Source organism: Coptis chinensis, chromosome 6 (assembly GCF_015680905.1).
Source record: "Coptis chinensis isolate HL-2020 chromosome 6, ASM1568090v1, whole genome shotgun sequence".
In the NCBI taxonomy this organism is placed as follows: Eukaryota; Viridiplantae; Streptophyta; class Magnoliopsida; order Ranunculales; family Ranunculaceae; genus Coptis; species Coptis chinensis.
The window spans coordinates 1,202,868-1,324,763 of record NC_141461.1 but is presented as its reverse complement, the minus strand read 5'-3'; the positions used below and the strand labels follow the sequence as shown (position 1 = coordinate 1,324,763).

The 121,896-nt window shown below is 36.9% G+C and overlaps 14 protein-coding genes, 2 long non-coding RNA genes and 2 pseudogenes across 20 annotated transcripts; 10 read left to right on the top strand and 8 right to left on the bottom strand.

Moving 5' to 3' along the window:
• Window positions 1-264: 264 nt before the first annotated feature.
• On the top strand, window positions 265-3,591 carry LOC147490549 (uncharacterized). Its single transcript, XR_015200322.1, has 3 exons — window positions 265-402; window positions 1,463-1,558; window positions 3,329-3,591. It is a non-coding gene; the product is annotated as an uncharacterized LOC147490549 (long non-coding RNA).
• A 1,579-nt stretch (window positions 3,592-5,170) lies between these two features.
• Window positions 5,171-6,844, top strand: LOC147490548 (uncharacterized). The gene has a single exon (XM_086565265.1). The coding sequence runs from the start codon at window positions 5,254-5,256 to the stop codon at window positions 6,703-6,705; it is 1,452 nt and encodes a 483-aa protein (XP_086421391.1). The 5' UTR covers window positions 5,171-5,253; the 3' UTR covers window positions 6,706-6,844.
• Window positions 6,845-7,636: 792 nt separating this feature from the next.
• LOC147490547 (exocyst complex component SEC5A-like) lies at window positions 7,637-18,316 on the bottom strand. Its single transcript, XM_086569439.1, has 21 exons — window positions 17,941-18,316; window positions 17,353-17,504; window positions 17,174-17,268; window positions 15,771-15,965; window positions 15,164-15,291; window positions 14,920-15,078; window positions 14,317-14,421; window positions 13,695-13,769; window positions 13,413-13,550; window positions 13,111-13,299; window positions 12,212-12,355; window positions 11,275-11,401; window positions 10,980-11,190; window positions 10,557-10,672; window positions 10,216-10,453; window positions 9,767-9,860; window positions 9,349-9,426; window positions 9,180-9,236; window positions 8,847-8,996; window positions 8,474-8,689; window positions 7,637-8,036 (listed from the first exon to the last, which is right to left on the bottom strand). The coding sequence occupies exons 1-21, from the start codon at window positions 18,280-18,282 to the stop codon at window positions 7,821-7,823; spliced, it is 3,225 nt and encodes a 1,074-aa protein (XP_086425565.1). The 5' UTR covers window positions 18,283-18,316; the 3' UTR covers window positions 7,637-7,820.
• Window positions 18,317-20,121: 1,805 nt separating this feature from the next.
• On the bottom strand, window positions 20,122-23,690 carry LOC147490546 (fructose-1,6-bisphosphatase, cytosolic). Its single transcript, XM_086563752.1, has 12 exons — window positions 23,311-23,690; window positions 22,942-22,989; window positions 22,796-22,870; window positions 22,630-22,691; window positions 22,476-22,542; window positions 22,269-22,382; window positions 22,039-22,125; window positions 21,843-21,913; window positions 21,695-21,760; window positions 20,885-20,971; window positions 20,677-20,752; window positions 20,122-20,356 (listed from the first exon to the last, which is right to left on the bottom strand). Exons 1-12 carry the CDS (start codon window positions 23,467-23,469, stop codon window positions 20,243-20,245), a joined length of 1,026 nt encoding a protein of 341 aa, XP_086419878.1. The 5' UTR covers window positions 23,470-23,690; the 3' UTR covers window positions 20,122-20,242.
• Window positions 23,691-27,257: 3,567 nt separating this feature from the next.
• LOC147490545 (mannan endo-1,4-beta-mannosidase 5-like) lies at window positions 27,258-29,035 on the bottom strand (annotated as a pseudogene). Its single transcript, XR_015198215.1, has 4 exons — window positions 29,012-29,035; window positions 28,784-28,906; window positions 28,474-28,676; window positions 27,258-28,373 (listed from the first exon to the last, which is right to left on the bottom strand). The product of XR_015198215.1 is annotated as a mannan endo-1,4-beta-mannosidase 5-like (transcript).
• Window positions 29,036-31,425: 2,390 nt separating this feature from the next.
• On the top strand, window positions 31,426-37,708 carry LOC147490544 (ubiquitin interaction motif-containing protein). The gene is made up of 7 exons (XM_086565201.1): window positions 31,426-32,062; window positions 33,972-34,050; window positions 34,423-34,577; window positions 35,195-35,318; window positions 35,461-35,646; window positions 36,272-36,343; window positions 36,419-37,708. The coding sequence occupies exons 1-7, from the start codon at window positions 31,626-31,628 to the stop codon at window positions 37,241-37,243; spliced, it is 1,878 nt and encodes a 625-aa protein (XP_086421327.1). The 5' UTR covers window positions 31,426-31,625; the 3' UTR covers window positions 37,244-37,708.
• Window positions 37,709-41,429: 3,721 nt separating this feature from the next.
• On the top strand, window positions 41,430-43,671 carry LOC147490543 (mannan endo-1,4-beta-mannosidase 5-like). Its single transcript, XM_086566385.1, has 5 exons — window positions 41,430-41,913; window positions 42,015-42,209; window positions 42,402-42,524; window positions 42,626-42,828; window positions 42,933-43,671. Exons 1-5 carry the CDS (start codon window positions 41,581-41,583, stop codon window positions 43,321-43,323), a joined length of 1,245 nt encoding a protein of 414 aa, XP_086422511.1. The 5' UTR covers window positions 41,430-41,580; the 3' UTR covers window positions 43,324-43,671.
• A 954-nt stretch (window positions 43,672-44,625) lies between these two features.
• On the top strand, window positions 44,626-49,387 carry LOC147490542 (cytidine/deoxycytidylate deaminase family protein). Its single transcript, XM_086563750.1, has 9 exons — window positions 44,626-45,021; window positions 45,564-45,698; window positions 45,903-46,002; window positions 46,505-46,630; window positions 46,740-47,053; window positions 47,359-47,478; window positions 48,404-48,649; window positions 48,727-48,852; window positions 49,011-49,387. Exons 1-9 carry the CDS (start codon window positions 44,689-44,691, stop codon window positions 49,242-49,244), a joined length of 1,734 nt encoding a protein of 577 aa, XP_086419876.1. The 5' UTR covers window positions 44,626-44,688; the 3' UTR covers window positions 49,245-49,387.
• A 749-nt stretch (window positions 49,388-50,136) lies between these two features.
• LOC147490541 (Ribosomal protein L18e/L15 superfamily protein) lies at window positions 50,137-53,315 on the top strand. Its single transcript, XM_086563753.1, has 4 exons — window positions 50,137-50,659; window positions 52,242-52,325; window positions 52,402-52,491; window positions 52,908-53,315. Exons 1-4 carry the CDS (start codon window positions 50,261-50,263, stop codon window positions 53,172-53,174), a joined length of 840 nt encoding a protein of 279 aa, XP_086419879.1. The 5' UTR covers window positions 50,137-50,260; the 3' UTR covers window positions 53,175-53,315.
• A 355-nt stretch (window positions 53,316-53,670) lies between these two features.
• Window positions 53,671-55,044, top strand: LOC147490540 (uncharacterized). The gene is made up of 3 exons (XR_015197316.1): window positions 53,671-53,810; window positions 54,130-54,231; window positions 54,919-55,044. It is a non-coding gene; the product is annotated as an uncharacterized LOC147490540 (long non-coding RNA).
• A 425-nt stretch (window positions 55,045-55,469) lies between these two features.
• LOC147490539 (akuammiline synthase 1-like) lies at window positions 55,470-57,046 on the bottom strand. The gene has a single exon (XM_086563751.1). The coding sequence runs from the start codon at window positions 56,945-56,947 to the stop codon at window positions 55,649-55,651; it is 1,299 nt and encodes a 432-aa protein (XP_086419877.1). The 5' UTR covers window positions 56,948-57,046; the 3' UTR covers window positions 55,470-55,648.
• Window positions 57,047-62,715: 5,669 nt separating this feature from the next.
• On the top strand, window positions 62,716-63,813 carry LOC147490538 (protein FAR1-RELATED SEQUENCE 5-like). The gene is made up of 2 exons (XM_086565381.1): window positions 62,716-63,302; window positions 63,416-63,813. Exons 1-2 carry the CDS (start codon window positions 63,248-63,250, stop codon window positions 63,811-63,813), a joined length of 453 nt encoding a protein of 150 aa, XP_086421507.1. The 5' UTR covers window positions 62,716-63,247.
• Window positions 63,814-63,875: 62 nt separating this feature from the next.
• Window positions 63,876-64,740, top strand: LOC147490537 (protein FAR-RED IMPAIRED RESPONSE 1-like). Its single transcript, XM_086565380.1, has 2 exons — window positions 63,876-64,047; window positions 64,346-64,740. The coding sequence occupies exons 1-2, from the start codon at window positions 63,876-63,878 to the stop codon at window positions 64,738-64,740; spliced, it is 567 nt and encodes a 188-aa protein (XP_086421506.1).
• Window positions 64,741-74,437: 9,697 nt separating this feature from the next.
• On the bottom strand, window positions 74,438-78,289 carry LOC147490536 (autophagy-related protein 13b-like). Its single transcript, XM_086566393.1, is given in 4 exon segments — window positions 74,438-75,110; window positions 76,347-76,528; window positions 76,609-77,540; window positions 77,543-78,289. Coding segments are annotated over 4 exon segments (1,998 nt in total). The 5' UTR covers window positions 78,000-78,289; the 3' UTR covers window positions 74,438-74,683.
• A 9,593-nt stretch (window positions 78,290-87,882) lies between these two features.
• LOC147490535 (RING-H2 finger protein ATL78 pseudogene) lies at window positions 87,883-88,803 on the top strand (annotated as a pseudogene). Its single transcript, XR_015198614.1, has one exon. The product of XR_015198614.1 is annotated as an RING-H2 finger protein ATL78 pseudogene (transcript).
• Window positions 88,804-93,663: 4,860 nt separating this feature from the next.
• Window positions 93,664-96,043, bottom strand: LOC147490534 (cytochrome b-c1 complex subunit 6-1, mitochondrial-like). Of its 2 annotated transcripts, XM_086565046.1 has the most exons (5): window positions 95,861-96,043; window positions 95,721-95,756; window positions 94,384-94,468; window positions 94,021-94,110; window positions 93,664-93,929 (listed from the first exon to the last, which is right to left on the bottom strand). In XM_086565046.1, coding segments are annotated over exons 2-5 (210 nt in total). In that variant the 5' UTR covers window positions 95,723-95,756; window positions 95,861-96,043; the 3' UTR covers window positions 93,664-93,896. The 2 variants fall into 2 exon arrangements, with proteins under 2 accessions (XP_086421172.1, XP_086421171.1); XM_086565045.1 differs by having other exon boundaries at window positions 95,721-95,861.
• A 359-nt stretch (window positions 96,044-96,402) lies between these two features.
• LOC147490533 (transcription factor GTE6-like) lies at window positions 96,403-101,897 on the bottom strand. Its single transcript, XM_086565044.1, has 9 exons — window positions 101,703-101,897; window positions 100,477-100,620; window positions 100,165-100,380; window positions 99,903-99,980; window positions 99,062-99,286; window positions 98,831-98,929; window positions 98,314-98,372; window positions 96,910-97,060; window positions 96,403-96,817 (listed from the first exon to the last, which is right to left on the bottom strand). The coding sequence occupies exons 2-9, from the start codon at window positions 100,618-100,620 to the stop codon at window positions 96,650-96,652; spliced, it is 1,140 nt and encodes a 379-aa protein (XP_086421170.1). The 5' UTR covers window positions 101,703-101,897; the 3' UTR covers window positions 96,403-96,649.
• Window positions 101,898-110,377: 8,480 nt separating this feature from the next.
• Window positions 110,378-113,238, bottom strand: LOC147490532 (uncharacterized). 2 transcript variants are annotated; one of them, XR_015198833.1, is made up of 2 exons: window positions 111,680-113,238; window positions 110,378-110,817 (listed from the first exon to the last, which is right to left on the bottom strand). XR_015198833.1 is itself a non-coding variant. In XM_086566233.1 (2 exons), exons 1-2 carry the CDS (start codon window positions 113,153-113,155, stop codon window positions 110,555-110,557), a joined length of 1,545 nt encoding a protein of 514 aa, XP_086422359.1. In that variant the 5' UTR covers window positions 113,156-113,238; the 3' UTR covers window positions 110,378-110,554. The 2 variants fall into 2 exon arrangements, 1 of the variants encoding a protein (XP_086422359.1); XM_086566233.1 differs by having other exon boundaries at window positions 111,874-113,238.
• Between the last annotated feature and the right edge of the window lie 8,658 nt (window positions 113,239-121,896).

The window sequence follows — 121,896 nt, the reverse complement described above, 5'->3', positions numbered from 1 at the left end:
CTGGGACTATCTACTATCTTTTTAAAGTGGCGAGAATACCATTTGTTCATCTCTTCCACTTTGCACACACACACTAGTATTTAGAAATACACAAGAGATTCCAACAAATAGTTGGTGTACTTGTTCAGGGTGTGTGGGTAACTAACTATGAAGCAGAATGTAGGACCTGCAGATCAGCAAGGTTGGTTGTTCACTTGTTCTAGCATTTCATGGACCGAACACACCATGACACAGTGCCAACATGTGAACTGCACGTGTGTTTCATAACGACAATCCACATTTCCGAAGAAGAAAAACTCGAAAAAAGAGAGCCACGAAATAAATTCATTTCAACTCCTCTTCTTCTGCTCTTCTCTAACGCGCGCAGATGGAGAACTATTCCTATACATGAGTTTGTGCTTGGTAAGTTATGGATTCCACCAACTTTTTGAGTATATATGATATGTCGCTGTGGTTATTTGTGTGTGCTTGTGCATTGAGATAAGGTTGAATGCATGCCTTCCTCCATATCAAGTTTGGTCCGTCTACTTTATACTTTACCCGTTTGTTTGTTTGTTTGTTTATCTCATTGATTTTTGCTCGGGAAGGAAGTTGTTTGAGTCTAGCTAGTCCTATATAAATGTTTAGTATAGGGAATGTGTTGTACCTAGTCTAGGATGTAAGCCATGGGGTTTATGCTTGGGTAGATCTGTCGTGGAGTTTATCTTTGTGTGGTTTTAGGGTAATAGACGGATCCAAGGCAAAGATTTTGTGTTTGACCATTTCCTTTAAATGGATTAAATATAATTATGGAATGGATAAAATTATCTAGTGATTGAAAGTTGCAATGAACAGCCTTACCCCTGTATGGTCTCGACTCTCGACAGCGTACTGCTATGCAGTGGGGGCGTGAACGGAGAGGGAGAGTGGAGAGGGATGAAGAGAAGAGATGAGGAATGAGGACTGACAGAAACCAACCAAATGACTTTTTGTCCACATACCCCCACTCGGCCCAGAACGTTCGCTCCGCTCACTTGACTACCTTTATATTGTTTTTGGGCATCACTAGTTCATATTGTTCTTAGAGATAAACCGGCTTTGGTTTAGCATACTATCCTCCAAAGCCCAAAATAAAGCTTTTCATATGGTGTTGGAAGTCTTGTGAAATAGAGAGGAGGGGTTATACATTTGAAAGACCTTTGTTAGATCAGCTGCTGAGTTTATAAGTATTTTTGGCCTCTTTTTTTTTTGCTGTGTATTGTTTTACTTTATAAAATTGGCGAGTTGTCTTCTCGCCAGCTCCCTCCCTTACTCCTTTTGTGCATTCATCATTGGTTCTTATAAGGAACACATGAAAGAAGCAGCGTGGGAACTTATGTCGAAGTGAAAGCTTTACCGGTGGGGGGATGAATTATTTGTGTGTTATGATTCTCTCTCCTGAGGTTTACTAACTAGCTTTCACTGGTTTGGTTTTAATTTTCAGGCCCATTACCAGCATTTGAATATGATACTCGGGGATGTTTAAGAAACTATCACGACAGTGGAGATAGATGATGAAACCTATGAGGAGATTATTCGGGTATGCCACTCTTCACATTTCTATGTTAATAAGTTTTGAATTGCCATGTTGCAAGTTTAATGTCCTAGGGAAGGTGTTACTTGAGATAATATTTGTTGCATAAATATTGTTTGATAACGAAACTGTAAAAGTGTTAGAATTATTCTAAACTTGGACAGTGTATATTTTCTTTAGTTTGTAAGTAAGGTAGGTTTTCATATCAACACATGATAATTATCTCCATAAGGGCATCTCCAATGGGAGGTGTAAAGCGTAGAGTAGGTAAATTTCACACCTCCAACTTAAAAAAGACACTCCCAATGGAGTATGTATACCGTATATGTTAGCTAACAATTTGTAAACTCGTTGGGAAATTCCCCCCCTGGGATACACACCACTTAAAAGAGACAGGCATTATTTGGTCTCACGTGTGTGTTAAAATGATTCAGACGATTTTCGAAATGGCGTTCCTGCTGTGTTAGGTCACATTAGACCACAAGACAAGAATTCCAAAAATAAGTATTATTACACAAAAGAAACAAAAAGCCACGTGTTGACTTTTTAAACTGGAGGGAAGTTGTACTGTATTTATGATGGCATGTCATTTCTGATGACGTTTAGATTAGAATTTAGAAAACACACTAGTACATTGTTTTATATAACGCCCGTGAACTTAATTTACAAACTGCTATCACTCTCCTTTGGCTCATCACCTAGGGTGTAAATCTAACACTGTATGGTAACGTGGAATTGCGGGGGTAAAAGTCTAGTGGCTCCTATGTGGAGCCTAGGTGGAAGTGTATATCTACACTCTCCATTGGAGATGCCCTAATAGGAAGGGAAATAACAGATATAGCCCTATACCTTTTCTCTTATGTTAGGTCTGTATTCTTGTATAAACATTGCTGCAAATTCTTTCATTAGCTATACTGGTGAGATAACCATAGGTAGAGATTTGAAAATTTCTGGAATTTTGAGTAGCTCAAAAACTGAGTTCTGGAAACTCTTGAGATGTTAACACTTTTGGATTACAATACCCATTGACCCTTTTTTTTTCTTTGCTAGTTAACCCATTGATCTTATTGTACCTAGAAGGTTCCACATCTTGTCTAACAGGTTTTCATGGTAGAGTTAATTTACGTAACATTTCTTACATTAGCGTACTTGCTAATGCAGAGCACATAGTTCCCTTGTTAAGACCTTTTCGTAAGCTTCTGCCTTGAATGTTTGCTCATGCTGAAGTCAAGCTTCATTGCATTTATATATTAATTATGATCACCAGCTCTTTAAAATGTCTAATCAAATAGCTTTAATTAAATTATTTTGCACACCTAAGAAAGAAAGCATATATGATCCAGGCATTATCTGAATTAATTGTACTTGACAACATTGAGCATTTAAGTGTCATATGATCTAGTACAGGCCTCAACTCGACAACTCTTGGTAGTCTTCCTCGTTACCACTCTGAGGCTCTGAGTGGGGTCGATCCCTTCATTGGCGTCATATGGGTATTTCGTTTGACAAAAGAAAGATCTACTTAGGCGATGAGAGATTCTTTACGACATGATCCTCTCTAGTATAAGAAATAAATTCACAATTAAAAAGAAAGAAAATGACTCAAAAACAGTAGGTACATAGCATGTGATGGAAAAGAGAAATCTAGGCAAACTGCATATACTTCTCTACACGTTTTTTTTTTTTTTTTATGGTTTAATCTTAGTTATGCCTTCGATGTTTTGAACAAGTTAATCATCAATATGATTTCGCTCTCTTGTTTTGTTTGTGTTTCAGACTACAAAGCGAAATGTTCAGTATCTGTTTGTTAGGGGAGATGGTGTAATATTGGTTTCACCACCATTAAGGACTGCTTGATGGAGATATACAGCTTAATCGGAAGGGAGATTATTACTGTTGGACTGGATCATGTTTCTTTTTCTTTCATGTTTTTTACATCAACGGGATTTGAAGTTTCATTGAGTCTGTAGTAGTAGAGGTTTATGTCATATATGAAATAATTTCCTCTCCTTTCTTTATTGCAGACTATAATACAGTTGCGATGTGTGTTGAAATATTAGTGATTACTGACCCACTGACCCTATCTTGAACTTGGACTTCTTCTTTCACCCCAATTGCTTTCTTGAGTTTCTTCGGTGGTTCCCACTGACATTTATTATGATTGAGAATTGTTTTCCAGTACAGATTCTAAAATTCCTTTTCCTTAGATCATCGAACGCCCAAAATATCGAATTCAGTGGATATTTTGATGTATCCAAAAACTAATATATATCAGATATATCACAAATATCTATTTTTTTGTTGACCAGTTAAAATTTTATTTTGTATATTGATATATTAGAAATATCGTTGATTATATTATAAATATCATCAATATATTGGTTAAAATCAACAATATTTGATTAAAATCAACAATATTGATAAAAGTCAACAATTTATATCAGATATATCGATCGATATATATTGTTATATCGGAAATTGTAATATATATCGGAAAAAAATATATTCAATATTCGGTTGAGATATATCGAATATATTAATGTCGGTGTCTGTACAGTTTAAGCGCTAATCGGGAGCAAATCGCTCCAAGAGCTTATAACGATTAATCGCCTTAATTAACCTATAATATACTAGCATATATCAAAATGTCTAATGATATCGGTTAAGCCAAGTTGTAAAGAAATAAAATGAAAATTGTTAAAAAAAAACTAAAGAAAACAATTTTTTTGTGAATCTCTCACTAAGAAAAGAAAACAATTTTCTAAAATGGGAAGATATACAATTTCTATACATAAATTTTAGCTTTTAAATTAAGAAGATTATCCTAAAATTATTGAAGAAGGAGGTGGTTCAATTTTAATAGAGATCAGGGAGCCAATTGTAATTAATAAATAAGAGAGATATAATTTAAATAAACGTAGGGAGGTGGTTCTAAAATCTTAAAATTGAGAGATTATAAATACACTATTCGGTTGAGAAGTGCCGACTATCATATAGTGTAGAGATGTCACATATAAGTGATATAACAACTTAAAACAAAATAAAGTAAAAAAACTACAAGCTTGACTGCCTGAGTGGTGAAGTGCTAGCTGGCCTAAGAGTTTTCTTTGGTGATTTTTCATTTTTTACGGTTTTAATTATTTTTTCTCCGTGAAGTGTAACGTTTTCAATATATAGATTCGTGGGTTTTTCTTTTTTGAACTTTTTTGTGGGTTAAAAAAAAAAAAACCTATAATCTTATTAATCGGCTTTTTTATACCGATTTTCCGATTAAACAGAAAAAATCACCAATTTTATAACACCAACTTAGATCTCTAAATTTTTTCTTGATCGGATCGGTTGAAGGGCACATAGGACTTATAATCGGCGATATTTTGGGCACTGATTATATCTCCGTCCTTAATTCTTCGTGGAGAAAGAAGAGAATTAAACTTGGTAGAAGAAAACAGCTTTACGATTGTGAATTGCACGTGTATTTCATTGAAATGGATAGTCGACAGAGTGGTGTACTAGAATAATATCTCGTAACGCGTGAAAGCATATACGTGGCGTTGATCTTAATTACACCGCGGTCCCCAAACCAATCATTGTTGCTTCCCATATATCTCTTGTGTTTCATTTCTTCCAAAGAAAATAATAAAAACGAGACCCAAGAAAATAAAAACTCTCTCTTCCTCAAATGCCAAAACCCTAAAATTACAATGGAAAACTATCCTTACACGTCATCATACCCCGATTCACACGACTCATCACCCCGATCTGAATCATGGGATGACCAACAACAACAACAACAATCTTCAAACTACAAAGTGAAATTCATGTGTAGCTACGGTGGAAAAATCCTCCCGAGACCACACGATAATCAACTGTCTTACGTTGGTGGAGATACGAAAATCTTATCAATGGATCGAAACATTAAATTCTCAAACATCATCTCAAAACTCTCAACGATTTGTAGTGATTCTGATATTTGTTTCAAATATCAATTACCAGGTGAAGATTTAGATGCTTTGATTTCAGTTACTAATGATGAAGATCTTGAACATATGATGCTAGAATATGATCGTCTTTATCGTAGTACTAGTACTGGTGGTGGTGGTGGTGGTGGTGGTGGTGCTAGACCAGCTAGATTAAGGCTGTTTTTGTTTGTTTTGAATAGTAATAATAATTCAAATCAATCGAGTTTTTCAACTGATGGTGGTGATAAACCGAATCAACAGTGGTTTGTAGACGCGTTGAATTCGGTACCTAGTATTCAATCATCGTCTCCATGTTCTACTGCTTCGAATCAAGATTTCTTGTTCGGTTTCGAAAAGCCGAAATTACCGGATCAGAAGATTGAATTATCGATTTCAGAACCGAAATTGCCTGATATTTCGGATCGGAATGATGAGATTCAAAGACAGATACAAGAGTTACAGAGGCTGCAGATTGCAAATCAGGAACAACAACAACAACAAGCTATGTTTATTAGGAAAAATGAGGAGAATCTAAATATGACTGGTAGAGGATTTCAAGGTGATTTTTTCATGCCGGAAAAACCAGCTCCGACGGTTGTTCCGGTGCCACGTCAGATGCCGGCTGGTGGTTATTGGCAAGATAGAAATATGTCGGCAGTGACCGGAGGAGGGTATTCAGATCCGGTTCCCGGAGTAGAAAGTCAGATGCAGCAAAACCAACAGCAACCGGTGTATATTGTTCCGCCACCACCGGTGGCGGGAAGGTATAATACTCCGGCGATGAATGTGCGACAGGTTACCGGACAAATGGGTGGTGGTCAGGGTTATTATGGAGTAGGAGTAGGAGTGCAACAAAGAGGTGTACCGGATGTTTACAGGGAACAACCGGTGTATAGTATGGGCCCACCACCACCACCAGTTCTTCAGCAGCAACAGATGCAGCAGCAACCACAACCACAACAAGTACAGGCACTGCCTCAAATCACGAAAATGATGATGGGAGAAACAGGTGGGTATAGTACACAAGTGGCGTTTGATAGTGCGGGAAGGCAAGTCTACTATACTGCGCCACCACCACCAAGTGGAGTAGTGATGACTTCTTCTTATCCAACGGCGGTTACCACTGTTGGTGTGGACCCGAGACAAGCTGGTGCTTTAAATCCTGATGTCAAGGTTGTGAAGCCACCTCTTTGATTTTTAATATACTAATTTTGAATAATAATAGTGTCAGTAAAACTATAAAAAAAAACATTCTATGTTTGGTATCGATCAGCTCTGAGTTATCTCACTATCCGGTGGACATTAATATTTTATATTTATATATATATATATATATATATAACAAAAGTTGGCTTGTGTCGACAAGTGTTACTTAAGTTGTTGAGTTGTACTTGAAATATTATATTCTTCGGGTACACTATAATTGTTTTATTTTCTATGTTATCTATAGGACTTTTTCATGGTTGAGAACATTTTAAACATTTCTGTCATTATGTTGAGAAATGAGAATGACTTGAGTTTTGGATGAGAATAACAAATATATCTTGGAAGAAGTCTTTCATTTAGTAATTATTGAAGCATTTTATTTACTAGGTTCTCACTTTTCTAAGCTACCGACAGCGCTTCAACTTTTTGAGATGCTTCAGGACTGCTTAGGAGATATGATTCAATATTGCTTTTGAGTATGAACAGTGGAAATTCTGAGTGGGCCCAAAACGGAACAAACGCTGCAACAATATTGGACATTTTCCCATTGAGTCGCCACTGTAACAGTAGAATCAACATCGGATTGAGTCGCCACTGTAACAGTAGAATCAACATCGGGCATTATTCAAACGCTGCAAGCAGAAGCATGGGACTGCTACAGTTATGGCTGCCTTGCATTTCACAGGACCATTGGTCATACCAAAGAAACCTTTTCGGACATGCGGCAAAATCAGTTAACCAAACCCAATGGTTCGAATCTTGACGTACAACATATCCCACAAAACTTATAGATACAGTTGACGAAAACAACATAACTTTTCCATGGATCAGCAATTGGTAATCAACGTCCTCTCCATAAACAAGAGCTTTCAAATGCATCACTACGTATGCTAATACAGGCACACTTCACAAGCACGACTAAATAGCGAACAACTCTCTTTTCTTTTCTTTTTTTGGTTCATTTGAAAAAATATTCTAAGAAATCAATGCATTCGTAGTATTTAAAACTAGAAACAACTACAATAAATGAAAAATAAGCTTATATTTTCATGAGGAGTTATTACAACACAGATACATCAACCAATAAAGAATAACAATTGCCGTCATCTGCGTCTTTGCCTTGAAAATCCTGGGGACCCAACTGGCTGTGATCCTCTGAAGCTTGGAGAATCCATTGTTCCTCTAAAATTAGAGTAAGCAGATTTAACGGGTTCGGGAACCGAGTCTAATGGAATAGACTCCACAAAACATGCAGTATTGATCCGTGTCCTCTCGAGCTCAGCTTGGAGCAGTTCTGTGCTATACTGTTGTGCAAGTGCCTGAAGCAAACATGGAGCTAATTTAACAGGGGGTAAAGAATATTGTAGTGGAGGGGAAATATATCTCCAATCCCTCTTCAATAACTTGGGCATAAAACTCAAGGAGGTTGGATCCACGAAGACTTGGATCCTAAGTATGTTGCATGGACACTCCATATTTCAAAAGTAATCGGATGCGTATCCACATGTCCATGTTGGACACACAAATGCCTATTGTATTTGATAATATACCTTAATTTTTTATATTTCCGAAAAGATGATTATTACAGGCTAAACTCATCCTATGGACACAATTTAGGTTTAACCCCATAGGAACCAACTGTTCAGTGGTTTTGAAGCCCTTTACACATGTATCTTGTTAACCTAATATGATCATATTTACTCATTCTTAAAATATCAGAGAACAAGTGAAAGAGTGATTACAGGAGAAGTCTTACTATTAAGTCATCCGGTGACACACTCATCCCTTGGTGTCTATCATCAGCAACTGCTTCCTCACTCCCACGAGTTGGACGGCGATGATGCCCAGGATTTTCTGAAATTTCAGTCACATTCTCACAGGCTTTCTCTAACAACACTGCTTGCAAAGACTTAAGAGACTCACTTGCATCAGGTGTAAAATACGGATTTAGTATAGTCTCGAAATATTCAAGCTGCAAAAGAACATGTCAACAATTCATCCGTTTAGAAATCATGCCTGACATTTGCTTGCAGTAATTTTTATTCTTTTTTAGTCGGAGCTTAACACAGAAATATTCTATAATTAATGCAAGAAACCGAGGAAAGCCTGAGTGCATAGCATAACTTCACCTCAAGCATGAGCTGACAGAAACCATTTGGGTCCAATGACTTTAGATTTTTGGCTTCGTTCTCATGGAAAAGACTAAGAAACGTATCAATCAAGCCTTCCACAAGAATGCCCAAAGTTTTATCCAACAGGGGTTTGGCACCAGAAAAGACCTGAAAAAAAAATGCAAAGCAGAGATGGCATGAAGAAGAAGAATAACTTTAATTTATCAATTTTTGCACATGAAATACATACGTTACGTATATCAGTTTACCACTGTTGGAAGAAAAAGGAACGGGGCGGGAGGGAGGGGGGGGGGGGGGAGAGAGAGAGAGAGAGAGAGAGAGAGAGAGTACCTCTGCATGCACAGCAACAAGGGTGTGCAGTAACTCCACGGCAGCATCTCGTACACCCTACCAGAAATATCAATTTTCATAAGATAAGAAGTTACAATTGTATAGATGAGTTTGATTTAGAGAGAATTCAAACTAAAATGCCAACTTATGTGACTTTATCTGCTCATACTTTGACAGAAGGTGCTCCTCCCCATTGAATCCCAGCATCCAGTAGATAGTTTACAGCGGCCACTCTGATGACGTTTGCCTGATGGAAAGCACAAGACTCTCATGTCAAACTGTTACAAACAACTTAGCAAAGCACAGCTGTAAAGTATGCAATGAATGAAAGAAATAGATTTCTCAAGCTCCACAAGATGGCTGAAGCTTGTGACTCCTTCAAGCTTTTGACACATTAAATAAGCATTTGGTGAATGGTATTGCTTAACACTTCACAGACAATTCAATTTGCTACAAGCAAATTTATCTACAGTCTTTGCATTGTTCCTACACACAGCTGACAAAGAAGAGGAAGAATACTCTCGACAACCAACATTTTTTGAATACAGTCAATAGTCAATACATCAATGACGCAAGTTATACTATACCTTAGCAAAAGTATACTGTGCAAGTACTTTTTCTTCAAGTGCCAAGAAAGACATGACTAGATCACGTATATCAGTATCATCTTCGTCCTTTACCCTGCAACAAAAACAAAAAGAAATGTGCAAAACTTCTATTACTTATTAGTTGATTTCAAAATCAAGCAACTCAGATAGTGAAATAGGCATCTAAGATGATAAATGATATGATAGAAATGCTTAAAGCTTGGTGTGAATGGCTCAGTACTCGTATCCCTTTGTATCACTAACTTATTTCTAAAGTAAACTAGCATATAATTTGGTGCTTGAAGCAAGAAATTTGAGTAAATGGATTCCACCACAGTAGCATGCAGGTTCGGTTTCAGATTAAGTTTTACAAATTGAGGAACTTGGCTTCTCACCCAAACTAAAGTAGGAATGAGGGAGCAATGAGAGAAAAAACTACTAGTATTCACCTTGACTGCATCCAAATATGTTTGTACTTGTTGTATAGCTCATAAGATAGTTCGTCTTTGCAGTAACCAATGTTACTCAAAACAATTAATAACTTTTGGTGTGGATCACTGATAACACTCCCAGGGTGAAGACCACATGTATTTCCTTCAGGCTCTTCAGAATGTCCATTTTGCAAGGATGAGATGTCCTTGTTCGATCTATTCTGACTAAGTTCACCACCAATTCGTTCTAGATAACCTGATTGATGAGCACATAACAAACACACATACTCAATACTTGAAGAAAAAAATAATTCAGGCTAAACTGCGTAATCAGGGACTGTGACTATACCATTCTATACCTGCAAAATCCAGGAAACAGTTCAAAAATGCAAGCCTGATAGATTCTTGAATTTCTTGAAGTTGTATGAACATGTCCTCCGACTTTGCAGCCTCGCTTCTTAGAGTCTGAACCATCCTGGAATAAACAATAGTTAGAGACAAATGCATTACGACATAACAAGACTCACGCAACATTGTAATTATATTTTTGTTTTTCTACTTATTATGTATTTTAATATCTCAATAGTTTATCAATCAAAAGTACAATAATTTTTTCTTTTTTAGAAAAACAGCAATATCTGAATATCATAAGAACATTGTTGAAAGGTGGAGATGCAATGCGGAACGATACATCAATGGGAACAACTGATCCAAGATGGACTCTAAAAGAGCGAGAGCGAACATACTTATGCAGTTATGCAACAGTGAGCTTGAAAACTTACAAGTTGATCTGGTCTGTTGCAGAAATCATCATAGTACGGAACTCCAGAGGCAATATGGAAATTGTGTATGGAGATCTGTTCCTTTCAAGAATGGATACCGGGATCCATGATTCATCGTTTGATATTTCTTCTGTTGTAGCCCGCATCCAAGAACATAGCCTTAATATGTACATCTTTGTGATTTCAAAGTGGAGCGTGTGTAAATTCCTAACTGGCTCAGACAAAAAAAAATGCATTCAAACTTGAGTCAATGCAAAGAGAGATCAAGTTAAAAGCTAAAAGCTAAGGTAAATACCAGCACTGGGAGGAGCGGACTCCTTCCCCTCAATGGCTTGGCATGCTCTAGATATTTCTTCTATGGCATCATTCATGTATGGACGGAGAATATTAGTCTCTTCAAGATCATGAAACGTACTATGAATCTGCAAGAGCTAACTTGAATTAATTTCTATCTGTCTAACTAAATGACTCGAACAAAAGTAACTAAGCTATGCAGGAAATTCAAGGTATACCATCAAAACCGCACCAGACTCAAGTCAAGCAATTGACTCTTGGGAAGCAATCAAATTTGTTAATAGAAGATAAACAGAACATATACAAGATAATAATGGTTATTGAACACAAAATATGTGTATAACAGTATGTTTGGACTTTGGAGTATGTTTGGACTTTGGAGTAGGATGTTGAATACATTTAGAGGCAATCAGCACATTTATTCGAGGTTCAGTCTATGTTTTGAATTAATTTAGACCAGTCAAACCTTTAGATGAAACAATAGACTGTACTGCAGATTCGGTACAGTAATAACCAGTCCTAAAACAACCGGCTAGGTGGTACCTCAGCGTCTCTCCTAGGCCTCTAATCAATTAGGAAACCGGCTGGGCTGACTGGGAGGATCAGGAGTAAAGAAGCCCAACCAAAAGTCCCAAAAGGGATAAAGAAAACCAAATTAGGGCTATAGGGAAATGTTTACTTGAAGAACTCTTAAAAAAATAGAAATGAAAATAAAAATAAGAAAATCAACCGTTTAGTGTTTTTCAGTCACTACTAAAAGTACTTTGTTTTCTTTTGCAAGTGAAGAGGAAAAGTAAAACGTCGGAACGTAGAACAAAGTACAGTGCTTGAGGGAAAGTACACTGCTAATCGGAATATCATAGGTCAAGATTATTCAAACTTGTCCCACCTACGGGCTACCCCTTCATGTCTAGTATGAATGGAGAGAGTATACTCGCCTTAGCTTCGTATGCAGATATAGTAGTCCGTATCATTCCAGCAACTTCATCCAGAGAATGATTTGAATATTTCACGTCACCAACTTTCTCATCTGTCTTATTTACAGCTGCTTTAACATTTGCTTCAGCAGCAACTTGGGATGACTGCCACAAAAGATATTAGAGATTGATAATGAAGGTCATAGGTTTTAAGTGAAAAAGAAGCAAATACTAGTATTGTAGGGCAAGAAAGAAGGCTTAGAAGAAAGAAGCGGATATAAGTTTTCCATGGATACCATAATAATGAATAATCCACTGGTCATGCTTGAAAGGATATAACTCTACACAAGTGCAAAATACGTAAACTTTTCCTCAAGGAAGTGCATAATATGTAAAGTTTTCCTCAAGGAAGTCCCAAGTTAAAAAAGAGCACCGAAGAACATGAAGTGGATAGAGAATCATAACAAGTACTAAGCTTGAATTCAAGTAACAATACCCACATGTAAAATTCCAATTAGTATCCAACTCAATGAGCACGAAATGCTAGAGCAAAAGATTCTCATATTCCTTTGTACAGTTGAGTTTCTTGTTCCTTTGTATAATTGAATACGAAGTATGTGACCAGGATAGCAAATTTGAGGCAGAAATTAACACGCATGTATAGAGAAGACTAGAAGTCTAGAAGAGTGATGGTGAGCATGTGTGGAATTGTGAGAAGGAAGCATTCTCAAGCATTTAAAGGAACCCATAATTGTTAAGCTTCTTTAAATGCTGTTGACCACCTTGGATTACATATGTTGCACATATATATAACATTCTACGATATTTTTGAAGGAATATATATAAACATCCTAAGATATTTTTGAAGGACACTTTGGCATGGCAATGTGACAATCTAGACATAGTAGAGAGAAGAATACCTTGGCAAACTTCCCACTGAACACAGAAAGGGCAACCTTCCAGAAGGCTGGTATATGATGGATAAGTACAGATGTTAACCTTCGGATATACCTTCCTCTGAGAGCATCCACTTCTTCACCATTCAAATCTACAGGCTGTCTGTCCACTGGGAAGTGACTATCCCCAGAAAAGGAATAGTCGACATCTGACTGATTATAATGTAAGAGACCAAGTATTAATAACTTTTAAATCATAATGAGATGGACAATTCACGCTTTCACACTAACTGCCAAGTTAGTTAAATTATGTTGGTTACACATACAGAACCGTTTGAATCTTGTTGGATTTGCCTCCACCTTGCATCCGAAAGCGCTTTCTCGCGGATTTTATTATGCAAAGCTTCCATCCGCGCTTCATGATCCATTGTGCATCTTTCGAGTAAACCTCGAATCCTGTGATTCTGCTCCAAAAAAAAGGTAAATTGGATGAAAGTGAAGGGATCTATAAAATTACAGAAAAGCCTTGAAAGACCAGATATTTGATAAAATAACATTTTTAAGACATGGGTTCTTAAATGCATAAGCAGCTATGAAAGATTGCTGACCTGTATACTAAGATAGTGCCAAACTGGGTCAGACCCAGGTTCCAACTCCAACAACAGCCGCACAGTGTTTTCAAGCTAAGAAAGAATACTGCATAGGTTAGCAGCATAAAAAAACACAGAATAAGTAGTACAGGCAAGAATGAATATGCCTTGGAGTTGGAAGCAACTACTACTAGAAAATGGACGCAAACGTTGATGAGTCGGACATAAGAATCACTTTACCCAAATTCACATTTTAGAAGCAACTACTACTAGAAAATGGACACAAATTTGATGAGTCGGACATAAGAATCACTTTACTCAAATTCACATTCTGAAAACTCCAAAACTCTACAAGGATAATCCTATTTGATTTTTCAGAAGGAATTAGTAAATGTTGCATAAATACAAAGTCCAGGACCCCAGGCTAATAAGACTTCCATGAGATTCAAAGTGGGAGTTGTAAACAACTATGAGGTTTCATTATTGTCTCATTACAGGTCTCTGTCATCAACAGATAGTGAACTGATGCGGAAATAGGATAAACATTAAACAGGACAGTTAAAATTCTACATGCAACAACATCAAGTCGCAAAACATGACATTAAAATTGCAAATAAGGGGAACAGAGAATGAGATTTACATCTGCTAGGTCTATTTCTGGATCTTCCATTGACTTATAAAGCATGCCTTTGAACTCATGCATCACTTTCTCCACCTCCTCAAGAACACGTTTCAGTATTCCCACCTGAAAGTATAAGATAATTCTCCATGATCCAAATAAGTTGTGTAAAAAAGCTGACAGTTAATCAAAGAGCGCCTTAAGTTTTAAGAATGCATGTGCTTCAAACATCTTGATAAATCAGTGACTGATCAATCGGTAAATATCACAGATAACTTTTTTTTTTTATATAGTTGGAACTTTACTCCCAAACCCCTTAAATTACCTATATTTCAAGAAAGTGGAAATCCAACCCAACAGTTGACCAGTATGCCACTGGACATCTCAATTATAATTTCAAAGAGGGATGCAACATGAGGACAGATAAACCAAAAGCTAGAACAGCATCCTCAAAGACACACATTTTTACTGCAGGGTTTGTATAGTACATAAGCTAGACTGAAAGATTCGTGGGGAAAAGACTCTCTTAGTGTGGTGAACATGGGCTCAAGTGTCCACTTAACAATTAATAATGAAAGCCATACTAATGCGCCAAAAGGTAAAATGGAAGGCACTGTTACATACGTGAGAAGGCAGAACTATTGACTTTGCTTTCATGTATTCCCTGACAGCTAAGTCATATTCACCCTTGCTAATGTTCCCACGAATTGCACTTGGCAAATTAAATAGTGTTCTAAACCTCTGGAGCATTCCTTGAACCGACCTGATCTTCTCAGCTTGAGCCTGCATTTATATCACCTAAAAACATCAACATAATCTAATTAAGTTTATCATAAAATTTTATATTCAAAATTGCATGTAGTCCAACCTGCCTCTCAAATAGAGGTTCAAATGCACGGTTTGCAAGTGAACTCACACTCTGTATACTATTATACAAGTGAGCAGTTCCTGCACCTTCAGGATCCTCCTCTATCCGCTTCAACTTTGACTCAATGTCTGTTTTCAACCAAATGATAAAGTAAGTTATAAACCAGAAGCAACTAATCCAATAAAATATAATTCCACCAACAACCATAGGTTCAAATACAAGTATTTAAATTTGTCCCACCACCATGACCCACATTTGCATGATCATGTACATCCCTGACCGCCTCCCCCTATCAGTAGATAAATAACTTAAAACCAATGAACTCGTTGAAATTTTTATAAAAGATTTGAGTACTCAGAGTAGAAGTGTAGTCTGACAAAGTTAAACCGGCATTGGCCAGTCCTTTGCCATCCCCCAGTGTATACGACTATAAGCATATTAATTGCTTAGTGTAATCTTGATTTAACTTGACCAAGTCAAACTTTAAAAGGCACACTCTTGTAACTTTAAACACTGATAAGCATACTAAGCTATAACAAGCACTTTACAAAAGAAAGCAGTACGAAGCTGAATGAAAGAAAATAATTATGTCAAAGTTGTACCATACCATCGATAGTAGTTTTGCAAGAAACAAAACAATCAAAATTTTCTTTAACTAATCTCTTCTTTTGTTGAGTCCTTCCTTTGAGATCAGTTTTTAAAGCAAGCGCACCAGCCTCTAAATCTGCTGCACATGTATTTTGGTGTATCCTTGACAAGAATAGCTTTGGATCGAATTTCTCAGAGACAAATACTAATTTCTCTGCAAAAAAATAAAAAATAAATAACTCAATAGCTATCCACCTACTAGATAAAAAAAAACAGCCTGTTCACAACCAACAAGTTTCAAACAATGTTCAAGGAGGAAATGAAAAGATTTAGAGATGATAAAAACTCGAAGAGTCATGAGTTACATAATCACTTGTGGGCCAAGCCTGAACACAGCCGCCCGCCTCTAAAGGATTTCTTCTCCAACATGATTTGTCAGGGAAGCATGATTCCAAATATGGAACTTATATGCCTCCTATCATCCAGAGCAGACTCTGGGCCAACTGACAAGATGATCTGCTTGTCAAAGAAAATCCACCAAATGATGTCTTACGTGATGGCATGGAGCCTGTTCAAGATGTTAAGGCTCAATTTATGAAATGAATGGATTTCACTAGTAATATATAAGAAACAGGTACGGCATAACATAAAGGCACTGTCGATAGTTAGTCCTTGACCAATTTTTTGGTACATGTTATCCAAATTTAAAAACTCAGAGTGTGGATGCGTGAAGGAGAGAGGTGTCAAACCACAAGGCTTTACAATGCAGATTGAGCTGCAACTTTTAGACTTGAGCATCCACTCTTCAAAATTTTTTAAACTTGATATTGTCGAAGATTCCAAAAGATGGAAGCTTCTAAAGAGTTAATTCTATTTCACTTCATAAAAGACATATATAAACCAACACTTCATGCTAAACGTAATCTTAGCTGAGTTCCTAAAACCCTTTCCTGTTATGTAACACATTATATCAGCATTTTGAATATTTCCAGACTATTGTACATGCGCCAACATGGTTTTTTACTTGTGTTGACTTTCAAGTAGGATCATTGTCAAAGTGTCACCAAAAGAGTACATAGATGTGGGCAGTACTTATAAAGGAAAATACTTCCCGCTCTTCTTTTTAATAACAAGTTTTAATTACATCGATCTAAAGAAAGATTAAAAAGAAAATAAGACAGAGGGAGAGTCAGAAAGTATGCCACAGAATCCAAATATCTAAATCGATAGAGACATAGAGATATTAAGCTTCTATGATTACAATGTTTACCTTGGCAAAAAAATCTTCTTTTACAGGTGAAGCAATGATAATAATAATAATAATAATAAGAGAAAGAAAAAGACTTACGCAACCGTTAGTAAACACGAAAACAGAAATCACAATATAGTAATCAATAATTCAAATGTTACAAGCTGAATTACCGCGAATGCTGTTATCTAGAGACTCCTTATCAAGCTTGGCAAGAGAACTTTCTGAAGATTCAGTTATCAACCTCAATGATTTGTTGTCTATAATCCTGTTTAACATACAACATTAAGTTAAGACTTTTGAAAGTACAACAGAGTAACAAAATACCAAGATTAAAAAAAAAAAAACTTACCCTAGTCCAAGTGGATCAACGCATTCCATGCCTCGAGGAAAGGAGATCAAATTGGTAAGTCCCTTTCGAGCAACTGGTACTCCCTTCGGCTCTAATTGTTGAATTAATGGCACTGCTCTTGTTTCTCTCATTTCACGTACTCTTCTACCAAGCTGAAAAACAGCACAGTAAAGTTTTTATTGTTTAATTTTTCATTATTACCTTTTTTAAACAACTCCCTCTCCACCCATACCATTACTTCCTCTCACTATTACCACTTCAACAAATTTGATATCCATCCAAAAACTAAATTAACTAATCTATTAAACACATTCAGATTCACAAGCTGAATTTAAGTTACATTTTATTATTTTTTTTTTTTTTAAAAAAAAAAGTTATGGATTTGGGTTCTTGGAACAACAGTCTATTGAGCTACTCAAGAGACTTCACGTTATGACAGCTGGTTCTAACGAGTTTGTTTTTAGAATAATAGGATTTGCTATTCAAAAAATTTTGCATTGTCATAAAATTGTAAAATTCATTATCATTCATTATCAAAAAATTTCCATTCATTTAAAAAAAAAAAAAAAAAAAAAAAAAAAAAATTACCTCAGCTTCATCAACATGTTTCCAACAATCAGGTTCAGAACCATCCCAACTCCGAACATCTTCTCTTTTCTTCTTCCCAGTAGGTTGACGACGATCTTTATTAGAAGAAGAATCATCATCACCAGATGATATACTAAGTAACTCAACTTCAGAATCATCGTCATCTATCTGTTGCATCTTTGTGGAAGGTTTACGAGGTTGAACGAGTGGTTTGGTTTTGGTTTTGGAGGAAGAAGAAGAAGAAGGAGGGGGTTTATGGTAATTTAGATCTCTTTGTGATTGTTCTTTTAATGCTATTTGTAATAGCTCATCTTCGTCTATGTCGTCACTATCGCTTGACATTTTCTTCTTCTTGCGTTCTTCAGATCTGTTTATAGGATAGAGAAATAAATAGTCATGGACGAGGTGTATTTTCCCGGGAAATACCGTCAAGTCTCGGACGATATTTTACAATTACGATATTTCATTGGAAATACCGGGAAAAACGAATGTTTTTTCTCGGAATTCCAACTCTAGATAGTAGTATATTCGGTCATCACTTGTCTGTTCCAAAGCCCAAAATATCGATATCGATGAATATATCAGTGTACTCAAAAACCGATATATATTAGATATATTGGAAATATCGGATATATCCATTTTTTTTTTTGACTAGTCAAAATTTTGTTTTGTATATCAATATATCGGAAATATCGTCTATTATATCGAAAATATCAACCATATATCGGTCAAAGTCAACAATATCGATCAAAGTCAACAATTTATATCGGATATATATATATCGGAAATTCCGATATATATATATCGAGAAAAAATGGTTTTATATTCGGTGGATATATATTGGAAATATCGATGTCGGTGTACCAAAATACCGATATACCGAAATATTGATCAAAGTCATATAATTTATATATATATCGGCGATATTTTGGTATATAGTCTGTTCGCAAATTTGGCAATTTAGATGCGGATGCGGAACGATATTGGTAATGTCGCCGAATTTTTTTTTTTGGACTTTGACCATCACCGCGCGCCATTACTAATGTCGCAAGTTTTTTTTTTTTTTCAATTTGGTGCGACAGTGGGAATGTCGGGTGAGTTTTTATTTCGACTTGGGGGTGACAGTGGTAATGTTGCGCGACAATAGTACTGGTACCAATAGCACGCGTGGTAGGGTCTACAATCTCATTTGTCGGTCGATATTTGCAACCAGTTAGAGTTGGTCAAAATTTGTGACCAGTTTCTCCAAATTTCTTCTTCAAATTTGAAGAGTATACTACATTACTACCACCACCTATAGACAGTATAATGGTACATACTTTTTATTGGTTTTTTTGTTAAGCCACCACTTGTTGATGGAACAATAGTGCGCACAAAATAGGGATTCTGGAACCATTATCTTTGAAACTGGTATGTATGTTTTTTTATTAGTCGATAATTTCTCTGGTCTTGGTTTTTTATCCCCTATGGACTACTCTCTTGAGTGCGATGTTTTATCATTTGGTAGTAAGAGATCCCTGGTACTAATGGCCCAACAGAATGATATACCAAGTAATAATGTATGTGCTGTCATTCATGCATAAGGTTCCATATGGTTTAGTCGGCAAAGTTCTTGGGAGTTTTGGATGTTAACTTTTGTGTTTGGGCAATTATTACTAGTGTTTGTAAAGTTCCGCAAATGCATGTCTTTGTAGTATGGTTGACGTTTAAATGTCTGCCAGTTGGTGGATTATAGGCGGCTCAACCAGTTTCAAAATGCACATCACATTCTTTAGCATTTTTGAGATATGGTAATAAATAGTACCAAAACATGGGAAAATAAAAGTTTTCGATGAAACTTGTGTTAGCTGAGTAAGTCTGCAGTAAAGGTATTGACACTCATTCTTGCTGAATTTCTGTTGGTTCCCTCTGCCAACTGCCAAGATACAAGAAGATCCAGTTTTCACTGAACTTAACCATTCAGGATCAAGTGCTGAGCATGGTTCCAAACCTGTATGACACTGATGGTTCCAGTGAATAAGCTGAAAGATGAAGGGGGTCCTTCTATGTGATTGACGGGTAATACATTGTGTTGTCAGAACTGTAACACGCTGCTGAGACCAATGACAAAAAAAAACACCTTCAAATGCATGCTTCTATGCACAAAGAAGAATTCCTAGTGAATGATACCAACCGAGAATATGAAGCTAATAACTGATTTTTCTTCTTTTCATCAATAATTGTATCCTCAAATTTCAAAGAGGCATTATAAGAAAGTATAATATAAGGGGAAAGTTAAAGACTATATTTAGGATTTGCACGTTTATGCTTTCTTTTCTTCAGCTGCGTAAAGCGCTTTGATTTCTTCAACTTCATCATAGCTGCCGAGGAATATTGGGGATCGCTCATGGATCTTCGTCGGAACCAAATCAAGTGCCTGCCAAGACCAAAAAAGTTATCCTCCATAATTAACAGCATCAATTAGAAGCAGAATCACTGACAATTTTTCTCTCTCTCTCCAGTATTCTAACTTACAGGAACCCTAACGTGAATGTTTTTCCTACAGTATAAAAGCATATCTTTAAAAGAAAATTAATATGAACCTAAATAGTAATGGACAGGTCTACAGATGATGCCAATGGAACCAAGGCCAACCATACATACGATAAAGAACATGGTAGAATAAGTCTCAACTATTGATACAAAAAGCGAAAAAACCATCCACTTTGAAAAGCAAGGATGTTCTCTAGTCCTCACCCGTTCTTTGCCTGTAAATGCTTGACCTCCTGCTTGTTCCATCAAGAAAGACATTGGGAAAACTTCATAGAGAACTCTGTTTCAAGACATACAACTTCATTAAAAAAGGATCCAAAAATATCTCATATGCCACCAAATTATTACAATGAGACGTATCAAAATTTGATGTGCATATCAAAAGGAGAATACGATGTTCCAAATACCATACCGTAGTTTTCCATTTGGACTTTTCTTATCTGCAGGGTACAAAAATATGCCTCCATAAAGTAATGTGCGGTGGACATCGGCAACCATGCTGTAGACAATCGCAGCAATGTTACATTAGAATTTAGAGGTTCAATCATATAAAACTTCATAACATTCTCCATTCGCACAACGGAAAGGGGAAGAGTAATAATCTTTTACTGTGTTATGTCAACTAAAAGTTATCATGGAACAGAATCAGTCCCGGCTTCCTCCCCGATTAAAAGGGTCAGAGAAGTAATAGTGTATATAGAAGCTTTAACATATACGAGTTGAAACAATACAAGGCTTCAAAGGCAGAAAGAAAATCGTACTGGAGGCATTGTGGTATATAATCAAGGAGTCAATTTGACTCTGATGTGAACTTTAATCGGAGAAATGTTATCTACTTAACGGACTTCTCCACCTCATTAATTGGTGAAACTAAAACCTGATGGCTTCAGGACCTCATCCTTGGGAGCATAGGATGTATATTAACTGACAGCAATGGTAGCAATGGTAGTACTGTTGGTAATACAGCAAAAATCAAAGTTGTCCTAACGAGAGCAGAAAGACAATATCCCAATAAAATACCACCATTTCAAGAATACATTGCAAACTGACTAATGTTTTATTACTTTTGTATTCTTGATAACTGCGTAGCTAAATTCCCAAACCCAGCATTTCAATTAAAGAACAAAGGTTTGAGTCATTCCAGTCCACAGGCGTGTATTAGTTGCACATATTTACAAATTACTTGTGCCCCACAAATAGAAAAGTTTAAGCATGTTGTTACCTTCCAATATATCTTAGAGATTTTGGGGATGAACCATCTGTAGGGAATTTGCACTTCTCCACGTACCTGTACGTAGAAAGGAATGTCTGAAAACAGGGACCCATCCCTAATAAATAATCACTAGTCCAATCAAGTGACAGGCACATACTTGGCTGTTGGTCCATCCCAATTCTTCGCGTTCCCTTCATTCACCGAATAGATTTTACCCTTCTTCGGAATCTGTGTACAAGAGAAAATATTCAGTATATACTCCTCTTACATATGTTGAGAAGATAGAAAGGTACTAGAAACAAAAACTATCAAGATTTTATATGAATAATTCAACAATCAACAATAATACCAACCTTGATATCTGGATGAGTCATTATGAACTCCCCTAGGGAAGGATCGAGTGTAAAACCATGGACACCACTTCCCGTGCTCAACACAAACTACAAAATTGAGCTCCATAATAGTTTAGCATCATAACTGGACAAAGAATGGGAGGAATAGATCAGAAAATCCAATAAGCTGGACCTTCAATACACTGTAAATAAAAGATTGATCTCTTGACATAAGAAGAATATTTATGTACCGTGCAAGAGCTCCCATACATGCAATAGCCAGCTGCCACCATTTTGTTCCCAGGTTGCAAAACATCCTCAAGAGTTGGTTCTCCACCATCTTTAATCAGATAGATCCCAAAGATCTATACAGAAGATACAGAAAAAGTTAGACATGTTGGAGATATGTATCCTGATAACAAAACTAACCAAATCTGTTTCAAGATGAGGAGTCGTACAGTTCCAATCGAAACACCGCAGTCAATGTTGGAGGATCCATCCAACGGATCAAAAACTACACAGTATCTGCACTATTAGAAATGCTTTTAATTTATTCTCAAAAAGAAGTCAAAACTTTCCTGGATTAGAGAATACGGGAAAACAAAGGACTACCTTCCACGCTTTGAAGGCTCAACAAAAGTAGCCTCTTCATCCTCTTCTGAAACCAAAATACACTGCAAGAAAGATTCAAACACAATGAGTATATGGTTTTCACAATCACATTCATGCATTAATTGAATTTCCATTACATACAGACTTGAAAATTTAAAAGACTTACTGTTCGTCCACTGCTTACTAAAGCATTGACAAAAACTTCATTTGATAGCACATCTAGTTTTTTTTGTTCTTCGCCCTGCAATTTATATTTATATATGACCATAATAACAACTTAACATGTGAAAAAAACACTAGAACAAAATGTACCTGGATATTCGTCTCTCCAGCAAGTCCAATGAGTTTAGCAAGTCCAGCCTGCCCAATCAAACAGTTAAACACTGATTAATTACCTTCACATTAAAATACCCAATACTAAATTTCTGTACAACAAACAAAAAATGCAATAAGAACCGCAAATGAACAATCTTTTAACCAAACTAATAACAATGTCACCAAAGGGCCAATTTGGAGCAGGTGCCGAATAGCAAAGTCGGTAAAACCTTTGGGTGATGATACTATAGGTTTGGGGCTCGAACCCCGCCAGCATCAAAGAGTTACTGATCTCATTTAAAACAGGCTTACCAATCAAACCATTATCGAATAAACAATAAAAACTAAAAAAATATGTGGGCATACTTTGTTAACAGCAGCGCAGACGAATTTGCAGCCAAGAACAATGTGACTAAGCAAGATAGAAAAATCTCCACGAGACTCAGGGTATTTGGATTGCTCATTCAATACATGTCGTGTTATTGTCATCAAATCAGTTTTGTAAACATCAGCTGCATGATCCATTTTTTGATCAAATCCTAAAAAGTTTCGTTTTTTATGTTTTCGAAGCTTTGAAACAAACAGGCCAGGTCAATTTATTTTATATTGAAAAATGGAGATAGGGCTATCTGATGTCAAAGGAGGAAGTGAACGACACGTGTTGGTTACGCCATGAATAGTGAGTCGACGTCGTCACGTAAAAGGATAACGGTTATGGAATTTGTCTTTCTTTCTTCGAAGGTGACGAACTTTGCGGACTCTTTTTTCTGTTTTATTAAACTGGGTTTTGTTACTGTAGTCCTGTACTATATGTTTCCTGTAGTAAGTATTGTTGCCAATGTCCGTGGATGCTTTGAGATGGACACTTGTAGGGTAATAGAGTAGATAGACTCTAGTTTTTGATAAGAGGTGTGGAGTACAGAATCCACATTAACTACCGACAGAAAACGGTTGGTGTGTTGCCACTTAACTGGCGATAAGGTGCTGTGAAGTGCGGTCCATCGTAGGTTGAATGCTGGATTCGCTTGTGCAGAAATACTGCAAGTCTAGCATCTAGGGATGGCAATGGGTCGGGTATCCGATCCGTTCTGAACCAATAAAAACGGGTATGGAATAGTCAGCATATTGGATCGGTTATGAGTCTTGAAAATCAAAACCTATATTGGTTCTGGATTAAGTATATATTGAACCGTTATAGAAGTGATCTGATTAAAATTTTTAGTCTTATTCTTTCTAATTTTTCTCTACCATATATTTCTATTACCGCAACATTGTAATATTTAAAGTTCCAAAATAAGATATGCAAAATACATATGTAATATTACGATATGTTTTTTACATAATAAAAATATGGTTTTTATTTAAAGAAAAATCATCCCTTACAAATTTGGATTTCAAGTCATTCATTATACATTTTGGATTTGTGCACCTTGTTTTTGTGTTTAGCAAAAATAAATTATTTAATATTTATATAACAAAAGTGAGGATCAAATTATAAAAAATTCGGTTCACCGGGTTGAAATTGAACTTATTGGTTTGGAACGGATCGGATCCGGAATAAAAAAAAAAGTTTTCAATTCGGTTATGGCCGGTTCTCTAACTCAAATATCTATTCGGGTCGAGTCCAATTCTAGGTCTGTATTGTTGAAAAGCGGATCGGTTTTGGATTTGCATATATCTAGACCGATCCAACCCATTGCCGACCCTACCTTACTCCTTTCAACTGGTCCAGGAGTATAAATATTTATTCTATCACATAACCTATTTGTTCCTGGGGCTATGAACTTTGTGATCTATTTGTAAAAGTGTTTTGTTGTACTTGTGTTTTTCCAACTTGCTTATTTTCTATAATATTTTTTATATATCTACTTTTGTTGGGTCCCTCATCTCGTGAAGTATTGGAAACTGGTTTCGTTAGTATAACACATAAATGAGATAAAACCAATTTTAAGAGCAACCAAAATTGAGATAAAACTCTTGCAAAGAGATAAAACATGTAAGAAGAGAGATCTAGTAAGTGTTGTAGAGACTTGTGAGAATTGATTGTAATTTTCCTTCCCAATCTTATAAAATATTTGCTCTTGTGGATTAAGTATCACTTGCCGAACCACGTTACATGTTGTGTTGTGGTATGTTTTATTTTATCTGCATTATTATTACTTGTTTGTGATAGTTGTTGATTGTTTAGAGAGTTGGGCTTGTTAAGTTGGTTGTAGATTTTTTTATTAAAGTAGTAGATTGTCCAAGTGTAAGCTATCTTAGTGGTCGAGATCGATTAGTATCGTTTTCCCCAACAACTTTGAGTTTCAAATATGACTATAAATTAGGTTACCCTATTATTTGTTCCAAAAACCCTATTCTATCTTATTATATGGAATTTGTCTTTCTTTCTTCCAAGGTGACAAACTTTGCAGACTTTTTTTTTTTTTTTTTAGACTGGGTTCGGCTATTGTGGTCCTGTACTATATGTTTCTTGTAGTAAGTATTGCTGCTACTGTGATATTGTCCGTGGATGTTTTTAGGCAACTTAAGCTGTTTCGAGATGGACACGTGTAGGGCAATAGAGTAGATAGACTTTAGTTCTTGATAAGAGGTGTGGAGTACAAAATCCACATTAACTACCAAGCAAAAACTATTGGTGTGTTGCCATTTAACTGGGGATAAGGTGCTATGAAGTGCGGACCATCGTAGGTTGAACCTTGGTTACACAAACCGTGTAGATGGTATGGAGCTCCCGCACTCAAACCGCAGTTTGGCGGATTTAGATCAAAAGCTTCTCAAAACCGCGCTATTAATTTTGCGAAACCGCGCTCTTGATTTTACAGACCGCGCTTTGGATTTAAGGAACTGCTATTTGCACTAAAGAATCAGTTAATTCATTTATAATCATCCATTTAGATGAGTTTTCTGCTAGAGTAAAACACAAATCTAATTATCTATACAAACCATTCACTAATCTGAAGAACTTTAATAGATTCTCAACTTTAAATCAAAATATTGAAGATGAATTAATCAAAATCCAAAAACAAATAAAAATTTGGAAGAGATGAGAATATGACGATTTTATCGAACTAGCGAGTTTTGTTTCTCATAATTGATGACTGGGTTTTTATCGAGATGTTGTTCATTGATGAAATTTTTGGGTCTTTGAAGTGTGAAAAAGGTTTAAGGAAGAAGACCTGTACCACTATACTACACTCACCATCTCAGAGTAGCACTAGTGTAGTATAACTTATTTTTCTCAGTTTTACAGCCAACTCAATAGCTAATTATGTTTTTGTCCTTTTTCCTAATTCTACTTCTTTTTCAATCCTTTGTATTTTGTATTTTGTATTTTTTTGTTAGAATCATTTGTAACTTTGTTATCAAACATTTGATTTATTAATCCTTTATTAATTACTTTGAGAACACACAAGAAAAAATCAAGTATGATAACTAGCATTTGTTACTCAGTACTTCATTAATTAGTAAAATTACTAATATATATAAGCGCTTTGTGGGCGCTCTTAAAGTGGGAGCTTCTCAAGTTAGGCGCCCTCTCGCTCTCGCTCCATCTCAACGATCTGGTGACTAAGGGTTGAACACTACAAGTCTGCAACACTTGCTCTAGGGCTAGCAATGGGTTGGGTAAGAACCGATACCCAATCCGGTCTGAACCAATAAAAACGGGTCTGGGACAGATAGTTAGCATATTGGATCGGTTTTGGGTCTTGAAAATCAGAACCAGACTCTTATTGGATTGGTTCTGGATTAAGCATGTACCGAACTATTATAGGCCTGATCTGATTAAATTTTGTAGTCTTATTCTTCATAATTTTCCTCCACCACATATTTATATTACCGCAATATTACAATATTTAAAGTTCCAAAATAAGATATGCAAAATACATATGTAATATTACGATATGTTTTTTACATAATAAAAATATGGTTTCTATCTGAAGGAAAATCCTCCCTTACAAATTTGGATTTCAAATAATTTATTATGCCTCTTGGATTTGTGTACCTTGTTTTTGTGTTTAGCAAAAAAAAATTATTTAATATTTATATAACAAAAATTATGATCTAATTATAAAAAACTCGCGGATTGAAATTTAGCTTATTGGTTTGGAATGGATCATATCCGGAATAAAAAAAAAGTTTTCAGTTCGGTTCTGGTTCTCTAACTCAAATATCCGTTCGGGTCATTGTTGAAAAATGGATCGGTTTTGGATTTACATATATCTAGACCGATCCAACCTATTACCAGCCCTACCTTCCTCCTTTCAACTGGTCCAGGACTATAAATACTTATTCTATCACAGAACCTATTTGTTCCTGGGGCTGTGAACTTTGTGATCTATCTGTCAAAGTGCTTTGCTTTACTTGTGTTTTTCCAACTTGCTTATTTTCATCTCCCAGCTATTATATTGCTTCGTCAGGAAAAGATGCGTTTAATAGCTACTGCCGCGTTAAAGGAGGTAGTGTGATGTTCCCTATGTTTGCAGCGTTGATGAGTATTAGAAGGCGACATAGTTAGAGTTGGCTGATCTTTATCCTTTATTCCTTTTGTCTGAAACAGGAAGCAAAATCGACTACGATAATTTGCCCCTAGATATGGAAGATGAACACATCTTGAACATGAAGAATTCTATGTCTTTTCCCGATGAAGATGAAGTGGGAAAAATATGCCTTGGATACTCTTTTAGTTTTCTTTGTTGTATTTTGGGGGGTGGGCTTCGATCATTTATTTAATAACATATTTTATTTCACTAAATTTCACAGCACCCAGTCTTACTCTTACCTGATAGTGCTATATAATATTTCGAAATGATTATTCTTACACCACAACGAGAAAAAAAAATACATCCAACACGGTGAAGCGTGATTTCTGTCATTAACATTCCTTTCTTCCAAAACTTGTGGAACTATTTTTCTATTTTTGTGCCATTGATCATGCATGTCCACGCTCCCCATTGTATGCATGATTTGTGTAATGATGCAGGACCACCACGTCTGTGATGCCATGAAGTATGACCGTGCTTCTCAAGATTTGGTCTGCAAATTGATGAATGACCATAGTGACTTTTAGTAACTTTGTTTGTCCGGGGATGATGTTGATGAACTTGTGGTCTTGCAGTCATCTTGTTAGATTGGGCAGTAATGATGCCAGATATTGAATGGTTTCGAGACAAAACAATTTCATAATATAACTCCCATACCATGCCACCTCCAAATATTCCCCCACTTCTAGCCTCATTGTAAATGTTGTTATAAGTTGTGGTTAAGAATAAGTTCTCGCACTTAAAAGTGTATCCTGGATATTTATTTGATTTTCCAAATTCAGCAAAAACCATTGGTTTTCTTATTGTCATCTTTGAGTCTGTCCAATGGCTTGACATCCACCTCTACAAGAACACAAGCTGCGAGTCGTCGTTTGTCCAGGCAACCTGTAGAAATAAAAGAACGCAGTAGAGTTAGTGCCCAATGCCATTATGATGAGCTTGTGACTAGCTACTACATCAAAGCAGACGGCGCAAATTAACGAACCACTGGTCTGGATAAGCATGTATTGTGGCAAAAGCTATCTCTTTGATGAGCTCGATTACTACTAATGAAATCTGTCCCAACTTGGAAACCAGGATTTGTTTCCATTATCTCAGGCACTGAATCCCCATAGAAGCCTTCCATACCTATCTCAAGCAAGTGTTTGCTGTCTATAGAATTCAAGTAGCCATTTCTTGAACCCATCCCTGTTACATGTATAATTAGTCGCTTAGTCGTAACCTTTTTTTTTTTTTTTTCCCCTGTTACCTTAGTTTGATTATCTGTATATGGATTATATTAATTTTATGCTCACATGCACAGTTCTTCCTGAGTAATTCCCTTGGCAACGAGGTTCATTTATGAGTTCCCATACCATTATCGTTGGATCATCTTTATAAGCCATTTTAGTGATGGTGTTGATTCTCATTAGGACTCTCTGCATTCGTAGCAAGTTAGCAATAGTGTTAAGTTGGCCAGATACAGTGCACATGATTGTATGTATCCATAATTGCATGATGTAATTCAATGTGAATAGATATACCTGAATATGGTTCTTGTAGCCCATTATGCATATTTAGTACTAAACTCCGTAGTCTTTATCCCTTTCACGAGGGATCAGAAAGAATCGAAAATCCATATCTTCGAGCTTCTGAAATCACAAAAGTGAGCGCCTGTCATTTCAGGCGTCAACAGTTCAGAATTTAAAGAATGCCTTTCTTTATGTGTAAACATGTATTTATGCCTGAACTAACTTAAGCATTTATTTTTTTTAACCTGAAAAACATGCTTTTTGGGATATAAACAAAAACAAAGTTTTGACAAACCTGCAATGCTCGGCCGCTTCCATCATTGAAACCCCATGTTCTGCATTGAGAAATAACCTTTGTATAGATAAAAGTCGTGAAATACTTCAGACACCTTGTGCCTCTCACTCGGCACCACTGCTACATTCATCATCCACTATGAATTAAAACCATTAAAAAGAAATGGGAAGCCATTGAGAACAAATTCGGCATTGGATGTTCTAACAAAATTCCTAAGTGTATGGACCCTAGCATCACAAACTACACTTAGAAGTATGAAAATCCCCAGAACGTAGCTAAGTCTACTAAGGCAAGACATTGTTTTTGAATAACGATCCATCATATAATGCTAGGTTGGGATTGAATAGATATTTATAATTTGTCCTTTAGGGCTATTAATAGTTGGGTTATCTGTTATAGTTGAGATATATATCGAAATAAATGGTTAGCACTTGAACATAAATCTTGTTTGGTCAGGAATGGTGATTTTGTAAAACTTTTGATCTATATGCAAGTCGAGTTGCCCCAATATCGTCATGCAAAAATATGAAATACATCAAGAACAACCAAAAGACATATATATATATATATATATATATATATATATATATATATATATATATATATATATATATATATATTTATTCATTTTGTTACCCCTGGGACGTGGATAGGTGTATAACTCGTTTGATCTATATGACTATGGTTTCGAGTTGCCCCAATATCGTTTTTTAAAAGTTGATGATTTCATGCAATACACCTTGAGAGATGGGAAATAAATATATATAAAAACCATATATATATATATATTTATTCATTTTGTTACCCCTGTAACACCTAATTACCTCTGTTTGTGTCAAAAGCCATGAAATCATCAACTATATAAAAAAAAAGGTCATACAGTTATGAGAAAGGAAAAACCATAGTCAAATTGACTGGAAAAGATGCAGTCCTCAGGAGAATACAATCATTAAACTTTGTAAGAAGAAAATAAGCCCCAACTTGGGGGATGACTGATTTTCAGTTTCGTAGTGCACTTTGCTGCTGGGAAATAAAGAAAACGAGAGCACGTCAGTTAAGGTTGTTCACACTAATTCCTCCTGATTTTCATGGCGTACATTTTTCACGTTAAATGTGATCGTATAGATAGGCCTCAATGCAATGCAAAGAAGTTTTATTGCGAACACGTATAGGCTAGGCTTTGAACGGTATCTGGACTCGGTCTAGAACCACAGCAAAACATGAAGTGCCAAATGTGGCTCAATAATAATAAATCAAACACCCCTATCGCTAGATCATTTCCAATGTAAGTTATTTTTTTTTCACCTCTACATAAGACTATTTTCTTTCTTGGCTATTTTTGTAGTGAAAAATAAAAAAAAGTTGTTCAATGCAGAGGTGATTTTAAATTTCGGACGGAATGTTTGATTTCGTCTGAATATAAAAATTGAAAAAATGGCCGGACGAAATGAAAAAAAAAAAAAAAAAAAACATGTGATACAGAAGTCCGGAAAAAAAAACCGAAAAAACACCCGAGACGGAATAAAAAATTCCGTCCAAATCTCATAACTGACCATCTTGGTAGCAATTTGCTACCCTCGTTGTGACCTAGTTACAAGTCACCGTCATTATCACTCGCATTGGGCAAATGTTTTCTAGTCCACAAAAGTGAAAATTCTCAATTTCTCCTTAAAATTGTATTGGGAATGCTTTTATTACAAGACTATTTTATCTCTTTGTTATTTTTGTAGTGAAAAATAAAAAAAAAGTTGTTCAATGCAGAAATGTTTGATTTCGTCTTAATATAAAAATTGAAAAAATAGCCGGACGAAATGAAAAAAATATATATATAAAAAAAACACGCGATACATAAGTCTGAAAACACAATCAAGACGGAATAAAAAGTTCCGTATAGAGTTCATAATTGATAAACTTGGTAGCAATTGCTATTCTTCGTTGTGACTTAGTTACAACTTACAAGTCCCGTCATTATCACTCGCATTGGACAAATGTTTTCTAGTCCACAAAAATGAAAATTCTCAATTTCTCCTTAAAGTTGTATTGGGAATGTTTTTATTACAAGACAATATAAGGTCAAAAGAGTCATTCACCACTCCCACTAGTAAACAACATTGGTTCAATTTGGTACGGAACAACACAAATTCCATTCTTCCCGAAAACAAAAAATTTCCTTCTCTCTCTCTCTCTCTCACTTTCCTTTCCTCCACCAGTTTTATTTTATTTTATTATCAGCCCTTCCTTTTTCGATCTATTTTCAATTCAATCCAAACAAACCCTCTCTTAACAATTATTATTTAATTTTATATTAAAAAAAAAAACCCTAGATTGAATATGGTTGATCAAGAAGAAGAAGATTTGAGGATGGCATTAGATATGAGTTTACACTCATCATCACCAGAAACGAAAAGAAGTAGGGAGAATATAGTAATTCCAAGTCCAACAACAACAACAACAACCACCACCCTTTCCAACGTTGAAGAATCACCAGAAGCCAAAACTAGAAAATTGCAAAGAGAATTAATGTTAGCTGCCGCTGAAAAGCGTCTGTTATTAGCGGCTTCGAGAAATAGTAGTAATAGTAAAAGTAGTAGTAGTCCAGTTGTCAAAATTGAAAAGAATGTTGTTATTGTGACACGTGGAGGAGAGGAGAGGAATAATGTTATGGGGGAAGAGATTTCTGTTAGGGAAGCAAATCAGTTGTTTTCGATGGTGTTTGGGAGTTGTGTTTCCAGAGAGATTCTTGCTCAATGGACTAATCAGGGTATAAGGTATGAATCAATTTTTAAGTATGTTTAAATTAAAAAGAATGGTTTTTTACTAATAATGTGTTGTGATTTTGTGGTTATATTTATATACTTTACATAGCTTAAGCTTTTTTTATACCAAAATTCTATAGCAACCGAATCTTTTGAACCGAATTTGTGAACACACTGACGTGGCACTCATCAGGCAGGGGGTGCGTGTGTATTGGTCAAAGAAGTACTGAAAATCAAGGTCTCTCTGTTTGCCACGTCAGTGTGTTCACAGATTCGGTTCAAAAGTGTGAGTTGCTGTAGAAACACTCTTTTTTATATTTTTTAGAGTAGAGGTGCAATGACTATTAGTGCTTTGTAGAAGATATACATACCCAGTTCGTGGCTCATGCAAATCGTTGTGTATTACAATCAAATGTGGGCAGAGCTATGATGCACGGATACTCTTAAAATGTCATTGCACCTGTATCGGTCGGGTACGATATGGATACTGGATACTTCTAGGGTATTGGAATCCCTGAAATAGACCTGATCCGATAGTTCTACTCCATTGAAATGTAAATTGTTCTTGAGGCTTCAAACTGTATTGATTTTGACATGTGTTATAATAGTTTTTCACATGTTCCTGACTAACTTTACTCAAAGAACCACTAACATAATTTTTAGAATACACATATTAATTAGTCGTACCCATAGGCATACCCATACCCGTATCCTAATATTTCAAAAAAGCCGTATCGTACTCCATACCGGTGTTGGTACTTGTACCCGTATCCGTGCATCATAGGGGCAGAGGGGTTGTTTGGTGAGAATGATCATTTGTACAGATTGATTAGAAACCTTTAAGTATCTCTGAGTTAGGTGAAGTAGGTAAATACACGATCACACTGTAATATATATTTGTTCCAAAATGAAATATGTTGACATTAGTTTGTGTTTTGGTTGATCTGGCAATGTACTACGGCGTTTAATAAATTGAGGAGGCCAAGAACGGTTGGAAAAACTCAAATTCCTAGTGTGTATGTTGTACGCATATGATGGCTGCTTTGGGCTTCTCATGAGGTTTGAGCAACATACTCGTGCCAAAGTCTTTTCAGGAAAAGAAGGTTGTCTAGTGTCTCAGATTTTTGGTTTTTGGAGGTGGTTGATAGTGTGGATGAAGTGGGATATGTAAAAGAGGACAGGATTTGGAGAGAAACACCATAGTAACACACATGCATAATTATATTGAAATTTTTGGGGACTGTTGCTCATTGAATTTTTAGGGGAAGGCTTGGTACATGTTATGATTCCTAGCTACATTGAAAGATTAGTGGCTCCACAACTTTAGATCCATATTATATTGGACTGGAGGTGATCTTAGGAGTATAATAGTTTTTGGTTACATTATTAAATCTGAAGGTTCTATGGGCATACTAATATACTATTGAGTAGTAAGGGAAAAAGGTGATTAAGAATGTCGCTAGATGCAGATGCTCTTAGGATAGTAGGATGTGCTTTGAGAAACTGGAACTGATGACAGTTTGTTCGTTTTTGTTTATTTGGAAAACAGTGAAGTTGGACGGGTTTAATTGCCTGTGAATGACACTACTTTTTTATGGTTATCCTGCCGTGAGGTGGTGGATAGTTTTGTGGATTCCTGTCAAGTCTTTGCTCTATGCAGGAATCTAAGGATGATCTTTTCCCCCTTAGTTTTAGTCTATAAAGGTCACGTATAATTCAACTTGGAATTGGTGGGAGTTTGAGTTTTTATCTTCATTTTCCAGGTCTTTTGTACTGGAATATTCTGCATTCTGCATACTACCTTTGACTTGTGTGACTAAGATCTTTGTTATATGTTAGTTCATCCTGCTTCCGGTTGTGTTTTGTCTTTCTCTTTTACTTTTAGACTTACGATCATCATTTGATGCTATTGAAATTATAGGTTCAGTTCTGATCCAGAAACATGTATGGGTCTAGTGCAACATGAAGGCGGCCCATGTGGTGTCTTAGCAACCATACAGGTAGGTCATTTTATTAAGCTCAGGTCATTCATGTTTGCCTGTAATTGTGCATCAAATTCTATTGTTTTCATGTCAGACAAAATGTTTGTCTTAGATCTCCCATTAAATCTAATTCAACAATATGCAATTCTTTACCTTTAACTCTTTTTTTTTGCTTCTTAACTATTTAGTGATGACAAGCAAACTTCTGGTAGCTATGAGTTATTTACTGTGTATGGGATTATTGTTATGTCATCGTATTCGTTATGATTACATGCCCATGCACCTGATGGAAAATTTTCGGCTAGTATGATTACTCGATTAGTACTGGAATTCTCGAGTCTACTTATTGTGAAAATATCTGTTTACGTTACTTTTTGCTTGATTTTGCAGGCATTTGTCCTCAAGTACCTAGTATTTTTTCCAGAAGAATTAGGTAAACATACAGCCAATTTGCCATCGCAAAATAGCAGTCCAAGTAGATTTTCTCAAATTGATTGTGTTACGTCGGGTAATTTTGCCTCTCTAACTGAAGATGGAAAGGCAAGGTGATTACTCTACTTGTAAGGTTTTTCTGATTGCTGTCGTTATAATTTCATATTGGACTTGGGAATATCTATTAAAAAGCTTGAGGCTTTAAGACTTTGTATTTAACTGGGACTGGATCATTAAGTGGTAGCGCAAGGGGTTGGGTGTAATGAAAGAAGTAGCAGCTTTTATTGGTGGTTTTGTTACGTCTCTTTATCTCAGTGTTTCAAATATTTATCCATTGATGCAAGAATTTGCCTGACTATAGCGTGGCCTGCCAGGGGAAAGTGCTTTTTTTTAGTTGCCAATGCATTATAGGATTCTTATTTAAAGTCTGTTGGATCACCTGTAAGAGAAGTCAGGCTTAGAGTTGCCTGAAGATCCAAACTCTAGATTCAGCTTCACCATGGATTCTGACAGCATTCCGTATTTATGTGATACTGGCCTGTAGCTATAATGATAACAACAGTCAAAATGCTTTGTTTTCTCCATGAATATTTTTTTTTATCTGTTTTTCCTGTATGTGGCTAGGTGCTTCAATTCTTAAAGTCAGAATTTACTCTTCTGTTGTTTGGGACATCGGGTAACATCGGATAAATATTATCACACACCTGACTGTCTTCTGAATATTCTGCAGAGCCTTGGTTCAGAGCATGGTAGAAATACTGTTCATGTGTGGGAGTAAGAGAAGGGCTGTCATTGCAACTCTCAATGTTCATGGCTACAATCCAGAGGGTTTTGAAGGTAGTCAGAATGATGAGGTAAGACTTCTAAGTTGTTGCTTGATGTACTGTTTTGTAACATTTGTTGGCAACTCTGTGATCCATGCTAAAGCACGTCTTTTCCCAGTTCCTTTTCTGCAAAATGACTCACTTTCTTCTGTTCTGCATGTTTTGTGTACAGCTAGTTGCAAAAGTTTTGGAAGGTCTTCCATTTGAGTCAGCTTCAGACTTGCAGACAGTTTTGAGAGTCAATACATATACTTCACAAAGGGATGCTTTTCATCACCTCAAGACAGTACTTCCCCTTCTCCGAAGTCGTTTGGGAGCAATGTTGTTCCTCATTTCTGCTTTACTTTCTCGGGGACTGGTACGTTTGTTGATGTTTTGATTAGTCCCTCCCATTTTCTAAGTTTCTGTTCTCGTTTGTTTGTGTTTGCTGCATGCACAAGGAGCTGTGTGATTGGCATTTTGAATGAAATCTTTTAATGTCTTAAAATCCACCTGAACACATGTGATTTTGGGTTTCCTCCTGCTATGTCAGATCCCAACCCTCAAGTGTTTCTGGCTAGAGCTTTTGTTATATCCTTGCAATGAACAACAAACCATCACAGTTGACTTTTTCCTTAGCTATCGGGCTTAAGAACTTTTAGAAATATACTCGTTCTTATTTTATGCTATAAATTTATACCTACAAAAAACAAGCTACCTATTTATGCATGTCTATGCTTCCTAAAGAGGCACCTTTTAGTGCAAAATGTTTCAATTGGTTGTGGGCCAAGGTGCTCCTTGAGAGAGTGAGAGACCTAGCGCCTTGTCTACCCTTGCTCCTGACAACAGAGATGCATGTATCCACTAATGATCTTGGATGTCACATACTTCTATCTTGTTTAGGTCATTGTCTTTTCAAATACATATTTCTTTAATGTGCTTTTGCTTGTGTGTGTATGTTTTGGGACTCCAGAGTGTTAACACACCCAAGGTTCATTTTGTAGGACTCTGTTCAAGCAGACAGGGATGATCCTAGTCTACCATTAGTTACTGCTCCATTTGGACATGCTTCACAGGTATGGATAGTTGAATCTCTCTCTCTGTCTCGCTGTATGTGAATTCATTATTTATGTTATAATGTTATCGAACAGGAAATTGTGAATCTATTGCTTTGTGGGCAAGCGGTTCCTAATGTTTTCGATGGGAGGATGGATCTAGGAGGGGGCATGTTTCTGAAGGGAATACCTTCAACTGTGGAAGTTGGGTTCCTGACGCTGCTGGAATCCCTTAATTTCTGCAAAGTTGGGCAGCAGCTAAAATGCCCAAAATGGCCCATCTGGGTAGTAGGAAGTGAGTCCCATTATACTGTTCTTTTCGCTTTTGATACTAGTGTTCAAAATGAGAATGAACTGGAAGAACGGGAATCACAGATTCGAAGAGCATTCGATGCCCAAGACCAGAGTGGAGGAGGAGGTTTTATCAGTGTGGAAGGGCTTCATGAAGTACTCAGAGACACGAACCTCAATCTGCCTCGTGAGAAACTAGATAACCTTTGTGGTATGGGGTTTATAGTGTGGAGTGAATTCTGGCAGGTGCTGCTGGATTTGGACAAAAGTTTAGGTGGTTTAAAGGATTCAACAGGACTAATGGGGAGAAAACTCTTTGATCTATACCATTTTAATGGGATTGCAAAGTCAGTTTTGAATGGTAGCCAAGCAACAGCTGGGGGTGACAGTCCAATACAGAGACCAAGGCTCTCAAAGTTGAGAGTTTCAGTTCCCCCAAGGTGGACGCCGGAGGAGTTCATGACAGGTGTGCCTTCGAGTTCAGGTGGTGAGGGTTCTGCTGGGAAAGACGCTGTTGTTGAAGTGATGCAACCTGAGCCTCCTCAGCATGCACCGTTAGTTGATTGCATTAGAACACGCTGGGCTCGAGCTGTTTGCAACTGGGTTGGTGATCCTCCTAGTATAGTCTAGATGATTGGTTCTCTCTATATTTGAATGGAGTGAAAAATTGATTGCCTAGACCCTTTGCAAGTTGTTGCTGTGGGAAATGAGATTGGGAAAGAAGGATATCTGTAAGCTCATATGGACGAGAAAAGGGATAAAGTAGGCCTTCAGATTTGTAGTTGCAACAAGTCTGATGATGCATGTACATTTGCACCTGCAGTTGGTCGAGATGAATATCACTTGGAGGCCGTTGCTTAATTTAATTGTTGTATCTTCTCATGATCTATTGGTTATTTTCAGATAAATTATGAAAGAAAACATTTCTGGATTTGTCGCCAATAATATGTATGTTTTTTTATGCTTCAACACTATTGGAGAGGTTTTCAGGTCGGCTTGATAAACATTAGATTTGTTGTTTGTCATGGCTTTAAGTTGTAACACTAAATAATTATTTAATTTCAAAAAGGAAGAGCAGCTATTTTCTTTTGATAATTATCTTTTACCCTTGCTTTTCGTATTTGAGTTTTGATTTGATCGCATGGTGGTCAATTTCCTTTCAGATGTGTGCCTTAGATTTGTTTAGCTGCCGCTTTGAAAGGTGACTCAAAATTCAAGTCCAATATACCGTCACACAATTACACCCACTTGCAAGCTAAATACTCCTAACAAGATGACTTGGAAGTTGGACATTACAAATTTGTAAACTGAAGTTCACTAAATTTCACAGCACCCAGTCTTACTTGATCGTGCTACGTAGTAGCTCGAAATGATTCTTCCTACAGCACAACGGTAATAAAAAAAATACATCCAACATGACCGAAGCATCATTTCTGTCATTAGAATTCCCTTCCTCAAGAACTTATGGAACTATCTTTCTATTTCGGTGCCTTTGATGCCATGCATGTCCATGCATGTCCATGCATTGTTTAATTTGATCTGCGTAATGATGCATGACCACGAGTCCACGACGTCTGTGATGCCTGTGATCCTTGTGATGCCATGAAGCATGACCCTGCTTCTCAATATTTGGTCTGCGAATTGATGAATGACCATGGTGACCAGTAGTAACTTTGCTTGTCCGGGGATGATGTTGATGAACTTGTGGTCTGCTTAACAATTGAGTTAGTGCGGTCATCTTGTTAGATTGGGCGGTAATGATGCCAGTTATTGATGGGTTTCGTGACAAAACAATTTCATAACCATCATAATATGATTCCATCCCTCTGCCACTACTTGCCATACCATGCCACTCCAAATATTCCCTCACTTCTAGCATCATTATAGATGTTGTTATAAATGGTGGTTAAGAATAAATTCCTCACACTTAAAGTGTATCCTGGATTTTTATTTGATTTTCCAAATTCAGCAAAAACCATTGGTTTTCTTATTGTCATCTTTGAGTCTGTCCAATGGCTTGACATCCACCTGCAAGAACGCAAGCTGCGAGTCATCGTTTTCTCTAGGCAACCTGTAGAAATAAAAAAACGCAGTAGAGTTAGTGCCTCATGCCCATTATGATGGGCTTGTGACTACTATATATATCAAAGCAGACGGTGCAAATCAACGTACCACTGGTCTTCCTCCGTAGTCTTCATAGTTGTTCACGAGGCTCAGAACTAATCGAATTCCATATCTTCGAGCTTCTGAAATCACAAAATCAAGTGCCTGCAGTTCATGCATCAACCGTTCAGAATTAATAGAATGCACTACTTTATGCGTACATGTATTTATGTCTGAACTATGAAAGACGCGCTCATTGTATACACCAGGTGACAACTGCAATGCTCCGCCTCCTCCATCGCTGAAAGCCCATGTTCTGCATACAGTGAGACCCAGAGCAGACGCATCTCGAAATACTTCAGACACCTTGTGCCTCTCACTCGGCTCCACTGCTACATTCATCATCCAGTATATATGAATTAAAACCATTAAAAAGAAATGGGGAGCCATTGAGAACAAATTCTGTATTGGATGTTCTAACAAAATTCCTAAGTGTAGGGAACCTAGGTTCACAATCTACACTTAGAAGTATGAAAATCCCCAAAACGTAGCTAAGTCTGCTAAGATAAGACATTGTTTTTGAATGATGATAATATAATGCTAGCTTAAGGATTAATGTGGAGAGCTAAGTAGTACTTTAGGGCTATTTATAGGTGAGTTTAGATAGAGACATAATTGCTAGAAATAAATGGTTAGCATGAATTGTGTGAGAATGAAGTTATTTTGGTCAGAAATGGTGATTTTCTAAATTTAGCATCAGTGTAGCATATGAAGTTTCATGTGGAAAATGGCCAAAGGGGTGACGATGGTTGATTGAAGATAACATGAGAGCCATAACAAATTTCAGGGTTGGTCATGGCTTCCTCAAGATATGCGAAAAGGTTATGAAAGCAAGATATGCATGTGGCCTGTGACTTTGATGAAGTGGAACCTTTATAGTTGAAGATAGCAAGTTTTGTTCACATTGAATTTAGGACTTGGTAGTGATAATGGTCACATAAAATGAACACTGAGTTGCCCCAATATCGTCATGCAAATTTGCAATGCACCTTGCAAGACGGGAAAAAAGACATATATTCATTTTGTTAACCCTGTAACATTTAATTACCTCTGTTTTCTGATAGGTGTCAAAAGCCATGAAATCATCAACTATATAAAAAAAGTCATACAGTTATGAAAAAGGAAAAACCATATTCAAATTGATTGGAAAAGATGCAGTCCTCAGGAGAACAAAATCATTAAACTTTGTAACAAGAAAAAAAATCACCAATTTGGGGAATGACGTTGAGGATACTGAATTGCACTTTGCTGCGGGGAAGGAAAAAGAGAGCACGTCAGTTAAGTTTGTTCAAACTAATTCCTCCTGATTTTGTTGCACACACTGACTGTTTTCCGCGCACCACATTAACTATCACATGTTTTCATGACGTATATTTTTCACGTTACATGTGATCATATAGATAGGCCTCAATGCAATGCGTGGAAATATTATTGCTTACATTGTGACGACTGAACGGTATCAGGACTCAGTCTAGAAACAGAGCAAAACATTAAGTGCGAAATGTGGCTCAATAATAAATCAAACACCACTATCGTCATGGACTTATGGTTCACAATAGAAGCTAAACATGAGAGATCTGAGCGGGAATCTCTCTGTCTAGAACCTTGAACCAAGTAGCTCGGGCTGGGAGAATATCAAATAATCAATTACTGCTCTAACTCAAGATAAGAGTATATATGCATCATAGAATCCAGTAATACGTGATCGTGATCCTATAATTTTTTTTTTTTTTTGATTGGCAAGCCTGTTTTAAAAGAGATCAGTAACTCTTATAGAGAGTTAAGGCAGACCCACACAGGTTACATTGAAGGACCCTAGCCCGAAGGCTTACATTGCCCGAAGGCTCATCAACCCCAAAGGGTCACGCCGATGCGCCATTTTGAGTAGACCCAACCACCTCCACCTTGTCCATGAAGACTTGCTTTTGCTCCTCGGTCCACCCCTCGGTGATCCTATAGTTGATGCTGCATACGGCATGGATCATAATTTATGTAGTCATGGACTCGGTTAATTTCTCATGCTCTGCCTCCAATGACTGTAGGAGACCTTTTATGCTTATAGCCAGTAATTGAGAGCAATTTGATTCAATAAAACTGATCACATCTCAGTGGAATACTTTTGGCAATGTGCATTACTGAGATTCAAAATTGCATTGCATCAAAATTTGGATAATGCCGATCGGTAGCAAATAGTACCTCCAAATAATAGCCACTGTTGGTCAAATATTTCTATTTCTAGACAAAAGGCCTTTAAACTTGTAATCATTCACAGCAGGAGCAATTAATCAATCTACTCTCACATTGATATGGTTCATACTGGGTTTTCTCTATAAGGTCTTACATTCATGTCAATAGATTATAGAAGTTGGTATTTGATTTGATTATAAGACTCCATATCATGAACATAGAACACACATTCGTACATGCATGTTTCTCTTTTTCTGATCACTTTGCGCCTAAATTAGAGGAGTTCATGACCAGCCCGGCCTTCAAATCTTGTTGCATAAAATTCACCAATCTGATCCTATAATTTCTTCAACCAACAGCATTTGAACCAACCATCATACTCCCTTTTTCATGTTGCTAAAAAGCAAAACCACCTTCTGACATAAAGCAGTGCTTACATAAATCATTCTAAAGTTCTAACCATTCTATCCACACTTCCTAGCAGCCCAATCTCTATTACCTATATCAACACTTCCCTATAAATTGCCCCCTACCCTAACTCAACACTTCACATCGATCAATCCTCTAGCATTAAGATATTACTCACTTAATTGATCATCCTATAAAGGGCAAATCCAATGTCTTGTCGCCGTAGTCTTAGCTGCATTTGGTGGATTTTCATCCTTCTGCATGCATTATGTGAAACTAGTACTATAGCTACTTCTACAGGTTTTGTGAGAACATCGAACACCCAGTTTGTTCTTAATGGGGCGCCATTTCTTTTTAATGGTTTCAATTCATACTGGATGATGAACGTAGCAGTAGAGCCCAGTGAGAGGCATAAGGTCTCTGAAGTATTCCACGATGCATCTGCTGCGGGTCTTACTGTTTGCAGGACTTGGGCTTTCGCTGATGGAGGTGATCGAGCATTGCAAATCTCCCCTGGTGTATATGATGAGCGCGTCTTTCAGGTTATACTAGAGTACTAAATTCTAATTAAACTTCAGAGTAGAAAAATGCCTGCAAACTGAACATTTTATTAATGCTGAATATATTGACGCATGGACTTCAGGCACTTGATTTTGTGATTTCTGAAGCTGGCAAATACGGAATTCGATTAGTTCTCAGCTTTGTCAACAATTATAATGATTATGGAGGTAGAGCACAATATGTGCGCTGGGCTAGAAGCGCAGGGATGCAAATTAATGGTGATGATGATTTTTATACAAATGCAGTGGTAAAGCAGTACTACAAGAATCATGTTCAGGTATAACTTAGTCATATCTGTGTGTACATCAGTACATGTCCAATCCACATTTATTCACCATTCTGTATTGCAGCAAGTCAGCATTCTAAGACAGACGTATATATAATTCGAATCAATGTACACTAAGACACTAAGACTACAAAATTCACGTATGCGTGGTGATCTAACAATGCCGCTACCATGCATGTGCAGAAAGTGCTAACGCGAATGAACACTATTACTAGAATGGCTTATAAAGATGATCCAACAATAATGTCGTGGGAGCTCATTAACGAACCTCGTTGTCAAGCAGATTACTCAGGGAAAACAGTACATGTGAGACTTTATACTTGATTAAACTCTGTGAACTAGAAGATTCGAACTGAAGAATGCACCTAAATGTATTAGGCCTAATTTCTATGTTCACTGTTTTACAGGGATGGGTACAAGAAATGGCAACTTACACAAAATCTATAGACAATAAACACTTGCTTGAGGTTGGCATGGAAGGCTTTTATGGGGATGCGATGCCTGAAAAGAAGCAAAATAATCCCGGTTATCAAGTTGGGACAGATTTCATCAACAGTAATCTCATCAAAGAGATTGATTTTGCCACAATACATGCTTACCCAGACCAGTGGTACGTTTACGTACACTATATCTTCGTATTAGTCTGATACGCCTACTCCAATGTATTCTTATGAGCTTTCGGCATTAACAAGCTGCAAAATTTAATTTCTACAGGTTGCCTGGACAAAACGAAGATTCTCAGCTTGCCTTCTTACAGAGATGGATGTCAAGCCATTGGACAGACTCAAAGATGATAGTAAGGAAGCCATTGGTTTTCGCCGAATTTGGAAAATCAAATAAAAATCCAGGATACAGTTTAACTGTGAGGAATACAATCTTAGCCACCATTTATAACAACATCTACAATGATGCTAGAAGTGGAGGATCATTTGGGGGTGGCATGGTATGGCAACTAGTTGCAGAGGGGATGGAATCATATTATGATGGTTATGAAATTGTTTTGTCTCAAAACCCATCAACAACTGGAATTATTACAACACAATCGCAGAAGATGACTGCACTATCTCATTTGTTAAGCATTCCACTCAACAACAGAAACCCTTGACAAGTGAAGATGCGTGCTACAATGTACCCTTGTAATGTATCATTTGGCAGGCCATACAATGAGGACCATGGAAGGCTTGCATGGAAGCAAATTAAAGTGGAAAGGGTATAGAGATTAATGTTCGTTGTCTAGGAAATGGTTTTAGAATTTGAGTGAAATAAATCAGGACATTCCCTTTTTGCAGTAGACAGTGTCAGGTATCATGGTGGATTAGCATTGGTATGTAGAACGCATTGTTCATGTTTTAGATTACTTTAGCCTTTTTTCTTTTTCCTTTTTTTTTTAAGGACAACTTAGTTCAAATAAAGTTATCTGTTTTTTATGTTATCATATCAGATCATTTCACTTTTTTGATTATCTTCACCACATTCTTTGATTGCCTCTAAAGTTTCCCAAAGTTATGGACGCGCGTCACACATATATTTCATTTGGCGAAATGAATTATTCTAGTTCAAATTAAACCTTTTGGGGATCAATAGTTGAATACCTTAAGTTCTGATTAGTACAAAGTGCTAAGTATTTATTCAAGCATTTTTTTTTTGTTCTACAAGTAATAGACAAGAAATATGCTAGAATGGCATTACCAATTATAATATTAGTTAATTACCAAAAAAAAATTATAATCGAGTGAGCGGAACGAACGATCTTGGCAGAAGGGGGGTTATCGAGTGAGCGGACAAAAACCAAGTTGGTTGGCTTATGTCTATCTGTCCTCATCTCTTCTGTTCTTTCTCTTTGTCCCTCTCCCTCTCTACGCACTCTAAATCTCCACTCTCCCTCTCCGCTCACGCCCCCACTACTTAGCAGTATACAGTTAGCGAAGCGAACGTTTTGGGCAGAGGGGTACGCGGACAAAAATGCGTTTGGTTGGTTTCTATCTGTCCTCATCTCTTCTCTTTTCTCTTCATCCCCTCTTCGTCCCTCTCCTTTTCCCTCTCCATATACTCTCAATCTCCACTCCTCCTCTCTCTCCACTCACGCCCTACTGTTTAGCAGTATACTAGTTAAGCGAGCGTTTTTGGGCGACAGGGTATGTGGCCCAAAAAGTATTTTGGTTGGTTTTTGTCTGTCCTCATTCTCGAGTAATTTCTCCTTCACTCTCCCTCTCAATAAACCCAACTCTCTCTCCCCACCACAAATCCATCTCTCCCTCTTTCTTCTCCACCTCCGCTCACGCCCCACTGCTTGCAGTTATCTAGTATTATACAGAAGTGAAAAAGACCTCATCATACAAAAAAATATCGTGGCATACCAAAATATCAACCTTGAAATATTGGACAAAAGTGGACTACACTGAAACACAAACTCTCTTGTAGTCTTGTAACAGAAAAAGATTGGTTCTTTTTTCCTGTTTCTCTTCAAATAATGGCATTTTCCATTGCTGCTGCAGCATTCAGCCCAGCAATTATTTGCAAAGCAAATAACAACCATACCTTGGAAGCAAACTACATTAAAAGAGCTGCTGAAATAGCAGATAAGTCAGCTGGTTTCACATCACCACATCCAAACTTCGGGTGTGTGATTGCAGTAGGAAATAATGTTGTTGGTGAAGGTTTTCTATATGCCCAAGGAACTAAATGTGCTGAATTACAAGCAGTTGAAGAAGGTGGAGAGTTATGTAGAGGTGCTACTGCTTTTCTTAATATGGAACCTGGAGATTGTCATGGTGATCAAACTTCTGTTTCTTCTTTGATCAAGGTTGAGGGTTTTTTTTTTTTTTTTTTTTTTTTTGCTTGTCTCTTTCTTTCAATTGTTTTTGTTGTTAATGCATTGACTATTTTTTCTCACAAACTCAAAAACAACATTTGGTTGGTTTAGGAGATCACAATTTTAATGTAATTTGAACAGTTTCTGGAGTAGCAAGTTTGGGGCAAATGTGGTTGCCAAGTGATGTTCTAAATGTTAGATTTTTATATACACGAGGAATTGTTGACGGAGTAGCAAGTTTACTAAAGTTTGGGTTGCCACTTATATGCTTATCCTATTTGAACAAGTTGGATTGTTGGAGTGCCAAGTTAACGTATATTAAAATGATAATGGCAAAGCACCGTAAGAGGTGCTGAATTTTGGCACAAAAGTAGCCTTGGGACGTCTATTCACTAGTTGGATCCCCCCGGCAAACTACATTGGTTCACTGGCTGAAAAACGGGATGCATTTAAAATTGTTGAATTGCTGGATGAATTTCTGTATTTTCACTTGTGATTTTCGTTGTTAGGGATCACTGATACTTGTGCATTAGGCAGGAATTTCACGAGTGGTAGTGGGTGTCAGACATCCTTTACAACATCTTCGCGGCAAGGGTATACGCTCATTAAGACATCAAGGGCTAAGAGTTGATGTTGCTGGAGAGGATTTGCAAAGTAAAGCGATTCAGGTTGTACAATCTATTGATTACTGACACTATTTCATATGCTTCCTGGAGTTATTTATATGTTTATCTTTTTTGTTTGATTTGTGACTTATCTGATCATTTCATAGGAATTTGAACAAGATTCGTAATATTTCTATTACACGGGTTTCACTTAATAAAGCTTTATGTTTGTAATAATTTCTAACCATCACAATTTCAACATTGCAGGAAGCTTTGAAATCATGTTTTTTGGTTAATGCTCCTTTACTCTATAGAGCCGCGTCTCGAGTTCCCTTCTCTGTCCTCAAGTATGCTATGACGCTTGATGGTATGTTTTATGTAATATTGGTTTTGATCAGAAAAACTTTCACCTTTTCAGAAGAAGCATGAATGACCCTTTTCTTTAATCTGATAAGTAAGTTGGCGTGAAAAAGGACCGCCACATTATTCTAGATAAGAAACTAAGCTGAACATCTTGTTATTATGGAACTACAATAGTTAAACATTATATCTTTTTCACATTGCATGGGATAGATTAAAAACACGTATAAAATATCCATTAGTGTCCGAAAGTCTAATACATTCCAATGATTAGACAAAGTTTATGGTTTTATGTGAAAACGAAGAGTTACGCGCAAACAAAGCTCAATAATGAAATTCAAGAATAACAGAATGTCCCCTGCCCTTTTCAGTTACATTACATTTTCCGTGTTAAATAATCCCCCTGCAATAGAGTGCAGAAGAGTTTGAAACATCAGTGAGCAGTGACAATTCTATGTGAGTACAAATCTCAGACATGTTTATTAGTAGATTCTTCCTCTGAAATGCAGGAAAAATTGCAGCTAGTAGTGGACACGCATCGTGGATAAGTAGCAAACAGTCTAGAAATCGGGTGTTTGAATTACGGGGAAGGAGTGATGCTGTTATTGTAGGAGGAAACACTGTGCGCCGTGATGGTATATACACTAATGTAATAATTGAAATTTTAATCATTTCGATTCTTAGTTTGGTAAACTCTCAGTAAACTATTTTAATACATTTTTTCTTTTTCTTTTTCATGTTTAGATCCACGGTTGACGGCAAGACATGGAGGTGGGCATTTTCCTGTACGTATTGTGATGTCACAAACTCTTAATCTTCCTGAGGTAGCAAACCTTTGGGATGTTTCTGAGGCGCGCACTATTGTTGTGACACAAAGGGGAGCTAGGAGGACTTTTCAGAAATTGCTTGCATCTAAAGGTGTTGAAGTGGTGGAGTTTGACATTTTAAACCCTAGAGATGTCATGGAATATTGCTATGATCGTGGCTATCTTTCGATTTTGTGGGAGTGTGGAGGGACATTAACGGCGCCTGCTATTTCATCAGGTCTCATACACCAGGTATTGTCACTGTTATTTCTGCAAGTAAATTTCAAAACTCTGCATATAGTGTAAAAACATCCATATGTGAATGGTCACTTTATTAGGAAAGTTGTGGTCAAAAAGTAGTTTTAGTGATGATTAACCTCATTACATATTTTTATGGGTAGTCTTAAAGTTATATGTGATGAAACGAGAACAGTACAACAGTATGCATATTCATAACTTTGCATTAGAATACCGCAGGTCTATGGAGTTAGTATCAGTTCTCAGGTCTCAAATTGTTTATGCTTCAGTTGTATACTGAACCTGCAAGGTGCATGCAGGTTTTTGCATTTGTTGCTCCTAAAATTATTGGGGGAGAAAATGCTCCATCTCCGGTTGGTGAGCTTGGAATGGTTGAGATGACACAGGCATTAAACTTAATTGACGTCTCCTATGAGCAGGTTGGTAGTAAAATGATTATTTTTTTGTTTATCTTATTCCATTATTTTTTTGCTGTATTTGTAAGCAATTCACTTAATCTGTGTTTTCATTGATAATCGTAGAAATGAAATAAGATTTTCTTTCCTCTTATTCCGGTACAGTGCCATCTCATTGCTTGTAGTTTGAGTTATATTACTAAAGACTGCTGGTTTCCAATTAACAAGACTGTAAAGATCAATGTTGGTTGAAGTGGGTTTCTATCATTTTTTAAAATGGAGAGTATGGGAAATATTTAAAATGTATTAAGTGGATAATACAAAATGATATTATGTTGATGAATATTTTGTGCATCTATCTATGCAATATAAAATTCATGTCTTTGGTTTCATCACATTTATGGAGTAAGGACCCATTTGTTTAGGGGGTTTTAAAGACGTAACTGTTTGAGTATTTTCAGGGGTACATTGAACTCTATTGTGTTTGGAACCATACTTGTAGTATATGGAAATAACTAAAAATTGAAATCGTAAACATAGACGCTTGGTGGGTTACCTGTTTTTCTATCCATAGTCTGTCCATAATCCGGATTTCAACAATAACGTCATATATTCATCTCCAACAGCAAATTAACCAGTAGTGACTTAGTGTCTCAGAAAGTCAGAAGCTTGTCTTTCTCATGTGCGATTAGCTTGCCCACTGTACTAATTGTACAGTTCATAGTGCATCACAAATGTTAAATGCAAATTTCGGTAATACAGTGAATTAGATGATGACAAAACCAAGTTGTCTTTCCCTTGATGAATACGAGACTATTCACAGATTGAGGTTGATATACTATTTTCCCATTGCTGACAATGGAACATAATGTACAGGCTTCCTTCTTCAAAATTTTCTCTCCTTTTTTATGTCTGGAATATATACTCCTGATTTTTGGTTAACTTCCAGATTGGACCAGACATCCTTGTTAGTGGGTTTCTTCAGCCAATTCCAGATTTAACACCCGTAATCCCCTCAGCAAACGAAACTTCAGCAATAGATCCAAGTGTAACTCTTTATGATGCAGACATCATATTCTTTTATAAAACATGGGATCCCTATGGGGCGTTCTCAAACTTCTCTCCTCATCTTTTACGTATGCTCGATGAAAATGGTGGTTATGTCAAGTGGCCAACCGTGGAGCATTACTATCAGGTTAACTGTGAATTTTTGGCTCTCAAGTATTTACAACCTAGGGGAAGGTTTTTTACAAGCTTTCAGCTCTTTTGCAGGCACGCAAATTTGTGGGGGTTGATGATCCTCTAGCAAGAGATAGTGTTGAGCAAATAAAACATGCGAAGAGCCCAGAAGAAGCAGCACGTTTGGGAAGGACAATGCAGAGGCAACATATTAATTTGGTATGGCTATATTCGCTGATGAGTGGTGACCAATACAAATATGTTTGTGGCTCAAGCATATGCACAAAAGCATTGTAATCTCACTAGGAATTTCAGGTCTAGCAGTTAAAACTCTGAGTTAATTTAATTATTGCAGCAACTTTATTTTGTTCTTGTAGGTAAGATCTGATTGGGAAACTGAGAAGATTGACGTAATGTACAGAGCCCTGAAATGCAAGTTTTCCATCTATCCTCATTTGAACTCTATGTTGCTGTCAACTGCGGGGTCTGTTCTCGTTGAAGCTTCGCCTCATGATCTCTTTTGGGGTGGAGGAAGAGATGGAGAGGGCCTGAATTATCTGGGCAGGCTTCTGATGCAACTGAGGTCGGAATTTTTAGGAGAGTCCTCCTGAACGTATAGTTTGTTTTAGTTAGAAAATAAGTACATTTGTTTCCCCCACTGTAACATGTTCTATGCGAATAAAAATTGTGGCCGTTTTTTGAATGGATATGTACACCAAGATCAAAATTGTTCTATAACACACATTTGTAGTTCTTCGCTGTATTCAGATTCATGTATAGGTCTTGAACTTACATACTAGTTCACACACAGTTCGGATCATAGGCGAGGACTTGCTTTTGGTAAACCCAAAATCGTCACATTTGGCACTTTTCAGTTAGCTCAAAACCGAAAGTTTCACCAAAATTTCGAGCCTTTGAAATAATCATGTGAGCGGAGCAAACGTCATTTGGTTGGTTTCTGTCTGTCTTCATTTCTTGTCTCTCCTGTTCACGCCTTCTCAATCTCTCCCTCTCCTCTCCACTCCTCCCTCTCTCTCTCCACTCTCCATTTGGCATCTTCAGCTCCGCCCCATCATTTGGTTGGTTTATTTCAAGCCTGCGAAATTCTCATTTCTGTCTCTCCTTCTTCCTCTCCCTCTCAATCTCTCCCTCTCCTCTCCACTCCTCCCTCTCTCTCTCCCACTCTCCATCTCCGCTCACGCCCCCATCATTTGGTTGGTTTCTGTCTGTCCTCATTTCTTGTCTGTCCTCTTCACGCCCTCTCAATCTATCCCTCTCCTCTCCACTCCTCCACTCTCTCCACTCTCCATCTCCGCTCACGCCCCTACTGCATACCAGTATACTAGTTTTAAATACTTAAACACTTTCACGGCCCGCAATCGTGGGCTTAGAAATTGAACTACCAGCCCAACACAAAGTTATTTGGGCTATCTGTTTTCAAGGTCCGATCCAGCCCATACAACAATCTCATTTCATCTTCTTCAACTGAAAAAAAAAAAACTCATAAACCCTACTCAAAATTAGCTCAAGCAAAACATAAATACAAAACCCTACATTTTATTTTTTATTTTTTTTTTTAATTTGAAATGAACCAAACACGCCCTTAAAATTCACCAAAAAAACAAAAATGTTGAGAAGAAGATTAACATCTATCATAACAACATCTCTTCACCAATCATCATTTTCATCCCTTTCCTCAAAACCCAATTTCCTCTCTCCAACAATATCACCAACCCCACTACCCAATTTCCCAAACTCTAGTATTAATAAGTCATTTTGTGGTCATGGCATTAGGGCTTATAGTAGTCTATTAGCATTGAATGATTTACAGCCAAGTATACCAATGAAGAAGAAGAAAAGATTGGGTCGTGGTATTGGTTCTGGGAAGGGGAAGACAGCTGGAAGAGGACATAAAGGACAGAGAGCTAGAGGGACTCATAAGTTTGGATTTGAAGGTGGGCAAACTCCGCTTCGAAGGCGGTTGCCGAAACGAGGGTTTCATAATCCTTTTAGTCTCACATTTCAGGTACATTATATTGTTTTGGAAAATGAATGTTGAAAATTTGTGATAAGTAGTATGTTTATTTGGAAATATGTATTTTTGTTGTATTAGAATGTGTTTGATTCTGTGTTGCATGGGTACGGGACGGAGTGTCTGGTTTGGACACGGGTACGACGATTTGGACACGGCAATATCTGAGAATTAGGGTCTGTTTTGCTTGTGTCCGTGTGTCCGTGTCCGTATGGGTACGCGATACAGAGGAAATTAGAGCGTACCCATGCAACAGAGGTTTGATTGTGGAAGATAGTTTTAAGTATTTCGTGGAGAATAATGTTAAATGAGATTGGAAGGATATATGTAGAGGGCAAGGTAGAAATGTGCCACCCTCGAGATGTACCATTCATGGAAGGGCATGGGAAAATTTTAATAGGATTTGGAGCAAGTGACAATGTATGTTCCACAGTGAACTAGGTACCCTGGTGCAAGTGAACACACCCTTGGTTTATAACAGTCAAATGAACAAGATTTTGTACAAGTGTAGTAAGTTTATGAGAATGGTAATGGATTTTGTAGATGGTCCAAATCATTTACACCAAGGCGAAATGTAAATTCTACTCCTTAACTGAAATTCGTGAAGACATGGTTTTCACAGTCTTAGGTTGTTGGAATGTTATGGATAAGGGTGACATTTTCATAAAATAAATTAGATATGGACTTCCTTTAGAGTGTTTCTTCGTACCAGAGGAACCGGAGTTCATTTGACACACAAAGTTAGCTGCTAGGGGATCACATGACTTGGTGTAGCTACAATATGATCAATGGGAACAACCTTCATCTCCTCAAATGTTTTTGAGTGAAAACCAAAAGGTTTTGATAAACAGGCTAGCATCATGAAGCTCCAAAGCTGTCGCACGAAAGACCTGTCTATTACTGTCAGGTCATACAGCCCAAATTCACCTGCATGCCAGTGACTCAGGACCAAAGTAACTTAGACTTCCATTTAAAGGATGACTAGACCTTCCTGGAAAATGGACAGCAGAAGAGGACGTGGCTGGTCAATTCCACTTCGGACAGACACAAAAGGCAATGGTCAGAAGTTGTACACATAGGGCAATGGTTCCTTTTTCGATTGCATCAAGAATGAAGTTGTACCTTCTACTTGTATCACTCAATCAATAGTGAGAATAGTAGACCATTAGGTCAAAGACACCGTCTTTGATTCGCGTTCTGTGATGTTGGGTCATTTTTGTTTGCCGCCCATTTATTGGTTATTTTATTTTCCTCTGGTGATCTAATCCTCTCCCTATTGTTACCTCAATTAGATTTCTCTAACTCTTGGTTTAGGTTCTATTGGGTTGCAACGGTAAATGATAAATGCACGCTAAGGGGTGCAAACCTAGTTCAATTTACACGCCTAGAGACAATGACACCCCTCTTACTCCTCTTTCAGTTTCCTTTTGTGCTTATGTGTGTGTCGGTAGGTGTGGTCCTACTTTGTGAGTCTATTTCTTTCTTTCATGTTATTATCGTTTCATGTTATGTATAATTTGGGTCCAAAATGTATGTTTGTTACTGATGCTCAACTCTTCTCGTTTTTTTTTGGCAGCCATGTGGATTGGGAAAGATAGCAAAACTCATAAATGCTGGAAAGATTGACTCTTCTGAATTGATCACGATGAAAACTCTCAAGGTAATATCATATTTTCTTTGGTTCATTCTTTGTGTTCCTCATTGTTTCTAGAGACTGATCAATGATATGACATTAGGATACTGCGGCCATTGGAAAGCAAATTAAAGATGGGGTGAGATTGATGGGCCGTGGTGCTGAACAGATTAAATGGCCTATTCATCTTGAGGTAATCATTTTTTAGTTGTTATTTGTTATTATTTTTCTGAATATTCTCTCAGGTTTAAAAAAGTTAAATGTTTTCATGATTATTATTTGGGTACCCTTATTATTTTATCTTCCTTGGTGAGTTGTTTTTTCTTTCGTGTCTAGACTATGCAATTACCTTGAGAAAGGCTTAAAATAACAATTTTATGTTAACAAACCAACTCATCTACAAGTGAAACTTGCACAAGACTAGTTTCTGCATATTTCACATTTCCAAGTCAAAAGACATTCTCACGTTTCACAGTTACTTGTGACTTGTGAGGACTAATTTTACTTTATTTGAAAATTTGCTTCTCCGTTGTCTGATTTGAAGTCATTTTCCAAGGTCTACGCCTTGATGAAAATTGCTTGACGAATTAACATGAATGGGTGGTGCAGGTGTCAAGGGTAACAGTCAGAGCAAAGCTAGCAGTTGAAGCTGCAGGTGGATCTGTCAGGAAAGTGTATTATAACAAACTGGGTTTCCGGGCATTGCTCAAACCTGAATGGTTTGACAAAAAGGGACGATTACTACCAAAAGCGGCCCGGCCTCCCCCGAAACAGAGGGACAAGGTTGACAGTGTTGGTCGCCTACCTGCCCCTACAAAACCAATACCTTTTTTGCCAGAAGAGAGAGATGTGGCTAAAATCCAAGTTGCTGCGTAAACTCTGTTACAACCCTCTTTTTGTTTTATGACGCTTTGATGTGCTTGTAGCAAATTTTTATTTTCCTTTTTTTTTTTTATTAACTTGTAGCAGAATTGTTAACAATAATTCATCTAGTGAAATTTAATGACTTCTACCCCATTTGTGGTTATTTTATTGAGAAGTGCTAACGAGCTACCCCTCTTGAGGGGCAGCGCCGTGATACCCCGTAAGAATACAACCAAAATTACCTGCTAGCCTACTGGCCTGCCTAACCATGTATCAAATGTTGCTCCAATGAATGTTGGTAGGCTATATTCGTTTTTCCTATCTTTCGCTGAAGTACTATATGAATGTTGGTAGGCTATATTCGTTTTTCCTATCTTTCGCTGAAGTACTATATAAACTTGCAATCTAATAACGAGTTACTCCTTTTGTATATTCTAAACTCCGTCTAATCTGCTCTTACTACCATACCACGTCGTCGGCTATATTGAACAAAGGACACCATTGTTGGAAAGCCATTGAGATGATGATGATTCTGATTATGATTCTGATTGCTATTGTTCTGATTTTGATTGTGATTACTAGGAGAAGAATGATTCTGATTGTTGCTCTGCTGATTATTGATGATGTTGTTGTTGTTTTGAGTTGAAGGTAATTGAATTTGATAATCAATGATGATTTTGTGTTTTGAGGATCGACCTAATTTCTCATTTGAGCATTTAGCTCTAATACCATGTTAAATAACTGAAATAATGAATGCTTGAAATTTTATTTACACCAATGAAAAACTTATCTTTGTTCTGAGTACATCATCTATTTATACTAAGCTAAAGCAATGAAACAGTTATAACAAACTTGCCTATGTGTACATAGTTAGTTACAAGTCTAACAGACTAACTAACTATTGACTAATAGTTGACTTCAAATCTTCATGCTTTGTTCTCCTCCAAAACCTTTGTTCTGTGCACAGACGAAGTTCGGATCAGTGAGTTATGCTGTGGATCTTAGAGGCAAAGCATAACAAGCATACATGAGAAAGGAGTATATCGGAGCTGCATTTTTTTATACCGAGGTGACTCTTTTCGAAAGTGAGTAAATTGTTGAGTGTAAAGAATTCAGATAGCTTAAGGCTTTGCTATGACCTGACAGCACTAATGCATTATTGCAACTATCACTGGTATTCTAGGCTTGCATTCGTAAGTATCTTTTGTAAGGTTTTCATACTTGAGTTTAATATCACTGCTACTGTTAAGTTCTATGTTTTTTTGAGTTTTGTTTTCCGTGATTCCTCAAATGACTTACAGTATACAGATTCTATATTTTAATTGGCCGTGCAATGTATAAATTGTGAAGTACATATGAAATCGGCCTAAGTATCATATTTTTCTTTGTTTGTCTATATTTACCCTTTATGTTAAATGTCTGATTTTATCTCAATCCTCACTCAAACATCCTTTGTCCCTTATCTAGACATCGGACAAGTTAGTCATTAGAACCCGTTTTTTTTAAAAAAATCCAACTTCGTCTTGTTTGGAACTTCAGAAAAAACAGGAGATGTGCCATTATTGTTAAAAATAAATAGCTATGCAGTATTAGCAATAGTTTGGTTCACATAAATTGGATAAGTTATAGGTATGCCCCCACTTTGCTAGCAGTTGTTGGGAAGTTCCAGTACAGGTTCTTGGTTAAATAAATCCTCCTTATTGGTCGCAGTTTATTTATTTAACTAACTCCCCTGCTTTTATCCTCGTTTTGACAGTACAACTACCACGTCCATTTTTACCAGAAGAGAGAGATGCGGCTAAAATCCAAGTTGCTGCGTAAACTCAGTCACTACTGTCTTTTGTTTTATGACACTTTGCTGTGGCTTGTAGCAGATTTTCTTTTCCGTTTTTTTCTAGGTTACATTGACATGCAGTATTGGACACGGATACCAATTGTCGGACACGGCAAAATATCAAAATTCGAGGTAAATTACATACAGTATGTGTCCGACACGGACACGTAGATACGTATCCGGACACGCGACACGGATTTTTTTCCAAAATATGGTGTGTCTATGTAACCTAGGTTTTTTGATAAACTTGTAGCAGAATTATTCACTATAATTCATTTAGTGAAATTTAATGACTTCTACTCCATTTGTGGATATTTTATTTCTTATTTTTATATTTTGTAAGGAATCAAACTAGGAAAATGGCCATGTTCATTAACCTCTTATGGAAAATCATATGAATTTGAATAAAACAGATTCTGAACGATTAGTAGTCACTAGCCAGTTTGATAGACTTGGATCAGGTACAACAATACTTAAGATGAAAGCTGTTGATGTTCTTATAGGAAAAAATTAGTGACAGTTCTCAGTTTTCACCATAATAATCTAGCAAGCCAAATCGGAAAATACAAACCACGAAATTCATCAGAGATAGTTATGTGGACACATTTTATTACAAGTAATTATAATCTTATAAGGCCTACATTTACCAATCTTAAGGCAGCTTAGTGGTGGAAGTGAAAGCAATGAGCTCAGGGTCACATTCGAATCTAGCCATAACTTCTTCATCCAAGGTAACTGATGCTTCTACTCCAATGCCACATTTACTATCCATTAACATGAAAATGTTCGGGGTAACCAAATTAACAGAAGTTATCCACATTGGTTTCCCCCATCCAAAATCAGCTTCGTAGAAAGAGAACCCGCACCAACTGGAAATTGTGTAAAGTTCCAGTTCACCTTTGATATGTCGTACGTTCAGATCCACGAGAGAATTCCACAACAGCGCAAGTCCGTCATCAACTTGAAGTTTTCTCACATAATCATCGTCAACTTTCATTTTTGTTTCCCGCAACTCTCCCACCAAACAATGCAACTCTGGGGCGCTTTCTGTAGTTGTTGCCATTACACCAATCATGAAATTTCCGAAAGAAAGATTAGACAACGCTGGAACCATTTTCCCACGCAGATTCATTGCAAGGGCCGCGACAGATACTGACTTTACAGACCCAGGTCTCGTTCTTGAAGCATTCAATGCACACCGCCATATGAGTGCAGAAACTGCCTCTACCCGTGTAGGGTGTTCTACATATGATTTGTGGGAAGCTTTAGCCTTGAGGGAAGCTATATTTCCTGCGTTGAAGACAAAGAATTTATTAACAACCTTTTGTATTGGGCTTGCACCGAAAGGTACATATGAGGACACATCTTTAGGAGGGAAAAGAGATGTCTGGCCAAGTTTTGGTTGAGGAATTTCACTGTCTCCCCTTGCTACGGCTGCCCAGTTATTAAGGAATAATCCGAAAGAAGAAGCATCGGCAGCTTTATGAGATATGCAAACACCAAGTGCCATTCCACCACAGTCAAAGATGTTGGCTTGAATGGATAACAATGCCCTTGGGCCCTCCCTATAGAAGTCATTTCTGTGAACTAATTGATCCAGCTCCTCTGGTATAGGATGGTTGAGAATTTGGCTCAGTTGACGACCAGTAACTCGGGCTTCGAAGAAGTTGACTCCCTCATCATTACACTCGATAAATTGATTATTATCAATGGTTCCAGCTAACGGGTAAAAATGAGTTAAGATCTCCGACAAGGATCCTTTTAAACGATGAGATCGTTCATCATTTTTTACACTGGCATTGTTGTTGGCAGGGTAAAATAGTATGAGAGACACAGCCGCTGGAGGAGCATACTGATCTACAAGGGAGAGTGTGAAGTTTCTAAGGTGATTGGGTGTTGGAGAAGATGGTTTGATAGTTTCTTGAGAGAGAACCTTAACATCAAGTGTCATATTTTCCCTTATGAGAGAAATAATGTCAGTGAACTATCGTGATCTATATAATGCTCCGTTGTTGTAACTTGTAAGTCAAATGTCTATGAATACTGAATTGTTCTAGAGAACTTAAAGTCAAGTCAAGAGACTTAGGAAAATTCTACTAAGGCGGCTGGCAGCGTGGGCCTTCTTGATGCCATGGAAGTAAAGGAACCCTTGAAACATGAAGCAAAAGAAAAGTCACGAGTAGCATCAATAGTCCAGACATAGCCACTACCAATGTTCAGATTAACACGGAACATATCTACAAGGTAAAGTGACAGTTAACTATATTCATTATTATGGTGATTTAATCGGGCACTCATCAAAAATTGGAGTGGGCAGTCTCCGGCCCAAGTCCAACAACAATAGCGCAATACACTCCCCACCTCAGCGCATACCGGCTACCATTTTTTTCAAGCCTTTTGTAGCCGGTATCATCTCTCTCGCGAGACTGAAAAAAAAAAAAAAAAAAAAAAAAAAAAAAAAAAAACTAACTTCGAGTTTTCTATCGTGTTCATACTTCGAATGTTGAGTTGTGAATTAACAATGGGAATTGAAGTTGACGATTTCATCCAATTCGAGTCGTGTCCTGTTTGAGTATATACTCAAATTTGGTTGGGTTGATTAAACTTGATTAGATTGATTAAATTTGATTGGGTGGAAGATTAAGTTGATTAAACTTGATTAGGCTGATTAAACTTGATTGAGGTGGAATATTGGGTTGATTAAACTTGATGATTTCAAACTTGATGTTTTTTTGGAGTTTGGGTGGAAAATTGGGTTGATTAAATTTGAGTTCGAGTTTACCCAAGTTTGATGAATTTGTTTTCGAGTTTGAGTTGATTAAGTGGAAGTTGATTTTTAAAATGAACATCATGACAAACAAACCGAATTTTTTAAATCCAAACGACCCAACCATGTCGCCCAAGAGAGTCCCCAAACAACCTCATCATGTCGTCCAAGAGAGTCTCCAAACGACCCCACCATGTCGACCAAAAGAGTCCCCAAACGACCCCGTCATATTGTCCTGGAGACTGCCCAAACGACCTCGACATATCGTCTAGCAAAAAACCAAGAGTTTTGTCTCAAATGACACACGCAGACCACTTGAATGTACACTCAAACTACATAGCAAAACCATTTGAGTGTACACTCAAACAACATGGCGAAACTGTTTGAGTGTACACTCAAACAACCCAAAAAGTTCGTTATGGCAAGACCGGTTGGATTGGTTGTTGGGACTAAGCTTTGATGGTAAACTTGTAATATGACAAACTTATAATATATATATACTAGCTATAACCCGTGGCTACGCCACTCTTGTCTCAAAGACACCTCTAAACATTCACAAATTCCTTAGAAACATTTGTGGGATATTTTTTCTAACTAAACTCGATTTTGACTTATTTAAATGACCAAAGCATAGACTTAACTTGCACTCACAAATACTAACTTAGCTCCTGGCTTCCCAATTATCTAAACGCATTCCTTCCATATGGTCAATTGTGGATGTATTTATTTGATATTTAAGGTATGGTTTTGTTTGTAGTTTAATTGTCTTAGAGCTTAGTTGGGTGTGCTGATGGCGGAACGCTTTTTGAAGAGATGGTTTTTTTTCTTTTAAGTAAAGAAACTGATCGAATCAAATTTCTTTGTAAGTAGTCGAATTTTTAGAAAAGGAAATAATATGTTTACTCGTAAAAGCCTTTTTTGTTGGGTTTAGCTTTTCTTTTTGGGTAGGAAGAGTTTCAATCCGGAATGACTGTTTTGGTTTAACTTGTTTTTAATAGTATATACTAAATAGGACTCTTAAAGCATTTTTAGCACAAATCTTGAGAAAATCAAGACCACCACTTAAGCCCTTATAACTTACTTAAAAACTGAGCTGTTTTGCTTTTTTTGTTGGGTTTAGCTTTTCTTTTTGGGTAGGAAGAGTTTCAATCCGGAATGACTGTTTTGGTTTAACTTGTTTTTAATAGTATATACTAAATAGGACTCTTAAAGCATTTTTAGCACAAATCTCGAGAAAATCAAGACCACCACTTAAGCCCTTATAACTTACTTAAAAACTATATATATATATAGGGTTAGGATACAGCCACAGGTACTGTAGCCACATTGTGGACACAGCCGATCCACACCTTTCATCTCCCCATCAACCCAACCCGATCCTACTACCAATTGAAATTCGAAATTTTGAAAACGAAATTCGAGAAAAACCAAAATTTCCGAATTTTGAAAACAAAAATTTTGAAACCAAAATTTTGAAATGTTTACCTTCTTCTCCAAAAAAAAATCAGTGTGACAATCTCCTCCAATTTCAAGTGACAATCATTGTGACAATCAATGTGATAAACAATCGAAATAGGATTCAAATAAAAAAATCGAATGTTTATCTTCTTCTCCAAAAAAATCGGTGTTTTCTTAATCAATCTCCAAAAAAATCAGTGGACCACAACTACACTCTCCGAAAACAATTAAGGTTTGTGTTTACATTCTCTTTTTAATCTTATCTCCAAAAATCGGTGTTTCACTTTCGAAAACAATGTGCTAATTAACCATTGTTGTGTTGAATTAAGGTGTTCATTGTGAATCAATCTTCGTTTCAAGCTTGGTTTAAGTCGGAGCAACCTTTATTTTCATAGGTTTTGTTTCTTCCATTCAAACAAGATTTTGTTGTTCATAAATTGGGATTTTGCTTCTTTTTTATGGAACTAATTGGCGTTGCTATGGGTTTGTTTGATATTTGTTTGCTTTATAAACATTTAAGTGGGATTGAATTATTAATTGAAGATATTTTGTTTGTTTACTTGATTGGATTTATAAGAGATGAATGATTCAAAATAAATAAATCATTAAATCAAGCAATGAAGTTATGAGCGGTGAACTCGTCGAGTTAGGTGAACTTCTGTCGAGTTCGGTGAACTCTATCAGAGTTTTGAACTCTTTCAGAGTTCAGAGTTTTGAACTCTGTCAGAGTTTTGAACTCTTTCAGAGTTTAGAGTTTTGAACTCTGTCAGAGTTCGGTGAACTCTTTCAGAGTTCAGAGTTTTGAACTCTTTCTGAGTTCAGAGTTTTGAACTCTGTCAGAGTTCGGTGAACTCTGTTAGAGTTTTGAACTCTTTCAGAGTTCGGAGTTTTGAACTCTGTTAGAGTTCGGTGAACTCTGTTAGAGTTCGGTGAACTCTGTCAGAGTTCAGAGTTTTGAACTCTTTCAGAGTTCACCGAACTCTGAAAGAGTTCAAAGTTTTGAACTCTGTTATAAGAGATGAATGATTCAAAATAAATAAATCATTAAATCAAGCAATGAAGTTATGAACGGTGAACTCTATCGAGTTTTGAACTCTGTTAGAGTTCGGTGAACTCTTCGAGTTCAAAGAGTTCGTGAACTCTTCGAGTTTTGAACTAACTCTGTCGAGTTTTGAACTCTGTCGAGTTCGAGTTAAAATTGGCTCATTTGAAATGAAGTGAGTTAGGAGCCACCCTCGAAATATGTATACTTTTTCCTCTTTGTCTCCAAATAATGCGCACGGAGAGCTACAACAAGCTTTTAGATGCATCGCATTGTGCGCTTAGGTTTTAAGTTGTTCTTGGATCTCTCAGTTTAGCCTGACTTTCTATATAAAATTGGAAAACTCAACTTTTTATTGGTTTGTTGGACAAGTGAAGTAGGGAAGAACTCACTTTTATGGTTGTGCATGGGCTTTCTTTTTGTATTTAGTCGGATCGAGGGGACTTACGTGGAAATGTGTTTGAAGCTTGCGATGTTTTGGTTTTGAAAGACATTTGATTCTCTTGCAGAAACCGAGGCCTCTCTTTATCTCTTTCGTTCCTGTTGCCATGAAGAGAGTGTGGAATACCCTCTTCTCTTTAGTTCACCTTAACAATCATTGTAAGAGACTGGAATTTGTACAAAGTACGACATATGACATCGATTGCATTGATTTTATCTTAAGTCTTCTAAGCCATATTTCCGCAGGCCTCCTCTAACACTAGGTTTAAAGCCCAAATGTTCACCAAACTCTGTGTCAAAATACTTTCATGAGTACTGACCCAGATTGGACTAGGGTAATAGACTTGACCCCTCGCTTGTAAAGGTTACTGCAGGGGAAGATACTTTATGTAGTTGGTTTTCCCTTCTTTTGACTATGTACTTTTACTATAGGCTAATGGAAGCCTTTTATTGTGAAGTTTTACTTAGTACCTCGTGCTTTACTTCTTTAAAGTCTATATGAAAAAGGAGAGTTTGTTGATACAAAATTGGGAAGTTGAAGTTAGAATATCTAATGTGAAGGCGTGAGGCTAATTCTTAAATACGTTTTAGAGATGAAGTTGCAAAGGAAAAGGTGATTTGGATAGTTATACAATCGAGGTGTCCAAGAAGAGATATCTTCACTTCGAGATGATGACAAAAATCAAATTTTGGATTTTGCTAAGTAACATGGACACTTTGTATATGACATATGGCCACTTCCATAGTTATTTATCTGTAAAAGAGACACTTTTAAGGTCTTGAACCCAAGAGTTAGTTGTGTAACTAAAGAATAGAAATGGTTTTATTTTTAATTAGTCGTGGTCCTTGTGTCCTAGTTCAAATAGGTCGTAGTTTTCTTTTTATTGGTTTGTTAGACAAGTGTAGCTAAATGGATGTTTGTTTGTTTGGATTTTTTATTCTGTAGATGGAAAGAACTCGTGCAATAGGTGTGGTGATAACACTCATTCATCAGAGAAATGTTGTTGGTTGTCTACGCCTTGTTGCATTCGAAAATGTCGTGGAAGTAGGATCCTGAAACAGTCGAGCCAAATCCAATCTCTTGGGAAAAAAATTTTGACCTGTCGCGCTTGCGGAGACTTCCAATGGTTGGAAGACGCGAGAGCATCGTCATTAGTACCTCTAGAGAATCTAAGATGCAGACAGTTGAATTGCGCGGGGTTCAGAAAGGTTAACACAACAATGAAGAAAACGGAAAATGAAGGCAGAAAATTCTTGAATTGCACCGAGTGTGGGAAGGATTTTGAATGGTTGGATACTTTGTTAGCTTGGTTAAGGAGCAACATTGAGTTGGCAGCGAGTTCAAGCTCTTCCACACTCACCTCTTCCTCGTCTTCAAAAAAAGATAAAAAAGTCAAAATTACACTTGAAATTGACGACGATGGTTTGTCGAAAGAATTCGAGTTTCATTGTAAAATTAGATGAGTGCGTGGTTGATTTCAAGTTATTTGTATTACTTGTTTTTTTGTGAACTTGTGGTGAATGTAATTATGCTGGTTAATTCATTTTGTGAACTTGTCTTTGGTTAATCCATTTTGCTTATCTTGGTAACAACTTGTGGTGAACTTGTGGTTATGACTCGATGTAACTATGACTCACGGTTATGAACTTGTGGTGAACTTGTGCTTATCTATCGTAACTATGACTCTGATTTATTTGCTACAGAATCTTGTGTTGATGTAACAATGAATAAATTTGATTGGTAGTTTGTTCTAATAACAATGAATAAGTTTGATTGGTAGTTTGTTCTAATAGTTTCTGTCAGAAAATAAAAACTAAATAAAAGTTGTCACAGTTCCTACAACTTAAATAGTTTTGCTGTCATAAACATAAAGATAAACAAGTTCCTACAAGCTGTCAGAGAACAAGTACAAGCTGTCAGAGTATTGGTATTTCACAGAAACATACAAAAAAAACCGCAAGTAGAATAGAAAAAAGACAATGAGAACACCGACTAAAAAAGCACAAGCTAACATAACATAACACAAGTCTGTACTAGTTTTACACTCCGACAACTTGCGCATTTTAGTTTGTCATTGCTCAAATCCCAAACGACATGGCCACACCGTTTGGGACTAAATCCAAACGGTATGATCACACCGTTCAAGAGGGAAAAAAACAGACCACCATTTTTATCAAGCTCAAATCCCAAACGGCATGGCCACACCGTTTGGGACCTAGTGAAAACGGTGTGGCCGCACCGTTCAAGAGAGAAAAAAAACAGATCCACGCTCAAATCCCAAACGAAATTTCATAAAAACAAAATTTTGCAAAGCAAAAAACACGAAATAAACAAAACATTACATCGAGAATTTCCTTATTTCTCTATTTCTCATTAATTTCTCTATTTTGAATTTCCTTATGCATTTTCTCGACTAGCCTTATTATACATTTACACTTGTGACTTGCTTAAATGGACAACAATTTGTTTGAGTTGTAGTTGCTACTATACTTTGTTCACAATGCCCTTGTTTCCACAATTTTGACATTTTTTGTTACTGTAGATGGACGACTCAATATTGATTGATGAAGTCGGAGAGAAGGAAGAATACGGTTCAGGTGAGCTAATGTTTCAATTTTATTTTCGATTTCTACCAACGAATTCAATACTGTATTATTGTACCGTGTTAGTTTATTTGTTTTATTTTTGACGTGGACACATTTATTTGCAGTACCAGAGTCTTTTGCGACACCTTCTGCGGCACCTTCTGTGGCATTTTCTTCCTCTGTTCAACCTCCAGAGTTTGAAGTGGAAGTGGAAATTGTGAAGCCACCATGTTTGGGAATGTGTTTTGAAACTCTTGAGGCAGCAAAACAATTCTATATAGCTTACGGAAAATCGTTTGGATTTAGTCCAGTAATTCGAAGCTCTGAAAAATCAGTTTCTCGTTCGGATGAAGTTAGTAGTTGTCAAATGACTTGCTCGCGATTTGGGGTTTATAGAGATCGAGGAGGCAAAAATAAGAATGTGGATGGAACTGAGAAAGAAGTGAGAAAAAGAAACACAAATACAGTTAAATGTGGGTGCCTTGCTTCAATGAGGGTGACAAAGCAAAATAGTGGAATCTGAAAGTGATGAAATTTAGTAGCGAGCACAATCACAACCTGGTTAGTCCGGCAAAAAGAATCGCGATGCCTGTTAATAGAAATATGCACGCTGCAGCTAAGGTGTTGATTGACTCATTTCGTGATGGTGGTGTACCCGTGAATAAAGTTGTTGATATACTTGACGGAGTACAAATTGGTTTTGATGATAGGGATTGTTTGGAACCATTTGGGCCCCTCAAAAGAATACAAGAAACCGGTGAGAGGTGATGCTACCGCGGTGCTTCATTTTTCAAGAAAAAAAAGTATAGAGGATCCTAATTTCTTTTATGCAATACGATGGATCATGAAGCAAGGGCCATTAATTTTTTCTCGGTAGATGGTCGGTCGCATTACCACGGTTTCAATATTTTGGTGACGTGGTTTTCTTTGATACCACATATCGGAAGAATGTATATGAAATGCCATTAAGCCCCATTTACCGAGTTAACCACCATATGCAATCAATCCAATTTGGTTGTGCACTACTTTTGGATGAAACGTAAGATTCTTTTCAGTGGGTTTTGAGACTTGGCTTGGAGCTATGGTGGGGCGTGCCCCATCTGCAATTATCACAGATCAAGATAGAGCTATGACTCTAGCTATTGGTATGCGGTATTCCCTAATACTTCGACCACATTCTTTATGGCATATTATGAAGAAGTTCCCTGAAAAACTTCCAAATTATTATTATCGGAAGTCAAAATTCAAAAAAGAATTCAAACACTGTATTCGACAAATATTTATTCCTGATGTGTTTGAAAGGAGGTGGGCAGAATTGATGTCTAGTTTTAAGTTGGAGGAGAATGAATGGCTTCAAGAGATGTACAAGATTCGACACAAATGGGCTCCAGTTTATCACTTGGATACTTTTATGCCGCAACATCGACTACCGGGCGTTCTGAAAGCATGAATTCTGTTTACAAGAACTTTTTCACATCTACGACAACTCTTAGAGAGTTTGTAGTGAAGAATGATAAGTGTTTGATGAGGATTGTTGAAAGAGAAAAAAAAGAGGATTATATTACTGAACACTCGAATCGGATTATAGGCAGTAATTCATTTCTCTTGAAGAGTGCAGCAAGTGTATACACAAGGAATGCTTATGATAGATTCAAGCAAGAATTCGAAAGTTAAAAACCGAGTATGTCCCGCATGATGATGAAAAAGGTAATGGACACGCAAATGAACCTACACTTATAAGTCGCGAAGTTACAGGTGTGGCGAAATGAATGGAAGGTGAAGTTCAACCCAAATGACAAAAGAAGGTAATTGTGAATGCAAAACTTTTTTGAATTTCTGGGATACCTTGTGGACACCTCATAAAGGTATTTCAGTCGTGATATTGAGATTCCCCGAGCTCTTTATTCTTAAGAGGTGGATGAAAGGGGCAAATAAGTATAGAGTGAGTATGACCGTGGACCGGTAAGTGGCCATGAGAACTCGAGGTAATCGAAATTACTCGACTTCAAATGGTTGCTAATCGGTTGGTTTATGAAGGCTGCGAAACCGATTCAAACTTTACCAATTAATGCTACAAAGACTGCAAGAACTGTCGGTGGAGCTCAAGAAACGAAGGAAGTTGACCACGGTGTTTTTGGTTGTTAATTCATGCACTATTGCTGATAGTTCAGCACCGCCACTTGACCTATCCCAAGTTTTACTTTTGAATCCTAACATCTCTCAAACAAAAGGAAGAAAAAAAGTCGTGAAGATTTATAAGAAAACTAAGGACAAGGTAGAATAAAGGGGTCTTGAACAAGCATGCGCAAAAGCCAAAGCAAAGACAGAGAGGAGATGTACATGTTGTAACAAAGTTGGTGTTAACCATGACAGACGAAATTGTCCTGAAAATCCAAACAAAAAGAAGGGCCCAAGTAAGTATAATATTGTTTCCTTAAGCTTAATTCGTAGTATCCTATCTTACACAATTGCCTTTAAAACTTAACGTTTTCCATTCTTTTTGATTTACAGTATTGGATGTAGAGTTAGAGGACAGAGACGACGACGATGAGGAGAACGAAGACGAGGGCACAAATGATAACATTTCCCTTTATCCAGTTTTATCCTGCTCGTATGGAACCTAGCAAGGAGCGGTGGTGGGGCTGTTTGAGGACACGAATATCTACGCCATTCATGTCACCAACTTTATTTGGTGGGGCTGTCAGAGTTCTGGAATTGTGAAGAAGTTTTAGTGATTTGAGTTTTATTTGGGTTTTAGTTATTTGGGTGAATTGTCAGAGTTTTAGTTATTTGGGTGAATTGTCAGAGTTTTAGTTATCATAGTTTTAGTAAACTATTTATTCATTTTGGAACCAATCAGAAGTTTAGTAAATTATATGAACTTGATTATATGTCAGAACTTGATTACCTTTCAGAAGTTTTACATGTCACAAGTTTGTGTAAATTATATGAACTTGAGTTTTAGTATAACAGTTGATTTAAACGTAATTATGCATGTAGTAATTATTGATGTGTACAATGATTGGACTGGACTGAGAGACAAAATTTGAGGCTAAAACGACCTGGCTAGGTAGTCTGTATTGCACACCAAACGGTGTGGCCACACCATTTGGACTAGGTCCCAAACGGTGTGGCCATGCCGTTTGGGATTTGAACTTGGATAAAATGGTGGTGTCTGTGTTTTTTGCCTCTTGAACGGTGTGACCACACCGTTTGGACTTACTCCACCGTTTGGGATTTGAAGTGGGTAAAAAATGGTGTTGTCTGGTTGTCCTTAGTCCCAAACGGTGTGGCCACACCGTTTGGCCTTAGTACAAAACGATGTGGCCACACCGTTTGTCCTTAGTACCAAACGGTGTGGCCACACCGTTTGTCCTTAGTCCCAAACGGTGTGGCCACACCGTTTGGGATTTGAACTGGGTTAAAAATGGTGTTGTCTGTTTGTCCTTAGTCCCAAACGGTGTGGCCACACCGTTTGGCCTTAGTACAAAACGATGTGGCCACACCGTTTGTCCTTAGTCCCAAACGGTGTGGCCACACCGTTTGTCCTTAGTCCCAACGCGGTGTGGCCACACCGTTTGGGATTTGAACTGGGTTAAAAAATGGTGTTGTCTGTTTGTCCTTAGTCCCAAACGGTGTGGCCACACCGTTTGGCCTTAGTACAAAACGATGTGGCCACACCGTTTGTCCTTAGTACCAAACGGTGTGGCCACACCGTTTGTCCTTAGTCCCAAACGGTGTGGCCACACCGTTTGGGATTTGAACTGGGTTAAAAAATGGTGTTGTCTGGTTGTCCTTAGTCCCAAACGGTGTGGCCGGCCTTAGTACAAAACGATGTGGCTACACCGTTTATCCTTAGTCCCAAACGGTGTGGCCACACCGTTTGTCCTTAGTCCCAAACGGTGTGGCCACACCGTTTGGCCTTAGTCCCAAACAGACTGAGTAAAAAATGGTGTTGTCTGTTTTGATGATTCGGTGTTTGAAAGAGGGAATGAAGAAATAGTTTGAAAGAGGTAAAAAACTGTTTTGATGATTCAGCTGTGTTCCTCAACGATAGTTTAAGTTAATTGATGAAAATACTTCATCACTGCTTTGTGTAGTTGATCTTTTATGCTTCACAATACCTATAGCGAAGCGTAACTACAGTTTACAATGAGACAAGTCAAAACAGAGAAAAGCATATTGCTTGTATGGACCTGCTTAATCGTGTAAAAGATCGAGAAAAGACGATTGACTTCCAAGTTTGAACAAAGATTATTCTAAACAAACAGAAAAACAAAAGGCGCAAACTCATATTCTTAATAGTTCAAAGTTCAAACCGCACACAAGTTAATTCCAAGCCTTAAAAGCACATAAACAACATTCCTAAACAAACGAATCGAACAAAGACACGTAAGATCTAAGCACATATCACTCATGAACCATAATATTCTAAGATCTAAGCAATCTTCACTTCAATAGTCTTGGGCTTCTTTGGCTGAGGTGGTGGAACCTTCTCAACAATCACATTAAGCACACCATCTCGACAAACAAAGAGAAATCTTCTCCAGATCCGCATTATCCGGCAATGCAAACTTCCTCATAAACTTCCCAATCCTCCTTTCCATCCTCGATACTTAGCCCCTTGTTTCTCTTCTTCCCTCTTTCGCCACCGGTGACCACAAGCACATTGTCTTCCTCCAACCAACCTTGATATCACCAGATTTCAGTCCCGGCATGTCGATAACAAACACGTAGTAATTCGGGTACTCTTTAATGTCTGGCCGGTGTTGTTGCTGCCATTGCCTTTTGCATCTCGAGCGTAAAGTGCGTGTTGGTGCATTGATGACTTCTCGATTCATCGACATGTCAAGAAGAGCAAACAAGCTTCTATTAACAGCCTATAAGATAAGTTCAGAATGATCAAGGCAAATTGGACAAATTTCCATCCCGATGAAGTGTGTGTCTAATATTTGTAAAGTTAAGTATCCTTTCATCAAATAAATTTAGTAGGGTTAAGTATCTTGAAATTCACCAAGAAAATTGAGTTGAATTGCCATTAGTATAACAGTTTGAAAGAGACAAACTTTTAGTTTCATGGGTCGATCAATGATTCCGGGGATACAATGACAACGTATATCAAGTTTACATGAGAAGGTGAATTATGTGGGTAATATTTGAAATTTTTAGTAGCATCCACTCTTTAATCAAAGAGTAATGGGAAAGAAGCAACTTCAATTCTCGAAGAAAATTGAGTAAACATGCCATTTGCATAACAGTTTAGAGTAGACAAACTAAGGCTTCGCCATGCGTGGCGGTGGGGCTTTTGTTGTCGCTTCGATGGGTAGAAGGTGAAATCCATCGGCTTGACCGATAGTCCGAGCAATTTACCTTTAGATAACTGGATACTTGTATTAGTGAATTGGGAATCATACTTTGTGTAAGTATCCTTAGGGACTTCCTAAACCCCATGTTAGGGACTATCCCGTGCTGGTGGATCATGAAGGTATATCTAAACTTGCCTTGTTGTCCTAATCATATACACTAGCACAATCCTTAAAGCTTTCCAGTTTCAAAGTCAACATGTGTGTGTGCTTTATTCCTGCAAAACTAACCTCTCCACTTGCTTCCTCATGTTCACCATTTCCATTTCCAACACTCATCCCAACACAAGATAAAAGGAGGTAAACTAAACCCTATGTTGAGTTTGGACTCAACATACCTAAATCCTATGCTAACCACTAAACCCTAAACTAACCAAACTCAACATACCTAGTATAAGATGCTCATTCACGATATCGTCCGCCAATGAACTTGCACCGGGTCAAATTGTATGCCTCCATGAACTCGTTCTGTGCATCGTCTGGAATCGCAGTCCCACCCAATTGCAGGCCTTGATTGAGCAAGCGAGAAATTTCATCGACGACGGGGTGCTGTCAAAATTAAAACGAAAAACTACATTTACATTTATACATTTACATTTATAAAATACCAAAACAAAACAAAACAAAAATTAACGTTGTAAGATATTAACTCACCAGATTATGATATGGAAGACTCGTAGGGAGTAGTGACTAAGATGATCAGGGTTTATCATTCTCATATGACTATTGTTTTCGTACCAACTCATGTATCTACTAACACACTCCCATGGATAAGACGGAATGGGTCCTCGTTGTTCAAGTTGAATCAAGTGATTCTGCCATTTACTCCAGTAGGAAGATGCAATATTAAATTTCACATCATACCCGCGTCCGGAAGTAGTTCGCGTCGAGGTCTTTGGTCTTGGGGGATCTGAGGGTACAAACTGCATATGACCCAACTGACGCACAACCCTCGAAACATTGTACTGCTCGACATTATCAAGAAAGCATATAAATCCCTCGAAAAATGCTATTTCATCCACCGGCCGTATAGCTCGGACTTGCACATAGGGATACCATTCAACCTGTCAAATAGCATATGATCGAGGAAATTAATCATTAACCACATACTAATAATATCAATTAATAAATAAAACTATTTACATACAAAAATGCTTACATCGGTACAAGTCATATTATCAATGGTGGCTCGGGTATGCTTCAATGCGGTATTGTTGCTAGCATAAAAGATCGAAAGTAATGGCGAAAGTACCCTCACGAGCACGCACATGCTCAACTGATAGTCCTCATTTGGGTATGGCCTGAACACCGGAAGTACTCATAAATCCATGCCTACATTAATATAGACACCGAAGTTAATATTGTAATAGATAGATAAAATTGACATTGAAAAGAAAAACAAAAACTAATACACGTAGGAGAGTGAAATAGCCTCGAAACACCCTTCACCTTGGCACTTGTGGCAGTCCCAAGACCCCCTGTACAAAGTAAGCCCGGTAAGGCCGCACCCCCCACGCCAGTAGTCTCGATCTCGGCAAAATTTCAAAGCGGTCTCGGATAACAAACGGAACTGCAGTTCGGGCGATGTCGGTGAAGGCGTACATCCAAAGAAAAATAACAGATAAGCTCTCAAAGAAACTGCACCTCTTTTTGGGTTGGCGCCTTCTTCACAACAACCCCATTTTCATCACGTAAATCTTCATCGGTTACCTTCCCAAAGAAATGCTTCATCAAGAAATCCATCCTAACTTTGGAAGTGAACTTATTGGATTTCATCTCCGCATCTATCTTATCCATGGGTATGCCAAGATCTTTGTGGAGGAGTCTTTTGTTCTGTTCCAAGGTCAAATCGGTGTCCCCGATCCACTGCTTTGCCTCGATCGAACTCCTAAGAGTTGGGAAACATCGTCCAACGTGATTGTCATCTCGCCCCCACGGCATATGAAACGTGTTGGTCTCGGATGCCACCTCTCCACAAACGCAGACCAACACGGGATCCCCGATGCCTGTATACACCTAAGACCGAGCACATAAGCCGGTTCTTTGAAGCTCCACGTGAAAAGTAGAACAGGTTTGAACACTCTCCGAGGATATCCCATTGTACCAACTTGTTTAGGTGCCCATGGCACTTCAACACCCTCGCTCCCGCCTAAAACAACAAAAACTTAGTATTAATGTATGCACAAGTTTCAGTAATACAAAATTTAAATACTAATAGACACTCAATGATAATATTATTACCCCTCCCCAAACATCGCGAGCCACGTGCCTTTGCATAGTCATACAACAGATGTGACACACAAGGGCCACCTCCATAAACACCTCTCTTGAACTCCAAGTCATTGTTAGACTTTCTCACAATATTCACTGGAGGTACAGGTACATGGACTTCCTCGTCATCCTCCTCCTCCTCCTCCTCCGTCCTCTTCCTCCTCCTCGGTCTCTTCTTACGCATCATCAACACCCTCTTCTTCACTATCAGCATGACTTAGAACTACACTCTTCCCACGATCCATATTTACGTCATCGCCATCTCCATCGTCATCGTCATCGTCATCGTCATCTACATCTACATCTACATCTAAATCTAAATCTACATCTACATCTACATCTACATCACTAAGAACTGTCCCCTTTCTTCTCTTTTGATTTCCTAACTCTACACCACTTACAACATTACTGGGATCATCCGCTTTCCGATCCCCTCTACGAACTGATGCCGAAGTGGTTGTTCTCCTTCCTCTCTTTTTCTCAGGCTCCTCATCGCGACCCGAACTACTACTCCCCCCACCTAACAACTTCTTAGCACCCGTGAAAACACTTTTTGCTGCATTCTTCACATTCAGATTCTTTGTTCGAGGCATTGCTACAAAATAAATAGGAGTTAAAAATAAGACATTCAACTAATTCAAATTGTTGCAATACCAACGTGAAAAACAAAGAAAGCGAAATAAAGCGTGCATGCCAATCTATATCTAAGTTCAAAACTCGACAGAGTTCACGAAACTCGAAAAGAGTTCAAAACTCTTACATAGTTCACCGAACTCGACAGAGTTCAAAACTCAACTCGAAAGAGTTCAAAACTCAACTCTAAAAGTTTCACCGAACTCGACAGAGTTCAAAACTCAACTTCGACAGAGTTCAAAACTCGATAGAGTTCACCGAACTCTTCTGAGTTCAAAACTCTTACATAGTTCACCAACTCGACAGAAGTTCAAAACTCGAAAAGAGTTCAAAACTCTTACATAGTTCACCGAACTCACGAAGAGTTCACCGAACTCTGACAGAGTTCAAAACTCTGAAAGAGTTCACAATTCTAACAGAGTTCAAAACTCGACAGAGTTCAAAACTCTGAACTCGAAAAAGAGTTCACGAACTCTCGACAGAGTTCAAAACTCGATAGAGTTCACCGAACTCTTACAGTTCAAAACTCGAAAGAGAGTTCACCGAACTCGACGAGTTCAACTCAACTCGAAAAGAGTTCACCGAACTCGACGAGTTCAAAACTCTCAACTCGACAGAGTTCAAAACTCTGAAAGAGTTCAAAACTCGATAGAGTTCACCGAACTCGGCAGAGTTCACCAACTCTGAAAGAGTTCAAAACTCAACACCGACGGTGAGATTGGTAGACTAAAGTTTTTCAAATGAGTTCGACAATCGCATCTTAATCAATGGGCCTTTGTATCTACCAACTTAGTTGTCCCTCGCTACTCAATTCAACAATATTAAATATGTTGCAAATTTTTCTCGTCCTAAAAAAAATAGAAATTGGATATTCGGATGATGAAAGAAAGGATGGTAGAAATAAAAAGAAATAACTAAGCTTAACGGTCAAAGTTCTAGGACAAAAGAAAAAACTGAATTAGAGTAGTGCTTCTAGGTTTATAACATTTTATCCGCTCACACTCGCCATACCAAATGTCCGATTCACGCACCTTACATCTATGAACCTCTAAAGAAAAAAAAAATTGAAGAAGAAATCGCGAAAAGAACAAACTCATTGAAAGAGTTCAAAACTCTGATAGAGTTCAAAACCAATTGGATTAATATTTAAAGTTTAATCATATCTGATGTATTACTAATGAGTAAGTAGAGGTTGTGGTTTCTAATCATATATGATGTAACTTTACCGGCTTTAAATAATATTAATCCAATTGGTGACATATTTATTGGATTGTATGAGTACAAGCTGGGTTGTCAGCTCAATTAATAGTTCCCTTTCATTCAACAATTTAGAGATCTAGATAATACTCACTAATGAGTAAGTAGAGGTTGTGGTTTCTAAATTTTTACACAACATCAGCAGACTAACTAAAGCTTGTCCTACAAAAGGAAGACTTCCATAATAATTCAGTGCAATACTTGCTCAATATACGGTCAAGTCAAAGCAGATGCATTTTTCATATCAGTATCAAAACATTTACTTGCAAGGTCAGAGCCAATGACCATCACATATAAGTTTTAACAACCAACATTTTATGTCTCTCGGTAGTAATTTCAGTGTCGGATTGACATCATAAAGTCCGATTCATCGCTGAACCAAAACCATCACATATAAGTTTTAACAACCAACATTTTATTGTCTCGGTAGTAATTTCAATTGTCGAGTTGACATCATAAAGTCCGATTCATCGAAACCAAAAACTTCATGTATCACATGAAAGATTGTGTTTAACATGAAAGTACACAAAAAAAATTATCAAAATTAGAAACAAATTATTAAAAGAAAAAATTCTTACTCGCTCGCTCCTCGTATGAAATCGGATCAAGTGCTTACTGGGGCCCTGCAATAGGTAAATTCAATTACGAAACTGTAAGAGTATAGTACTTGAGATCAACAAACTAAGTGTACAATAATAAGTTAGAACCACATGGCAACTCACGGAAGAGGAACTCTGGTCTTTGGGACCGGATCGGAGGTAGGTAGGTGGAGCAGCTGCTTGTGTAGTTGGGGTAGGCTGTTTAAAGTCATGAAGAATGCTCCATGAGATGACATAAGAAACATAAAGGTTAATCATCACTACACACTAGCTTATCTCATTGCAAGGAAAAGAATACATAATCATAATCAGTCACACATAAATTCGTGAAGAAGAAATTTGTGAACTTTGTCAGTCAAGAACCATTAATACCAAATAAGATTAATACGAATTTGTGAACTGTCAGTCAAGAACCATTAATACTTAATTTGTGGAGAATACACACAGTTTAATCATCACTACACATAAATACATAATCACCAAGAAACCATTAATACCAAATAAGATTAAGTTGAGAGAATAGTTATACCTAATTTCTTCTTCAAATGAATCTCTTTATAGATTTGTTTTAAGCTTTTCTCCTTTATAGATTTTGGAGAGAGATCGGTGAAATTGGAGGAGATTTTGTTTTTCACAACGATGAACTAATTGGAGAAGAAGGTAAACATTTCGTGTTTATGTCTGATTTCGTGTTTTTTGTTTTCAAAATTCGTGTTTTGGTATTAATGGTTCGTGTTTATGAGTGATTTCGTGTTTTTTTGGAGAAGAAGGTAAACATTTCAAAATTTTGGTTTCAAAATTTTTGTTTTCAAAATTCCGGAAATTTTGGTTTTTCTGGAATTTCGTTTTTCAAAATTTCTGGAATTTCTGTTGGCCGTAGGATCAGTTGGGTTGATGGGGAGATGAAAGGTGTGGATCGGCTGTGTCCACAATGTGGCTACAGTACCTGTGGCTGTATCCTAACCCATATATATATATATATATATATATATATATTTTTTTTTTTGAGGTTCTCCCAATCCAATTTGATGAGTGCTCAATACAGGACCATTCATTATTTATGTCAAAATAGGCATGTTCTTTATACATGAAGGAAATGATCGCCACAAACAACTCCTTCAGAATCTGGACTAGCAGAGATATACATTTGTTGGGAGATATGCATAGAATACGATTCTAGGACTATCATACACACCTAAGTTTTTATATGTGAATACTTGACAAAAACTGTTAAATGTACATATAAATCCAACGGCATCAATGGATAAAATCAGGTGCCGCCTTTGTCAACTGGTTTTTCTGCATTGGGGACGTTTGCAAACGTGTGAGACTCGCCTCCTTGCTTAAGCAACATCTCTTTCATTGCTCTGTAACCTTGAAGCTCATCTAATGCTTCAGATGTTGTCTTCAAGGTGAGGATTCCAGAAGATGTGATGCCACAATCAGAAGCAGTGCGCTGAACTACTTCAACCTCAGAATCTGACTTCTCCTTAGATTCTTGGATACTTCTGCTCATGATATCAGGGTTGGACACTTGAAGTACCTTTGGGCTAGAAAAATCTTGACCGAGTGGTGGCGCTGCCTTCAGCATGCGTACAAGGGAACCCACTGCAGCATCTTGAGATTTTTTAACAGGATATAATCGGCTAGGGTGAAGAGGCTCGCTTTGATTCCTTTTCCCCTCAAAAGATTCAGCTCTGGAATCATCAAATATAACGTTAGTCAGTTGGATATTTGCTCAGGATATCAAGGTTCGAACTAAAAGTTAAATCAATAATCACAATCAGATTCCACATATAAAAGACACACAACATATATAAGTATACAAATCTATTCAAGAATCAATATGACTCTAAACACTTTGAAAAGAGCAGTTTATGGGGATGTGGGCTTTGCAAGCTCACGTCCTACAACGAAGATAGAATTTGGCTCAAGCACAAAGATGGATCAAGTCACCTCGCTTACTGTGACTAAGTAACGAAGAAATTCTATAGTAGTATCATATATACTGATTTAATACATAGTCAGAGTAATATTCTTAGCAACCAAAGAGGGCTTTTGGGAAAATTATTCCCAGCTCAAAATCAATGGGCCGATGGTGGAAAGCCAACAGAGAAACGGCTAATTCCGAGCTCGCTTTATGAAGATTCCAAAACTATATGGTAAGCCGGTTCATTCCTTTTCAGTTTTCACAAATGGAACCCTTGGTAAGAGATAATTCAACTGAGGTTCACAAAGCCACTAACAACCTTAAAAGGGTAAGGCTCCAGAACAGAATCGTTTTGACTTCGAAGTGTTGTCAACTTGCGAGTGAAGATGGGAAACAGAGGTGGTGAAGGAATACAAAGACAATAAATTCTCAGATAAAGGATCCCTACGCAGAAAAGGGCCGTTGTCTCATTGACCGTTTCCCACCATCCTTCTTTTTGTGGTTGATTTTATGTTTCTATGTGTCTTGTGGGTACTTCAAAGGAAAAGGTTTGTCCTTAACCCTTATAATTACTTCATAATGTATTAACACAGTCTTATTAGGGTGAAAGAGTTTAGCAATATGGTGCCACATTTAATTTCTCTGCTGCAAGGTGGCAACATTCCAACCACTGTTACTTGTTAGCCCTTCCTTAGGCAGCCAATACTTGTAGTAAGTCTCAACTGGATAAAGTTTTAGGCGGTTAACAGAACAGCAAAGTCTCATACTCAGTAATGAGTCGGTCAGCAAAACCTATAACCTTTGGCACCAATGATAACTTTCAACAAGTTCATATTCTCTCATTACTCAACAAAGTACAAGAAAAGCTATCACACTAATCAAAGAACAATAATGGAAACTTTGATTTGGAGCACCTGACTCAAATTATTAGGAAGACCCGAAGACATAACAATGTGTTTAGAAAGTTATTAGAATATACTGATTAATAGTTATAAAATTGTACCTGATGCGTGGATCTATTATATCAATATCATCAACGGCAAATGGGCAGAACTCAGAATCGTCAAACTCATCCTGGAATGAATACCTACCAGAGCTCCTGGAAAATGAAATCCTGGGTGAACCGTGGGATGATAACTTTGGTCCAGAAAGATTTGCAACCTCATCTTTTGTGAAAGAGCTTATCTAAATAAGATAAAAGTATGCATCAAAAGAAGGATTAAACATCATTTCTATGAAAGAAATACAGACTAGCACTGTGGTACCTTCTGAATATCTCCAGGTTTCATTAGAGCTATAGCCTTATCAGTCTGAGAGGTAGAGTTAGGCTTTGTGCCTCTAGGAGAAGGAGATGGCGGTGGTACATATTTGCCAGGTAATGCTGAACTCTTGCCAAGATTGGCTATGGGTATGCTGACTGGAGCACTTTCAGTGCGTAAAAGAGCATTAGATAAATGATTGGCTGTGATATAAGTGGGTGGGGATGGGGAAGGAGATGGAGAGAACATAGGAGTTGGCCAGAATTCATCAAAACTTATATTCTTATTAGCCAAAGCTGCATCATAGGAGTATAAATTCTCAGGTGGATTGTGTGGCACCCTCCCAAGTTGGGGTTGATGGGAACTGAGTTTAGAAGGTATAGCATGGGAATCTGAGTACGTTGGTGATGGTGAGGGAGATATTGAAGGAACGGAGTTTCTGAAAACGTCATAACTCCAGCTATAACTCCTTGCAAACGGAAAAGAAGAAGGTGACTCCTGTGACTCCAATCCAATCCGTGGCAGAGAAGGGAACCTCTTCAAGGGATTAGTTGTCGGACTCCCAACATAATCCGGTATAAACCGTGGGGACATAGGTGTCGATGGTTCCGAGTTCACATCTGACAATGTCGGGCAATACAAGACAGACAGGAATATCCTACCACAAGAAGTTTCAACAGGTGTAAATCCAAAATGATGCATCTCCTTCTCCTCTCTATGAGTAAAAGGCTCAACAAAAGAAGACACCCTATGAGCAAGACTGAAATTATGAATCTGAGCAGACGAAATCAGGTCTCTATACAGTTTATAAGCAGGTAATATCCTAACAATCATATACAAAGACCTTAACAATATAATCGACTTCTTATACAAAGAATGAGAACTATTACCACCACTCCTCTTATTCCCATGTCCAGAATCCTTACCACTCTTCCGCTTTCATACTGCACAATCCACCTCTCTATAATCCTCTCACTCTTCGTTTCATTCATAAACCCTTCCCTCCTCGAATTCCAACTACTAGGAAACAACCTCTCTTGCCCACTAGGTTCAAAACCAACAGGATCAATATCCACTGGCCTCTTCACCAATACAACATCGACAACCATAGGTTCCAAATTACTCTGTCTCCAAAGGTCAAGATTCTCTAACGCCGCCGGGCATTCTTTAAGTGCTAAATTAAACCATTTATCTCTAGGCCTAACACTAGAAGACGACGACGACGACGAAGTCGGAGATGGAGACGACAGTAAAATCTGCTCTCCACTGTAATTACGTGACGATACACAAGGCGGTGATCTTGATTCAAGTATAATGTGTAGACTTTTAGCAAAAAACTCAGTTATTATTTGCTCAGTTTTCGGTGGTTCAGAAGAACCATGATATGATGATGCCATCTATTTATTTATATTTTTTTAATCCATTAATATCCATTAACTCAATTCAGGTAAAGATCAAAACTTGTAAAAATAGGATAACACTCAAAAACCTCAAAAACCCTTAAAAGAGATGAAGTAAAGCAATCAAACAAAAACATTAATATTTCAGTATATAGAAGTTAAAGAGAGAAATTACGAACGTGTCCTTGGAGTTTTAGCGTCTCCGAGATTCTATGCGAGGAAGTGAAAGAGAAACAAGTTTGAAAAGGAGACGAGAGAAATAATTTGACAGAGATTAAAAGTTTTTTTGAGTTTGAGTTTGAGTTTGAGAGAGATTAAACTGACCCCACCCGCCAAAAGTTGCCACCTAGGCTCCTTGTGGGCTCTGCTTAACTAATAAGTGGGCTCTCATTTCTTATCCAATTTCTTTATGGTATTTGTTTACTGACGGACTATATTGTGATGGGCAAACCCAAAAAAAAAAAAAATTATTACAAGTGTGTCATTGGTTCTAAAGAGTCTAAAAACAAAATAATTATTACAAGTGTGTTATTGGTGCCAAAAAATGAATTGAAAACCTCGAAACTTAAACGAATCCGATTTGGAGTGGATTCGTTTGAAGTAACCAAACGGCGGTTTGGTTCTGTTTTGTCTGGACTAAGTCAAAACGATGTGATAATGTGCGTTTAAGATTTGAACTTAAAAAAAACTTACTGGGTGGCCATTATATCGTTGTTTGGGTTTTAAAACGAAGCGATTATGCACACACCCAAAAAAAAATAACTTTATATTTTTTCAAAGTTCAAATTCCAAACAGTGTGCATATATTGTTGGAGACTTAGTCCAAACGGTGTGGCCATATCATTGAGGATTTTTCTAAGTCCAAATTCCAAACGACATGGCCACATCGTTTTGGACTCAGTCCAGACAGTGTGACCAGACTGTTTGGTGTGCACAACGAACGATTATATCAAAAATATTGTTAATATATCGGTCAAAGTCAACAATATTTGGTCAAAGTCAATAATTTATATCGTATATATCGGTCGATATATATCGTTATATCGAAAATTGCAATATATATATATAAAAAAAAAAAGATTCAATATTCGGTTGAGATATATTGAATATATCTATATCGGTGTACCAAAATAAACAATATGTATCAGCAATATATCGGATATATCAGTGATATTTTGAGCCTTGAGTTTTTTTACTCTGCTGATATATTGGGCTGAAAATTGGATTTCACATTTTCACATGACGACATATTTGATCTGTGGTCCTTTGTGTCGTTCAAAATATCAATTTGATTCCAGATAAGGTCCATATGTGACTATGTGTCCAAGTCCTGTTCAATGAAATGAGAGACAGGATTTCAGGTCGTCATGAACTCCTTGAATTAAGGTAGAATGAAATTAATATACAAAAGGATGAAGTTTGAACTGGTTTTGAATCCAATCTGAACTTATTCACGCTTCCTAAAATGAACCTATGTTAATAAGATGTTGTCAATACTCGATATGACACTATGCATTTGGGTCTTGGATGTAAATGGATCCAATAAGCAATAGCAGCTCCGAGATTGTTTTTGCAAACGACATTGCTAGGAGCCCTAGGACGCCTAGAAGTACAACTTTGGTACCTGGTCCCATTGGACAAAAATATGCTATAGTCTAAGAGCAAATTCGAATGGAACGGAAACAAATTCAAATTCAAGTATTCGTTTGGTAAACCAAGGAAAAGAAAGAAAAACCTAGGAATGGAATTAACTATGTTTGTTATGCAACCGAAAAACGACTAAAAAGGGTATCGAACTTTATAAGTTTTGACAATATGGGAACTAAACTTTTTTTTGGGTCAATTTGAAGACCAAACTTTTTAATTTTTACAATATGGAGACATGTGTAACATGACATTTAAATTTCTCACACGGTGTTTTACAATTTGAATTAATTTTTATGGTCATGAGGTTGTAGCATGGATATACTTTGATAAGAAAGTGTATAACAATGTATATAACTTGTGAATTATGAAACACTATTGTGAGAAATTTAGACTACATGTGTAACTAGTACCCACACTGTAAAAATTAAAATGTTTGGTCCCCAATTTGACCGGAAAAAAAATTTAGTCTCCATATTGTCAAAACTTGTAAAGTTAGATACCCTTTTTAATTGTTTTTCGTTATGCAACAACTAAATAAAATAAATGAAAATAATTTTCAAGTCTTTTCTCTTTCCTATTTCTTTTCCCATTTCATGTTTGTTATTCAAAAACTAAATAATTTCTTTTCCCATTCCTTTTCCTTTCGTCTCAAAATCCCTGGGTTGAACCTCTAAATCAAAAAAGCCTTTCTTTTCCTTAGTTTTGGTTCTATAGGGAAAGACCCTTCTCCTTTCCATGACAAATAAATACACAAACTTATTAAAAAGGTGGACCGCTCTATATTTTTCCTTTCCTTTCCATAATTTGTTGCTAAAACAAATGCAGCCTAATTGTCTAGATAATACAACTTCGTTATCAAGGCTAGGTAAGCTATACTAATAATCTTTTCGCGTTTTCCACTTTTCCCGCCTTGCTAATATCTGTTCCAAAACACTTGCTCTAACCATCACCATACACCTATAAGATTCTTTTGTTGTTACACTCAAATAATGTGCCAAAAGACTACTATCTCATAATTCTCCACCACCACACAAAATGAACCAAAAACAAAAGTAAGGATTGGAAGAAAGAGAATTTAGGATGAAATATTCTTTTTTTCCCTATTGAAATAGTTTGTAACCCTTCTCTATTATTATGTTGATCCATGGAGACATTATCATCTGTGAAGGAAACAGATGAGGTTGGATACATTTCATGTTGGAGTCGTTTCAAGCTTAAATTTCCATGGAGTAGCAGTAGTAGTACCAGTAGTAACTATTATAGTAGACAGAGAAGTATTCTTGATTTCAACTTCACAAAGGCTTCTTGTACCAAGCAAAGAAAACCAAAGGGCGGTTTTCAGTATGATCCTATAAGTTATGCTCAAAACTTTGATGAAGGATCTTGGGACGGAGATAGTGAAGATTCCTATCGCGGGTTTTCATCGAAGTCTGCTGCACCTGTGCCAAAACAAGTTCTTCATCATTGAGAAGTGGTTGTCGCTTTTGTGTTCTGAATCAGGTAGTGGTCTTGTGTTGTAACCATTGCTATATATAGAGGAGAGATATGTTACTCCACAATGTTGATTCTGTGATTCAATTATGGAAAACAGCATAATACATTTATTTACACATATTTGTCTCCAGGGATAATACTACATGATTGAATACTACTCTAATTAATTAGTAGCCACTGATCCTTGTACAGCCGCAAAAGGTTGTATATATGTAGTTTGATTAGAAGGGAACCAATTTGACTAGAAAAAGAAAAGTATTTGGGAATAGCTAGAGTTGTACTTTCTGCTCGAGTTATGATAGTTTTATAAGTCATAACTCAATGATTTAGAGAAGTACACTATTGAAATCTTATACATATAACACTCTTATACAAATAACCCCCCTGTTTATTGGATTTAAACCTTTCATTAAGTATATTTAAAACAGTGACTAATTTCAAGTCTCAAATTAATTAAAAATGTAGAGAAAAAGGGTGACTTCTGCTTTTCACTTCAAGTCTCAAATTAATTGAAAAAAAGCAAAAAGCACACCGTGAGTTCAGCAAGATTTAACGCGATGGCGCAAAGTAATTTGCATACCCATTAAAAATCAAAATTTGGTTTTGGTATAAAAACAAAATCTAATACTTTGAAAACCTAACTTTTCCAAAAATAAAGAAAGTCGTGAATGTCGTTGAAATTCTCAAGAGTTGAGTTTCATTCTTTGTGCAGCAATTGATACTGTAGCCTAAAAAAGAAAGCTTGGATCGGTTATGCTATCCTGGATATTGGTTCTCTTTTGCATTAATATTTACTTTATACCTTAAATTGTTAATGAGAAGCGTTGGGATATTTCAAAGACTAGTGTAGGATTGATCCGTTTGTTGTGGTAATAATGATAAACAACAATTGGTATCAATTCAAGGTATACGATCCAGATTTCGACCAACGTCTAACAAGTGTACAACTAAAGAACAATTAAATTCTCGATAAAAATTTATTTTTTAGGAAATAAAATTTTTCAAAAGTGAAAATAATTTTTAAAAGATAGTGCAAGAAGTAAAAAGTCCCAAGATGTCAAATGCTAAAAAGAGAAAAGTTTGATAAAGAAGCAAAAGAAAGATGGTGAGGGAATCGACGAGATTTCCACAAGCAAGTGGAAGGGGTAGTTCAAGAAGCCTTTAAAATATGCAGTTACAATTGACTTGAAAAGTACATTATCTATGTGATTGCCATCCTAAGAGTTCAAGATGAGCGGTAAGTTTGAGAATGATGTTAGTGAAGCAAGTCTTGCTTAGTTCTGATGGGATGATCCAACACACAAGTGATAGCCGATCGATGGAATTCGAACACACCACATGTGTCCAAATAGGAAGTGGTTTGCTACCTATGAGAACTTGAGTTGAGGTTCCGGTTTGAACAAGTTCTTGTAAGGCGGTTGGGATTGGAATTATCTAAATGTAGTCACCTTTAACCGATGTGAGACATGTTCCAAGAACTCTTGGTAATTCCAAAGGCCACAATTTTGTAGAAATGGTGGAGAGTCCTAAAGATGGTTCTTTAGTCATTATGACCTTTCAAAGTCATGGAAACTTGTATACTTTGTTGGGTTTACACAAAGAAGACAAATGAAGATGATTCCGATGCATAAAATTGTGGCATATGATTGGGCATATGATGAGCCAAAATGCAGGATGGGATTGTGGTAGATTAAAGAATATGCACCTTGGGCATGTGCCCAGCCCAAAACTTGATTGAGTGATTATATAGTAGTGTGGTGCCCTGACATGAAAGAGAAATTCGCAAGCAAAGCTACAAAATCCTAGATTATGTCATGAGTTTGGGGACCTTCTAGAGTGGCTTCCCTTGGTTCTTTCATCATTATACACGCAAATTTAACTTTTCAAAGATGAAATTTTCACATTTAAGAGAACTATTCAACAAGAAGAAGAGTTGAACAACTCTTTAGTCAAAGCCAAAAGAAGTGTGAAAATATTATGAAAAGGGGCATGATAAGCTGAAGATTAAGGGGTTTCACGCAAAATATTGAAGATGATGTGCACTAGGCATCTTGAGATGCAATTCAAGATTGGTCGATGGATATGCATGGTGGAGGCTCGTGACAAGTTTTTTGACTAAAACTCCCAAATTTTTTTCTCTATTGGTTGGACCTCAAATGGTGGATAAAGTTGTGATTGATGTTTGAAATTGAATAATGACGTGTCCTGAGCATGACATCTTGTGGATGCTCTATGAAAATCACACAATTATGCTATATGGATATGTCATCAACTGGCCTTGATACCCTTCAAAACTGAGTGGCAATTCAAGTGGAAAATGTCAACAAGTAACAAAAAAAAGGGTCGCATGAAAATTTTCGAAAAGTGGGTAGGAAATGGATTTAAATTGTGGGTATGTAAAAGTGAGGAAAAAAGAGAAAGAAACCAAACCAAAGTAGAATGAACTAGGAAATTTGGTTTTGATAAAAACAAAAATTTTTGGAAAACCTTTTTTCCAAAAAAGAAAGAGATTGTAAAGTTTTGCCTATCTTCATTCTTTGGTTTTCCTTGTAATTATTTATTCTAGTAAAGTTTGGATCTCTATGGTTTGAGGCAAACTTCGTTCGAACGAATCAGATCTTTGGTTGTGGTTGGTTTCTTTTGCAAACCCAAATTTATTTAATCATGCTTGTTAAATTGTTAATGAAAGCGTTGGGATATTACTTGTTTGGGGAAAGTCTTGTCTGTCTAAATAGGATCGATCTTTGTGTTTGGATTGATCCGTTTGTTGTGGTAGTTTCCAGCATCTATATATAAACAACAAAAAGCAAAGCATTTGATTTCAACAAGATTCAAAGTAATTTGCATACCCATTAAAATAAACTAAAACTCCCAAATTCAAGATGAGACCTTGTGGATAAAGTCGTGAATGTCGTTGAAATTCAACAAGTTGTCCTGCAGCAGACAGCAAATTCAGCCTAAAGCTATCACTTTAGCTAAAACTAAAAATTATCTATGGATATGCTAACCTGCCTATGGGGGATATGTCATCAACTAGAAAAGGCTAGAATAATGATGAGTGGCAATTCAAGTACCAAAGTCTAACAAGTAACAACTAAAGATCGCATGAAAATTTCTCGAAAAGTATTTAGGAATTTTTTTTAGGAGAAGTGCAAGAGTATGTAAAACTGGAAAAAGTACAGAAGAGAAAGAAAACCAAAGTACCAAACACAACTAGGAATATTGATTAACAACTTTTGTAAAGGTGTGTTTTGGTTTTCCTTTACATACAATGGAAGAGAGGAGGATGGGTTTGGGTTTTGGAAAGACCGAGTTCGCTAATGAACGAGCTGCCTACGTATCTTCTCTTGATTTTGGGGGGAGAAGAATCAGGTCTAACGTAGTTCATGTAGGTAGTATTTGTAGTCAAAGGTATGAAGATCCCTCCTAGCCAATGGTTGAGATTAAGGATGAGTGTTAGATTGACTTTGAAGGCAAACCAGATGGGGATAAAAGTAGATGTGGTTAGTAGCTTTGCGGCATGGTTTGTGAAAGTACATCTTTGGTAATAATTGCATATGGATAAGATAAGTCCAGTGAATCGTCTGTTTGAATTTTAAATAGACTACCTACATGAATAAATGGAAGAGCTTTGAGAAACGACATGAGATTGAGTTTGACCATTTAGAGTTGGACCGTGTCTAATATTCATTAGATGTGAATATTACTCTCTCACAACCTTAAATTCTTTCTCAGAAACGCAGTTAGAGGACTTGATGTATGATGTACGTACAGGCGGTACAGTGATTCCATCCTAGTTCTGGTTTTGTTCTGATGATTATCTATGCCCCCAGTCCGAAAGTATGTTGGGATGCGTATGGTCAGCTGACTGAGATCCAACAATCTAATATATCTGTTTGTATAAAGCCGTTTCACTAATCTGCTTATCCTTTCACAGAGTACTTTAAGCCCATTCCTGATTGCAGAATCATGTGTGAATATTTCTTTTCGATGTGATTTTTCGACGAGACTGCTAGGTCCATTAGAGAATATTTCTCAGATTTCTTTGTATATTGTTATTGTTCTTTTTCTAGTTTTCTAAGTTACATTCATTTCAGTTCTGACCCAAACAATTTTGATATCAATCAACCATGACTACTTGGACACCTGTTCAAATGGAATAGCTGTGCAATGTCGTAGAATGTAGACACTAGAAAGTAGAAACTACATAAATTGTAACGCAAAACTGGCTTTCGATATCAAGTCCCAGGGAATGATCTATGCAACGAATTTTACATTTTGCAAACCATAAATCTCGAAGAAGATAGATATCAAAAGTTCCAAACAGAAAATCCACTGAGAAAATAGCACGTGCAGCATATTTTTTTTCTGGACCGGCCACATCAGACTGATCCACTTGGTGAAATCCAACACACTAAGATGAAGATATGAATCCTGGTGTTACAACTTTTTCAAAAATATATAAAAACAACAAGGATAAATATCTCTTAATCATGTTCTATCTCATGTATACTTAACATTTTTACTAATATCAATATAACAAAGACCGAATCCTCCACCTTAATTTTTTTTTTTGCTAAAGATATATAAATTTGGACAAGTTGATACATAAAGTATATATATATGATATCTAGTTTGTTGAGATTGCACTTTGCACTTTAAAGTAATTGTACTGTATAACAGTATAAGCTGTGGATAACTTCAAATCCAGCTTACTAACGTCTCATGATATAATTTGTACTTCAAGGTTAATTTTATGTTTGGAAAGATATTTCTGTACCTTGATTGACGTTGTTTATTTTTTATTTAATTTTTTTTATCAGTTGATTGACGTTGTTGCTATGGTGGGAAGCCCGACTTGCATGCAAGTAGGCCAAGTTGTACTGGGATGCAATCTAAAAATGACGAACGTATATGATTTAGAACGCGTAGGAGCATTACAGACACTTAAAATAATGGCGGGTGCTATATATATGTCTATATATACTGCTACACTTAGACTAAGATAACAATTAACATGAGGGTGCCCGAGGTATTGACAACGAATTTAGACAAGGAACAGAAAACTACAATCACTTTGAAAAGAAGCTAATGTGCGCTTGATTACATTTCTATTTCTGGATTCATTAGTTTCCTGATGCCATTGGTTTCAGTTGGTCTTATGCTCCAACTTTCACTTTTATTGAAGAAGCCAATGAGCTGAGATTATATTCTCCTGGGCACTGTTTATTTTCTTACATTCAGGCCCAGTGTAAAAGTGATTATATATACTATATAGTGATAACTGTTCTCAATTATGGTTAGTATTGTGCTATTGTATGGATAAAAGTGATTAACATAGTAAATGTTCAATAAACAAATTAACTAAAGACTCAAAGACACATATACTAAATGAGATAGGTGTTTACGTCCAAGTTATTTGTGGCTTACAGGTAGACAAGTATTCCACCATTAGTTAATTAAATTTTCTTGAATTATAGGATGTCGGTGTTATTGTTTTGACGACTCATGACTCAAAACGTTGACATGATTAAGTTGTTCGTTAAGAACCTGATAACTATAAATTAAACTAATTTTATATACCTTTCTCCATGCTTGACTAACTAGCAAGTCAAAGATGACCAGGGAAGTACGTTTATGATGTGTTCATGATATAAAAGTATAAATCATCTTAGCTTACTAGCCTTTCAAATTTCGAGTTTATAATCACAGTAAATCGATCACTGTCGAAACTGGATATGAAAATAGAGTTTAAGTTTTAGTGTTTTTCATTTTATCCAGCCCCATTATTTCACGGGTTAACCCCCACTAGATGAGCCAATTAGAATTTCTTTCTCACTAGATAGGAAATTAGAGTTTCTCTCTAAATACACAAAAAAAAAAATTAATTGGATTGACCGATTTTTTTTGGCTAAATCTACTATGCGCCGAAAAAAAAATGCCCTCACATCTAGATTGATCACAAGGATTTTTTTTGTATTGTATCAAGAAGTTTGATCCACGGCTCTCAAAATCATACATCTCAAAGACCGAAGTAGTGCTCTTTTTTTTTGTGTGTATTTAGAGAGAGATTCTAATTTCACATCTAATGGGGAGAAATCGTAATTGGCTCATCTAGTGGAGGTAACACTAGTTTGCTCTTATTTCAATCCATAGCCACTGGCAATGATTCTGTGATAAATCGTAAAAGTCGATTGATTTTGATGATATGTCCAACTTCTGATATAAACTGATAAAAGAGATTGGTAAAACTTACAATCAGTGGTCATTTAACCATTTCTTGAAAACTTGGAGATCAAGTTAAAGAGACCAGGCGAGTACTAATGGAGATCTCCTACTAATGTGCTATGACTCAGTGTGTAGGGACACTGTTTTACCTAGTGACACGTGTTGGAATGCCCACTTGACTGAAAATCCAAAAGTCTCACTTTTCCATGTCAGCAAAATGAGATAAAGTTCTTCTGGCTGTAGGTCCCAAATAGCGGTAATCAGAGGGGCGCCCCACCGATTAGAGGCACGACTCGAAATTATTTGCCATGTGGAATTTTTGTGCTTGGAAAGTGGCATGGCCCAATCTGAGTAGAAAGGCCCTAAGAACATGGACTTGGTTAGTGGAGTCTCTAAATAATGCATGATTAAATAACAGAAAAATTATAAATCCTACATAGATCAAAATTTTAATTATAAAAACAAGCCTTAGTGGGTTGAATATTCTCAAAGTATTATGCTCTAATTTCATAAATTATAAAATAAGCTCAAAAAGCTAAATCCACAGTCTAGTTTGTCACCTCTCTATATATATTCCTTTACAACCACCTCCAAAGAATTCCACTCCTCCAATTCTACTTGCAATGTGGTTTTCAGTTTCTTCCTACTCAGTCTCCTCAGAGTTAGTCCATGGTTTGTACTCAAGGAGATTGTTACTACATGCACCTCTTTATTCATCCACAGATAAGGCGACGCCTCCTAGCACTAGCAGTGGTCATAGTCACCCAGAACCTTACATTGGAGATAGTAGCTTCGACGCAAATATTGTAATGATCCTCTCAGTTCTATTATGTGCACTAATTTGCGCATTAGGACTAAATTCAATAATTCGATGTGCACTAAGGTGCTCGAGCCGGGTAACCTCAGAGTCTAGTGATATCTCATCAACTAGACTAGCCAACACTGGGGTAAAAAGAAAAGCCCTCAAGACATTTCCTACAATAACTTATTCTGCAGACTTGAAGCTACCAGGTCTGGATAAGGAGTGTAGCATTTGTCTATCGGAGTTTACTCTTGGTGAACGTTTAAGGGTTTTGCCCAAGTGCAATCATGGGTTCCATTTACGGTGCATTGATAAATGGCTTATTTCACACTCGTCATGCCCCACTTGTCGCCATTGTTTAATCGATACTTGCCAAAAGATTGTTGGATGTAGCCAAGCAAGCTCGTCTCAGCCATTGCCACTGTTGCAAGGAGGCATTGTAGCACTAGAACCGGAAGGTTTGATACGTAGTTATCGAGGTAGTTGTTAGTATTATTCGGCTGTATTTTGTGAATTGTGTATATACATGTTAGGTTGATTTCTCGGGCCTTTGGAGGCTAGAAATCAGGCTAAAAACTGGAAGGTATACTCAGCACTTAGTACTGAATTGCATAAAGTTTAGAAATATTAGTCTTATGTTAGTGACTTAGTGTATTATTAGCTCCATTAAATATAGGTCTAATTTTGAGAGTGCTGAAATATCACAAAACTCGGCTAACAGAGGAAAGAGTATTGCACAAATAGAGCTAAAGAAGATAAAGATGTCTTTTCTTAGTATTAATGGAAGCTGAGAGGGAAACACACTTACAAGTTAGCACATCACAATCAAATCAAATGACCCAAAAGAGTATTTTTGTATCCTAGAACTCAATGTGGAGGAATCTTTAGCTGGCCCTTGCCAATCACTATGATTTACATGTCTAATATCTTCAATGATTTTATTTTGAACTCAGAGGGATATGTCCGAGGTGTAAAATGTGCTAATGCTACCCCCAACCCAAGGAGAGAAAAGTGAACTTAAAATATGGTTTTTGAAGATTTGAAAGAGCTACCCTTGAACGTAACATTTTAAGGGGCAGTGAGTAGAGCAAGGGGTTCGAGATCTCTACAACCGGTTACAGAGATCATCTCTGTAACTGTGTTATCTCACCGTTGATTTGAAATCGAGATGTGTGTGTGTGCCTCGATACCTGTGTGTGTGCTCCGAGATATGTGTGTGTGCATCGAGATACGAGACGTGTGTGTGTGGTACAGAGATCAATCTCTGTACCCGGTTATAGAGGAACCGGACTCAGAGCAAGTACTTACATCTCAACAAGTCATATAAGCCCTACAAATTCAGGGTTAGCTCAATAGCATTCCTCTTATTAGTTAATAATCAGAAGCCTGCTTGCATAGTCAGAAGCTCATGTCTGCATCCACAAATGGGTAGCACACACATTTTCCACCAACACTCCAAAGTTTCTCTATAAATGCTTAGCTATGTCATCATAAGTTTGGGTTCGTTTAACATGGGCGGCTGGTTGGGGATTACGGGAAGTACATACAAATGGTCCCCAGTTGAGGCAATTACAGTGACTCCCTTTTTCTCGTTTATTTAAAAATACTGGATTGAGTAATTCAAAGCTTTGAAAGACAAATGACATGGCAAGCAGAGTGTGATTATCCGACAATGAAATGATATGGGAATATCTACTAACTAATTGCAAATTTGCAACACACCATGTTTTAGTTGGACCTAGCTCACGTTTACATACAAATTTATTATAGAGTGAGCAAACAAGGACAGCCATTTCTCCAGCAATAAGATTACTAGAATCAGAGTTCAGTAGCATCTCAGAACATTATTCAAATTTCAACAAGAACGTTAATCATTAATCCAGAATATACTTTGAATGCGGGGTACAAAAAATACCACAAAAATGTAATGGTGCAATTTCTATTAAATGTAAATCACTTTGATGACAAGTAAATAATGCCCACATTTAAGCATTACCAAACATTTTGCAAGAACTAGTATCTCAATTCTCAAACTAATAAAAACCTACGGAAAGAGTCCAAGATTACCTCAAAACCCTTTATTAGTGGGTCATCTGAAAGACCACATTTCAAAGAAAGTGTATTAATAAGCAATCCGACCATACAACCATGGCAGTTTGGGATACAAAGCGAGATGTAAATTGTTTGAAAACAGCTAGTATGTTTGGCCAATATAGAGTGAAGAGAACACGTCTGACTGATGAAAACTTCATTATGATCATTTCAATTTTTTAAACAGCTTCTGTGCAACCTGTTTTCCACCATTTTAGTTTAGCAGAAGTATATAAGAATGAACCAGAATGGGAATGGAGAAAACGAAAGTCTTACAATTGTGTCAACACAAGACCAGTAATCAAAGTACTGTCCGGTACAGTGTTTGTGCCCACTTTCATCACCTTCAATCCTCTTAACACAAGCCTGCAAATAAGAACAAGAAAATCTTTGAGAAAAAATCCACCAACAAGCCAGTTTGCAGCAATAAAGTTTCCTGTGCAGGGGAAAATTGAATGCTTAATCAAAAGAGTACAAGAACCAAAAGGAAAAGACATGATTCTATTACATGGAAAAGTGGTAGTAAAACATGCCTATCAAGAATTTTTTTTGTTTTATATCTAAATGAAACACAAATTAGGACAAACCATTAAAAGCTATGTAACATGGACACGCCATATTTCAAAGATAATACGTATCCATGTGTCCGTATCAGACACTCACAGACACATATATTGTATGTAATATACCCCAGTTTTTTATATTTTGCCCTCAGACACTTCATATCCGACACGGATACAGACACACATATCCATGTCAATGTTTAAAAGTAAAATGTCAAAATATATCAAGAGTCCAGGGTGTAATTTATAAAATAAAAGGATGAAAAGGTAAATAAATCTTTGTGCTTTTGTGCTTCTCCTGTTTTTACAATTACTATCAACCATCCCCTTTCAACCTGTTGCGTGTTTTGTATCTTTTCACTCTGTTATAGCAAGCATCAACCATCATCTTCGCTATTATGTTCGTAGTTAACTCTTCTTTCCCCTCTTTCATTTTATTTATTTCTTTTACTATACGTTTTTGTATTTAGTATTACTCCACTACAATCAGCAAATAAGCTTATGAAGCATGTGGCATATCACACAGCTCATATTCCTCTCCCTCAGTCCCTCACAAATACTACCTATAAGTTTATAACTTCCTAAAGAATCTATAGTTCAGCACTTCAAGTTCAATCACTGCATAACACAAACATGTTAATATCTGAGCTGCAATGTATGTAATCCTGTTAAGAGATGGCTCAAACAGACAAGTTCAAACACCATGAATATTTGTACGTATTCATATCAGCTCAGTGACTAGTTCTAACATAATGTAGAGGTAGGACAAGCAAAACATTTATTAGGGTCTGTTTTGCTTGTGTCGGTGTCCGCCGTACCAGTGTCCGCCCAGGACACGTTGCATGGGGAAATTAGGGCGTACCCATCCAACAGAGGTTCTAACATAATGTAGAGGTAGGACAAGCAAAACATTTATCGTGTGCTGCATGGGTGTGTCCAAACAAAAACAAAACACACGACACACGGACACAAGCAAAACAGACCCTAATTCTCAGATCTCGCCGTGTCCAAACCTGAAACTCCGTCCCGTACCCATGCAACACAACTATTACGTAAAGAAAAAAAAAATTATATATTCATATATCCAATGCTTAAGAAATTTGGAAAATCAATAATTCAATGTTCTAGAAGTTACCGAAAATTCGTTGGAAATTTTAATGGTACAACTAGGTCAGCATCTATGTCCTCTGTAAGACTCTAGCCATTATGGTAAAAGAAACAACTCTATATAAAAGGCTTCCAATATATGAAAAACAGGAACAATATTATAGATGTCGGGTAAGAAATACCTCATATTCACGCAAAATTTTCACACAGGCTGGTTTACCAAAATGTTCTTCGAGATACTTCTTAGGATCAACCGGTTCTTCGTCCGCCCTGAAATTTTCAAAGAGAGAATGCATTTATTTTTTCACATAGTTTGGTAAAATTTTAATAAATGGAATGATAAAAAGATTGAGCATAGCACTGACATGGTAAGTGATGGAAGAATATCACCAACTCAAACTGGCCTGTATGAAGAAAAGGAAAAGAAAAACAAAAATTAGGCTGGTTGGGGTTTAAGGGTTTAAGGGTTTAAGCTAAATCCTACAAAATCTGGAAAATATAGAGAGGGGAGAGAGAATTTAGAATTACTAGTATGGCCTTCTATGTTTGGGATTTCCTAATTAGTCGGATGTGTTGGTGGGAGGGAGGAGAAAAGAGTGAAGGAGAACAAGGGAATAAAACATGTGAAACACAAATAAGTCAAAGCAAAAGTAGTCTCCCCATAGTCACAAAAATCTCCAATTTAAAAAAAAAAACAAAACGTAAAAAGTCTCCGAATTGACTGGTTAATTATCGAATTTCTAAACGAATAAACAATAAAAACGGTAAAAAGTGATTTTAAAATTTTTTTTTTATAAAAGATAGTTTTCAATTAATTTATTTTAATATTCTATTTTCTGAATTGCAAATATTTGTACGATATCGTAGGATATAATAAGACTTTACGTATATATATATTTGCAAATTTTAAATTTGATATATGTTCAAAATAACTCTGATATGACTTTACATATATATATTTGCAAATTTTAAATTTGATATATGTTCAAAATTGCAAATTTTAAATTTGATATATGTTCAAAGTAACTCTGATATGACTTTACATATATATATTTGCAAATTTTAAATTTGATATATGTTCAAAATAACTCTGATATGATGCACAATCACACATATTGCATGCTATTTTATGTTTTAGTTATTTATGGCTTTCCCGAATTTGTACGAATTAATGATTTCATCCTTGCCGAATCAATGGTCTCTCGTCAATTTGTTCGGTCGATGGGCCATGAGCCAAAATTCACAAATAGTCCACGGACCAAGGGTGGAAAAAATGCTGGGAATGGCGGTCGGGCGGGCAGATCACCCAGGTTCGGGTCCATAAGCAGTGACAATTGCCCTATGAAGACTCAGGCGGGGGTTCCCTTAACCAAGTGCCTAAGAGTCCCAGCTCATTCTTTTCAGCAAGCCACCTCTTTCGTTTAACATAGAGAGGATTGGGCAAGTTTATTTGGTCATCTTCTTGTTTCAGTGAACTTCATACAGGCTTTATTGAAACCGAGATATCAATTAGCAGTTCCAAGTGTTCAACCCCATTTCATGAAGATGAGCTGCAGAGTATTAATTCCAAGTGAAAGTTGAATGAAATAATTCCCTGACTTATGACTATCTAAGTGTATACTTTCAAACTACTGAGTAGCATATGTTGATAGGAAATAAGAAGATAAAAGAAAAAGTAAAATGAAATTACGCAGCAAGCATCATGCCCACAGCCAAACATCACAAAGTATAATGGAGGAACCTAGTGTTTGGCCAAAAACAATATAATCAGTTCGAGATGATCCTCATTATTGCCTTATCTCAAGGACTTCAAAAAAAAATGCAATAGTGGACATTCCGAACAAACATCCATAGCTAGTTTTCGGCTACATAACAAGAAAAGAAAAAATTCAAGAGTTATTAAGGTTCTTGAATATATGATTACAGAGAAAAAGTCCTGACAGATGGAATCTCCGTTCTTTATCACTTCAATTGTGTGAACAGCTTCGGTGCAACCTGTTTTTCACCATAATAGTGTCAGCATAGAAATCATAAAAGACATGAATATGTGAAACAGAACAAATAATGAGAAAGAAAGATGTCTTACACATTTGTCGACACAAAACCAGTAATCGAAGTACTGTCCTGTACAGTGTTTGTGCCCACTTTCATCACCGTCGATCCTCTTAACACATTCCTGCAAATAAATAAATAGACAAATAAATAAAAATCAAACAAACTTACAAAGAAGGAAAACCAGTGTTTATTACTTGTTACCTAAACAGTGCAAAAGGTAAAATGGAAAACAACATAGTTCTATCTCAACAAAAGTTCATAAATAAAATGGGAAAAAACCACTGCCAAAGATGAGAATTTTTAGTAAAGTTATACTCGCGGAGCTTTATACAAAATTAAAGCCTATATATACTTCAGTATGACGAAATTGGTAGATCAAAAGGATAATAGGTACCCGATATTCAAGTAAGGGTTTCACACACTTAGGCTTGCAAGAATCCTCAAAATACTTCTTCTGATCAACAGGCTCCTCGTCTGCCCTAAATTTGTGGAAAGGAGAACAAATTTATAGGTGAGATGATAGCGCAAACTACCAAGCAGCCCCAAGAGTAGATTATCACTAACATAAACCAAAATACACCAATACCATAAAAGACACTGAACATTACCGACAAAAAAGCAAACCAACGATATGCTTTCCAATGAAGCAAACCAAAATATATTTTTAAAAAACATTTAAAAAAATAATTATAAGCATAAATGACACCTTGGTATCTGGCTTAAACTTTATAATTTCAATTTTAGTTTCATTGACAAAAAAATGTAGCAACTATCATTATTTTCCTACAAACTACACCCGAAGAACAGACACCATTACTAGTTCTTTGAAGACTTTTGTTTTCGCTGCGATTCATCTAGTTCACTATTTATCCTTCTCCAAATAAGTCGCACGAAATTGACTTAAGTTTCTCCATTTAATTTTATTCAGCAAATTACCTATGAACTATGCTGGTTACCAAACACCTCCTGAGTATTAAAATCAAGATTTTACAACACGGTCTTAATTTTAAGTTTTATCCAACACACTTCCAAAATACCATATCGAAAACTCTTCTATTACAACATGTAGGTTCCCAAGTTTCTTTTCTCTTTCGGTAAAAATAGATAATATAGTTATATATTAAGCTAGGTTACATTGACATGCCGTATCAGACACAGATACGAATTGTCAGACACGGCAAAATATCAAAATTCAATGTAAATTACATGCAATATGTGTCCGACACGAACACATGGATACGTATCCGACACAGATTTTTTTCAAAATATAGCGTGTCCATGTAACCTAGATATTAAGGGATAAACTTCAGTAGTTCCTAACTTCACTAAGATGAAATATCCTACAATACAATGGTTATCAAGAAAACGAATTTCAAGCTCAATCTGTTCTCCAACTAAGCAAAAGTTTCAAGCTCAACATCTTAGGGAAGAATCAGAAGAACACATCAAAGGAAAACAACCCAAAGGCTTCTTTAAGGACTAAAAAAAATGTTACCAAAAAAAAAAAAAGGCCCAGGCATATAGATCTCAAGAAAGTTAATCAGACATATTGGGGTACAAATGTTGTACCATCTGTATTATAATTTCTACCAAAGAGTAGACCTTTAAGTAAATTAGTAAGGTAAAACATGTCAAGCACTAGATTTATCCCCAGTCACCATAACAGTAGATTGATATCCAAGTAAAGCATTCAAAACAAATGTGAAAGAATAAATAGAGTCAAATACTGACATTGGCTATATGCAGCAGATAAATTACTGGTAGGGCCTGCATGAAAGAAATGAAATTTATTCTACACACTAGAACAAGTTTCTACTTTAGAGCAGAAGGAAGATCGAGATTTAAAAAGAAATGAAAATTAGAGATCGCACCTTGTTTTGGGGGAGTGTTTGTTGATTATAGGGGTTCGATGTGAGTTTTTTGTTGCTGTTAGGGGTGTTTCCGTCATATTATCACCAAAATGCCAAAGTATCGGTAAATTTTAAAAAATCAACCTATCTTTCTGATTTCTAGGCTTGCAATGTTGTGAAATATATGATAACATTCAGTTCTGTGCTCATTTGGTATATTTGTTAGTTAGATCCTGAATTTGCTTTGGATTAGAGGAAACTTGAATTCCAATGGAAGGTGGTGTTTATAACAGTTCACACTCAGATGAGTAGTTAACTTCAGAAGACACCTCCATAGGAGCCTTTGGTGAAAGATATATTTACAGAACGATCATAATTAAGTTAGATGTTTCTTGGAAGGCCCAAAATTTCGATATCGGTTCATATATCGGTGTATCCAAAAACCGATATATATCAGATATATCCATTTTTTTTTAGTAACCAGTCCAAACTATTTAAAATATCAAAAATATCGGATATATCGAAAATATAATATCAAAAATATCAGAAACATATCAGAAATATATTGGAAATATTAGATTTATATTAAAAAATGGTTAAAAAGTCAACCGATATATATCGATTATATCACAAATATCAATTATATCGGTGATATAAAGTTTCATATCAGAAATTTCGATATATATCGGAAAAAAAGTTCAATATTCGATATATATCAGAAATATCGATATCGGTGTACCAATTTAGATATATCGGCGATATTTTGGGCCTTGGTTTCTAGCACGGAATTCAACATTCTACGACTAAGCATTAAGATGCAAGCTTTTTACTGCGTTTCTTTGCAGTTTTGGCAAGGGCATCACATATTTCCCTTTTCCGCTTTGAAGTGTCATTGCCAACTTTGTTTGAAGAATCCTTCGCCTTAGCTACCAATGCTTCGTTCACAAAGAATTTCAACCTCCACAATGTAGCCTCACACTGCAGAAGGATTATACAAAATTAGAAACAAAAGAAACATGGTAAATGGAAATACTAAGACCTAACGCAAGCTGGCAGACACTTATGATTACCTGAGCATCCATGTCGATATCCACCTCTTCAGCAGTGGCTTGGAAGCTTGGATTCTTTTGGGCTATAATTTCCAGTGCCTTGGTTAGATCATCGGGAGACAATCTGCTGAGGCCTGTACCAAGCTTTCTTTTCTCTTCTACAGACATTTTCCTTCACAGAAATATACACAATATTTCAAATAAGATACTTCTTAGGACACATTTGGAAGCATAACCATGTACAGCAGGGAGGGCATAAAGTAAGGGTCGGTGTTCACCATGGAACCCCCGCATGCAGTTCTAACTAAATTTTGTCGGCGAAGTGGAGAACCACTGACTCATGCCTAAATAGCTAGCTGTGGTGCTAATTAATAGCTCCAGTACAAGGGTGTAGGAATGGGAGAAACTTAATGAGAATATAATCTGTGAGCAGGTAAAAGTTCTCACTATCCCACTAAGACAACAATAACAGCTAACCACCTTATTAATCCACTTAAAAGTCTAAAAGTGCTGCGCTGAAAATTCCAGTGGTGAATCAAGCAGAGCACAAGTGTTTGGTCCGTAAAATAATATCAAGTAAGCGTAGTCATCATTTCGTGAATTGGCTCGTCACACCTAAACCCTTTGACACCTGAAATCAAGAAGCAGAAACAGAATCCTAACAGAAACAAACATGTTTGTGTTTACTACACAGGGTTAATGAGTCTCTCAATATCTATAGTCGGATAAGGACGCACACTTCATGCAGCTAAATACAGCCTTCATGGGTATCAGACACACATCTTCACTAAGTTCCGAACAACAAAACCATAACTAACGAAGTAAAGTAACTTGTTAACTATGTGAAATATTAGGGAATGCTTCTTTAATCAACCAAGCATGAAAGCTTGTAAATATGTAATTTTAGTCGATGACAAAAACAGTAGGAACTACTGTACATAAAAATTGAGTACGTCCAAAAGTACCTAGTTTTAAAATATAATCAAAAGGTTCTCAGGAACTTCCTTGTATGTTTGCTTCCTTGTCAATTCAACCATAACTACCTGTGGAAGGTGGCTATTTAAATTGAAAAGAGGAAATTTTTTGACATTTGTATAATGTCAGAATTCGTATCAGATAAATCACTTACAATCTGTAAACTAAACAGAGAATGAAATTTGTATCGGATAAATTCGAAAATACACATCTTAGCACAATGCCGTTCAGGCTTGAATAAGTAAATCAAGATGAGATACAAAGATTGTATGTTTAAGGTAAACACTAATGGCTGTTAGAAGAGGTATTTATCATAAAAAATGAAAACGCAAAGGTGTAGACCAGTTAACAATTTTTCACACATACAACAGTATCCTATCAATCCAAGCCTGTATAAAATTATGGACACAATACCCCAAATGAATTGGGTGGAACTAAGGACAAACATACCTACACTTTTGGATAACCATCTCCCGGAGTTCGTCCAGATGCATGTCAAGCTCAGAAAGCTGAAAACAAAAGTTTAGCAAGGCATATCATCATCATGTTCCTAATAGAGTAATAGAGTATGAATCCTACGAACTTGCTTTTAACTGTGAGTTCTAACAGGAAATTTGTGGACAACAATAATCAATTGACAACTTTTTTGTTTTGGATAAGACTATCAATTGGTAACAGATGCGAGTTAAGTGGTAGAATGAGTTATGTTTGAAGCCAAGGCTACAAACCATATGATCCTATCTCATTAATAAAAGTAAACACTTTTTCATATTTATTAGGGACTTCATGATGGATGGATCCCCTCTAAAGGATAGATACCTGCTTGTGGGGACCAGTAATCACAAGCTTTGGCCAACTACAAATGGTAGCAAATATATTGTGTTCACTCTTATCTGAGGATCATGTTATCACGATAACATTCGTTTAAGGTAGTGATTTGCAGAAAAGTACTGAATGCTTTACATACTTCATTACTTATATGTCTAGCCATTTTTGCAGTAGCAGCCTCCTGAGCGAGCTGCATATTCAAACGCGCCTCAGCCTCTTCTTCTTTTCGTCTTGTTTCCTGCAAACAATCAAGCTAAAACTTGAGACAAGATTTAAACAATGAACAAGGAGTGCATGCTGCATTTCCGCAGGAAAGTGACCATATGTGCATGCACAAAGAAAAGCCTTCACACAGATAGACACACTATACCTCTTCTATGACTCTAGGCAAAAGTTGCAACCACTTCTCTTCAAATTTTTCCAACAATGTTTTGGCCATGACATGAACATCACTTCTATCTTCATTGTATGTCATGGCATTCTTGAAAACCAACCTCACATCAGCACATATTTCTCGAACGTTCTTATAGCCAGCACCATCTTTGGCTTCCATTTGATTTTTTATTGTGCTGAAATCCATAGGCTTGTCGATAACCTGATATACAACGTCTAAAGATTGATCAATGACCTAGAATACTGGCTATTACACAGGATGAAATGGTTACATAACATCACACATCACAATCTTATCACTGCTGCAACGATTAAGAAATGTCTGAAGATCGTCAAGATATACTTCTAATCCAAAGGCACTGCTTATAAATTTGGGTAGTTTTGAAGTTCAGTGGAGTGAAATAGGACTATGACGTGCTTTCTCATATAGTACACCGTCAAAGATAGGTGGCAAAAGAAATGTAATAATAGCAATAATAAGTGTACAATATTTGTTTTTTCTACATAATTTAAGGGCAGAAAATGATGAACAAGGTGCGAAACGAACTCCTGAGAGTGCCCAGTAGGAATACAAGGACCATGGTTCCCATTTTGGTGTAGTTGTACAGTCATACTAAAAAATGAACTACAGATAACGTCAGCTGTGGCAAATATGTATGCATCATTTAGGCATGGAATAGCAATATCTTGATAATAGATAACAAAGAAATCCATAGAATGAATTAAGGGGAGGAAGTGAAGACGAGGTCGGGTAGTTAAACTTTCTAACACATGTTATACTAATTTGTTATCTTGATAATAGATAACAAAGGACTTACATCATAATAATCGTGTAATTTGAGACCTTTCACATCTACAGGCTGCATAAAGGGCCAAGCCCACCTGTGTTGTGTGATCTGCAAGTGAAGGAGCAAGTGTGTAAGGATAATACACACTTCCAATGAGAAGTAGAATGAAATCATAAATCTACAACTACTAAGTGGACTGTCTACCATATGGATATCAATTCATCAAATACTGTGTAAAGAGCAAATACATTAGGCAAGGATAATAAGAAAAAGTTCAAAGTTGGGATATTGCCTGTCGAAATATTGTGCCAAACTGGCGTATAAGCTCTTGCATTCTCTTTGAACTAGCTGCTTCCCTCTTCACTGCTTCTTGTTGTTGTTTTTTCATGCTAAAAACTTGTTTATCCTTCTCTTTATCCTTCAAAGCTGAACAACCTTTAGTACTCAGCATCTGTTTCTTGCTCAAAGACTCATAAAAATGTTCGACTTCACTCACTTTTTGCTGAATCTGCCAAGTAAGTGAGTAAATAATTTAACCCCATTTATCAAAATTAAACATGAAGCCTATAAATATTTTGATTAGTTAGGTTTGAGATTGTTTTACCTCGTCGACCTTTACAACGACTTCGTCAACATGGTGTCTAAATCCCTGTAAAATTGTAGCATCATCTTCAATTTTCACCATCTCCATATTACCAACCTCCGTAAAAACTCCATTTACAGGGACCATGTCTTGATTAAATTCCATCTGTGTCATTCCCATCAAATAAGTAACTTATTATTTTTAATTGTAATATTAAAGGTGAGAAGATACATTTAGTATGCTATATAAAAATATTTGAAGAAACGAGTAGAACTAGTATACTGCATTGCATGACTTGATTATATATATATATTATATTTATTTATTTATTTCCATGACTTGATTAATTTTTTGATAATTAGACAGATAAATTAAGAAAAATAGACTATATCATTGTCTAGTTTATTCAAGTGTAACAATATTGATTGAATCTTTTTGCTACGGTTATTTTACTGCTTACTTGAACCAACAGTCGTGTATTAACATGTGTAACGCTAACAAGAAGCTAATAGAACAAGATATATAGGGACTCCCAAGCTAGTACAATTGATATTTTTATTATGCCTTAATGAGCAAGTAGTATGTGTAGAATGCAACCGACCGGCTAGGCAGAGGTTTAGACCGGAGTGATGGGATTGCTTGTGCTGGGCCGAAGGTCTGAAGAAGTTGCCATCTTGCGGCAGCAACCAAATGTTTAAAAAAACATGGGACATAACACATGGGAAACAAACTTGGTCCCTCAGGCAGAACACATATAAGTAAATCAGAAGAAGTGAACAGAGCCCAACAGAACACACAGACATCACGCAGTGAACACTTTTTATCTGTGGTCTAGATTAACTAAGAAAGTGTAGCTGTTATCTAGATGATAACGGATTTTTTATATCGAAATGCTTGAGACCAGGGCACCTGAAAAGTGCATAACACAATGGTACAAGAATAAAACTCAGCAAGTTTCATAAGTTAGTTATTTCCAAGTTCCATATATACATTTGTTTTTGGGTAGAAGTACTAAATACGATTGGCATTCTGCTTATTCGTAATAAATACAATTGGCATCAGCCCTCAAGAAGGAAAGAGTGTTGTTTTGTGACCTACAGAGCTAGCATGTATGCAATAAAACTTTCTCTATTAGACAATTAGCAGTAGTTGATAGTTTGTAATTGTAACATAGGGATCATGGAGTGTCACATATTTCAACTCATACCTCTCCAAATTAAAAATAAATACAAAAAAGTGAAAAGTACCTTCCTGCAACTACAAGGAGATCATCACCAGAAGCATCAAGGGGAAACCCAATATTTGTCGTGGGCGGGAGATGAGATATTAGAGAGGAGAAGTGAGATGAGGTGAGAGAGAAGGAGAGAAAATGTGGAGGGAGGCGAAGGCAAAAGACCAATGGATATTTTTTTGGGCTTCTTTATTTTTTATTTTTGTAAAACGTTTACTGGGTTTTATTTTCCCTCCTTTAAACCCTGGTAAAGCCCTAAAAAATTAGAATGTTTTTTGTACTACCCAAAAGCAGCTTAGGTTGTCGTGTTACCAGAAACTAGGGGTGTCTCTTTTTGCCGAATTTTCGAATTTTCCGAAATCCGACCCAAAATTGGTCTGGTTTGGGTGTAGTTTTTATGGGCCGATTTTCCGATTTCCGAAAATTCCGAAAAAAAATTGGATCGGATTTGGATATAATTCTAAAATCCGATCCGATCCGAAAATTCCGAAATTTCCGATATTATTGCCAATTTATTCAAAAAATATATACTTCTCTCACTATCCACTTGATTAGATCTCGACCGTTCATTCATTTTCTAGTTTTTACTTCCAAAACAAAACAAAACATAACCTACCGCTACTTCCCCCACTTGAATTGGACCACTCTATTGTCATTACAATCACCGCCTGCCATAACAACAATAATATGAAAAAAAAATGTCATTGAGTCATACAATGACTTCCGGACTAATCCAAAAGCCAAATTCCAATAGATAGAATATTATGTAAAGCTTACTTAGAGTCCAAGACCATAATCCATTATTTATCACGCAGACACTTCACGCCTAATTTCCACATACCTAAAAAAAGATTGAAACATTACAAATACCCATACCTCAACAAATGCAATGCTTGCTATTGGTGGTCGCAAGCTATTTTTCTCGCTTTTCTTGGATCACTTGTTTGAATGAAAATGGGTTTCTCAAGAAAACAAGTCGTATTGTTGTTGGTACATTGGTGTTGTGGACATGGTTTTCTCTCCCTACAATGAACATTGGTGTATGATATTCCAAAAATAATTAAAAATAAAGAGATTTTTGAAACTTTACCAAGTATTCCGAAATTTTCGAGTTATTTCGAAATTTCCGAAAGTTCTGAAATTGGAAATATATTTTGAATCCGAAAAAAAATTGGATCGGATTTGGCTAGCATATTAAGTTCCGAAAAAATTTTGAAAAAATTCCGAAAGAGGTTAATCCGATCCGATCCGATCCGAAGTCACCCTTACCAGAAACTTATGGTACTTTTCTCCATGGCATCTCAAATTATCTGTTTTTGAAAATTTACACATCACACAATGGATACACTTATGGTTTAATCCACCATCAACATGGCCTATTGAACCTGACATTTGGACTGAGTTCTGTCTCTATCTAAATCGACATATATGGCTTGAAAGATGCAATGTCTTGCATACCAAAATGCAACCTAACTTGTTTAAACTGCAGATGTTAGTCAACAAGTTCTTCCAATTACCTACTCACTTGGAAGTCAAAACTCCCATAATTCTGAAGGGCCCAGTGATTCCCAAACAGGCATTTTGGACTCCACCACATTCCAATTTCTTCAAACTCAACACTGATGCTTCCTTTGTTAAAGGGAAACAATCTAGCTATGGCTATGTACTTCGAAATTCTAAGGGTGATTTTATTGCTGCGGGACTTGGGCATGGATGGGACCTCACAGCAGAAGATGTAGAAAGCCAAGGAATGCTCCAAGCAATCATTTGGAGCAGGAAGTTCAGACTAATGCAACTGGAAGTTGAGACTGACTGCAAAAATGTCAGCTCTTTTTTGGAGAAGGGACAAGTCAATATCTCTTGGACTTCTCAACTATACCTTAATGATGCACTATCTAATTTGTCATTACTAGACAAAGTTAGCTTTACATGGGTCAGCAGGACATGTAACAAAACTGCTCACACCATAGCTGTTTTTGGGAAACTACACTCTAACTCTGCAAAATGGATACTAAACCTCCCTTTATGGCTTAGGGACATTCTACGAGAGGATCGAGTGGTTGTAAATTCAACCTCTGTAATATTTTCTTCTTAATATATATCTGATGATGATTATCAAAAAAAAAAAAAAACAGCTTAGGTTGCCTACCACCACCTTAACAGTGATAGTGTTGGTCGCCCACGTGCCCCCTACAAAACTATTTTTTGTCGGAAGAGAGATGCGCTAAAATTCAAGTTGCTGCATAAACTCCGCACACTACTCTTTTTGTTTTATGATACTTTGATGTGGCTTGTAGTTTATTAGTTTGGGTATGCATATTAGAACCACTTGAAATATACCCAGCAAAACATCTACACCAAAAATGAAATTAGAACCAAGTGGTTTCAGCTAGTTCTGATCAAAACAGTACAATTGATATTTTTATTATGCCTTAATGAGCAAGTAGTATGTGTAGAATGCAACCGACCGGCTAGGCAGAGGTTTAGACTGGAGTGATAGGATTGCTTGTGCTGGGGCGAAGGTCTAAAGAAGTTGCCATCTTGCGGCATAAAAAAAGAACCAAATGTTTAAAAAAACTTGGGAACACATATAAAGTAAATCAAGAGAAGTGAACAGAGCCCAACAGAACACACAGACATCATGCAGTGAACACTTTTTATCTGTGGTCTAGATTAACTAAGAAAGTGTAGCTGTTATCTAGATGATAACGGATTTTTTATATCGAAATGCTTGAGACCAGGGCACCTGAAAAGTGCATAACATAATGGTACAAGAATAAAACTCCGCAAGTTTCATAAGTTAGTTATTTCCAAGTTCCATATATACATTTGTGTTAGAATATATCAGTATTAGAATATGTCAGTATTATAATATGTCCAATATGGAAAGTCCTATGTTTCTATAAGTGTGGACATCCATATCTAGTAGTTTCTATTATCATGTTTTAGGTTAGTATAAGTATGTAACTCTGGGTAGAGAACAATCTCTCTCAGACTCTCTCAACCTAAGAACTCTTTAACCCTAATAAATCTCTAGTCTTCTTTGGTCTTCTTCTTGGTGTCTTTAATATATCAATATCATCACTCTCCTAGCATCACCACTAACACGCAATTTAACATGGTATCGAGCGAGGTTCGGTGGTATGCTAGAGGAAACCCTCACCAAGAAAAAAAAAAAATCAAAATCGGTTTGTTTTAATTTTCGATTATAGTATTCAAGTCAAGTTTCAAGAAGAAGAAGGATTTCTCACAAGAAGAAGTTCTTATATCTCAATTCAAGTTTCAATTTTTTTCTCCCAAAAGCAGCTTTTTTCCAAGATCGCTCACGGTTTATCGTTCATGGTTACTATTCACGTGCTCGCATTCATCGTCATGTTAAAGTAAGTTTTTGAGATTTCGCTAGTGTTTAAAGTTTGTTTGAAGAATGCTAGGAGAGATCCCGAAGTTTCTCGAGATTGGTTTCTTAGTATTGTTTCGCTCGACATCTACGCCTTCCACAATCAATGTCTTAGCATCACCACTCATCAATTTTCGAGATTTTTGAAGTATCAAGCCTTTGGAAGGTAGTTTACACTCTCATCCGTGATCGAGGGGTAGTATTATTTGTATGCCGCTTACGATGTTTGGGTTTCTAGCTTCCGCCAGAATTGGTATTGATGCCGTCTTCCTCAGTTTCTAGAACATGATCAAGTTGTTTGTTTGAAGTATTATAGGGGCACATGACCTCTATCTCACGAGGAATTATTCTTTCCATTTTCCACCGCTTCGAAGTTCGCAATCCATAAAAAGGCGACCAACCTCCACCCTCTATCGTGAGTTTTGTTTGATGCATGTTCTATTAGAATTTTTTTGTGAATTAGAGTATGAAGTATTGTTTTTGAAGTGGGCATTGGTTGGTTGTATAAGTTGGTATTTAGTTTTCTCAAAAGTTCAAGTCCAATATATAAGCCTTTGTATTTTCAACAAATATTGTATATTCCCACTATCTAAGAGGGGAATAGGGAGATATGAAGACATTCAAGAGTATATGAGGGAAAGAGAATATGGAGACGATGAGGAAGTGTACTCATGTCTCCATATTCCAACAAGCCTTGACCTACTCTTCATGACAAGGCAATCCACTATTCAATCTTCATATGACATCCCCACTATGCAATCTTTTCGTTAGCTTGATCAAGCCTAAACCGCAAACAAGTTTCTAAACTGCAAGCCTCAACCGCAAGTATGTTTCGTGTAGCAGCCAAGCCTCAACCGGTTGCCGTATGTTTCTTAGCCATCCAAGCCTCAACCGGCAAAGTATGTTTCGTGTAGCGTCAAGCCTCAATTATTTTGCCGGCGAAGAAAAGCCTCTAAAATTCGTATGTTTCGGGAATACCCATAATAGTATTTTGTTGACATTAATGATTGATATTGATAGTAGCTTGAAGTTTATTAGTTCAAGTCATGCATTATTGTTTTCAATTTATATTATGACCCATAAAAACAACGAATGGAAAATGAAATAGTAAGCAAAGACGTCACTACACCGGTGTTATGATTTCGATTTTTGGTATGCCTTTCGATGATTCAAGTTAGGTCATTGCCTACACCGAATGCAACCTCGAACGCCTCAACAGAGTTCGAGTTCTTCAACCAAGACAGTTCTATCGAAAGGGGAGCAAATATTCTTATCTTTTGTTTTTGTAATCCAAGTTGTAATTTGCATAGTTTGCGTAATTAAAAAAGAGGGGACAGTGTTAGAATATATCAGTATTAGAATATGTCAGTATTATAATATGTCCAATATGGAAAGTCCTATGTTTCTATAAGTGTGGATATCCATATCTAGTAGTTTCTATTATCATGTTTTAGGTTAGTATAAGTATGTAACTCTGGGTAGAGAACAATCTCTCTCAGACTCTCTCAACCTAAGAACTCTTTAACCCTAATAAATCTCTAGTCTTCTTTGGTCTTCTTCTTGGTGTCTTTAATATATCAATATCACAACTCTCCTAGCATCACCACTAACACAAAATTTAACATTTTTGGGTAGAAGTACTAAATACGATTGGCATTCTGCTTATTCGTAATAACTACAATTGGCATCAGCCCTCAAGAAGGAAAGAGTGTTGTTTTGTGACCTACAGAGCTAGCATGTATGCAATAAAACTTTCTCTATTAGACAATTAGCAGTAGTTGATAGTTTGATATTGTATCTAGCTAGTTTTGGATATCCCAGTTCGACACTCACGGTTTTGTCTGAATTTCTTAGTGACTTCTACTGGATACAAGTGTTCAACACAGAGATGGAGACTATCTGGTCTAAATTTATTTCATTGCTTCTTCCAGGGCATCGTACCTCACTCATGCATTGCAAAACCCTCAATCACATCCCAAGAAACAAAATATTTTTCTGTTAACAAAAAATCTGACAAGCACTTCCAGTATCCCCACTTCTAGCATACATGTTAACAAAAGCACTTAGAAAATTAACTAGATTCAACCAGTCCTTGTTTTTGACTGTACAACTAAAACCATTTCCCTCAACTCAGTACTCAGGCTTAAGGAAAAACAGAACAACTAACAACAACAATGGAAATCAGGTTTAATCTTTCAAGCAGCACTCTCCAAGTAGAGGTCCATGTATCCTTCCAACACTCTTTTTGGACATGAACTGATATCATTATATACCATGATGACTCGTCTTGTACGATTTCTTTATTGTTTTTTTTATCAATAAAAACCGATTCATTAATTAGACAAACAAATATATAAGAAGTTGCACCATGGCTCTTGTAGCAAGGAGCTACAAGATAACCGACCTATACCTTTCCCCAATTAAAATCAATTTAACTAACTAACATACCTGAATTACACATTAGATATTGATTAGTAAACCCTTTGCAGATAGGCCTTGCACCTGCCCAATCAAATAATTCCTCTTTAATCCCCTCCATGACCATGATAGTTCTTTTTCTTGCTGTTCAAAGATCATAGCATTTCTCTCCTTACACAAAGTCCATATGGTGGCTCTTGGAAGATGATCCACTATTTACCTCGCCTTACTAGAGAGTAATAGAATTATGACCTTACTACTCAACACCTGGTTTCCTTACAAATGCCAACTAATTATTATCTTCTAAAATATTTTCTTAATTGTTTATGCAATAATGAAATTGTTAAGAATCCTAGTAGTGTTGCTTGATATATAGGAGAAATATAAAGTTCATTACTCCATTTATCCATGAACATGCGGTTGCACGTGTTCTTCCAAAAACTGGTAATCTAGCATGAAACAAAATACTACATTATTAGATCTACCAACGAATAGACGCGGACCAACGGATCCGAACGTGTAACATGGTATAATAGATTCACTTTCAAAAAGTAAACAACTCATTCCAATTATTACACAAATAAAAGCACTTATACTGATAATTAAACAAAAGGTTCATGGTTACCGCAAACAGAGCAGCTTAGGACAATAGAAAAAGAGACATCTTGGTCTAATGCAATTTGTTGGCCACTACCAAACACATTAATTAATATTGGAATCACAAGTTTCACCCATGGATATAATGCATTTTCAGTCAGTGATGAGAAAATTTTGTATCAAACAATCAGGCTTAAACTTAGATTGGTCGGTGCAAAGGGATATGCACTGATATAAAGCCATAATAAAAAGAATAGGGAACTACTGGTCACTTCCCGGATACTAAATACCTGTTAAATCGTCATGGTGCAGAAGCGAACAGAAACTCACAACGAGATGGAATAAAACATTCCGTCCGAAACTCACAACTCAGTGAAAATCTCAACAGCAAGTGCTACCCTCGTTGTGACTTAGTTAGAAGTCACCGACTTTGTCACCCTTGCATTGGGCAAGGGTTTTATGGTATTCAAAGGTGAAAACTTTCAATTTCCCTTCATAGTGACTTGCATTGGAAATGCTCTAAGCTGTAGGGGTAAAGCAACTAGTAGTCTTCGTCTACTTCCATTGAGTTGCATTGAGTTTATATTGTTATAGACAGATTAAGGGGCTACCCCGACATGGAGTGGGACACAAACCGCATGGCGCAATCAATACAAATCTCCAATTGTTCATAGCTATCCCCTACTATCGCGGCATGTTGCTTTGCTATAGGCCGGGAGAGGACAATGACATGCCATTTGGTTGGAAGAGAATACTACGAGGTCGCTGAAGATTTGTAGTTTACGGACGCCGCATGGTTCCAGTTTACTCAGACATTACGTTTTACAAAGGGGACTTGTACACTCTCGAAGGACTTGTCGATCTAGTGAAGGGCCTAGATAGCTCTTCTCCCATTAAGTCCTTATTAATAGAACCCAACAAGGACTTGGGCATGTCCTTACGAATGTATGGCGGTAATGGACGCAATTATCTTGTGGAGTCTTCAACTGACCTTTTGCTGGTCGAAAGATACTATATATGGCCGTCCTATCAAACACAAAGAAAGAGAGTCATATTGTTTCACAATCGGTTTCAGGATTTTCAAACTAGAAATTGCTGAGCTTAAGTGAACAGAGGTCAAAATCTAGGTGATCGTGCATTGTTCTTGGGCATCTGATTACCAATGGTTGAAAAAGCTTTACCACAAAATATAATTTCTTCGGAGGCTAGAATTTCCTCACACCATAAATTTACATTGATCAAGGTATATATGTTTAATGTCTAAACTCTTTAATATCGCCATTTATAGTAGTCATCTCCTGTTACTCTTCTATCTCGTGGAGTATTCAACAATTCAATTAACATATTGCAGTTCAGAGGTTCTATGGTTGTTTTCTCAAACATATCATTTTTTTTTCATTTTGGTTACCTGTATGATTGTGTTATTGTTTATGCCCTCTGCATCTCAATATCATTATTTTTCATTTATTTATCTGCGAGAATTTTTTTACAAGGGCAGCGTACTTAGCACTTGGGTGTTTTCTTGGGCATTAGGGAGCTCTGGGACTCTACGGCCAGCTGCTTGTACCCTGAATAACTTCGACTTCTGCGAAAATATGAAAATTCTTCCACTGCTTCGACCTCTTGCTACCTAAATTAACTCCTATCGACCAACAAGTGAAGATGTTCAATACTTGACATCAAGAAACTGCTATAGTTTTCGACAATTTAAGCAATGCCTCAGCTGAAATGGACAAATGCTCAACTTTATCATTATTAGTTTAGTTAGCCTACTTTCCATGACTTCCAGGATATCGTTTTTGAAACTTGAACCTTGAAGCTTGTGTTTAGTTTACCGTTTGATGATCTTAAGATGTGCACGTAAGGATCAACCAATGGCTCAGATACTCATTTTAAAACTCGTAATAGTACTTCAAAGATGGGCAATAATCTAAGTAATGTACGCAAATACTAACAAATTTGCTGATTTTTTTCAACCCAATCAATTTGCTCCATTTAAAGTCGAACTAACTCGAGGCGACGAGGCCCCACCATAAAATTACTAATATTGCGATACTGATAGTCCTTAGATGAAATAATGGTTTAGGTTAAGACAGTCCAAAATTATATATCCAAAATTTACATTGTGCAAGGTATACAGAATGGATATATAGACAGACATGAATAAGTTTATTAATCAGAAACACTGGATTTATTCAAGACTGACAGAAAATATAATAAAAATAAATCTACAATACAGACCAATATAAACATTACAAACAGTCTCTGCATAAGCATTATAAACAAAGAATATACATTGAACATCCTTGCATGCACAAGGAGATTGTTTTTTTTTGATAATCAACAGACTATATTTACATGAGTTCTATCTTCCTCCAAGACGTCCATCAACCAACAAAGTGGCAGTGTAAGCCACTCAGAACGTGGGGGTAGATTGTGGCCATTAGAGGCTAAGCTTATGTGCTACACACGGTTTGCAGATCTACTATCCACTTAATACAAATAAAGCAAAAAAGGCCAAAATCTAGCCGTGCATCTTCTAGTATACTCCTTGAAGTCCATGATATATTTGATGCTTTTCTTCCCAAAAAGTTGCTGACTTCTTTCACCTCGACCTCTACTTCAACTGAGGAGCTGAAGTTCCTGCTCCACTTGAGTCCTTTAAGAGTTCCTTGGCATTCTGCCTCTGCAACAGACCCTGCCCTGCCTTTACCGGTTCCTGCAGCAATAAAAATACCATTGTGATCCCTTAAAACATAGCCTAAGCCAAACCATTTGCTTTGATTTTATAACTGGCAGCTATTCTGAGTTTAAGATGCCCAGGTTGAGGTGGCATGTACGGGGAGGTAACTCAAAAGAAAACCAACTTAAGAGGCAAAGATCACAACATTTGTCTCCTTCCACAAAGTCCATATGATGGCTCTTGGACGATGATACACTATTTACCTCGCCTTACTAGCTAGAGAGTAATAGAAGTATGAACTTACTACTCAATGCCTGGTTTCCTATAAACGCCAACTAATTATTATCATCTGAAATTTTTTCTTAATTGCTTATGCAATAATGGGATTGCTAAGAATCCTACTAGTGTTGCTTGATCTGAAGGAGAAATATAAAGTTTATTACACAATTTATACCTTGCACGTGTTCTTCCAGAAACTGGTAATCTAGCACGAAACAAGATATTACATTGGTAGATCTACCAACAAATAGACCCTGATCCACGGATCCGAACATGCAACGTGGTATAATAGGTTCACATTCAAAGTGTTAATACACTCGTTCCATTATTACACAAACAAAAACACTCATACCCATAATCAAACAAAAGGATCATGGTTGCCGCAAAGAGAGCAGCTTAGGACATTAGTAAAAGAGACATCTTGATCAAATGCCAATTGTTGACCACTATCAAACACAATACCCAAAATTGGAATGACAGGTTTCAACCATGGATATAGTGCATTTTCAAGCTGTGATGAGAAAATTTTGTTTCAAACAATCAGGCTTAAACTTAAATTGGAGAAATGCACTAATATAAATTCATAATAACAAGAATAGGCAACTACTAAAGACCTTACCTTGAGGTCAGAACATATAATTTTAACTCGATCTTCAAAAGCCATGCTTTGATCTAATTGCTACTGCTTTGAACCAAAGTGATTGTTGTAGAACGCCAAAACTTTTGGGTGCGCCTTGATCTTTGAGGAATCAAAACCAGATAAATAAAGGCCTCGTAAGGTTCTAACTCTAGAAAGAGCAACATAAACCATACCATCACCGAAGGCTTTTGAAAGATCAGTATGAAGGCAATCAAGAGTCATTCCTTGGCATTTGTGAACGCTAATAGCCCATGCCAGTATAAGAGGAATCTGCTTTCGAGTTGCAAGCACTTTTTCTCCCTCCATAACATGCCATTCTTCAGGCCCAATCATATGCACCAATCCTGAGTCAAATCGAACCTTGGGCAACAGACATTTAGCAAATACTCCCCGAGACTTCTTTCCAGTTTGCTCAACGAAATCCACAATGGTACCAGTCGCACCTTTCATGAGGCCAACACCCACATCCATGTTCTTAATCAACATCACCCTAGCACCAATACCTAACTCCAACTTCTTAGGTGCGATCCCCCTATTGTGTTCCCACTTCCAAAGGTTCTTTGCCTTCTTTCCAGTATCCCTTGCTGTATACTTCAAAATTTTCCCATTCAAACTTCTTAACCTAGCATCATTCACTATCTTGACATCCCTATTCAACGGATAAAGATATGGCACAGTCACCGATGAATCCACCGGTTCTTTACAGCAATATTGTTGAAGAATTCTTAAATGTTCTTCATTCAATCTCCCTCTCCTTACCCCTTGAAGCAAATCTATAAACTCCTGCTCCGATTGTCGAAATATTGGAGTAAGTTCAAGTTCCAAATAAAAAGTAGCATTCCAACATTTAGCATCAAAAGCAAAGTGCCTATCAAAGGGGTATTGGTCGTCCATAATAGGTGGAAGTTGAAAAAAATCACCACTAACAATCAACTGAATACCACCCCAAGGTTTATGGACACGACCCTTCAAAGTTCTAGCAATGTAGTCAAGTTTATCAAAAAGATCACCACTTATCATACTTATATCATCAATAACTAAAGCTCTAACACTTTTCCATCTTTCAAAAGCATCAGAATTCCTAACAACCATTTCAAGTAAACCATGTTTATGACCAACCCCAAGTCCTATACCAGCAAATGAATGTAAAGTTTGTCCATATAAAGCGCAAGCAGCAATACCAGTTGATGAAGTAACAAACACTTCACCAGGTTTGTATACATCATTCTTTAAAATGTCTATAGCTATTGAAACCAAGAAAGTTTTACCTGTTCCTGCTGACCCAGTGATGAAAACTGACTTTTTATTTGATATTGCATTCAGTGCTTCTTGTTGTTGACTTGTTAAGTGTTGTGTGTAACCTGTGGTGTTCTTATTGGTGCAGTAGGTTCGAAACAATGAGGTGGTGGGTTTGAAGTGAAGGAAAGTAAAGATTTTTGAAGCATGTCTAAGCATTTTGACTTTTGAGGATTAAACTCACTTCATTCCTAGCTTCTTGCCACTCACTTTCTGTTTGCTTTTACAGTTTACCAACCGAATAAACTGTGGCCGTGGGTAGTTATAAGGCTTTCTTGGCTCATGTGCCACTCGGGCGGTGGGCTTGTGGGCCATATTGACATCCTTAAGTGGTTCTGTACATATTGACATCGTTAAGTGCTTAACGAATTGGATTCTTAGACCGTATTAATAATAATTGTAAATGAGCGTTTTAGTTTTCCTTTACATATAAGATTAGGAGGAGAAGGGGTTGAATATTGGAAAGACCGAAAATTAACGTTGTTCTTAGACCGACCGCCTAATTGTATCTATCTATCGATTATGAGGGAAGGGGTTGAATATAGAGAAGAATCAGTCCGACGTAGTTCATGTAGGGGGGTATTTATAATTGTTGAGCATGTAGATCTGCTAATAATACGTGTAATCGACGGGTACAGATATGTGGGCCGAGATTAGAGATGCGTGTAGGGTTGGTGTTGGTAGGAATCCCGTAATGATAGGGAGTGGTTGCGAAGGTTCGTATATTGCGGTGATGGGATGTGTAAGCATATCTCCGTAATGATTGCATCCGGACAAGGGATGATGTCATGAGATGAAGCGTTCTGCGTTAGCTCGTCCGTTGGACCTGTGTCACCCTGGAGCGAGCTCATAGGACGAACATCTTAGATCGGGCAATGGTGTCGTTGCTTGTAGTATGAGCCGAAGTAGATCACCTATATAAGGTGAGTCGCTTATGAAGCGAGCTCGGAGGACGAGGACATGAGGTCGGTGTGGTATTTCTATTTATGCTAAACACGTGTATAATATACATTGGTTGTGTATATTAGTCCCTCACACAGCCCCCTCTCATTAGGTCGTTCCAATTCTGTGGGGCGACCTGATGAGAGAGTAATTCCACACGTGGGAAGCACGTGGAATAGTGACTGAAGATGCAAGTGATACTGGTTTGACAAGTACTGAATTGATCCTAGAAGTGTAGGCTCTCAATTAGTAAGAAAGTTGTAGCTCGAGGGAGCCTTGGAGCTTGAGTGAGCTGAATGCTTTAGTAAGCGTTCTGCACTGAGCTTATCTTAGAAGCATAGGTCCTCAACTAGTGAGAAGTGGTGGGCTATGTAGCCCTTGAGCTCAAGTGAGTGTGTTAGCTTAGGAAAACGTGTGATTCAGAGAACCGTAGCCAAAGTTATGGCCAAAATACCAAAACACATTCTAATTACTATGTATAACTCCTAAGTTATAGATGCTAACATGCAAATAATCACTCATTCGGTAATATATATCCTAAACATGTGACTTAGATATAGATATATAGATAACCATGCAAAAGCAGTTCCATTTGTATGTATATATACATTAATATGTAATTCATGACCGTTAACCGCATATATATATTCATATATTCACAAAGTATTCACATGATTCATACATAATTCTAGGCTAATAACGTAAATAATAATCCATAAATTTTTCCTAATACTATATACATGGCATACATGCAGAAAAAACATAAAAAAATTACAATAATATCAAAATTTGGAACCCTCAGAAGCTTCCCGCTTTTTAAGCCCTTTGAACCAAAACAAACGTTTCAATTAAATCGCCGATTAATCCCAAAGGATTATCGAATTTTTCAGGTCTGAGGGCGGATATTTAGGCTGCTGGCGCGCACTCGACCTGGCGGCGCCGCATCGTGTCGCTTAATTCAAATGATTTCAACTTTTACAAAGACTTTATAATCGCTGCAGTGATGTTTCCCGATCCTAACTTTTGGTACCCGGAAGTGGAACGAAAAATTTGTGAGCCGAACAGTCTCTATTATGAGGTAAAAATACTTAATTTGAACAAAAAAACGAAACGAAACGCGAAAAAAGGAAAGGAAGGAAGAGAATGGGGTTCCCCTTGATGTAACTTCCGATCAGAGCACCAAGTTCTATTGCTTTAGAACAAAGCAGGCAGCATTTTGATATATGCTTGTTTACTACTACTTAGAGGTTTGAACTCTAAATTGATGCAAAAGCACTCAAAGTTCCTTACTCACGATCTTCGTTTAAGAGAGTTGGAATAAGGATTCGAACTAACCTAAAAGTTTAGAACAACTACAAATTGGATGTTACAATAAAGGGAACTAAGGAGTAAGGTTATAATATTGATACTAGGTTTTCCTTCCTACACAAACATTAAGAAAGACATTAAAGTTTGAAAACATGCACTTAATACCAAAATACAGATTTGAAAGAAAAGGTGGAGAGTTAATCCTCCTCATGTGAAACTATCATTAGTTGTTGATTTGAAAAGGTTATTTGATCCTTCCTAGACTCATAGACAAGCCCCCCTAATGGAAGAAAAGATTTGATCCCTAGCATGTATGGCTCACTTAAGAGCTCACACATGCTAGCAAGTGAAACTAAGCAATGACTTATCTCTAAGCTCATTGCTTTGATTCCTAACTAGACACTACACCAACTATCATTTTGGGATAGGGTGTAGAGCTAGTTGTTCTTCCTAACAACCTACCAAACCAACAAAAATTGATTTACCCTCACATGAGTTGGATTAACTCCCCAAAAGGGAAGTTAACTCATGATCCTTGGGACAAGGATTTATAAACTAAAAAAAACAAAAGAGAGATAGAGAAAAGAAGAAGATAAACAATCAAACTCACTGATATATTTATTTTCTAGAAGAAAACAAGTGTTTCCTCCATTAAAACTATTACAAGCTTCTTACAAAAACTAAAAACTAACTTATGATTTTTTTCACTAATGAACTAAAATAATGCCATGTGAGGAAAAATAAGTCAAGGGAGTAAATGGATTGTCCCCCACCCTTGTCTAATTTCTTCTCCATTTGAGAGAAATCTCATTTCCTCCCACGTGAATCATCAAACCACATTAATTCATTTTTATCCACCATATTAAAACAAAGTGACACCTTGCCTTTTTTTTCACTATTAACACATAATCTAATTTATTACATGCAAGGTGTCAACTTTGCACCAATAATTTGTTATTTTTGTCTTGACATGCTCCATGATTGATGACTCATCCAATCTTGTGGCCCCGGCAGTGGGCTCATGTGCGATCCAAATGGCGGTCCGGTATTTTGGGCGGTTTTACAACTTCCCCTTTATCGCGTGAGTTCATCATACGATTGTCCGAAAGAGCTCTCTTGTCGCATTCGGAGTCCTGGTTCGAGAGGTAGGAGCTTTGGAAGTTTGATGCTTCTGTGCGGATTTGGGAGAATTCATATATACGCCGTTCCTCGTGCTTTATTGCAGGTTTAACCAATATTTCCATGTTTACTGCAAATACCTGCAAAAGTATGAAAATATATTTATTTCATGATTATTAAACACATAATTAACCAAATTTATATGTGTCAATGGGGTTTCATAATACACTTTTGGGTGCTTATCACCTAGTTTTATTGCCAAAGGGCAAAAGGACTATCGGCAGTAAATGAGTGTTCAGGAAGAAAGAGGTCCTTCCTGAGTCCGACAGTACTGGGTACAAGGCAAGAGTAGTAGTAAAGGGTTTCTCACAGAAGGAAGGAGTCGACTACAATGAGGTATTTTCCCCGGTGGTCAAACATACTTCCATTCGTGTGTTATTGAGTTTAGTTGCTCACTTTGACTTGGAGTTAGAGCAACTTGATGTGAAAACTACTTTCTTGCATGGGGACCTGGAGGAAGAGATCTATATGAGACAACCTGAAGGGTTTGTTGTTGCTGAGAAAGAAGATCATGTATGCAAATTGAATCGGTCACTGTATGGGTTAAAGCAATCGCCTGTGCAATGGTACAAAAGCTTTGACACATTCATGATGCAACATGAGTACACACCGGCGCAGTATGATAACTGTGGTCTACTTTAGAAGGCTTCGTGGTAATGACTTCATCTATCTCCCTCGCTTTATGTGGATGACATGCTTATTGCTTCCAAAAGCATGGTGGAGATAGACAAGTTGAAATCTCAACTTAGCTCGGAGTTTGAGATGAAAGACTTAGGTGGAGCCAAGAAGATACTGGGCATGGAGATTGACAGAGATAGGAAGAAGCGACGGATAGTTGTATCTCAGAAGAAATACTTTCAGAAAGTAATTTCATGATTTGGTATGGAGACTGCAAAGTCGGTTTCTACACCTTTAGCTGGGCATTTTAGGCTTTCAGCTAAATTCTCTCCTAGTTCGGTGGAGGAACAAAAGCATATGGCTAATGTTCCTTATACAAGTGCCGTGGGTAGTTTGATGTATGCTATGGTGTGTACACGCCCAGACATTTCCCAGGCAGTTAGTGTTGTAAGCAGGTATATGGCAAATCCTGGGAAGCAGCATTGGGAGGCAGTGAAATGGGTACTAAGGTACTTGAAGGATACCTTGGATGTAGGATTAGCTTATGGTGGAGGCACTTGTTATGTCAGTGGGTTTGTGGATTCCGATCGCGGTGATCTAGATAGACGACGATCGACTCTTGGTTATGTGTTTATGATGCATGGTGCACGGTTAGTTGGAGGTCTATGCTTCAAAGCTACGATTGCTCTATCTACTACCGAGACGAGAGTATATGGCGCTGGCGTGAGGCAAAGAAAGAGGCACTATGGCTTCGAGGTCTTCTAGATGATATGGGTATTGAGCAGAACAGTGTTGCTTTGTATTGTGATAGTCAGAGTGCTATTCATTTGGCGAAGAACCAAGTTCATCATGCTCGGACCAAGCATATTGATGTCCGTTATCACTTTATACGGGATGTCGTTGAGGATGGTGATGTAGCACTTGAGAAAGTGGACACCCATGACAATCCTGCTGATATGCTGACAAAAGTTGTCACCGGAGTTAAGTTCCAACACTGTTTGGACTTGCTCCAAATCCTACATGTTTGAAAGAGCCCTGTGTGGGCATAGCCCTTCGGGGTAGTTGACTGCGAGTCTTTCTTGCTGGATGTGTTCTTGCTGGATGTGTTCGGCTTGGTTTTATGTGTTAAAATATCACCGAGGTGGAGAATGTAGAGAAAAAGGGATGTTTTTTTTCTATTTCTCGTTGAGCCTTTTGCACTCCAAGAGCCTAGAGACAAGAGCGACCTTCGTGAGTGAAAGTGCGCTGCGCCGAACTGAATTTCGTGGGCCTCGCTACGATGAATCATGGAAATTTGTTTTTGGTAAAAAAAAAATCAAGGTTTTGGAAAACCTAACTTTTCCAAAACCAAGAAAGAGAGAGATTACAAGAGAGCAATTCTAACATGCCCATTTTAATTGTCAAAACACAGATAACTTGTATTTGACCTTTCACGAAATTCAGTTAAGGCGCAGTCTGCGCCATTCTTGAAGCGCAGTGCGCCTCTGAACGTGAAATAGAAAAAAACATCCCTTTTTCTCTACAATTATTCATTTATTTATCTGCGATAATTTTTTTACAAGGGCAGCGTACTTAGCACTTGGGTGTTTTCTTGAGCAGTTGAGCATTAGGGAGCTCTGGGACTCTACGGCCAGCTGCTTGTACCCTGAATAACTTCGACTTCTGCGAAAATATGAAAATTCTTCCATTGCTTCGACCTCTTGCTACCTAAATTAACTCCTATCGACCTACAAGTGAAGATGTTCAATACTTGACATCAAGAAACTGCTTTAGTTTTCGACAATTTAAGCAATGCCTCAGCTGAAATGGACAAATGCTCAACTTTATCATTATTAGTTTAGTTAGCCTACTTTCCATGACTTCCAGGATATCGTTTTTGAAACTTGAACCTTGAAGCTTGTGTTTAGTTTACCGTTTGATGATCTTAAGATGTGCACGTAAGGATCAACCAATGGCTCAGATACTCATTTTAAAACTCGTAATAGTACTTCAAAGATGGGCAATAATCTAAGTAATGTACGCAAATACTAACAAATTTGCTGATTTTTTTCAACCCAATCAATTTGCTCCATTTAAAGTCGAACTAACTCGAGGCGACGAGACCCACCATAAAATTACTAATATTGGGATACTGATAGTCCTTAGATGAAATAATGGTTTAGGTTAAGACAGTCCAAAATTATATATCCAAAATTTACATTGTGCAAGGTATACAGAATGGATATATAGACAGACATGAATAAGTTTATTAATCAGAAACACTGGATTTATTCAAGACTGACAGAAAATATAATAAAAATAAATCTACAATACAGACTAGGGGTGGGAATTTGGCCCTAACGACTCTAACCCGGCCCTGACCGACCCGACCCTAAGCCCTATAAAGCCCTTACAACTAAAGCCCTCACAGAGTTTAGGGCAGGGCCGACCCGACCCTAAGGCCTTCTAGGGCAGGACTAGGGCTAAGGTTAAACATAGGCCCGACCCTAATTCAAAACAACCAAGCCTTAGTTATAGTTTTAAATTTTCACTATAAATATACGTACCATAATTGTCCAACTCTTTGTTAAATATTTTAAATTAAAATAACATTGTCCTTTGTAATTTATCACCTACAGTCTTATACCCAAAGGTACTTCCAATAACTTGTCTTATATAACAAAAACTTGTCAACCTATATAGCAGCTATGAAGAACAATGAGCACTAGCCTAATAAAAAAATATGACTTTATTCCTTTGATCATCAAATCAAAGTCTAGAATTTATTATTCTCAATTTATTTTTTCACTTACTTCTTATAAATTATATTTTTATTCACATCCAAGCCAAGTCTATAACTAAAGGTTTCCGTCCACACCATTAAAGCGAAATACAGAGCAGTTATTTGTAACACAGAAACCAAAAAAACAACCTCTGTCTGAAAAATGGCATTTGTAAAACGAAGAAAATATATAGGCCCGGCCCTAAAACCCGACCCTAAAACCCGGCCCTAAAGCTTTTAAAGTAGGGTCAGGGCTTGAGATTTAGACTTGTGACCCGGCCCATTGCCCACCCCTAATACAGACCAATATAAACATTACAAACAGTCCCTACATAAGCATTATCTATCTAATAAAACACAATGGTGTGGGGCCCGTAGGGCCTCCATCCAGTGGTTACCATTGTCTTTTCTAAGTTGTGACATGGCAAAATAAGTCAATCCCAAAGAGTATGCTCCCTTATGCCCTAACACTGGGATCTATTGGATCTTATTCTTCAAACAAATTATGTATGCCCTATCCTTCCTTCCTGGCGCCGTCACTCTAGAGAAAGAATTGCCTTGTTTCATTTCCGTAACCAACACAGGTAAATGACGAAGCTTGAAGCACATGTAAATGAGGTCTGACTTCAGTTTTCATTCTTTTAATTTATTAATCAATCTTTTGTTATTTATGTACAATGCTTTTGTTCATCTCTGGAATGATTGAAGGAGCGGTTAACAAAAGATTGATTGCCTCAGATATGAAAATTTGAAGCTACGGAATTAAATGAGGTCCGACTTGGTTTTCATTCTTAATCAATCTTTTGTTATTTTGTGTTATGGAAAAGCGGGAAAGAAACAAACTTAATTAAAGGTTGGACAAGTTGAAAGTACTACGACAAATCGATGGTGTTGTGTTTTGCATGGTACTCTTTTTGCTCAACCAAGATGGTGTATAGTGAAAATGACTTCAAAATCAGAATTTGGGTAAATATTGGTTAATAAAATGGATTTTGACAAGAAATATTTTGCAATATCTCGCTTCTACTTCATAGATAATATAAAATTATTTTATGTTCCCTTGGTTCGCTTGTTTATTCAGTTTTTGTATGATTACTTGTTGTGGTTTAATTAGTATTTTAATTATGAAGGGTTGAGATTTTAGACATATAGGTGCCACTCTGAAATTAAGTTGAAATTACGTCCATTTTCAGGCTTGTAAATTTACTTAATGCATTCATCTATACCTAGGTTCATTCTGCCCGAACCACATAGAAAGATCAAAGATACATAAAAGAGCACCCTACCAATAAAGAAACAATACAGTCATATTAACTTCTTAATATGTCTAAAAATAATGGAGCAATATGTCCTCTTTGTATCTTAAGTTCTTAATTAGTTTTCATTCATTCTAACTTCAGTTTTCATTCATTCCGACTTCCAGTTTTCATTCATTCATTCTTTATGTACAATGCTTTATGTACACTAATAAAGCAAATATTATATGTATGCCTCTTTATGTACACTAATAAAATGAGGTCCGCTATTGTTTGTTCTTTGAAGGAGCGGTTCGGTTCATGTGTTCGGGCGCCTCTTGCGTAAGACTGAATGTATAATTGTTCCTCTATTATTCAAAGAAATATTATAAATGTAGATGACCGAGCTTTGTGAACTCTACAAAGCTACGGGATCTTGAAATACCGTTTCTCGACCATAACCCAGTAAGTTTATTCCCCGCTTGAGGATAATGTTAACTCCAAATCGATGTTTTAGCTAAAAAAGAAAGTGTTGTTTTTAAGATTTGGTTTTAGGGGGATGTAGGTTTCCCTTAGAAGCATGTGTATCAATACATTGTTTATAGTTATGAGAATTGTTTATAGCTATCAATACATTGTTTATAGCTTGAAAATGGATATATCCGATATATATCGGTTTTTGGGTACACCGATATATTTATCGATATCGATATTTTGGGCCTTGGTTTGGACTGGTCACAAAAAAAATAGATATATATCGGTTTTTGGGTACACCGATATATTAACCGATATCGATATTTTGGTCCTTGATATGTGGTCCTTTCGGCTTTTAGGCTCTTCCCACTTACAATGTTGAC

Coding starts and splice junctions, on each gene's coding strand:
- LOC147490534 (XM_086565046.1), bottom strand. Junction 94,111..94,383: donor AACCCTTACTTGAATATCGG/GTACCTATTATC, acceptor ATTTATTTGCAG/GAATGTGTTAAGAGGATCGA. Junction 93,930..94,020: donor GGTTTTGTGTCGACAAATGT/GTAAGACATCTT, acceptor GGTGAAAAACAG/GTTGCACCGAAGCTGTTCAC.
- LOC147490537 (XM_086565380.1), top strand. CDS start 63,876: ATGCCTGTTAATAGAAATATGCACGCTGCAGCTAAGGTGTTGATTGAC. Junction 64,048..64,345: donor CAAAAGAATACAAGAAACCG/GTGAGAGGTGAT, acceptor GATTCTTTTCAG/TGGGTTTTGAGACTTGGCTT.
- LOC147490538 (XM_086565381.1), top strand. CDS start 63,248: ATGGACGACTCAATATTGATTGATGAAGTCGGAGAGAAGGAAGAATAC. Junction 63,303..63,415: donor GAAGGAAGAATACGGTTCAG/GTGAGCTAATGT, acceptor ATTTATTTGCAG/TACCAGAGTCTTTTGCGACA.
- LOC147490533 (XM_086565044.1), bottom strand. CDS start 100,620: ATGGAATTTAATCAAGACATGGTCCCTGTAAATGGAGTTTTTACGGAG. Junction 99,981..100,164: donor TTGGCACAATATTTCGACAG/GCAATATCCCAA, acceptor CTTCACTTGCAG/ATCACACAACACAGGTGGGC. Junction 96,818..96,909: donor ATATCGACATGGATGCTCAG/GTAATCATAAGT, acceptor ATCCTTCTGCAG/TGTGAGGCTACATTGTGGAG.
- LOC147490542 (XM_086563750.1), top strand. CDS start 44,689: ATGGCATTTTCCATTGCTGCTGCAGCATTCAGCCCAGCAATTATTTGC. Junction 46,631..46,739: donor AAACACTGTGCGCCGTGATG/GTATATACACTA, acceptor TTTCATGTTTAG/ATCCACGGTTGACGGCAAGA. Junction 48,853..49,010: donor AGAGGCAACATATTAATTTG/GTATGGCTATAT, acceptor TTGTTCTTGTAG/GTAAGATCTGATTGGGAAAC.
- LOC147490544 (XM_086565201.1), top strand. CDS start 31,626: ATGGTTGATCAAGAAGAAGAAGATTTGAGGATGGCATTAGATATGAGT. Junction 32,063..33,971: donor TGGACTAATCAGGGTATAAG/GTATGAATCAAT, acceptor TTGAAATTATAG/GTTCAGTTCTGATCCAGAAA. Junction 35,647..36,271: donor CTTTACTTTCTCGGGGACTG/GTACGTTTGTTG, acceptor TTCATTTTGTAG/GACTCTGTTCAAGCAGACAG.
- LOC147490543 (XM_086566385.1), top strand. CDS start 41,581: ATGTCTTGTCGCCGTAGTCTTAGCTGCATTTGGTGGATTTTCATCCTT. Junction 42,210..42,401: donor ACTACAAGAATCATGTTCAG/GTATAACTTAGT, acceptor ATGCATGTGCAG/AAAGTGCTAACGCGAATGAA. Junction 42,829..42,932: donor CATGCTTACCCAGACCAGTG/GTACGTTTACGT, acceptor TAATTTCTACAG/GTTGCCTGGACAAAACGAAG.
- LOC147490541 (XM_086563753.1), top strand. CDS start 50,261: ATGTTGAGAAGAAGATTAACATCTATCATAACAACATCTCTTCACCAA. Junction 50,660..52,241: donor CTTTTAGTCTCACATTTCAG/GTACATTATATT, acceptor TTTTTTTGGCAG/CCATGTGGATTGGGAAAGAT. Junction 52,326..52,401: donor TCACGATGAAAACTCTCAAG/GTAATATCATAT, acceptor ATATGACATTAG/GATACTGCGGCCATTGGAAA.
- LOC147490539 (XM_086563751.1), bottom strand. CDS start 56,947: ATGACACTTGATGTTAAGGTTCTCTCTCAAGAAACTATCAAACCATCT.
- LOC147490548 (XM_086565265.1), top strand. CDS start 5,254: ATGGAAAACTATCCTTACACGTCATCATACCCCGATTCACACGACTCA.
- LOC147490546 (XM_086563752.1), bottom strand. CDS start 23,469: ATGGATCATGCAGCTGATGTTTACAAAACTGATTTGATGACAATAACA. Junction 22,126..22,268: donor TGTATGGGAGCTCTTGCACG/GTACATAAATAT, acceptor TCAATTTTGTAG/TTTGTGTTGAGCACGGGAAG. Junction 20,972..21,694: donor TCTCTAAGATATATTGGAAG/GTAACAACATGC, acceptor GATTGTCTACAG/CATGGTTGCCGATGTCCACC.
- LOC147490547 (XM_086569439.1), bottom strand. CDS start 18,282: ATGTCAAGCGATAGTGACGACATAGACGAAGATGAGCTATTACAAATA. Junction 12,356..13,110: donor TCAGTGGGAAGTTTGCCAAG/GTATTCTTCTCT, acceptor CTTTTGTGGCAG/TCATCCCAAGTTGCTGCTGA. Junction 10,454..10,556: donor CTGTTTCCTGGATTTTGCAG/GTATAGAATGGT, acceptor CTCATCAATCAG/GTTATCTAGAACGAATTGGT.
- LOC147490532 (XM_086566233.1), bottom strand. CDS start 113,155: ATGCTTAGACATGCTTCAAAAATCTTTACTTTCCTTCACTTCAAACCC. Junction 110,818..111,873: donor TTCAAAAGCCTTCGGTGATG/GTATGGTTTATG, acceptor TTATTGCTGCAG/GAACCGGTAAAGGCAGGGCA.